The sequence below is a fragment of the Phocoena phocoena genome, chromosome 1 (assembly GCF_963924675.1).
Source record: "Phocoena phocoena chromosome 1, mPhoPho1.1, whole genome shotgun sequence".
NCBI lineage: Eukaryota > Metazoa > Chordata > Mammalia > Artiodactyla > Phocoenidae > Phocoena > Phocoena phocoena.
Window position 1 is genome coordinate 166372852 of NC_089219.1, and position 121604 is coordinate 166494455.

General features: G+C 38.8%; 3 protein-coding genes across 4 annotated transcripts; 1 reads left to right on the forward strand and 2 right to left on the reverse strand.

The window, feature by feature from the left end:
• Window positions 1-44242: 44242 nt before the first annotated feature.
• On the reverse strand, window positions 44243-47921 carry FAM177B (family with sequence similarity 177 member B). The gene is made up of 4 exons (XM_065871812.1): window positions 47754-47921; window positions 47404-47470; window positions 44784-44881; window positions 44243-44425 (listed from the first exon to the last, which is right to left on the reverse strand). Exons 1-4 carry the CDS (start codon window positions 47919-47921, stop codon window positions 44243-44245), a joined length of 516 nt encoding a protein of 171 aa, XP_065727884.1.
• Window positions 47922-58857: 10936 nt separating this feature from the next.
• On the reverse strand, window positions 58858-77536 carry BROX (BRO1 domain and CAAX motif containing). 2 transcript variants are annotated; one of them, XM_065872559.1, is made up of 13 exons: window positions 77193-77536; window positions 74144-74260; window positions 71292-71398; window positions 70857-70953; window positions 67905-68000; window positions 66857-66929; window positions 65760-65865; window positions 64957-65046; window positions 63182-63267; window positions 62264-62345; window positions 61811-61961; window positions 60435-60594; window positions 58858-59441 (listed from the first exon to the last, which is right to left on the reverse strand). In XM_065872559.1, exons 2-13 carry the CDS (start codon window positions 74242-74244, stop codon window positions 59355-59357), a joined length of 1236 nt encoding a protein of 411 aa, XP_065728631.1. In that variant the 5' UTR covers window positions 74245-74260; window positions 77193-77536; the 3' UTR covers window positions 58858-59354. The 2 variants fall into 2 exon arrangements, with proteins under 2 accessions (XP_065728631.1, XP_065728637.1); XM_065872565.1 differs by lacking the exons at window positions 67905-68000; window positions 77193-77536 and having other exon boundaries at window positions 59355-59441; window positions 74144-74244.
• A 99-nt stretch (window positions 77537-77635) lies between these two features.
• AIDA (axin interactor, dorsalization associated) lies at window positions 77636-119015 on the forward strand. Its single transcript, XM_065872575.1, has 10 exons — window positions 77636-77925; window positions 85831-85900; window positions 93392-93445; window positions 93863-93917; window positions 99176-99239; window positions 99483-99589; window positions 114317-114439; window positions 116416-116538; window positions 118317-118434; window positions 118547-119015. The coding sequence occupies exons 1-10, from the start codon at window positions 77816-77818 to the stop codon at window positions 118641-118643; spliced, it is 921 nt and encodes a 306-aa protein (XP_065728647.1). The 5' UTR covers window positions 77636-77815; the 3' UTR covers window positions 118644-119015.
• Window positions 119016-121604: the final 2589 nt, after the last annotated feature.

Consider the following 121604-nt stretch of genomic DNA (forward strand, 5'->3'; position numbering starts at 1 on the left):
AATAATGATTTCACTCCCCAGTTTGGTAACTGAAATAGGCACACATTTCCTCTCCTAACTTGAAAATCTCACCACTAGGTAGACTGAATTTTCAGCTCTGAGCTTCAATGATACAAACTATTTCCAAAGAAGAAATTAGCTACAGGCTGGGAAGACTGAGGCAAAACTTTCCCTGTGAAAACAATTGATGTTATGTCTTAAAGAGGAATATGCCTTCTCTACAAAAGAATCCTGATTAATTAGTAAGAAGTCACTTCCTTTATTTTTAACATTCTCTTAAAAACTTTAAAAATCAAACAATACTGTACAGGTTGGGTATATCTGCCTTGAGTAGACATGACAGAATCATAGAGGGTTATTTCTGAGTCCTCTGGTCTTTCATCCTGAGACAGACCTTCTCCACTGCAAATACTTACTGCCCAAGAAACTACCCTGAACATAGTGTTGTCAGATAAAATACAGGACACCCACTTAAATTTGAGTCTTATTAGCCTTTGGCCCCACACAACTTTATTATTCTTCCTCAACTAAGTATACATTCATTCATTTGTTCATTCAACAAATATCCAGAGATCCACTGGTAAACAGAAGAGACAACAATTCCTACCCTTGTGGAGCTTGCATTCTCATGGGAAGGTGGCAGGGTTGGGGGGGTTGGAGAGAAGGAAATCAACAGTAAAGCAATAAATAAATGTTAAATTTATTACAATTTAACATATTAATTTAACACGATGATAAATGTTTATTGTAATCTAACATGCTTATTTAACATGGTGATAAATACCTTAGGAAAAAAACAGGACCCAATAAAAAGGTGGGGATTGCAATTACAATCATCAAGAAGTGACATTGGGGCAGAGGCTTGAAAAAAGCGGAAAAAAGGCATGTCTGGGGAAAAGTATACAGAGACAGAAAGAATAGCCAGGGCAAAGGCCCTGAGGCCAGAGCACAGAAATCAAATTCTAGAAATCCAACTCTCAAGCCTGCAACATGCTCCAATGTGCTCAATTTCGGCTTAGGCTCACCCTGGACTCCCTGCTAGAATGACTGTTGTTTGCATTTCTGTTGCCACGTGGCGGCCCCACAGACATTTCTCCTTTGGCGGTTGCTCTCTGTTAGGTTTTGCCAGTAGGGGGCATTAAAGGGAGATTGGAAGCCCAGAGGCAGAAAAGGGACTTATTCCTTCCTGTCTACTTCCTGTTTCCTGTCAGCATCATTTATGATGGCCCTTCACCTTGGAAATGGCTGTTACGACAAGTTACCACCTTTAACCCGACTCCCAAAGCCAGCCTCATCAGGCCCCTCACAGTATCTGCTACAGAAATGTAGCCTCACCTCTGAGCGCAGCCTTCACTTCTGCAGACTCTGCTTCTCTCTTTGTTTCCACAGCCCTAAAGTTATGAGCTGCTTCCTGCAGCTACTGTCTCCCTATGACTTCAATGCTCCCTTTTCCCTTTCCAGCAGTCCATCACCCATTTAATGAATTCACAATACTAAATTCTCTCTGTTAAGATAACTTGCATGGTTTCTTTTTCCTGACTGGAACTTGACTGATAAGGGAGCTGGAATGTAACTTTCCGGAAGTCACAAACCATGTTTTTATTCACCTCTGACTCCAAGCACTTAGCACAAAACCTAGCATATAATAGTGCTCAATCAAAGTTTGTTGAAAGAATAACAAACAAATATCATATCCACTCACTGACAAAGTAAATTGAGACCAATGCCTGGACACGTGACACCCAAACCCAGCTATCCCCTTAAGTATTCAGAAAATTGCCTTGGTCTGTCTTGCCGGAGTAGACCATCTGCAGGGTGGCAGTATGAGCAGAAACACGCACCTCCCACTCCCATCCCCTACGCAGAGGGAGTTTGTGCAGAATGAAGAGGGCTTGGGCGGAGAATGCAGTCAGGAACAATCAGTCCTTAGGCTACCACTAGCCCAGGGAGATTTTGAAACAAGAAGAGAGTGTTTGGGTTAAAATTATTTACCAAAAGCATTAGTGTTTGGTCTACTGCCCACCAAAACCCTGCCAAAACCCTAGCCACTTTCTGACAGGAATTCATAGCAAGACACTGAACAGCTTATTTTAGTTTGGTCCTAAAATATAAAAGAACATCTCTCTAGGAATACTTGCGCACTGAGGAAATACCATGCCACGTTTTAAATGCTAGACTATGTTCCTGCAAGGAAATTTAGTTGTAAGAAAAATGAAGCAAATGATACCTGAAAGTAAAACAAAGTTGCCCAGGGCCTTGCACATAGCAAGCATGTAATACATAGTTGTTAAATTCTTCTAATGAGACTCTTCATCAAGGTTGTAATCTAGGATGAAATCATCCTAGAGGACTCAGAGTGCTTTAGATCCCATAACTAGCACGTGAGAGAGAATTTGGCACAGAATCCTTTTGATGTGCTTTTCCATACCAGCCACTGTCTCAGTATAAACTCTCTTTTTTGATTTATTATAATAGCCTCCAGACTGGACTTCTTGCCACTAACCCTGGACCACAATCCACGTTGCTCTCAGTTATTTTTCCAAAGCTCCCTTACTTAGTTCGAATTTCAGCTTTGTCATATCCTAGCTGTGTGGCCTTAGGTAACTTGATTAACCTCTCTGTTCTTGGTTTCATCAGCTTAAAATGGGGATAATAACAGTACCTACCTCATAGGATTGGTATAAGGTCTAAATAAGTTAACGAATCTAAAAAGACAATGCCTAGCACATTGAAACTGCAATATAGGTGATAGAGACTATTACCACACTTGAAAACATAGTTGGCTTCCTGTTGCTTATGGGATAAAATTCAGTTCATAAGCAGATATGGGTTTTCCTACTCAGAACCTCCAGCTCTCTTTCCAGATTCATCCTCCACCTTCCTCCTCTCTACTTCCCCCTGTAATTACCTGTCTCTTCATCCCCTCTGACAAAACCTTCTTTCCTGCTAGAAGGTTCCATGAGATGAACCTCTAACCACCACTATTACCACTACCACCGCCACTCTTTCCAATCTTTTCTTTTGAATGTCTTTGCGTGTGTTTTCCTCTGTACCTGGAATGTCCTCCTTCTGCCTCTTCTTCAACTGACACGCAACCACTCAACCTTCAAGACCATCCCAGATGTCATGCTCTGAAGCTTCCCAATGCCCTCCAAGAAGAGGTAATGATTCCTGTCACTAAAGGGCTTCATATCTCTGAAGACTTAAGGACCACACTATATGCCATCTCACATATTTGCATATGTGTCTCTCCTCACAGGAATTCAGACTTCCTGGGGGGCAGGAAATATACCAAAAAGGATGAAAATCTTTTTCACAGCAGTGCCGTAACACAATGATTGACATAGTATATGTCCAATAAATGATGAATAAATGAACAAATAAGTGCGACAATGAAATACAACTCAAAACAGGCAGAAGGAGTTGCCCATTACTTGAAGCCTTCAAGTAGAAGCTAAGTGACCATCTGCCACATTACTTTAATGAGAAGTGGGTGAGAGTTTGAACCAGATAAACTAACTTCTGAGCCTAAGATTCTAAGAGGAATCCAGGGAAAGTTTGTGTGTGTATGTGTGAATATATTTTGCTTGATGTAAATGAACTCAAACTGGACTCTAATATTAGAATTTCATCTTGTCACTCAATTTTTAAACTAAAAAGAAATGTGTGTATATGTACAATATACCAAAAATTGGTTTTCTTTTTTTCTTCTTCTTTTTAGCTGTGCTGTGCAGCTTCTGGGATCCTAGTTCCCTGACCAGGGATTGAACCCAAGCCCTTGGCAATGAAATCGCAGAGTCCCAAACACTGGACCACCAGGGAATTCCCACGGTTTTCAAGCTAACGAATTTTGCAAAAGTTCACAGAAGGAAGAGTTCAACTTTACTTGTGTTACACACAAGGGATCATTCTTCCAACTGGAAGATCTGAAAAATGCAAATTTAATCCCTTCCTATTACTAAAGAAAGTCAAATACAGAGAGAGAAGAATGATAAAATGGTAGGTGAAGAACGTAGGTGCTACAAGGAGAGAGTTAAGGAACTGCCAGTGGGACTACAAGAAAAAATAGACACTCAACAGTAAGGTGTACAGTGAGTGACTCTACATGACTCAGAAAAGCTAGCTGTCAAACAGTTCCAAATCTAAAATTAATGAGTTTATTTAAATAATACATAAAATGAGAAAAGTCAAGCAGTAAAAACACTAGTAGTTTTGCCTTGATACACAGTATACATAGCTTGAAAAATACCTCTTTTCATTTAAGAAGTTACTCCCTTTTTCAGAGTGGAGGACTTTCCATACAAGTGTGACACAAATCATTTTGTAAAACGCAGATGTTAAAGGATAAGCCTGAAAATACAATCACTCATAGTGACTTTAACAAAACAAGTGAATGTTTAAAATATTAAAAGCATTCAGCCATGATGTGAAATGTAGCTTTTTTTCTTTTAATTAACAAAAATAATAGACTGTTTTGGCCACATCACCTTGACACACTTAAAATATTAGGTTACCCAGTTAACTCAGTTTTCACTTTTCTCTTCCTGTTTATTCATAGACTAAAGAGAAAGATAAACTTTCCCGCTTTTTTTCTTTTCAAGGTCCCAAAGAGGTCTCAGCTTACAGAGGTAGATAACATTCTTTCTATACCTCAGAAACCATCAGTTTCTCTGAAAACTGGACTCGCTTCAGGATTCTTCCAGAACTCCAGGCCTTCACATGTCCTTCAAAACATCAAGAACAATCCACTGAACCTTCTTTAAGAGTTCATCCTTAGCGGCTCAAATGAATTTATTACAGCCAGTCATAACTTTTTCTTGAAATATACCCATTTAATTTAATTGAATTTTTGAATTATATGAAAATAACATAGAATTTTTTTTCAATCAACGTCTTTCAACAGGAGTGCCCAAATAAAAAGTATAATATTATTCCAAATTTTAAAGCAGTAGTTTTCCTACAATTTTCAAGCGGAGGAAAAGTTCCTGTCTTACAGTTCATGTGGCCTCCAGCCAGCAGATCTAATTGTAGGCTGGGAAGGGTGTAACCCTGTAAACTAAATGGGAGTCAGCCACCTTTGGCTAAAGTTCACTCTAATCTCAAATATCCTATCCCATTTTCCATGTAAGTACACTTAGACGTGTCAGATCACTTGAGGAAATTTTTATTTCAAAAGTATGATCACTGAGCACTTGACATTTAGGCCACTAATAATTTTAATGTTGCTGGAACAAGAATTCTGAGAGAGATGGATTCCTTAGGCTCAATTATGAAACATATTTGTCAGCCCTCCCATTTTTCCTCCCTGTTTCCAGCCCTTGTTACTGTATTCACTCATAATTGAGGTGTTAGCTGAAGAAGTCTTAAACAGTGATCCTCCCAGGGATATTTTTATTTCCCTGAAAAAAATATTTCTTTTTAAAAAATGACTTCAGGAAATAAATAAACGGAGCTGTAACAGCGGGCTCATACAGTTTACCAGAACAGCGCTACAGTCCCAGGCCTTTCCATCCTTCCCAGCAGGAGGTGTGAAGCTCCATACTGCAGTATCCCTCTGCCAACCTCCCTTTTCCCTCTGTCCTCTCCTCCCTCCCCCGCCCCCAAGTTCCTGCAGCTGTTCCAGTGTCACCATGTATCTTAAGCTCCTACCTGAGACTGGATGCCTAAAAAAAAGATGTGGAACTTTGAAGAACGATGGCCTCTGTCCAGATCATAAATCCAAACGACCTGAAATGATCAATCTATACGACGAGCCCCTTATCCCATTCCTGGTTAAGGTCTAAGCTTGTGAATTCCGCCAGGCCATCTCCCCCTCATCCATGTTTGCTGAAGTGTTTACCTGCCCACGGTCCACAGCAGGCATTTTCTCTTTCTCCAAAGGGCTTGGGTGGAGAGTCTTGACCCGAATAATTTGTGTGAGCCTGACCAAAAAAAAAAAAAAAATTCATTCTGGCAAATTGAGCTCAGAGTATTTAAAATATACAAATTCTGTTTTGGAGGGCCAGTGGCTCTGCTCCTGGTCAGCTATTTCCAGTTTAATGCTGCAGGACCAGTGGCTGTGCGGTTGCCACCCCTTCAGCTGTCTTTGTAGGAGCATCCTTTGCTTTTGGGCTGCTTGTTATTGTTTTTTCTGGACCTCACCAGAGGTCAGTGATTCTCAACCTCATTTCAGGCACGGCCCCTTCTGAGAACATGATGAAAAATGTACACCTCTTCCCACAAGACAAAGTGTTAGTACGCATGCGTGTACACACACACAATTTAGTATACAATTTGTGTGTGCTCATGGACAGTCCTGTGGTTTGGATCTTATTTTCAGAAATTTTATATAGACAAAGTTGACCCAATATATTAGAGACAAAGAATACCCTGCATTTATGAAGTCTTTGAAATGTATGGTTCAACACAGCTGTTTATTAGGGGGGCAAGTTTTGTGAGATTAGTCTTCAGAAACCCACTCTGTCTGAGCCAACCCAAGATGTCTGCTCACCTTAGCCTATTTTCAAGGTTTACGGAGTGAAAGATTCAGGTCTCACTTATTTTAGATACAGGAACGCCAACCAGTCTACAGATTTTTGCCTAAGGCTCCATTTCTATTACCAAAACATAGTTTGAATTTGTCCTTTCTTTTGAAAAATTTCCTGAATAGCTTATTCTTCCTTCTGCAAGCCCATACTCTCCCCCTGCATCACACTTTTTTTTAGAGGTGAGGAAGAAGGAAACATGATCAGGATAAGAATATCAAATCGTATTTGTTAAATATCTGTGGTGTCACCAGTCACGAGTTTCAGAGTGCGATTATGTAATGACCCAGGTTGTTGAAGGATAATTGAGTTACAATTATTCTCATGTAGAGCAAATCTTGATATGTGAAGAGCTTAATGGTGCCATGATAATTACTGAAGATTATAATTACTTTTGGATTATGACTGTCCATTAAGTTGACAATGACAGTTTAAGTGCAGTTTGGCACATTATGGAGACATTTTTATATTTATATTATTGAAATATAAGTATAAGGAATGTAGTACTTTTTTTTTTTTAAGAATGTAGTACTTTAAAAAGCACTTTCAAAGCCTTCTTGATAACATTATAAACCCCCAAACCAGTATTGTAGTTTCTTTGAGCCTGAAAATTCCTGAGTAAAAGGAGAGTAGGTGGAAAAGGAGAACAATAAGTAGGGAGAAATGTTCCAACTTAAAAAAAATGGTATTTTTGTTATGCAACATTTCTGAGCATGCATAGTCTTCCTAAAGAACATGAAAAGGGACCCACCCTTGAGCAATGTATTTGAGGGCTCAGTATGTAGCCAGCCTGAGTACAATGGAGCATACAGCTGTGGAACATAAATGGAACCAGATGAAGGGCTGCAGTCCTATCCATCACATCAGCCTCATCTGAGCATTGGAGGCAGGATGAGTGAGTGGGCTGATGCCTTAGGGAATGAGGGATCAAGGATTCTGTTTAAAGGAGGGAGGCTCTGGCAGTGATCTGGTTAGGTTAGGGCTAGAGGACTTTTCCTGAAGCTGTTTCCAAAGCAAGCCTGTGGGGTTTTTTTTTGTTGTGGTTTGGTTTTGGTTTTTTTAGCTATAAAAAGTGCTGGTCCTAGATTGTACTTATTTGGAGTAGCTGGGGGAAGGCTGATGGCGCTCTGGTGTGAGGGTCCTCTAAATCTCTCTCTGGAGCTTCTCCTACACACGTTTTCCTGCTTCTCCCACCCTCCCTATTCTTCTCTCAGAAATATCTTGCTAGCCACCCTCCTTCCACCCCTTGCCTGAGCCAGGCAAGGCTTCCCGTTGATCTTTATTCCCCAACCCCTCTCTGCCCCCTGTCTTACAATGAGCCTCATTTCACTGCTAGCATCACCTCTGCCTTCAAGTCCAGATACTCTGCTTCTGAGTACTTAACCTTAGTGGAGGCTCATTTGTCATTCTTTCATCAGGGCTCTTTAAGGCTCTTCATTAAAACCCTTTAATGAGTACAATTGATCTCAGAGAGGTTTTAGTGACTGTCCCCCATTATAATAAAAGTGGCTCACATTTATTGATCAATTTCAATTAATCTACTGTTCCAAGGACTTTGCACACATCTGCTCATTTAATCCTCACAATAACTAGAGATTCACTTTGCCTATTCTTGAACTTTGTAATAATGGAATAATACAGTCTGTACTCTTCTAGTAGCTTCTTTCACTCAACATTACGTCTCTGAGATTCATCTAAATGGTTGGGAGTAACTTTAGTTCATTCCTTTTCATTGTAGTATAGAATTTCATTGAGTTAATGAGAACAAGATTCCCTAGCTTAGGTTTATATGAAGATTATTGTGTTCACAGCACAACAGAGCAAAACAGATAGCTGTTTTTCCTATTTAATTCCAGGATTACTCATGCTTGAGTTTCTGAAGTTCTTTAGGGATATTTTAATTACACTTTTATTAAGGCTTAGCTAAAAGATAGAAAAGAAGAAGAAAACATTTAGGGTTAAGATTACTTGTTTTTGATTGAGACTAAGTGAGGGAATTCTGAAGCTCTTCTCTGGACTCCCTGCAGTCTTTTAAGGTGGAGGTTAGATCTTAAGAAATTTTGGCAAAAGCGGTAGAAGAAAAGGTCCTCAGAAGCAGAGGTCATAATTTTAGAGGCTAGGAGAAAAGAAAGAGTTCAACTTCTAGGTAAGAGTTCTCATTCTCCAGAAGCTAAACTTCCAAGGTAACTTCAATATCAACTGTTGTTTAGATCTTAGAGATCATACTCACAGAGTAGTGTGCCGAAGATCAGTTCTGAATTTGTTTTTTGGTTTTTTTTGCGGCACGCAGGCCTCTCAGTGTTGTGGCCTCTCCCGTTGCGGAGCACAGGCTCCGGACGCGCAGGCCCAGCGGCCATGGCTCACGGGCCCAGCTGCTCCGCGGCATGTGGGATCTTCCCAGACCGGGGCACGAACCCGTGTCCCCTGCATCGGCAGGCGGACTCTCAACCACTGCGCCACCAGGGAAGCCCCTGAGTTTGTATGTTTAATCCAAACTTTAACTAGATTTGGATAAACTGACAATTCAAGACTTAGAAATTTGGATAGTCAGCTTTATCCATAGTAGGCTTGCTTTGGAAACAGCTTCAGCTGAATCATTCCCTTTAAATCTTTAAATCTTACTACTTTGACCATGATGACATGGCTTTGAAGAACTTGGCCAAATATTTTCTTCACCAATATCATCAGGAGAGGGAACACACTGAGAAACTGCTGAAGCTGCAGAACCAACAAGGTGGATGAATCTTCCTTCAGGAGATCAAAGAGAACAGAAAAGAAACTGTAGGTTTGTTTTTATTTTTGTTTTTTACAGAAAAAGAACAAACAATATATCTTCATTAAAATGTCAAGCAAAAATGTATAATTCCCTTTATTCTAGCAGAATTCCCCTCTTGTTCAAATTAAATAAATATTTATTGAGCATCTACTGTGTGCAAGTCGCGGCAATGAGTCCCATAAGGAATATAAAAATAAGTGAGAGTCATGAAGAACCTAGGGGTAAGACAGGAATGAAGACGCAGACCTACTGGAGAACGGACTTGAGGATATGGGGAGGGGGAAGGGTGAGCTTTGACAGGGCGAGAGAGAGTCATGGACATATACACACTAACAAACGTAGTAAGGTAGATAGCTAGGGGGAAGCAGCCGCAAGGCACAGGGATATTAGCTCGGTGCTTTGTGACAGCCTGGAGGGGTGGGATAGGGAGAGTGGGAGGGAGGGAGACGCAAGAGGGAAGACATATGGGAACATATGTATATGTATAACTGATTCACTTTGTTATAAAGCAGAAACTAACACACCATTGTAAAGCAATTATACCCCAATAAAGATGTTAAAAAAAAAAAAATAAGTGAGAGACAATTCCTTCTATCAAGGCACTTATAATTGGGAAGAATAGATAAGTCAAATGACAGATTCATAAATAAATCTTTGGAAGATGAAGACTATCAGAAAGATAACCCCCAAATAGTAAAGAAGCCAAAAGGAAAGGCAAATCAAATCAAGTTCAGAACAGAGGAAGGACTTTGTGGAAATGTTGATAATGGCATTGGCCTTCAAGGATGAGTAGAAATTTGATAGCAGAGATAGGATGGAAAGGAGAGTGTACCAAGTGAAAAAAAATATCAAGGGTAAAGCCATGGAGACTGTATAAAATTGGACATATTAGGAGAGCAATAAATAATATAACAAATAATGCACCACTGGGCTTATAAAAGTGAAATTAGTTAACTACTTCCTCCTTGTAGTCCCATATACAGGCCAGTAATCTTTTTCCAAAAATATTTTGTATTTACTTATATTAGTTTGCTAGCACTGCCATAATAAAATACCACAGACGGGATGGCTTAAACAACAAAAATTTATTTTCTCATAGTTTTGGAGACTAGAAATCCAAGATCAAGGCGTCAGCAGGTTTGGCTTCTCCCCAAGTCTCTCATCTTGACTTGCTGATGGCTGCCTTCTTGCTATGTCTTCACATGACCTTTTCTCTGTGTGAGCACCTCCCTGGTGTCACTCCCTCTTCTTATAAGTACACCAGTCATAATGGATTAGGGCCACACATATGACCTCATTTATCCTTAATCACCTCTCTAAAGGCCCTATCTCTAAATACAGTCACGTTTTAAGGCACAGAGGGTTAGGGTTTCATCATAAGAGTTGGGGGCCTGGGGAGGCGGTGGGTTGGGCACAGTTCAGTCCTTAACACTTATTTAATAACCTTCTGCTTAGCCTGAGAAAAGGGGTCTGATTTTGTTCATCTCTCTACTCCACGTGCCTTAGCCCAATGCTGGCACATAAATATTTTTTCACCCACTTTTTGTTAATTTAGGGGTAGAGTGCAGATTATATAGGCTGAAGTCAGATGATGGAGAAGAGCTTTAGACGCTAAAGAGAGGTTTAAATAGTTTAGAATAAGGAATGAAGGTCGGAGCTATACAATGAAGCACTCTTCAAGAAAATCACTCTGTTAACAGTAGAGGATTTGTTGTAAGTAAGAGGAAAAGGAGAGTGGAAAGTCAATTAGGAGTCTTTCACTGTGGCCCAGGCAAGGGGGACGGTAGATTTCAATGCTAGGGGCTTTGGGGAAGGAGATGAGGGGAAAACCTGTTTCAAAGCTTGGACGTGACAATCAATTTGAAGCGGGAGGGAAAAAGAGGAGAAAAGTGAAGTTTTTGAGCTTGATGACAGAGAAGCATAGCTCCATTCAAGTCAAGAGGTGGTACTCAAGCTGAATACAATGAGTTTGAGTTGCAGGTGAGCTACGTGGATGCTAATGTGGGAGAGTTTCAATGCAGGAACTAGAAAGACATGTGCATTTGTTTAGTTCGTTTCCCAACAGAAAGTTGGAAATGTGGGTCTGTTGTCTGAGAAAGAGATAGCAGAGTAAGCTGCATGATGGATACAACTTTCTTTAATTTTTGTTTCTGCAGCTCCTGGTTCAATGTCTGGCCTATATCTAATGCTCAATACATATTTGTTGAATGACTGAAATGGGGATTGAGGAGTGATCTACCTTGCAGGCATTGCAGTCAGACAAATCATTGTTAAAACCAACGGCATGAACGGAGGAAAAAGAAGTAAAGTCTAAGGACATTTAATCTCCCTCACTTGATTTTGAATTATCACACTGTAAATTATGGGAAACACAATGGGTTATTCTCAAAATCACATAGAGGAAAAGCAATCTCAGTACCTCTACCAAAAGGCATTTTGTAGCCGGGAGAAAAGGTTAGTAATACGTTATCTTAACAAATAGCAACACCTAGTGACCAGTTCCAAAAACAACGTGGGAACTTTTCAATGAGTTTCTTCGTGAGGATTTTTGCAGCACTTTCCCATGTGGGGAAGGAAAGTTATAGCAATTGACCAGCTCTGCTGGTGGTAGTGACAATAATAACTAATATTTGTATGGTACTTAATAATTTGCAAAACACTCTCCTATACATTATCTCATTTGGTAATTGAGATAGATGTTGTTGAATAAAAACTGAGGCTGATGTAGAGAAGAGGATTGGGGTCTGGGCTGCTTGGCATGGCTGAATACCTTCTGCTCTTTGTCACAGAAATGGTGCATGATAAGAAGTGGCAGACAGGAGAAAGGGGATGACTCATAGCAATTCCTCACCACTATTGGAATAAATAGCTCCATGGAGAGCCAAACAGCTACATACACAAACGCACACACACGCGCATGCCCACCATGTGCTTGCATACTCACAGGCATACACATACACACACACACACACACATACACACATACACATTTTTTTCCCTTTAATCTCAGGTGGAAACTGAATCCAGTTTTTCAAGCCCTCTGTTGATTTCCACTTGAATTCCCCTCAGCAATCTTTCTAAACCTTTTCAACCCTAAAGCCCTGAACTCCAGAGCCGGGCTGCTCTGGGGTTTGAATGTCAATTCCAGCACTTCCTTGCTGCATGAACTTGGTTGCTTAATCTCTCTGTGTCTCAGTTTCACCATCTATACACTGGGAATAATCACAGAACATACCTCGAAGTCTAGTTGTGGGGTTTAAATGAGTTAATGTATCTCAAGCCCTTAAACATGCCTATCTTATAATAAATGTTAGCTTCTATTTTTTTGTCACTAGTTTGTAATTATTTATTTACATTTTCTTTCTCTCCTCCTGGCCTGGTTTCCTCGAGTGTAGAGTTTTGTTTGTCTCTGAAACCCTAACACTTATGGATGTAGTAGGTCAAGGTAAGCAGTTAGTCTCTGGGATTTCAGAGGAGTAGCAGGATATCTGAACAGTTTAGTAGAACATGATGATATTGAAGGAAATCAAAATATATCACCCCAAAATATGCCAGTTTACCATGAGGATTATTTTGAACTGAAGGCAGTCAGGAAGAAGAAGATACTAGAAAAATTCCTTGCTTTTCCCCTATTTGACTAAAGGCAGGACATAAATTTTCAAAGGTGTCTCTCCTCCCTCTCTATCAGAAAAGACAAAAGGAAATCATGGGAGGCAACTTTAGACTCAGTCTGGAGATGGCACTAGCGAAATCTACATAACAAACGTTACCGACTATACTTATCTACCATTAGTTTCCTCCCATATATTTACCTTCCCACAATTTCCTTTTTTGGAAGTCTAAAACCATTTTCCTTTGTCCTGTCACTTCTCTATAACTTTATTGTTCTTTGTTAAAGATACCATATAAGCCTGAATTCTAAGCCACCTCTTTGAGTTACTCTTCCCTTAGTTTCTCCCACGTATATGTGAGATCTACGTTGATATTAATAAACTTTTGTTTTTCTCTTGCTAACCTGTGTTTATTACAGAGCCCCAGCCAAGAACCTAAGATAGGTAAAGGAAAAAATTTTCCTCCCCCGACAATACTTAAGGCAGATTATATTAGGCGATCCAGCCAGGCTCTCAAGTCTAGGGTTCTGAGCTGTCCCCAACTTTTGAGTTTGGGCAGTCTTGGGTGGGCTGAAAAGTCAGGAGCAGAAACAGGAAACTGGAAAGGGATCCATTTACTAGAACAAAGGATAAAGAGGGAAACAGGTTTCAGGAGTCAGGAATAGGACAGAAAAACTTGATGTCAGAATTGGAGCAAACCCAACACTGGATTATCCCTGTATCTTTCCTGGACAGATTCAATGGTCTCCTAAGTCTCTCCTGGTGTTAATCCATTCTCGCACAGCCACCATAGTTAGCTTTCTAAAAGTCTGATTATGCCACTTGCTTGCTCAAAAACGTTCAGTAGCTGCTGTGGCTGCCACCGTCTCGTCTTCAAACCACACTTCTATCCTCAGCTTTGTGCTGCTGGGACTGGGACTCTGCAAACAGCTTCTCTGCTCGCCAGATGGCTCCAAGTTAGGCTCCGCCAAGAGAGGGCGCTAGAGGGAGACTGAACCGCTGAAGAAGAAAAGGGATTTCTCCTTTCCGCTTCCTGTTTCTGTCAGTGTCACCACAGCAACCCTTCTTCACCAGCACCAGCAGTTCCCTTGGTTCCTTTCATTCCAGTACCACCACTTGATATCGGTTTGCAGTTTTTTCCAACACAAAGAACCAGCCTCATTGTGACCCCTTTAGAGACACCAGCACCACCTGGTCACTTCCCCCTTCTCAGATGTCCACGGCCCAGGGCCACAGGGCCCTTCGTCTGAGCTCAGATACACCAACCCTCAGTGGTCTGAGTTTTAATTCTGCATGGTCCTCTTCCAAACTTCTAAGAGTGTTTTTGTTGTTGTTTTTAATTTTGGTAAAATACACATACCATAGAATTTACCATCTTAACCATTTTTAAGTGTACAGTTCCACAGTGCTAAGAACATTCAAATTATCGGTGCAACCAATCTCCAGAACTCTTTTCATCTTGCAAAAGTAAAATTCTATACCCGTTAAACAATTACTCCCCATATATCCCTCCTCCCAGCCCCTGGCATCCACCATTCTACTTTGTTTCTATGAATTTCACTACTCTTAGGTCCCTGATATAAGTGGAATCATACGGTATTTATTCTTTTGTGACTGGCTTATTGCACTGAGCATAATATCCTTAAGGTTCATCCATGCTGAAGCATGTGTCAGAGTTTCCTTTCTTTTTTGGACTGAATAATATTCCATTGTATGGATGTAGCACATGTTGTTTATCCATTCATGCATCGATGGACACTTAGTTTGCTTCCACATTTTGGCTATTGGGAATAGTACTGCTATGAACATGGGTGTACAAGTATCTCTTTGGGTCCTTGCTTTCAATTTCTTTGGGGCATATACCCAGAAGTAGAATTGCTGAATCATATGGTAATTCTCTTTTCAATTATTTAAGGAACAGCACACTGTCCCAAACTTCCAAGTTTCAGTAACTCCAAACTCTGCTCCCTTTGTGTTACTTTAGTTCTTTTTTAGTTCCCCAATACCTACTTAATAATTCTTTGTATTAAGTCATTGCTCTTAAAGGAACTGTTGTGGTTAATTTTTGTTGGAGATTAATTTTGAGGGAGGTAAGCTTTACAACTTAATCTTTAGTTATGTAATATTCAGATTGGCTGGTCACAGTGTCCTGACTGGATTCTGACAGTTACGCCCACCACTACATGGCAAATGAAAGGCAAATTCCTCAGATTTCTCTGTCCTGAGCTACTCTCACTTAAGCCTAGACCAGCTTCCAGCCGTGTTCTCCACTCACGCTACCTTCCTTTCAAATGGGGCTGTTTATCATTTGCCCCAAAAGTCTTCAGGTCACTCACCTTATTTCCTCCTCTTAACGTAGTATCAGCAGAATAGATGGCTGGGTACACCTTTTAGGTGTTGGATGCTATGGTGGGCGCTTTCATGCACATCATTTCATTTTTTACTCACAACTACTTTGCATCATCATTTTCCTAAGTTTACTGATAAAGAAATTAAAGCTTAGAGAGGTTAAGTGATTTGCCTAAGTTCGCACAGCTAATTGGTCACAGAGCCAAGATTCCAGCAGCCCCAATGTCTTTTCCAGCCTTATTTACCCGTCAAAATCCTACCTCTTTTTCAATGCTCAGGATAAATTCCACTTAGCCCATTAAGCCTTGGCCAGTCCTCCCCTGTAGATTAGTTTCTTCCTCTTTCTGTTGCCAAGAGCATTGTGTCTGAAACTTCTTTGGAGCTGTTAGCACGTCATTTGGCTTATGTGGAGTTTTCTCTTTACTATATTTTTATCTCCTGAGGGCAGGTACCATGATTTGTTCATCTTTGTAGTTCACCCCCAGCACCAAGCATCGTGCCTGTACTTCATAGATACCCATAAATGCCTTGAACATCTGGGAAATGCTTAGGGAGCTTTGCTTCACTAGGATTCACTTCTTTGGAAAATGGCTAGTTGGTTAGCCTGTGTTTTAGTCCCTTCAGGCTGCTACAACAGAATACCATAAACTGGGTGGCTTATACAGAGTAGAAATCTATTTTTCAAGCTTCTGGAGGCTGGGGAGCCCAAGATCAAATGTGCCAGCAGATTTGGTTTCCGATGAGGGCTTCCTGGTTCATAGGTGGCCATACTTTTGCTGTGTCCTTATGTGGCAAAAGGGTCTAGGTTGCTCTGTGGAGTCGTCTTTATATGAGGGCACTAGTTCGATTCATGAGGGCTCCACTCTCATGACCTAATCGCCTCCCAAAGTTCCCATACCTAATACCATCACCCTAGAAGTTTGGTTTCAACCCTTGAATTTCTGGGCAAGGGGTGGGGGATCACAAATATTCCATCTATGGCACCCAGTGACCCAGTGTTTGACTCCTGGGGCCTTGTAGAAGTTCATGTCAGTACAGATACTCCTTTGACAGTGTTGCAAACACGTGCTGCCTGCTAAGCTAACTGGAGGATCTCACATCTGGAATCATCTCCCTCGATTGGGTGGCCACAGCCCAAGGTTTGGTTGCCTTGAAGTGGGAGGCTTAAGGCAAATAATAGTGTTTGATTCATTGCTTTTCTGTGGTTTCTGTGTTTCTTGGGATTCACTTGACAAGCCAAATGTTCTTACATGTTCTGAGATGCCAAGATATACTGTAATGACCCTGATTTATTTTACCTCCTTATGTGCAGCTATGGAACACTTTGAAGAGATGTGAGCAAGTGCTTACATAGTATTTCAGGGGCATCCAGAATAAGGCAGTGATGAATATCAAAGCATCATACTCTGGCCTGTGAAATTTTACCCTTTGTGCACTCACCTGAGAATCCCATCCATGCATAAATTGGAAAATAACACGACACTGCCTTGCTTAAAACCCACCAAAGGCTATCTCCCCTTTGCACTTAGAATAAAATCCAAGCTCCTTCCCATGGGCCATAGACCCTGCATGGTGCGGCCTCTATCTTCATGCCCCAAATCACTGGACACTACTCTGTGTGTCGCTAATATGCATCCCAGCTTTCCCAGGACTGTCCTGGCATAATTGTTAATAACACATACTTTCATGATCAAAAGTGTCCCTATTTGGACAAAATTATATAGTCACCTTACCTCCTGCTCCCTAGCTCCAGCCATACTTGTCTTCTTTTCATGTCCTACTGTTTGCCACTTCAGGGCCTCTGCAATGCTGTTCCCTCTGGCTGAAAAGATCTCCCACTCCTCATTTTTCTAGGTAATGATCACAGTGTTGTCAGATTCTTTACACCTTGTTTTCATCAGGTGACGATTCTGATGAAGATGGAGTTAGGGAGTGTTCTAATTTCATTCTTTACATGTAGCAGTCCAGTTTTCCCAGCACCACTTATTGAAGAGACTGTCTTTTCTCCATTGTATATCCTTGCCTCCTTTGTCATAGATTAGTTGACCACAGGTGCATGGGTTTATCTCTGGGCTTTCTATCCTGCTCCATTGATCTATATTTCTGTTTTTGTGCTAGTACCATATTGTCTTGATTACTGTAGCTTTGTAGTATAGTCTGAAGTCAGGGAGTCTGATTCCTCCAGCTCCGTTTTTTCCCTCAAGACTGCTTTGGCTATTCAGGGTCTTTTGTGTTTCCATAAAAATTGTGAAATTTTTTGTTCTAGTTCTGTAAAAACTGCCATTGGTAATTTGATAGGGATGGCATTGAATCTGTAGATTGCTTTGGGTAGTATAGTCATTTTCACACCATTGATTCTTCCAATCCAAGAACATGGTATGTCTCTCCATCTGTTTGTGTCATCTTTGATTTCTTTCATCAGTGTCTTATAGTTTTCTGAGCACAGGTCTTTTACCTCCTTAAGTAGGTTTATTTCTAGGTATTTAATTCTTTTTGTTGCAATTGTAAATGGGAGTGTTTCCTTAATTTCTCTTTCAGATTTTTCATCATTAGTGTATAGGAATGCAAGAGATTTCTGTGCATTAATTTTGTATTCTGCAACTTTACCAAATTCATTGATTAGCTCTAATAGTTTTCTGGTGGCATCTTTAGGATTCTCTATGTATAGTATCATGTCATCTGCAAAGAGTGACTGTTTTACTTCTTCTTCTCCAACTTGTACTCCTTTTCTTTTTCTTCTCTGATTGACATGGCTAGAACTTCTAAAACTATCGTGTATAATAGTGGCAAGAGTGGACATCCTTGTTTTGTTCCTGATCTTAGAGGAAATGCTTTCAGTTTTTCACCATTGAGAATGATGTTTGCTGTTGGTTTGTCATATATGGCCTTTAGTATGTTGAGGTAGGTTTCCTCTATGCCCGCTTTCTGGAGAGTTTTTATCATAAATGGGTGTTGAATTTTGTCAAAAGCTTTTTCTGCATCTATCGAGATGATCATATGGTTTTTATTCTTCGATTTGTTAATATGGTGTATCACATTGATTGATTTGCATATACTGAAGAATCCTTGCATCCCTGGGATAAATCCCACTTGATCATGGTGTATGATCCTTTTAACGTGTTGCTGGATTCTGTTTGCTAGTATTTTGTTGAGGATTTTTACATCTATATTCATCAGTGATACTGGTCTCTAATTTACTTTATTGGTAGTATCTTTGGTTTTGGTATCAGGGTGATGGTGGCGTCATAGAATGAGTTTGGGAGTGTTCCTTCCTCTGCAATTTTTTGGAAGAGTTTGAAAAGGATGAGTGTTAGCTCTTCTCTAAATGTTTGACAGAATTCACCTGTGAAGCCATCTGGTCCTGGACTTTTGTTTGCTGGAAGATTTTTAATCACAGTTTTAATTTCATTACTTGTGATTGGTCTCTTCATATTTTCTATTTCTTTCTGGTTCAGTCTTCAAGGTTATACCTTTCTAATAATTTGTCCATTTCTTCCAGGTTGTCCATTTACTGGCATAGAGTTTCTTGTAGTAGTCTCTTAGGATGTTTTGTATTTCTGCGGTGTCTGTTGTAACTTCTCCTTTTTCTTTTCTAATTTTATTGATTTGAGTCCTCTCCCTCTTTTTCTTGATGAGTCTGGCTAATGGTTTATCAATTTTGTTTATCTTCTCAAAGAACCAGCTTTTAGTTTTATGGATCTTTGCTATTGTTTTCTTTATTTCTATTTCATTTATTTCAGCTCTGATCTTTATGATTTCTTTCCTTCTGCTAACTTTGGGTTTTGTTTGTTCTTCTTTCTCTAGTTCCTTTAGGTGTAAGGTTAGATTGTTTATTTGAGATTTTTCTGGTTTCTTGAGGTAGGCTTGTATTGTTATAAACTTCCCTCTTAGAACTGCTTTTGCTGCATCCCATAGGTTTTGGATCGTCATGTTTTCGTTGTCATTTGTCTGTACATATTTTTTTATTTCCTCTTTGATTTCTTCACTGATCTCTTGGTTATTTAGTGACATATTGTTTAGCCTCCATGTGTTTGTGTTTTTTATGTTTTTTTCCCTGTAATTGATTACTAATCTCATAGAGTTGTGGTCAGAAAAGATGCTTGATATGATTTCAATTTTCTTAAATTTACTGAGGCATGATTTGTGACCCAAGATGTGATCTATCCTGGAGAATGTTCCATGTGCTCTTGAGAAGACAGTGTAATCTGCTGATTTTGGATGGAATGTCTTATAAATATCAATTAAATCTATCTGGTCTATTGCGTCATTTTAAGCTTGTGTTTCCTTATTAATTTTCTGTCTGGATGATCTGTCCATTGGTGTAAGTGAGGTGTTAAAGTCCCCCACTATTATTGTGTTACTGTCAATTTCCTCTTTTATAGCTGTTAGCAGTTGCCTTATGTATTGAGGTGCACCTATGTTCAGTGCATATATATTTATAATTGTTATATCTTCTTCTGGGATTGATCCCTTGATCATTACGTAGTGTCTTTCCTTGTCTCTTGTAACATTCTTTATTTTAAAGTCTATTTTATCTGATATGAGTATTGCTACTCCAGCTTTCTTTTGATTTCCATTTGCATGAAATATCATTTTCCATCCGCTCACTTTCAGTCTGTATGTGTCCCTAAGTCTGAAGTGGGTCTCTTGTAAACAGAATATATATGGGTCTTGTTTTTGTATCCATTCAGTGAACCTGTGTCTTTTGGTTGGAGCATTTAATCCATTCACGTTTAAGGTAATTATCGATATGTATTTTCCTATGACCATTTTCTTAATTGTTATGGGTTCCTTTTTGTAGGTCCTTTTCTTCTCTTGTGTTTCCCACTTAGAGAAGTTCCTTTAGCATTTGTTGTAGAGCTGGTTTGGTGGTGCTGAATTCTCTTAGTTTTGCTTGTCTGTAAAACTTTTGATTTCTCTGTCGAATCTGAATGAGATCCTTGCCCGATAGAGAAACTTTGGTTGTACCTACAACCCTTTCATCACTTTAAATATATCGTGCCACTCCCTTCTGGCTTGTAGAGTTTCTGCTGAGAAATCAGGGATTAAACTTATGGGAGTTTCTTTGTATGTTATTTGTCATTTTTCCCTTGTTGCTTTTAATAATTTTTCTTTGTCTTTAATTTTTGTCAATTTGATTACTATTTGTCTTGGCGTGCTTTTCCTTGGGTTTATCCTGCCTGGGACTCTCTGTGCTTCCTGGACTTGGGTGGCTATTTCCTTTCCCATATTAGGGAAGTTTTCGACCATAATTGCTTCAAATATTTTCTCAGGTCCTTTCTCTCTCTCTTCTCCTTCTGGGACCCCTATAATGTGAACGTTGTTGCATTTAATGTCATCACAGAGGTCTCTTCGGCTGCCTTCATTTCTTTTCATTCTTTTTTCTTTATTCTTTTCTGTGGCAGTGAATTCCACCATTCTGTCTTTCAGGTCACTTATCTGTTCTTCTGCCTCAGTTATTCTCCTATTGATTCCTTCTAGTGTATTTTTCATTTCAGTTATTGTATTGTTCATCTCTGTTTGTTCTTTAATTCTTCTAAGTGTTTGTCCTTTAATGTTTCTAGGTCTTTGTTACACATTTCTTGCATCTTCTCCATCTTTGCCTCCATTCTTTTTCCAAGGTCCTGGATCATCTTCACTATCATTATTCTGAATTCTTTTTCTGGAAGGTTTCCTATCTCCACTTCATTTAGTTGTTTTTCTGGGGTTTTATCTTGTTCTTTCATCTAATACATAGTCCCCTCTGCTTTTTCATCTTGTCTATCTTTCTGTGAATGTGGTTTTTGTTCCACAGGCTGCAGGACTGTAGTTCTTCTTGCTTCTGCTGTCTGCCCTCTGGCAGATGAGGCTATCTAAGAGGTTTGTATAATTTTCTTGATGGGAGGGACGGGTGGTGGGTAGAGCTGGGTGTTGCTCTGGTGGGCAGAGCTCAGTAAAACTTTAATCTGCTTGTCTGCTGATGGGTGGGGCTGGGTTCCCTCCCTGTTGGTTGTTTGGCCTGAGGCGACTCAGCACTGGTGCCTACCCAGCTCTTTGGTGGGGCTAATGGCGGACTCTGGGAGGACTCACACCAAGGAGTACTTCCCAGAACTTCTGCTACCAGTGTCCTTGTCCTCACGGTGAGCCACAGCTGCCCCCCACCTCTTCAGGAGACCCTCCAACACTAGCAGGTAGGTCTGGTTCAGTCTCCTATGGGGTCACTGCTCCTTCCCCTACATCCTGATGCTCACACTACTTTGTGTGTGTCCTCCAAGAGTCAAGTCTCTGTTTCCTTCAGTCTTGTCGAAGCCCTGCAATCAAATCCCGCTAGCCTTCAAAGTCTGTTTCTCTAGTAATTCCTTCTCCCGTTGCTGGACCCCCAGGTTGGGAAGCCTGACGTGGGGCTGAGAACCTTCCCTCCAGTGGGTGGACTTCTGTGGCATAAGTGTTCTCCAGTTTGTGAGTCACCCACCCAACAGTTATGGGATTTGATTTTATTGTGATTGCGCCCCTCCTACCGCCTCATTGTGGCTTCTCCTTTGTCTTTGGATGTGCGGTATCTTTTTTGGTGAGTTCCAGTGTCTTCCTGTCAATGATTGTTCAGCAGTTAGTTGTGATTCTAGTGCGTTCACAAGAGGGAGTGAGCGCATGTCCTTCTACTCCACCATCTTGAACCAATCACACATGGATCCATGTTTTTTAGAAAGTCTCCTTGGGTGACTGATGCACATTAAGATCTGGAAAGCAACAGTGTCAGCCATTTCTCACCCAGTTTTCTAGGACTACTATTCAGCCTTTTGTGTGTACCAGATTTGCTTCCCTATCTAAAGCATGGCTCCCTGAGGATAAGGATCCCATCATATAATACTTACTATCCATTGAGCACCTAGCATGAAATAGGGTGTGAAGAAATGCATAAACCACAGGGCCTAATTCCTCGATAAGGAGAGTTCAAGCAACATGTAATAAACCCACTTAATAAACATTGTTTGATATGGAGATTCCTCAGAAAACTAAAAATAGAATTACCATATGATCCATCAATCCCACCCACTTAATAAACATTGTTTGATATGGAGATTCCTCAGAAAACTAAAAATAGAATTACCATATGATCCATCAATCCCACTCCTGGGCATGTATCCAGACAAAAGTATTATTCAAAAGATACTTGCACCCTTATGTTCATAGCAGCACTATTCATAGTTGCCAGGACACAGCAACATCCTAAATGTTCACTGAGAGATGAATGGATAAAGAAGATGTGGTGCACATATAAAATGGAATACTACACAGCCATAAAAAAGAATGAAATAATGCCATTTGCAGCAACATGGATGCAACTAGAGATTGTCATACTAAGTGAAGTAAATCAGAAAGAGAAGGACAAAAATCATATGATATCACTTATATGTGGAATCTAAAATATGACATGAATGAACTCATCTATGAAACAGAAACAGAATCATGGACATAGAGAACAGACTGGTGGTTGCCAAGAGGGAGGGGGTTGGGGGAGGGGTGGAGTGGGAGGTTGGGGTTAGCAGACATAAGCTATTATATGTAGAATGGATCAACAACACGGTCCTACTGTATAGCGCAGAGGACTAAGCTCAATATCCTATGATAAACCATAATGGAAAAGGATTTTTTCTTAAAGAATGTATATATATGTATAACTGAGTCACTTTGCTGTGCAGGAGAAATTAACACATTGTACGTCAACTATACTTCAATTGAAGCAATATTAAAACTGAAAAAAAAATACTGCTTGAGACTTACTATGGCTGGCCCTACGATAGCGATGGAGGAGACAGCTTTGCCCACGTGGTGCTTACTGATGGGCAGGCACAGACAAATAAATGGGCAATGATAGCTGAGTACCGTGGTTCAGAAAGGAGACGCCAGGAGCTCTGGGAGCATAGAGGAGGAACAGCTTACTCAGATGCAGGAAGCCAGGGGTTCTTGGAGGAGACTGGGGTTGAAATGGGAGAAATCGCCATCCGGGCAGAAGAAACTCGTTGCAGTGGCCTAGATGTCAGAGGGGAGTTCATTTTTTAGGGGCGGATGGAGAGTAGGCAATGGAAGGAGAGGCGACTGGAGAGATAAACAGAAGCCCATTCGTGAAGGGCCTTGTATGCCATAGTAGGGGCAGGGAAGGGGGGGTGGGCTTGGCCTCAGCATTAGGTGTAAACATCCCCCAAACACATCAGACCTTTCACCTCGGGGCTTGTTTGGAAAGAAAATCCCACACCTCAAAGCTCCCTGGTTCATCATTGTAAAGTTAGAGGAAGAACATTGCCCTCTCAAGAGGCCTTCCTGACCAGTAACAGCTCCTCCCCATTATGTCACTCACGGTCCTTCCATCCTTTGACTCTGGTAGGGGGTTGGGGTGTTGACTAATAATGTATAGTCCTGGCTATGGGGCTTGGTCCTTGCGTGGGGTAAGGAAGCTATGCTGTGGATTTACATGAACTGCTTGTTCCGAGAATTGTCAGGGCTGAGGAATAGAATCTCGGCACAGGATCAAGAATACCAGGTGCCAGGACAACTGGAAAAATTTAGATTGGGCTGTGTACTAGGAGGTATTACTGATTCAGTGTTAAATATTATGCTTATATAGGAGAGTATAATTTTTTTTTAGGAGACAGTTGTTGAAGTGTTTAGGGGTAAATTGTCGTGATGTCTGCAACTTGGTATATATTTATATCTTTGTATATGTATGTCTATATATCTATATCTGTATCAAATATATCTAGCTAGCTAGTTATAGGAGAAAGTAAATACATGGCAAAATGTTAACAATTAGTGAACCAAGATAGATGAAGGCTATAGAGATGCTCATTGTGCTATTCTTTCCATTTTTCTGTAGGTTTGATATATTTTGGAATTAAAAGTTGGGAGACGAAAAAAACAAAAACTATTGGGTTTCTGGCTTACCATCCTTCCTCTGAGATTTTGGCAGTTTGAGACCTTCCACTCACTTTACTGATGGCCTATTCATTTCTGCATCTTGGAGCTTCCAGAGGACACAAGGTCTTGAAAATCTGTTTTGAAGTTATAGAAGTACCATTCTTCTAATCAAAAGACACATACCAAAAGATTAGGAAATTGTTCTGCCCATTCTGCAAGATTCTGTTGCTTTCCTGTGTTGGAAAATGATTTATACAAACAAGCTGGTCAGCAGTATATTTGAAAATACCACACACAGGAATCGTATCATGCCTTATGTTTTACGTTTCTTGGGATTTTGGTTTTCAACTACCCATTGAATTCTCATTTTAGGCACTCGTGATGTATGCTGCCTTAAATAATTCATAACACAATTCTGTCATCTGTTACAACCATATTCCTCACTCCAGAGATTTACAAAATGTGTTTTCGGATAATTGCATGTGGGCTTAAGAAATACAGCAAGGGTTCTTTTGAGAGAAGAGGAAGAAGGTGGTTTATAACTGGTGATGTAATAAATGACATAAGGATGGGTGTACTTAGTGAAGAAAAGCTATATGCTTGAACAAATAGTTTACTCTGAGCTTCGACAACTGGCATGTGATATGCACCATTCAGAAAAGTGATTATTTAGGAAAACTCAGTTGGATCAGAAATCTTTCAGTCTACTTATTCTTTACCATCTATTTGTTCTGAGAGTATCTTTGAAAATATCCCTAAAGAAATATACCAGATAATCCCTCCTTTCAACAAGATTTTATTACACACAATTCACTCTGTTTTTTATTGAGGTATAGTTGATTTACAATATTATATTCGTTTCAGATGTATAAAATCTTGATTCAAAATTTTTATAGATTATACTCCACTTAAAGTTATTATAAAATATTGGCCATATTCCCTATGCTGTACAATATATTCTTGTAACTTATTTATTTTATACATAGTAGTTTGTACCTCTTAATCCCAACCCCTATTTTGCCCCTCCCCACTTCCCCTACACACTGGTAACCACTAGTTTTTTCTCTATGTCTGTGAGTCTGTTTCTGTTTTGTTATATACATTCCTTTTTTTAGTTTTTAGATTCCACATATAAGTAATAACATACAGTATTTGTCTTTCTTTGTCTGACTTATTTCACTAAGCATGGTACCCTCCAGGTCCATCCATGTTGTTGCAAATAGCAAAATTTCATTTTTTATGACTGAATAGTATTGCATTATATGTATATACCACATCTTCTTTATCCATTCATGTGTTGATGGACACTTAGGTTGGCTTCCATATCTTGGCTATCATAAATAATGCTGCTATGAACATTAGGGTGCATGTATCTTTACAAATTAGGGTTTTCCCTTTCTTTGGATATATACCCAGGAGTGGACATGCTGGATGATATGGTAGTTCTATTTTTAGTTTTTTTGAGGAACATTGATACTGTTTTCCATAGTGGCTGCACCAATTTACATTCCCACCAACAGTGTATAAGTGTTCTCTTTTCTCTACATCTTTACCAATATTTGTTATTTGTGGTATTTTTGATGATAGCCATTCTGACAGGTGTGACATGATATCTCATTGTGGTTTTGATTTATATTTCTCTGATGTTTAGTGATGTTGAACATTTTTTCATGTACCTGTTGGCCATCTGTAGGTCTTCTTTGGAAAAATATCTATTCAGGTCTTCTGCCTATTTTTAAATTGGGTTGTTTGTTTTTTGGATGTTGAGTTGTATGTGTTGTTTATATTTTTTAGATATTAACCACTTATTGGTCATATCATATGCAAATACTTTGTCCCATTCAGTAGGCTGTCTTTTCATTTTGTCAGTGGTTTCCTTTGCTGTGCAAAAGCTTTTCAGTTTAATTAGGCCTCAATTGTTTATTTTTGCTTTTGTTTCCTTTGCTTCGGGAGACAGATTCAAAAAAAATATTGTTATGATTTATGTCAAAGGGTGTTCGCCATGGATTTTCTTCTAGGAGTTTTATGGTTTCTGGTCTTACACTTAGGTCTTTAATCTATTTTGTTTATTTTTGTGTATAGTAGGAGAAAATATTCTAATTTCATTCTTTTACATGTAGCTGTCCAGTTTGTCCCAGCACCAATTATTGAAGAGACTATCTTTTTCCCATTGTATATTCTTGCCTCCTTTGTTGTAGCTTATTGACCGTAAGTGCATTGGTTTATTTCTAGGCTCTCTATTCTCTTGCATTGATCTATATGTCTGTTTTTGTGCTGGTACCATATTGTTTTGATGACTGTTGCTTTGTAGTATAGTCTGAAGTCAGGGAGCATGACTCCTCCAGTTTTATTCTTCTTTCTCAATATTGTTTTGGCTATTCAGGGTGTTTTGTGTTTCCAGACAAACTTTAGAATTATTTGTTCTAGTTCTGTGAAAAATGCCATTGGAATTTTGATAGGAGTTGCACTGAATCTGTAGATTGCCTTGGATAGAATGGTCATTTTAACAATATTAATTCTTCCAAGAACACAGTATATCTTTCCAACTACTTTTGTCATCTTCAATTTCATTCATCAGTGTCTTGTAGCTTTCTGAGTACAGGTCTTTTACCTCCTTAGAGTTATCCCTAGGTATTTTATTCTTTTTGATGCAATGGTAAATGGGATTGTCTTCTTAATTTCTCTTTTGTTAGTTCATTGTTAGTATAGAAATTCAACAGATTTCTGTATAGTAATATTTTACCCTGCAACTTTACCAAATTCATTGATGAGCTCTAGTAGTTTTTCTGTGGTGTCTTTAGGATTTTCTGTGTAGAGTAACATGTCATCTGCAAACAGTGACAGTTTTACTTCTTCCTTTCCAATTTGGATTTCTTTTATTTCTTTTTCTTGTCTGATTGCTGTGGCTAGGACTTCCAAAAATGTTGAATAAAAGTTGTAAGAATGGGCATCCTTTTCTCATTCCTAATCTGAGAGGAAATGCTTTCAGCTCTTCACCATTAAGTATGATCTTAGCTGTGGGTTTATCATACATAGCATTTATATTGTTGAGTTATGTTCCCTCTATACCCACTTTGAGTTTTTTTTTATCATAAGTGGATGTCAAATTTTGTCAAAAACTTTTTCTGAATCTCTTGAGATGTTCATATAATTTTTATTCTTCAATTTGTTAATGTGGTGTATCACACTGATCGATTTGCTGATATTGAACCATCACTGCATCCCTGGAATAAATCCCAATTGATCATGGTGCATGATCCTTTTAACTTATTGTTGAATTCAGTTTGCTAATATTTTGTTGAGGATTTTTACATCTATATTCATCAGTGACACTGGCCTGTAATTTTCTTTTTGTGTGATATCTTTGACTGGTTTTGGTATCAGGGTGATGCTGGCCTCATAAAATAAATTCAGAAGTGTTCCTTCCTCTGAAATGTTTTGGAATAGTTTGAGAATGATAGGTGTTAACTCTTCTCTAAATGTTTGGTAGAAATCACCTGTGAAGCCATCTGGTCCTGGACTTTTGTTTGCTCGGAGTTTTAAAATTACTGATTAAATTTCATTACTGGTAATTGGTCTGTTCATATTTTCTATTTCTTCCTGGCTCAGTCTTGGAAGAGTATAACTTCCTAGGAATTTTTCCATTTCTTCTACGTTGTCCATTTTATTGGTGTATAATTGTTGGTAGTAATCTCTTATTATCCTTTGTATTTCTATGGTGTTAGTTATAATTTTGCCTTCATTTCTGATTTTATTGATTTGGGCTCTCTTTTTTTGACAAGTTTGGCTAAATAAATGAGTTTATATATCTATTCAAAGAATATTGGCTTTGTTGATCTTTTCTATTTTTTTTTAGCCTCTGTTTCATTTATTTCTGCTCTGATCTTTATGATTTCTTTCCTTCTAAGTTTGGGTTATGTTTGTTCTCTTTTTCTAGTTCGATTAGGTGTAAAGTTACATTGTGTAATTGAGATTTTCCTTATTTCCTGAGGTAGGCTTGTATCTCTATAAACTTCCTTCTTAGAATGGCTTTTGCTACATCCCGTAAGTTTTGGATCGTTGTGTTTTTGTTTTCATTTGTCTCCAGGTATTTTTTAATTTCTTCTTTGATTTCTTCCAGAGATCCATTGGTTGTTTTGTAGCATAATGTTTAGCCTCCCCATGTTTGTGCTTTTTGCTGTTCTTTTCTTGTAGTTGATTTTTATTCTTACACAAAATTCACTCTTGATTTGTCCATTGGATGGAAACCATTGTACATTTCAGAGCAATGAACTAGATCAGTGTTCTTCAAACTTTTTAAGCTTGACCCACAGAAAGAAACACATCTTTCACTGAGATCCAGTATATACACGTATCTATAAAACTAAAATGAGACTACCTATCTTTATTACCTGCTCTCTGATATTTTCTTTTTTACTCCATTTCTTTTTTAAAAATTGATGTTTAAGACTCATTTAATCAATTTCACAATTTATTGAGTCCTGACCCTGATACTGAGGAACACTGAAATAGATACCTACCTTTTCAGATGCATCTTTCTCATGGAGAAATAAAACACTGAAATGGTAAGGAATAGAACACTTGTACATTGTTTGCTCCACAGACTTTTGGAAAATGGATTATAGTGTGATAGTGTGATAATTCAACAGTGAAAACTCCTAGCGCTGTGCATTCTGCCTGCACATAGTAGGCTCTTAACAAAAGCCAGCTTATCAATCAGTGTCTGCAATGACAGCATTTCCTTCATTATGCTCAAAGCCCAGAATCCTGAGAGTCTGCTTTTCCTTCAGATTGTGTCTCTTAGTCTCTCCTCTGAGTTATCATTTTTATACCATAGGTGGCAGTTTTGTTCTAGTTTTATTTTTTTCTCTTCATGCATCAAGAATCATAGAACTAAGATTTAAAATATAAAAAAAAGATATGTTGGCTTATAAACCAAGAGACAAAGTTTTCTCTTGCTTCGATCACACAATAGGAAATGCCAAGTTAGTCACTATATTCTATGAATTTTGGGAGTCACTTATTCTGCTGTTTCTTGGAAGTAGCTCACCTTTCTTTAAATCCACTTTTTTTTTCATCCTTTTACACACTACATTATTATTCACTCTCTAATATATAACCGCCCAGTCAAAGATTTTCATCTTTGTTTCTGCTATGGCCCATGGAAGGTTTTTTCCCCATCAGTTCTGGAACACATGTCCAGATGTTCACCTCAGGAATCAGTCTGTGGCAGCTTCCAGTGAAATGGTGTGTAATATTTTTGTAGCTTGAGTTCCTAGGCAAAGACAAACATTATAACACACTTCTTAAGTGGACTGGGGTGAGAGGTATGGAGTCACACTAACCATTGGAAATGGGTTTCACAGGTAGATCTGTATGTTGTTTTTTCCTTTCGAGTAATGTGGACCAGTTTCAGTTTCTCCCTGCAGAAATACCAACTCAGAGCAATATTTTTTTCAGCCGTTTTGGGAACTAAGAAAGACAGTATTTGAAGAAAGCTCTCAACTCTACATAAGAGTTAAAGTCAGCTCACTAGATGTCACTACTGGATAATTTCCGAGTGGTTATATTTCAAAAATATGTGGCAAAAAGGAAAAAAAATAGCTCCTGATGATAAAGAATTGATTTATGGTAGGACATTCAGGGAAGCTGTCAAAACTTTCATTCCATCTTTAAACAAGGTAGAAAACAGTCCCCACCTATTTTTCACCTCCAACCCTTCTTTGAATTAAAGTCTTTCATACACCTGCTATTTGCATAGGTCTTGTGCTAGAGGTTATGGATGCTATAAGCATGAACAGAGCAGGATAACTTTCCAGAGCCTGAGTGGGAGGGAAAGGGGCAGAAAGCAGACATCAACATCGCTATATAAGTAATGTCTTTGTGTTTGCATTTTAAAGTGATAGAGGAGAAAGGAGGAGGGGTGAAGGAACAGTGGATGGGGAAAGAGAAACGAAAACAAGAAGGGGAAATTGAAGAATTTACTTCCACTTAGAAGTCAGGGAATATAAATAAGCCACCAAAAACCTAGAGCTGGTTAAACTTCTCAAACAAGTTCTCCTCTTTTCATCTCCAGCCTTAAGCACTGCCTTTCACATGGAATTAGGCATCCTGAGCTGAAAGAGATACCACGACATCATCACCCTTCGCCTCCTTTGACTTGCCTGTTCCCACACTCCTGGCGGGAGCCATCACACCATCACCTCCATCACTCTGTCTAGTTATTTTCTCAGCGTGGTAACTACTAAGCAAGGAAGGGCCCCAGAGGAGGCTTAAGAAAGCCATTGTGATGGATGCTTTCTGTTTGGGGACCCCTTTGGTGGACAGAGAATTTCATTCCTTGCGGTGGAAGGAACCTGGGGTTCCTATAAAACTTATCCGGGGAGCTTTTAAAGACACAGATATCTGGGTCCCCACTCCAGACCTCTTGAAATCAGAATTCCAAGGGTGTGCCCCTGATATATGGATTTTTTTAAACTCCCACAGGGGATTCTCCTGTGCGGTAGGAATATGCTCCTAGGATTAAGAACCACTGCCTCACAGGAGTCCAGGGGCTCGATCCTATACCAGGACTCTAGGGAGATGCACGGTTTCTAGAAGAGAGTGCCAAACAGCTGTCACTCCCACTCTTTGAGAACATCATGTATCTTTTCCACCTCCCAAATTTTATTATGAAATACAGTCAAGTTGAAAGAATATTATAAGTGAATACCCTGATATCCACTGGCTAGATTGTACCATTAATATTTTACTAGACTTGCTTTATTTCTATCCACCTATTCACTCCTCTATCCATCCATTAATCCATCTTACTTCTGATGCATTTGAAAGTAAAGTGCAGACATCAGCACACTTCCCTCTAAATACTTCAGCATGCAGATCATTACCTCGAGTTCAATATTGGTTTATTCCAGCTAGGGTAATACAAATCTTAATTACGTATTGTGTAATCCAATGACTCCACCTGTGTACATGATCTAACCCACTATCAAGGTACAGAACATTACCATGACACCCCCCCTCCGGGTTCCCCATGCCCCTTCCCAATCAATCCCCTCTACTACTTCCCAGAGGCAACTACCATTCTAATTTTTTTCCACCATAGATCAGTTTTGCCTGTTCTAGATTTTTATAATAATGGAATCACATAGTATGTGATTTTTGTAATAAAATTATTTAAAAATAAATAAAAATTATTAAAAATTATTATATAAAAATATTTTATATAATAATATTATAAAATAAATTTTATAATAATGGAATCACATAGTATGTACTCTTTGTTTAAGGCTTGCAGCACTCAGCACAACATTTTTGAGATTTAATTTTGTTGTGTATATCAACAGTTCATCCCTTTTGATCGCTGGGTTGTATTCCATTTTATGAATATACCAGTTTGATTTCCCATTTTTCTATTGTTGTAACATTACGTATTCTTGAATAAGTAAATATTAATATTTGTATCAGACTGTGTTTGGGAGGGAGATTGCTACCCTATCCTGGGGTCTTTCTTGTAAATATACCATACATGGTTACCTTCCACCAGAATTTTGTCTTAGAGTATTGATGGGGAGTGATTTGTGGAACACAAAATCTAGAGGCAATTGAAAGTATGGAGGAGATGAAATACTTTCAATAGTCCTTTGAGTTTGTTTTTAAAGAAAACTTCTCTTCCCTGTGCATCCTATTCTAATGATTCTATCATTGCTGTAACCACATTTTATTATAATTAACTTTTTATGTATTTGTCTCTCCAATTAACTAGAAGCTCCGTGAAGGCAGAGACTGTCTCTTTGGTGTCCCCAGCACACAGCCCAGAATCTGACACATAGTAGGTATTTAGTAAATGTTTCATGAATGAATAAATGAATGAAAAAAAAGCATTCACTGAATGACTCCTTGCCCAAGCTTTAGCCTCAATACTTCTCTACATAATATATGTAATATTTTTCTTATATCTGCTTATCTGTAGCTGTGGAATATTTCAAATGTTTCAATCATGCGTGCTTTTATTTCTAACCATACTCTAAAAACTAAAGGCAAGGGCAGGGATGTGTCTTCCGTATACTTCAACAAAGAGATGGGATGGAACTCTGAAAAACAGAGTTGATATTACCTAAATGCTGGTTGAATGAAAGATCATATTTTTTTGTTTGTTTCTTAAAGATCATATTTGGAATGATAAGCTCTAAGTCCCAGAAGATGCTGAGATCACAGAATCCCACTTCCTAATTCTTCAAAAAGACCAGGAGCATCCAGAGGACAGGGAGTGTCTTTTGTATTGTTGTATGTCCAGGACCCACTACATGGCCTGTCAGTAGTTTTCACTCAATAAATATTCAGCAGAAGGAAAGAAGGAAGGATTGGCGGATGGGAGGTGGGGGCCAGGAAGCAGGTAACTGAGGCTAGAATTGTAAAATGATTTTGCCAAAACTTGCATCAGAACCCAGGTCCCTTCTTTCCTAGACCAGCCCTGCTTCCACTAGTTGGTTCACGTTTTAAACGTTACTAGTGTTGTCAAAAATGCCATCTACTTTCCTGTTACCGATGGCAATTTAACTATGAGGGCAGTTGCTTTGCTTCACGGCAGCTGTCTCCTCCACGGACCTGAAATGCCAGTGCCCCAGCTGTCTTGATTGAGAGCCCTGGTTGCAAGAAAACAAGACAAAATGGTTTGCTGCCTTAATTCTAGTGGGAATTTAATTTAATTAGCATCTGATTTACACAGCGCACTTCTGACAGCTGTGTTTGTGGAGTATCAGTGGAAGCAAGAAATTACCATCCATTGAAATCATCATCAAAGCTTATTTATCTTCCTACTGCATCTTTCCAGCCTTCAGCTTTGGGGACTTGTGTGTGTTTATCGCACACTTTTACAGTAAATAATACTCTAGTAAGTGCGCGAGGATTTGCGGCGTGTTGAGTATAGGCTTGTTTCAGAGCCTTAATAGGATGAATCCGAAAATGAGGCTTTGGAGGTTTGATCAAAGGACAGGTGTTTTTTTAATGTTGAGTTCTAAGGATCATTAAGGATCTCAAAGGAGAGAATCTTACCACCTGGGCCAAAGGAGCAATCACAGCGCGGTATTCGGGGCTTGCACAGTGCGCTCTGCTCATAGCTGCTTGGGAAGGACGTGGGAGATGGTTGATGGGCTGCCCGCTGGAGCCTCCCCTCAAGCACCTGGAGCTGTCCTGAGGGGAACAAAGGGACTGGTTGCAGGATCTTACCCCTGCTTATATTCCACGGCGCCTGGTACACAATAAATAGTTGTTGAATGAGCGAGCAAATGAATGGGATCAGGTATAATGGAACTGGAGGCAGAGCTTTAAAAAAACCTTTGAAAAATGATTAGCATGAGTTTACAAATCACTATAATACCGGCAGGGGACTTATTAGATAAAGGAGGTTCTAACCACATATGGAGAAGGGAGAGTGCAAGGCTAAATAAGGGCTCAGGGGAAGTTTCAAAGAAGAGGCGGTGATAGAACTGTCTTGAATCATACTAATATTTTATGGGAGACAAATGTTTTGATAACAAGAGAAGAGAGGTGGGAATCCCGAGAGAGAAAATTATATTAACGGAGTCGAAAAGGCATGAAATAAGATGTTTTTAAGGAGGAGGGAACTTGACTCATAGTGATAGGAAATGTAGGGTAAGTTAGGGCTAGAGCATGAATGACCTTGAAGAATTTCAAATTTTATTCTGTAACAACTGTGGGACCTTTGAAGAGTTCTGAGAAGGGGAGTAACCTGATTAGATTCATGGTTTAGAAGAGAAATCTCTGGCTTCGTGGTAAAGAATAGACAAGCAGAGAGAAGGAGATTTTTCATGCCCTCATAAGTTAGAGAGATTTTCAGTGTTTCTACCAGTGAAGCAACTATCAAGAAATAGGTCCATGAGTAAAGCCTGGGGGCGTGGTTACTGACTTGGAAATGAGTTTCAGAGATAACACCAAGGATGAATTATCAGGATTTAGCAATGGATAGACTGCCAGCCGAGAGTCAAGGTTGCCTGTTAAGTACTGAAGTTTCCAGCTGGGCTGACAGTGAGAATGGTGTTGCCATTAGAAAGAGAAAAAAGTCTAAAGAAGATACTGGTAAATATGAAACATGTTTCCCACTTTAGCATGTTATTAATGTTCCCGACACAGGCCCATTTTCTTCATACCATTCCAGCTTGATACAATAAGACAAAGTGAGAGAGTGGCATGGACATATACACACTACCAAATGTAAAATAGATAGCTAGTGGGAAGCAGCCGCATGGCACAGGGAGATCAGCTGGTGCTTTGTGACCATCTAGAGGAGTGGGATAGGGAGGGAGGGAGGGAGACGCAAGAGGGAGGGGATATGGGGATCTATGTATACATACAGCTGATTCACTTTGTTATACAACAGAAACTAACAGAACATCGTAAAGCAATTATACTCCAGTGAAGATGTTTAAAAAAAAAAGAATATTAGAATTAAAAGACACTTTACAGATTATCTAGTTTAGCGTTTCTCAAAGTAAGTTCCTCAGATTGCTACTGATTGAAATGCTCCATGCACATGTGATTTTATAAGCAAATACCTTGGGAAATATTGTATACTATATCTGCCTTTTGGAGCTTCACAATGCACAGTAACATATTAAACACCTTGACAAGGCACCTTCTGCAGGAGAGAACTTTCCTTCATTTTCTTAAATTAAGTTTCTCAGACCTTTCTTAAATATAAAATTTATTAATATTCAGAAGAACGTTTTTTTCCCCCAAACCTAACTTAGTCCAAACTCCTCACTTCATAGATTAGAAAACCAGGCCCAGAGATGTTAGGGAAGCATTGACTGAAACCGCCCACCTCGGCCAGGCCCAATGATAACCACTCACATGAGTTGTCTCACAACAAGAGGTCCCCACAAGGAACACAGCGCTGCCACTGAAAACTAACTGGGAGAATGAGGGAGGGGCCAAAAGGAGGGAGGAGACGCCATCCCATAATATGTCCTACCAACCTCCCAGAATCCTCGCTGGAATCCATCTTGGCTGAGAGATGCGCCTTGGCTGAGAGATGCATGCGCAACCAGGAAGAACCCTGAGTCAGACCAAATATGGGTTTCTAATTCATATGCAGGTGATTTGTGTATCTTTCCTAAACTAGAATCAGCCAGAGGGTTTAAGACTCCGTATGTCGGGTGGCGCAGTGGTTGAGAGTCAGCCTGCCGATGCAGGGGATGCGGGGTCGTGCCCCGGTCCGGAAGATCCCACATGCCGCGGAGCGGCTGGGCCCGTGAGCCATGGCCGCTGGGCCTGCGTGTCCGGAGCCTGTGCCCCGCAGCGGGAAAGGCCACAACAGTGAGAGGCCCGCGTACCGCAAAAAAAAAAAGACTCCATATGTCTAATCCTGCCCTCTTCTCTCAGATCTCCTCCCACCTCAGGCAGGAGGCTCCTTCACACCCCCAAGGAGTGGTATGATTCTGCCTGCAACTCCAGCATATGGGTTTTTTTCCCCACACTAAGCAATTCTCTGACACCAGCTGGTTGTCCTACAATTCAACTCACTTCTGACACTGTCCACCTGGAGATGGCGTCAGATCCCACAGCTTAAGGGCTTTAGTCCTACAAGATTGCCCACCCGTTTCTGCTGCTTGTTCTCTGTGCTTCTAACTGGCTATAGGTGAGAGGTTCCAATGACCCCCTTCTTGGGTTCCATTAATTTGCTAGAGCGGCTCACAGAACCCAGAGAAACATTTTTACTTACCAGATTACTGGTTTATTATAAAAGTCTGTAACTCAGGAACAGCCAGATGGACGAGATGCATAGGTTAAGCTATGGGGAAGGGCGTGCAGCTTGCATGCTCTCTGAGCTTGTCACTCTCCCCGTATCTCCACGTGTTCACAATGTCGCAGCTCTCTGAACCCTGTAGTTCAGGAGTTTTTAGGGAGGCTGCATTACATAGGCAAGATTGATTAAATCATTGGGCATTGGTGATTGAACTCTCCCCTCCCTGGGAGTCTCAGGTGCGGTATGGAAGCAAGGGGTATGTGGTGGGGCTGAAAGTTCCAATCCTCTAATCACATGACTGGTCCTTCTGGTAACCAGTGAGAGGAGTGAACTCCAGCCCAGGTACTTCTTCATAAATATTAGGATGCTGAACTTCATTTGGAAGCAACGGGGAGCCAAGATGACCGTTTTCTACATAAAAATGTAAACGTTTAAGTGTGTTTAAATCGGGACTGCATGAAACAACATGAAGCAGAGAAGACAGCTGTTCCTGCACATTGCATAATGGAAACACCGACCAACTGGCGGTGTAATAGTTAGCTAAATAAGGTAGCAGTAACTTCCTAAATGTATGTTGGATACTAGATGTATCAGTCAAGGTTCTCCGGAGAAAAAGAATGGAAGGGATATTTTTCAAGGGATTGTCTTACACAGTTGTGGAGGCTGGCAGGTCCACAGTCTGTAGGGCAGGCCGACAGGCTGGAAACTCAGGTTGCATTTGATGCTGCAGTCGTGAGGCAGAATTCCTTCCTCTTTGAGGAACCCCAGTTTGTTCTCTTCTGGCCTTTCAACCAACTGGATGAGGCCCATCCACATTATTGAGAGTAATTTCCTTTAAGTAAAGTCAACTGATTTTTAGATGTTAACCACATCTGCAGGATACCTTCGTAGTAACACCTGGATTAATGTTTGATTAAATAACTGGGCATTAGAGCCTAGCCAAGTTGACACATAAAACTAACCATCACATGAGCCAATGAGGAAGACTGACATTTCAATCAATTGCCTAAAATTAACATTAATAAAGTTCGTATATAAAGTTTCAAGAGCTACCTTTCTTAGAATTTGAAGATGAAGATGTGCGTTCTCCCAGCATCAACACATTCTTGGGAGCCATCTTGTTCTTGGGGTCATCTTGCTCTGTCACTGAAACTAATTCTTTTCCCAACTGGAGATCATCATCAAATATTTATCTTAGGACATATTTTATACAGAAATTCACTCAGTTCTGGATAGAATGTCGTTTCTACCACTTTGCCCTGATTTATACAGCTGGTCAGCCCGAGGCAGCCTTGAAGATGACAAACTAAATGTGTCAGGTAAATTGTATCCACTTCCTTTCAAATAATTTGTTGGGGGACCTTAATCTTCTTTTTCTCAGTGTAAATACTGTCCACCCAAATTAAATTCAGACTGAGGTCACTCCCACTTTGTCCCCAACATAAATGAAATCGTACACAGAAGATTTTCCCTAAAGAGATTTCAGCATTTTTTTCCCGTCTTTTGCCTGAAAAGCTGACTATTGTGTTGGCTAGCTCTTGGCAAGCCTGCATAAGTTGCCTGAGAATCAAAATGGTTAAAGGTGTGATTGATTTCATTTTGCTGTAGGTATAAGAAATAATTATATCTTGTGGTTGGAGATGGTCCAATTTGGCAGAGGGCAGAAACTTTTACAGGAATAACTGAAAGGTATCATCACCAACAAGCCTGCAAAGATGAAAAAGACCCAAACAATTCTTGGCAGGCTGTTCATCCAGGGGAAGATGCTCAAATGATGTTTGGAGATATGGAGATAAAGGGTAGATGCCTGTGTGCATTTGCCAGAGAGCTTCCCTGATCACTTCAGACTTCTTGAATTTCCACACTAAAGGTTAAGGTTTAGGGTGACTTCATCATTAGAAAAGAAAAATAATAAAATTAACTTTAATTTGCCTACGTTACGCACAAGGAAGTGTGGTGGTAATAACCTAAAACATCAAGAATCGGGAGAATCATTTAAATTTAGTTTATTGATTAAATCAACAGGCTTTTGCTACATAATTTGTTAATTGGGGATATTTTCGGCTGGCAAGAATTTATGGTTTAAATATCATCGGGGGGGGAAGTTAGTTAGCCCTTCCCCAACGTATCATTGGATCGTGGAAGCTGCCAGATAGAACTGGGCAATACTTTTTCTCCACATACTGTTTAGCATTCATAAATCTACAAAAGGCAGAGATGCCTCCTGGGAGGAAAATGACTAGGATTGGAACTCCTTCTCCAAGGTTCAAAGTTAAAAACATGGGGTAGAATGAACGGAGATGGTACCGACCAAGCTTAGGTGGCATGAAAGGACAATAAAGGCCCAAGAGGAAACCCGCTATTCAAGGGGGGAGGTCCGGACTGCTGACAAGCATTATATCTTTGTCTAGATTGTTGGCGGGGAGTGTTCTGGGTATAGAGTATGGCTAATGGTAGAATCCCTTCCTACTAAGTCAATTTGACATTATGATTGTGCCTTGGGGAAAATGGCTGTGGGTCTGTAATATCACTAAAGAGTTGTACTTTCTAGGAGGCTCCTTTTTTTTTTTTTGTGGTGGGGATGTCCATGACTAATATATCAGAGAAGTGTTTTCCTGGCCTACTGAAGATCCACCTGGGTAGATAAGCAGGTGGAAAATATAGGAATGAACAGTGGTGGCAAATGAAACAGCCAGACTAAACTTGCAGGAGCTGGTTGCCTGGATGAGCCCCAACACAACACAATACGACAGGAGGAATAACTGATACAGCTCAGCAAGATCAGCCTAGCCTTGAGGAGCGAGGCCAAATTCTGGCCCTCTGGGAGCACTGTGATTCTTGGATGAGTACCTTTGGAGTCCTTATGCATATTTAGGAATAAAAAACCTATTAGTTATTCATTGCTATGTAAAAAATTCCCCCAGTATTAGCAGTCCAAAACAACAAACATTTATTATGTCACAGTTTCTCTGAGGCAGGAGCCCAGGAGTGGCTTAGCTGCAAGGTTCGGGCTCAGAATATCTGGTGAGGTTGCAGGCAGCTGTCGTTGGCTGAAGCTGCAGTCATACTGTTGGCTGGAGTCATACTGGCACCCTGTCAATGTGCAGCTCCCGCACAAGCCTCCCGTTAACCTGAAGCCATTCATCCCAGGAACTCTCAAGTCCTGATTGGCGGGAGCAGAGCTTCCAGGAATGACATGCAATGGGGGAGCCCTTGTTCCTGGAGAGGCCTGGGGCCCCATCAGCCACAAAACCAAATTAGGGAATTACTGTTGCTACCTTTGCAGCCCAGTATCAAATGCATTTCAAGTGGGCCGCCTCCACAGAAGTGTATATCTGGGTGGGTAGGCCAGGCTATGCCATCAGAGGCCTGAAGGGCCCCAGCTTCCCAAGGCCTCCTGAAAAGGTGTGTACTGCCCAGGCACCTGCTGTGTGGTTCCGGGTAGCCAGGGATCTGGAACAGGAAAAGGGTCTGGAGTGGCTGGGACACAGGAGGGGACTCTTGGGGTACAAGTCGTACGCCTAGTAGCAAACCCTAGCCTCCCCAATGGGGAATAGAGCTCAAGCTTACCCGAATGCCTTGTGGGGTGGGGAGGGGCGGGGCCGGCGGGCGGGCCAGGGAATCCTCCAGTTAAGAGTCTCCCCTGAGCCCTGGTTGCAGGAGAAGCCCGGAGCCAATCAGGCAGCAAGCTCAAATGTGGACTGTCGCCAACTTGCTTCTGCCCACTCAGAGTGATGGGGGTGAGGGGTTGCTGTGGTGACTGTGCAGACCTCCGCAGACCTGGACGCCCCCGCCGTCCCAGGTCTGCGGACGGCATGCGTACTGCGCGTGCGGGTGCCGAGCAGTTCGGGATGGCCAGGGATCTGGGACACAGCAAGGGTTGGGAGCGGCCGGGTAACGACAGTAGAATGTCCAGGGACAAGGCTTAGTCTACACAAATGCGCATATTCCCCTTGAAGTCAGAGCTGGAGGATACTGGACTGCACGGCCAAGGGCAGGCCGGCGGTGGGGGGCGGGTGGGGGAGGGGTGTGTCCTCTAATAAGAGACACGAGAGCTATGGTTTTGCAGGAGAAGCCTGGGGTCGCGTCAGGCGGCAAGTCCGAAGGGGACTGATTGACCAGTTAGTCCCTGCTACCTCAGGGTGATTTCAGGGCATGGGCCCCCTCCACACTGAAGACTGTGTTTGTGGTTAGGGCTGAAGGGATGTGTGTGTATTAATACTATGCCTGCCGGTCCTGCGCATTTTCTGGAGCAAGGCGGAATATGACCCACCCCGGGACCAGTACCGGGCCAGGACCCAGTTCAGAGGATTAGGGGCACCATGGTTGGCTCTTGGGGGAAAACAGACCTGTCGAAATTCCTTCATTCCTCACTGGCTGTTTGCAGGAGACCTTAGTTCTTTACCAAATGGACCTCTCCACAGGCTGCAAGATTCTCACAAGGTGGCAGCTGGCTCCCCCCAGAGCAAGTGAGCCAAGAGAGTAAAAGGGAGAGACCAAAACAGAAGCCATAGAGTCTCTTATAACAGTCTGAGAAGTGTCATACATCACTTCTGACATATTCTGGAGCTCACATAGACCACCCTGGTTCAGTATGAGAGAGGCTACACGGCGTGTGAATACCAGGAGGTAAAGATTATTGGGGACCATTTGAGAGGCTGGCCACGGAAAGACTGGATGTCCTTATAATTTAGCTATCTCGAACTTAAGGCCAATAGGAGTGCAGAGATTTTTGTCTGTTTGGTTGATAGATAACAGTATGTCCATGAAAATAATCAATAAACAATCTATAATAGGAATAGAAAAGAGTTTTATTTCAGCCAAATTAAGGACTATAGGCCAGAAGACAGCCTCTCAGATAATTCTGAGGAACTGCTCCAGAGAAGCATGGTTTTCAGCACAGTTTTATGTCTTGTCAGAACAAAGAACATTAAACAAGTCTGGGATACATTTCTTCAAGGTTTCAAAAAACAGATCAGCACGTACATGGTGAGCCGATATGGCCTTGGCACCTGGAAAGGGAGTCTTATCAACGAAGGAGTACCAGTATTGGCATCCCAGGAGGAGAGACATTTAATTTTTATTTTTAACATGGACATTCTTTACTTCTGGTCAGTGCACCCTTTTCTTTAATAATTAAAGCAGATGTACAATGTACGTATGATAGGCCACAAATAGGCTGTTGTAGTTAGCATAAAATTCAAGTTAACTCATATATAAGCCAGAATGACTTCCCCAGACCTCAGTATGTAAAAATCTCTTTTATCCAATAACTGGCACATACTAGATGCCCAATTAATATTAAAGGAATGAATTAATTTTCAATTAAGGGAAATGTGAACTTCTCTTGCAGCCACAGGCTGATAATATCTGGGCATTGGCTTCCGTTTGTTTTCCTTATTATATTTAGTTCGAGATTCAGTTGATTGCATATGGCAACTGACCTTAAGACAAGGGGATCTCCCCTTTTTTAGTGGAAAAGAAAATTAGATTGAGAGTAAAACATTTACTAGATAAAATGTACTCCTATGAATATCACACTTTGGTTTGCCTAGTTCTCTGGAATCAGCAATAAGTAAGGTATCTTCCAGGGTACCATTTAATTGAGAAAAGTCAAAAAGAGTTCATCCCAGGATCTGTTCGGAAGCAAAATAGCAAATAAACCAGAAAGAGAGTTTTAGTATGGCCGGACACCTGAGATGCAGGTAACCAACGCTTCACTGGTAGACTTGGCCACTTCTTCTGACATGTCATAAAGCTCTCAGATTTACCTCATGTTGAAATTGGACTAGCAGGGCCTTTTGGATGAAGAACTAAGACTTACTCCTTAATGGAGACAAACCATTCAGACTCCTTGAAGCCATGATTTTCATAAATATTACTAATTATAATTGATACAATGATTTGAGTACCTAATTAGAGCCATGTGCTTTTCCTCAGTTTTCACCGCTTATTCTTAGAGTAGTCATGGGCTGTGTCTACCTCACTCACTTTAATCCCCTTTTACTGGGAACCATGCTCATCCAGAAACAGGTCCTATAAGTATGTTGCTACCACATGACTCCACCTTCCTGGTCACAAGTGATTGGATGAGGGATGGTCACCTGAACAAAAAGGGCTACTCAGGGGCTTCCCTGGTGGCGCAGTGGTTGAGAGTCTGCCTGCCGATGCAGGGGACACGGGTTCGTGCCCCAGTCCGGGAAGATCCCACATGCCGCGGAGCCGCTGGGCCCGTGAGCCATGGCCGCTGAGCCTGCGCGTCCGGAGCCTGTGCTCCGCAACGGGAGAGGCCACAACAGTGAGAGGCCCGCGTACCGCAAAAAAATAATGGATTTGATTCCTGCATCAAACCTGTTTTACACATGGGAGCACTGAGAATTTGAGTAACCTGGGCTACCAGGTTAGAAAGAGGCAGCCGAGCGGAGATCAAACCAGTATCGCAGTGACTTTTCAGCTTATAATTTATCCCTTATACCACTGGAAGAAAGTGTTTCCCTTTCTCAGCTATCTAAGGAGGTCCACACCCCTAAAAGTTAATTGCAGTCTTGTGACTTGCTTTGGTGGAAGAAACATAAGCAGAGGTGACATGATTCATTCTTAGTGGAGACAGTGCTTAACTGTCCACTTCACTTCTGCTTCTGCAGCCCTGAGAGCATCAGTTTGGAGGAACCATAGGATCAAAGGAGCACGTGCTACTGAGCCAGCACCTGGAGAACATGGTGGGAAGCCATCTGAACTGATGGTGGACCTCCCATGAGAAGGAAGGAAACTTTTGTTGTTTTAAGCCACTGAGATTTTGGAGTTGTCTGTTTATGCCGGATAACCTATCTTATCCTCATGTATTCAACTAACCACACGTTATTCTCTAGGCCTACTTCTGTCCTTGATTTCATATCAAATCAATTCCAACTTCCCATCCTCTTAGAGTTATTATTTCAGTTTATATGGCCGCATAGCAAACCACTCCACAACTTAAAATGACTTACTGTTTCTTATGACTCTGTTGGCTGATTGGTCTCAGCTGCATGGTTTATCTGCTACACATAGGGCAGGAGAAGTTCACTTATGTGGCTGCATTTGCTGGGGAGCATGGCTGGGGCTGGAATGCCTAAGATGGTCTTTCATCCTTGGGGTCCTCTCTCCACGTGGCCTCACATCATTCAGAAGGCTAGCGCAAACTTCTTTACAACGTGAAGCTTTCTAAGAGGACAAGTCCCCGGTGCAAGTGTTTATCAAGCATCCAGTTGCATCACATTTGCTACTTACTATCTCACTGGCCAAAGCAAGTAACATAGCCAAGGCCAGAGTCAATGTAGGTGGGGCTATGTGAGGACATGAATTCCAGAAGGCATAGTTCTTTGGGGACCTTCAATATAAGTCTATAACAGCCATTAATTAAGCATTAACAACTAATATTCACAGTTTTAAAAGAATTTTCACATTTATTAGTTCATTTAGTTTAACAGTAACCCTTGAGAAACAAATAAATGCCACCCCTATTTTACAAAGAAAGACACTGGGGCTCAGAGATTTAGACACCTAAAATCACACGACTAGTAAAAAGCAGAATTGAGACTTGAACTCAGGTCTTTTTACTGCAAAACCTGTGTTTTTCTATATCACAGCTACCTTTCGCCAGAGCAACCTGTGTTATCCAGCTATGATTTCCATGTCTGATCTTTACAGTTTTTGAAAATTTGTTGACAAGTAAATGAGAGAATCATTCACTTTTTCCAAATACTTTTTCTAGAGCTTAGATTGTTTGTTTATTTATTTTTGACGTGTTTGGGGAGAAATGCACCCAACTCTCAAAGACTGCTATGTTGAAACAGAGTTATTAGCAATGTTTGCTTATTGCAAAGCAAGCCCCGAGTAAGCCAACATAGCTATTGCGAAGGACACGGCTTATGTCAAACCCTGAAAGGATTTAGACTTCATAATGCCCAGAGTTTCTTTTGAGGAACAGAGGGTCCTTTTCTATACCCTCGCCACGTGACAAAGAGTTTCAGCCTAAAACTCCTGTGCCCAAGTTCCTTAAGGCATTTATACTACTGTACAAATGTCAAAACTAGTAGCCCACAACTGACGGACAGGACTTATATCACTGGGGTAGAGTTGGGTTGCTGGCCTTATAAATAAAAATTTACATTGAGAAAGAATCCACAATTGTTCTTATGATTGTTTACAATTCCTGGCTGCTGGAGAATAAATCACAAAGAGATTGAGATCAGATCTGGCTCAGAAGTGCTACCTGTGGTGCTGCTGCCGTGGTAATCAATGACTGAGGATGAGAGATCCAGGGGAACTATAGCCCCGCTGCCCATTAGGAGCTGGAATCTGCCATCAGGCCCTCGCTGGATGAGATACTCCACTGAGGAATGCCCTCGGCAATGTCCTGTTGTCTCGTTCCATACTCTCGGGCCCCAGCCTCCAGGTGACACTTTTCATTGGGAACATTGGCTGGTTGGGCCTTTGATCCGTTCCCTTCACTTTCCTTGTCACTTTCCTGATACAGAGAGAAATAAGGAAATGTTTAACAGTAAACCCAATACCTCTGATCTCCCCCTCTTATAGAGACAGTCTTATAAGAAGCTTTCCCTTTATGCGGTCTCAGGCTTCACACTCGACTACCATCTACGAACTATCTCAGGACCTTCTAACTTCACACAAGAGAGGCAAATATGAATAAGCACCATGGGGTGAGAGGCATTGGAAAAAGCAGTCAGTCTGACCATGGGAGCTCAGTGAAACTGCAGTTACATGAATTACCAGGTGGGAAAATACTCCTCTGTAAGGGCCCAAATCAGGAACAACCAACATTCCCATCTCAGGGCTCTTGGTGTCCCCAGCGGGATGTCACATACCTTATTTTGTGTTCTGTAGTACTCATTTAACACATACTGGTATTTGGGTTGATTAAGACCAAAGAAGAGAGCAAATCTTCCACCAAGGAATTCACATGCTAGAAGAAAGAAAAACGCTTTGGTAAACTGAATTAATAATTAAAGTTTAGGGCTTCCCTGGTGGCGCAGTGGTTGAGAGTCCGCCTGCCGGTGCAGGGGACGCGGGTTCATGCCCCAGTCCAGGAGGATCCCACATGCCGCGGAGCGGCTGGGCCCGTGAGCTGTGGCCGCTAAGCCTGCACATCCGGAGCCTGTGCTCCGCAACGGGAGAGGCCACAACAGTGAGAGGCCACGTACCGCAAAAAAAAAATAATAATAATTAAAGCTTAAACTCAAGTTTCAACTTGCCCTCAAATGGCCTATTACTATACTTAACTTCAAGGCTGACAAAAGATTTCAATTGCTCCAGACCCTCAAAAAGTCCTAGGACTCAAAGGGAATTTGTTAAATCTTCTGTCTTCACATAGGATTACATGTAAACTATCCTTTCCAGATGAATATATCAGGGGAGATTTTCAAAATACTTAATAACAGGTACAGGTCCTGAGCAATCAGAACAGATGTTGCCTATCCCCATGTGTATCATCTGATCATCAGCTGTGAGTATGTTGCAAAGTATACCCCAAATTAAATCCAGTGTTACTGAGACCCATGTCAGAAACTTTTCCGTGCATCAAAACAACTCCTTCCTAGCAGCAATTTAAGACCTTCCTTGTCTGCCTTCAGTTACAATATCAAGGTGGCCTGCAGCCTCAGGGATTGTTAGAGTTAGGGATAAAGGTTTAGCATGAATAATGAGGGGTTTCCAAAAAGGTCTCTCCTAGAGATGTTCTCCTGTAAAAGTATAGGACTTCTGATGTGCCTCCCCCAGTTATAGGACTTTCTGATTCCCATGATTCATTCCACTTCTGAAGAAACTGCTCATACAGTATTTAATGTGCTTTATCCTTTCAAAAATACTCTAGCTCTGTAATGTTTGTTTGCCACAGTGCCTAGTACATGTGCATAAGAGAAGTTTCTAAAACATTAGAATAAATCTCAGGAAGTTTTCCTGTTTATGACCTACTAGAGTCTTACATGGAAAAAATTAATTACCAGTGTCGTCTGGGTTCCAGCTCTAACCAAAGTCTCTGTGTAAAGATCAGACTGTTAGCGTATTTATGCCTTCACTACAATCTGGAAGCCCCCGGCAGAAGCCCTTTCAGGCTACAGTTCCATTTGGAACCCTGAAGGCTGACTGATTCCCTGTGTGTCCTGCCCCTGTCATCTGAAGTCAAAGCCCAACATAGAAATCACTGTAGTCCCTGTTCTTCACACGCACATATTGCTGTACTGAGTTTTGCTTCTTTTACCTGATCTAATCTCTAAGGCTCCCTCCCTCCAAAATATCTCACCTCTTCAAACAGTCTTGCCCTAACTAAAGCATAGAAGTCTCTGGAAGGCGGCATTTCTTCTGCCAACATATTTTGGTTGAGGTAAGGTCAGTATTCACCTGGGTCTCTAAAGTAACTTCCAAATTACAAACCTTCCACCTTGATCAAAAAGCACTTAGGGCTCATACCGTCTGACTAAATCTCCCTTATCGTTACTTTTAATGTGATTTAAAGACCCCCTGGTCACTTTCATGGTCCCCAAGCTGGCCTTGGCCAGACATACTTTCATAGCATCCTTAAGATGTCTCCTCTGTACATCAACATTCCTGAGTATCCCAGTCTATAGTCCCTACACTCCTCCCGCCGTGGAGGTTGTAACAACAAATTATCATCATGGGCGTGTTTACCGGCCTATATTACCCATTGAATATTAAGGCCCCTGAAAGCAAAGACTGTCATTTGTCTCTGTGTCCCAGGGTCCTCACAGTGCTGAGCATACGTGAGCACTCAGTGAATGTTTACTGAATGAATGAATGAAGGTCAATTCCTAAGAGCTGTATTTTATATTTTCTCAGATTCTTAAAGTTGTTTCCCCCCATCACATACACAAGCATATGCGAGTTAGAAAGAAATGAGTCATTACCTGTTGCCAATTGTGATTTTTAAAAAACTGATGAAAGTCAAACAAAATAAGATTTAGTATTTTGTCTCTTGTAAATAGCCACTTAGGCTATTCATTATGTCCTTGGGAGGGATCACTAAAATTGTTTATAATAGAGTGATTATGAAAAGGGAACTTGGAACTGTGTCAGGTAACAGTTGAAAAAAGAAAAAACTTGGAAGTTTGTTCAGGTGAAGAGTCACCTCAGGGAGGACTGACTATTGTCTTCAAATATTTGAAATTCTATGAAAGAGGAACCTGGACTGGTGTTGTCTGGCTTTTAAAAAGACAACTAGGATCAATGCGAAGAACTTTAAAAGAAGATAGAATAGAAGATAGAATTTACTAAAAAGAGTTGAGAAAAGATGGGAGGGTCTGCCTGAAGATGTGAGGTTCTATGCCTTCGGGAATGTTCAAGCGTAGATATGGAAGCGACCAGTTCTTCAGAATGCCACGGAGTGGATTAAACCACTGGAAGTCCCATCTAACTCTGAGGGTCTATAAGTCTATATTTAGGACAGAAAAAAATAACCTTAGCAGTACTTACTAGAAAATGAGGTCCTTGCTATTCGCCCTGCCCAAAACCATAGGTAGGACCCCCATGAAGGTTTAGACTGAAAAAAAAAGAGAAACCAAATCAGCATAAATTAATAACAGGAGTGGTGACTGCAGTCTGCAGTGTAGACGTTTCAAAATGCTTCGTAATAGGTTCCATTTTCTCTCATAGATGAGAAACCTAAGATTATCAAAATTATAAGTTGATTGTACTTGGCTGTAGAAAGCAAACCAAGGAGAGCAAGGAATTAGCTTAAAACTGTGTTTTCCACAAACCTCATCTGCCTTAATTTCACATTCACTCAGCCCCCATGTTCGCTAATAATGATATTCTAAGCTTACAGGATCAAGTGTTGAATTTGTTCTCTGTTCCTCTTTTTCTTCCTCTTCCTCTGTGCTATATTCTTCCATGATGTCACCATCAACAAAATGGATAACTCTTCTGGGAGTCCTCCTTTGGGAAGGTCTACCCTTTTCTAGTTCTAACTGCTGGAAACTGTCTTTTTCCATAAGGAAAAAACTGGTAAATGAAAAACAGGACGCCTTAAGACAATCTGCCCAGGACAGTGTTTATATAGCAGAGACGTGTCTGATCATTTTCAATGGATTGTAAAGACAGAGAGTTCAGAGGTAATGGCAGCTATGATCTCATCAGTTCTTCAAATCCAAGAGAAGACAGTTTAGTTCTGTACCAAAACAGAAAAGATTCAATTAGTAGTGAAAATGTGAACTTTGGGTCTTCAAACAAACATGTCAACAGGATTCCTTTATCCCTTATTAATTGCAAAAGCTGCAGTTGCTGGTAGGGGTAGGAAGGGGCCATCGCCCTATGGAAATTCCTCAATCATTTCGATAAATACTGAGGAGCAATATAAGCAGTGGTAAAGAGTACAGGCTTTGCACAGACAGGTGAAAATATTTGCCAAGAATATGTCTGATAAGGGACTTATTTTCAGAATATATAAAAAATAACTGAAATTTATAAAATATAAACAACTCAATTAAAATAAGGGCAAAGAATTTGAATAGGCACTTGCCCAAAAATTTACAGATGCCAAATAAACTTAGGAGAAGTGCTCAATGTCATAGTCATTAGACAATTGCAAATAGAAACCATATGCGATATCACAACATAGTCACTAGAAGGAGAAAATTAAAAAGACTAACAGTACTAAATGTTGAGGGGTAAGTGAAGCAACTAGAACTCTCATAGATTGCTTGCCGGTGGGGCTGCAACTAGTACGGCCACTTCAGAAAACAGTTGGACAGTTTCTTAGAGGTCAAACATATACTTACCGTGTAATCTTGTAATTCCATGTCTAGATATTTTCCCAAGAGAAATGAAGATATATATCCATCTGAAGATGTGTATGTGAACATTCATAGCAGCTGTATTTGTAAGAGCTCCAAACTGAAAACAATCCAAATATCCATTAACTGGTAAAAGATAAACAAAATGTGGTATATCTATTCAGCAGAATACTGCTCAGCGATTAAAAGTAACGGACAACTAATGTTTGCAATACCCTGAAGGAATCTCAGAAGCATTTTGCTAAGTAAAAGAAGCCAGACACTGTATGATTCTACTTACGTGAAATTTTAGAAAAGGCAAAATTACAGTGGTAGAAAACAGATTGGTGTTTGCTAGGGGTGAGAGGCTGTGGGAGGAGATTAACTACGAACGGGTAAAGGGAACTTTTTGGGGTGATGGAATTGTTCTAAGAGATAGTATGATTGTAGTAGTGGTTACTCGACTGTGTATACATTTGTCAAAACGAATCAAAATCTAGACTTAATTTTATTTAAGCTAAATCTCAATAAAGCTGACGAGCTTGGAGCCAGACTGTCTAGGTTCAAAATCCTGTTGCTTGATATTCCAGTGTCTTGGTTTCTTCATCTATAAAATAAGAATAATATAATTTGAAAATGTGTGTGAATATAGTACCAACCTTGTAAAATTAAGGAGTAAATGAGTAAAGACACATACAGGCTCAGAACAATTCTTAGAAAACAGTAAGTATTTAATAAAAGCTAGCTATTGTCAAGTACTTATCACTTACATAATGATGTATATATATCAGGCACTGTTCCAATGTAGTAAGTACACTCTTGTCTTAATATTTAATATATTTTAAGATTATATCAGCAAACATGACAGGCTGAGCTGATGTGGAAGAAGTTTTCTTCCTGTTCCAAACACACAGAAATGCGGGATAAAATGAAACAAACAAAACATTAAATCAGGCTGCACTAAGGAAGTAAGAAAGAGAGTCAGAGAGAGGAAGGGGAAGGAAGGGAGTGAGGGAGGGAAGAAGGAGGGGGAAAAAGAGAAGGAAAGGAAGAAAGGAAGAAAGCTAACCCAGGTGTCAGAAAAAGAGAGGAAATTCAAACTCATACAGGTGAGCTGAAGCGGAGAGAGTTCCTGGGGTTTCAGAACCAGGTATAGGCCTTGGGGCTAGAGTTTTAATACTGGCGCAGAGAGGAGAGAGTCTAAATCACAAATCCCATGAGTGTGGGGAGCTGAAGTAAAGCTACCTGCATAAAACTAAGATAATAAAGTACTATCTTAGCTACAAAACATGGACGAGTAAAACTACCTGTTGGCCTGCAAAAGTGGCAAAATAATTTGTCATCTCCTGGCAACTTGGGTAGAAATAGTCACCTGAAAAAAAATTGGAGCCCGAGGCCGGGACCCCATACTGGTACGGGGCCCAAATTCATAGCCCTCATACGGTATAAGGACCTATAAGGACCTGAAGCGAAGCTGAGTAACCTGGAAGCAGTGCAGCCCACAGAACTCTCAGATGCAAATGCAAAGTCACCCTGGAGGCAGGCTTCAACAGGACAGGGAACACTGGACCTCCACTACAAATAACCCTGGCCAAGGATGCGCTCATTGCAAAAACTTACAAATCACATGAGGAAACCAACCATCATGAGGAGGGTTCAGCAAATGAAATGAAAAAAATGGGAGAGTCCTCATCCAAGAATTAGGAATAATAGAACAACATGAAACTTTAAAAATGAACATGGTTGGGCTTCCCTAGTGGTGCAGTGGTTGAGAATCTGCCTGCCAATGCAGGGGACACAGGTTCGAGCCCTGGTCTGGGAAGATCCCACATGCTGTGGAGCAACTAGGCCCGTGAGCCACAATTACTGAGCCTGCGCGTCTGGACTCCGCAACAAGAGAGGCCGCGATAGTGAGAGGCCCGCGCACCGCGATGAAGAGTGGCCCCCACTTGCCGCAACTAGAGAAAGCCCTCGCACAGAAACGAAGACCCAACACAGCCATAAATAAATAAATAAAATTAAAAATAAAATGAACATGGTTAATATATTCAAAGCGATAAAGGAAGCAAAACATTATAGTATCCAAAAGGAACAGGTTGATTTGAAAAGGAACCAAACAGAAATTCCAGAAATGAAATATATGGGAACATAGGATAGGTTGGATGTAGATTAAACATAGTGAAGAAATCTGAGGAAATCTCTCATAAACAGCATAAAGATATATATATATGTACATATATATATATATATTGTTAACATGAAAGAAAAGTTATGAGCTAAGAATAGATGAGAAAGTTCAATATACTTTTAATGGGAGTTCCAGAAGATGTGAACAGAAATAATGGGGGAGGTGATGTTTGAAGAGGTAATGGCTATGGATTTTCCATATTTGAAGAAAGACACAAATCTTCAAATATGAGAAACATGAAGAATACTAGAGGGATAAAAAAATAAAATCAAACCTAGATCATAGAAATTATAGAAAATCTTAAAATTTATAATAGATAAGGCAGATTAGGCTAAAGGCTAACTTCAAATCAGCAACAACTGAGCCCAGAAGACAGTTGATTATTGTCATAAAGAATTCAATATCCAGATGAACAATTTTTGAGAGTAAAACAATGACATTTTACGACCTATAGAAACTGAGTTAAGCATTCCTGCATCTTCACTGAACAATGAATAAGATTCTGTGTCAAATAGAAGGAAAGTGAACGCAGAAGTAAGAGTGAGATGCAAGAAACAAATGTAAACGAAAAAGTAAACAAAGTGAAACTCTTAATAGTGACTCTTAAAAACACTACTTTGGTAGAGCACAGTATAAAAACAAAGAAGTATTAAGTATTAGCTAACAATAACAAAAATATGAGGGGTTGACCTCTTTAAGTATTGTTTTGGAATACTTTGGAGAGGATAAGTATGCATGCTGACAATTTAAAGGTGACTAGCAAAATAATGGAATTAGAATGTATGGCTTCAAAACCAGTAGAAGAAAAAAAAAAAGGAAATAAACACTCCAACAGAAGGCAGGAAAAAGGGGATAAAGAGAGCAAAGGAAAAGCATGATTAATGAAAACACCAATAAAATATTAGAAATAATTCCAAATAAGTCAGTGATCATAATACATATGAGTGAGTCAATTATCAGCCATCTATCAAAATGAAGACCACAGATTGACTTTTTAAAAGTTTTATGGGCAATAAACACAGGATTGAATATACATATAAATATATATTCATACATACATATGTTTATGTATGCATGAATCAGTCACCAAATCTTATTTGTACAATCCCATTGTTAAAGGTCAGAGTTACAAAAAGCCTGTCAAGGGTTAAATTTGTTATCCAAAGCAAGGTGATGTGAGACCTTCTCAGCCCAGGGTCCCCTGAGGAGTCTTAAATGATATATTAATGGTTTTCCCTGACTGACTTAGTGGCAGTGTATCACAAAAGAACCTTGGTGAGAAGTAAACTAAAACTATTTGGTGAGAAGTAAACTAGAACTACTTAGTTTCTGATGCCAAAGAGCAGAAAAAAAAAAAAAAGATCTTAACTTGGTGTTTAAAATACGCCGAGTATAACAGTATTGCAAAAGTAAATATTTTCAATGCCATGAGAAATAAAATATGCTCTATAACAATCAGAAGAAAATAAAAACATTTTCAAAAAACAACTCACCATTATTCCTCTGCTTTTTCTTTCATTGCTTTAATTGGCTTTGGTTTTGAAAGTAGTGCAAAATTTGGTGTTAGAATTTGTTCGGTAGATGACAAATTAATACAACTAGCCTTTGTGCTGACGTGGAAAGTTTCTCTTGCGTGTGTCTTACAGGGCGGAACGAATTTGAGTTGTGGGAAGGTGAGTTATGTTTACACGTGCAGCATTAAATAAACCCAGTGGCCCTCAAACTTGTCTTCATGTTAGGATTACCTGGGAATCCTTTTTTAAAATTCCAAGGCCAGGACACACCCGAGACCCACAGTCTATTGGGGTGGGACATGGGTCTCAATTATTTTTGAGGCTTCCCTGGTGATTGCAATGGGCAGGCCAGTTTGGGGACCAGTGCCTGAAGGAGAGCAGGAAGAAATGTGACTTCTAAATTGAACAGACTTGTGGGATTTCCCTGGTGGCGCAGTGGTTAAGAATCCTCCTGCCAATGTAGGGGACATGGGTTCGAGCCCTGGTCTGGGAAGATCCCACATACCCTGGAGCAACTAAGCCCATGCGCCACAACTACTGAGCCTGCGCTCTAGAGCCCCCGAGCCACAACTACTGAGCCCGCGTGCCTAGAGCCCGTGCTCCGCAACAAGAGAAGCCACCACAATGAGAAGCTAGCACACCGCAGCGAAGAGTAGCCCCCCGCTCGCCACAACTAGAGAAAGCCCGCGCGCAGCAACGAAGACCCAACACAGCCAAAAGTAAATAAATTTGAATTGAACAGACTTGTGATTTAGTCATGTGGTGTACTGCAGAAAGCTCCAGTAGCCAAGCTTGGGCTAAGAAGTCTTGCTTATTTTCTTACAGGAGGATTTTTTTTGCTTTCTGCTTTCTGAGGCCTCCCTGCTTTGCCCCCAGCTGAAAAGCTTACACATCAAAAGTTTAAGAATAAGGCCTAACAGTCTCATTATAGTCAATTTACTCCTTTCCAGACCATCTCCCAAGTCATACATTTCTGAACCAAATGAAGTACCCCAAGCCCCCATTCACCTGGCTCACCCCTGTTATATTACAGACTAGTGATATCTGTTGGCTTTCTGAAGAAAACAGTAGTTTGTTTTGCAAAATAGTGTTGTGCATTAAATTGACATATTCGTCTTTAAAAGATAGTGCTAAAGGAGCAGAGTGGGCAAGAGAGACGGGGGAGGAGAAAGGAGGGGAGAGAGAGAGAGAGAGAGAGAGAGAGAGAGAGAGAGAGAGAGAGAGAGAGAGAGAGAGAGAGACCTACCTGGCGATTTAGTGAATGCTTTTCTGCCACCTAATGGACATTTCAGGATATGCTATGCAAAATTCGTCTTTGTAATCACAGTGTGTGTCAATATAGAAGGGGCTCAATACTGAACTGCGTAGAATCTACTTATTTTTTATTTACCAAAATCTTGGGAGCGTTGCCAACTTCACACCAAGTACCTAGACTGGGATGTTTTGGAAGTGATATTTCAGAGGGTCAATTATTCCCCACAACATGCTTTGTACCTCAGTTTAATTCGTAGGAGAACCTCTAGTTTTTTCTTTAAAAACCCAAATCTAGTTTATCAAGGATTGTTCCCAAGTATATAATGTAATTAACATACCCTGACCTTTCAATACTGGAGTACACCAGGGCTCAGCTCTTGGACTCACCTACTCATTTGGCCCTATGGCTTTTTTTTTTTTTTTTAAATAAAGTTATTTATTTATTTTTGGCTGCATTGGGTCTTTGTTGCTGCATGCAAGCTTTCTCTAGTTGTGGCGAGCAGGGGCTTCTCTTGTGGAGCACGGGCTCTAGGTGCACGGGCTTCAGTATTTGTGGTGCCCGGGCTTAAGTGCTCTGCAGCATGTGGGATTTTCCTGGACCAGGGCTTGAACCCGTGTCCCCCGCATTGGCGGGCAGATTCTTAACCACTGTGCCATCAGGGAAGTCCCAGCCCTATGGCTTTAAATACTATCTACACACACATTTATAGCCAACATTTTTATCTCCCTGAATCTCAGATGCATAGATCTACCGTCTACTTGAAGTCTCTTCTTGATGTCTCTTTTTGGACGGCTAACAGACAACTCAATCCATGTCTAAACCTTCTGCTCATACTTTCAGTGCACCCTTCTCCTTCCCGAAACTACCCCACACACTCACCCAGCTCCCACTCACACACTCACATCTACTCCTCTGGCAGTCTTCCCATTTCAACAAAGGCAACCCTATTCTTCCAGATCCTCAGGCCAAAAACATTGGAGACATTCTTGATTCTTCTCCTTTAATCACACCTCACATCAAATCCAACAGGAAGTTCTCTGGGTTATTGCCAGAGTCTTAATACCACCATTCCACTGCCACCACGCTGGTCTAAGCCATCATCTGTCACCTGGATTATTGCAGCAGTCTGCTAATTGGCTTCCTACCATCTACACTCAAAAAAGCAGTCAGAGTTGTTAAATGTTAAATCATACCATGTCACTTCTCTACTTAAAACTCTCCAGTGGGTTCTCGTCTCACCCTGAGTAAAAGCCAAAGTCCTTACAATGGCCTACAGGGTTGTAGATCTGGCCCCAGTACTTTTCTGGCCCCATTTTGTTCTACTGATACCTTCCCCCTGAGCTGCCCCTGTCTCATTCCAGCCACTGGCCCTCTTACTGCCGTTCCCTGACCACACAGGCTCTCTGCCCTGCAGGGACGTTGTGCGGGCTGTTCTCTGGATGAGTCTGTCTTCCCTTAGACTTTGTTCCCTCACTTCCTTCAGGTCTTTGGCTCGAGGTCTTCCCGGGGCTCCAGTCGTTCAAAGAACCAGCTGACTTCATTCACCACCACCACTACTCGACAGCTTACGTCATTGTTTTGTCTCCTTAGTACTTATCAACATTGAACACAATCTATATTTCACTTATCCTGTTTTTGTTTCCCTCTTCCCTTCCTTCTCTGCCCCGCCCACCAGCCAGGGTGGAAAGGGTTTTACCTGTGTGCTCCCTGCCTTATTTACCTCCTGCCACTACAGTACCTGACACAGTTGGAACTCAGTATTTGTTTAATAAATGAATCATACGGTCAGTTCACTTCAATGGGTGGGGGAAGGTACTATATAATAGATTGGAAAAATAAAGAGAACAGTCTTATAATTGTGTTTACTTCCTGATGTTAAAATGGCTACCTTATAATATTTTTTCATTACACTTACACACTCATTATTTCAATTAACTCCCTCACTGAAACACAGCACTGTTAGCTCTATCAACAAAATAACACACTAGTTCTACATCTTGGCATTTAACTTTGGTAAAGTATAATACCTCAAATTTCCTAAAGTTCTTCCAGTTTTCATTAATCAAAAAAAAAGTTTTTTTTTTTTCAAATGAACCAGGTTAACGGAACGGGCCCTGGGTAACTACCAAGAGTGCGTCAGCCTTGTTTGCCTGGGCCTGCGGTGCCCCCTCCTCCCTTTCCCTCTTCCCTTGAGGGCGTCTGAAGGCTGAGCCTCTGGTAAAAGCAAGGATGGGACAGCCAAAGCCCCACTTCACACCTTCACAGCACAGCATTCACTGCCAGTTTCTCCACGCCATTTCACCTGAGGAGATGGGCCCACTCCAACTGGTGACTCACCCCAGGCAGGCAGAGTGAGGCATTCTGTGGAGGACATATGTGAAATCTGAATAAACAAACACATGTATAAACAAACCACTGCTCCTCCTTGAGAAATGCTGACAGAACATCACCTGGCCGGACTCTTCTACCTTTATTTTCAGTATTAGACCATAAACAGGCACCCAGCCACCAGGTAAGAGTGACATTACTGACATGCCTGTCCTATTGGGGTGTTTCTCAACTTTTCCTACGTCATAGCAGATGATCTAGGAAATGCATTGACATTCTGGAGGTGACCAGCCTGGGAGGTCCAGCCACCTTAGTCCCTGCCCAGTCAGCCCCAGAAGGCTGAGATCAATAGCTTGAGGCAAACGACCAGAGAAGCTCTGGACAATATCAAGCCGCTGGCTGATCTAACGCTTTCTCTGGGGAGCACTCTTACGAGGGAGCTATGAGCTTACACCTACCTCAAGCACATCACAGCCATCAGATATGCTGAATCGCATAAGTTCTGCCCTTTTGGGTAAATACAATCCAACACCGCTTTCTGTTCTATAATTCAGAGTAGGCGCCCCCTCCAGATTAACTATTTTAATCCCTTTAGTTTACTACAAAAACATTTTTTAAAACAAGAATGTAAATTCGAAGCAAATTACTCAAATATCAGATTAAAGTCTTTAGATACAAAAGTATAGTAAACCAAATGACACAAGTTTATTTTTACGCACATATCGAGACAAAAAATGCCTCGTTTTCTAAAGCATGATTACTCTAGAAGGAAATATTTCTGAATATGATTTTATTTGAGTACATTTATATAGTACTGAAAATGCTACCTCAAAGTTTCCAAAGTACAAAGTTTTCTGCAGAGTACTGTACAGCAATAACGATAAGGTCTCTAGCTTAGCTCACCACCGTATACAAGACTGTAGCATGCTGGATAATACTGTGAATAAAAATATATGCAGGCTGACTGAAACCCTACTTCAAGATTAAAAGGTGGTAAGTACCAATAAGCATAAGTAGAAACCAAATAGGTCAAGGAGCGTTGAGTGTTTAATGAATTCATGTAGCATAAAACAACTGATGCAAATGCATCTGTCATTTTAAAATACAACTGTGAAGAAATATGATTTTACATTGTATTAACCTTGTTACTGGCTTAATAAACATATTATTGAAAAACAAAAATTCCAATGAAATTGGAAGTAGAATCACTTTTATTTTCATAAATAGATAATTCAGTATATTAACAACACTTTTAGCAGGATATGTTAGTTGTCATATCTGGTTTAAACTAAGTATGCAATAGTTAACACAAATAGTTATTACATCTATGACATTCATGCAATTTCTTTACATTTATTCACGTCCCCAAATTTCAAAGACGATTTCAAAGAATATTATATATAATGGGATAGTTAGTCAAAGTGTCACCTTTGCTGAGTCAACAGAATATTTACTATCTGCTTACCTTAAAGTTGCCAATTATTGATTAAATGTAACACCAGTATTTACTGCACTTTACAGAAGCACTGAGCATATTACATGTTTTCATTCCATATATGGAAGTATGACCCATAAAAATGTCAATATGTGAAATTGACACATATTATGTCAATAAATTTAGCCTAGTTACTAAATTTTCAAATGGGAAAACTTAGTAACTAATAAGCACTACTTTCTAAAATAAATAGATCTTACAGGCCAAGAGTAATAAGCTTACATCAAGTACGGTTTAAAGTTTTGTCAGTAAATGGCATAGAGCACAAAAATACAGGGAAATTCAAGTGTTTTTTCTATAAACAACAAAATAAATGTCTGTTCAGTTATTACTCCACTGATTCTGAAAACTGCAGCTTCAAATATTAAATGTTATATAGCAAGGAGTAATTAGCATTTCCATACATTAAAAAAAAAACCTCACTGATTCTATGTAGCTTTTTTTCCCATGAGTATAAACTATGATTTAAGTAATCATTTATTTTAACACAATATTCAGATAGGTATAATCTACTTTTCATAATGAAATGTTTATTCCTATCTCAATACTTTATGCAGATTTTACTTATTTGTCACAGAATTGCCGTGTGGGTTCAAAGGTTTATCTATGTAAGTGCTCAGCACAGTGCCTGGCACAAAGTAAGCTCTCAACATACCCTACTATTACTACTTCTATTATTTGAACCAGTCTGTCATTTATAAGAGAAAAATTAGGTGATGCCCCAGGAGAATAATCAAAAGAAGATAAACCTACATGTGTGATTTTTTTAAATTAAAGTATTATGTATCCACTATTTCCCAGGTTTGTGTATATACTAAACTATTTCAAATATTACAAGGTATTTTTAAGATATACTGTACCTGTTTGCTCTCTAAGTTTCTGCTATGGCCTTTGGCCTAAAGCAATACAATTCTGACAGGATAAGTGTATTAGAAAACTATATAAAAACCATGTACACTGAAATCAGGTTAACAAAGGCATTTTACTCTAACTTCTGTAACAAAGTAGTAGAGATTTACCAGTGTAATTCAGGACAACCGATCTTGTTTAGGCTTAAAGTTCTTTCTTTTCATCATGCATTATTTGACTTCTGCGAAAACATTTTCACTCTGTCTTCTCACACAAATACTAAGAGCTGTTACCAAGTTCTATCCCCTAAGTAAAAAATCCATTAGAAAAAAGTACTTTAAAAAATATTGTAGGTTTGCTTACTGAGACTGAAATGAAGTACAGGGCTATCAGCATAAGAGTAAGCTCTTAAATGGTCTCAACATACCTATAAATACTGATTTCTAAGTAAATTATAGATTCTAACATGTATAAGGGATTTGGTATGAAGATTTTTTCATCTTTAACTAAAAGTGATTTTTTTTCCCCCAACCAGAAAAGGTAACTGACACAGAAGATAACAAGTCTGTGCTACAACTGACATAACGGAGAGGGGTAAAAAACCTTGTCTGTTAAAAACTGACTCCTGTCATTCTTCTGGTATCAAATAAGAGGAAGGAAAATAAACTTTTTTTTGTGAAGACAGAAAAACACACCTGAAACCACATGATTCTGGCCTATAGTGTATTAACCTGAAACTTACTACTACCCAGAGTTCAGGAAGAAAAACCCAACCCCCAAATATGCCCTTTAGAAGCACAATAAAAATTTTTCACAGGTTGTCCTGATTAAAAAGGAGTTCGGAAACAAAGCATGAAACACTTCCACTGTGTTAAAAATCAAGAACAAATAAACTGAAGGCAGATTCCCTCTGAATGTACTAAATTAATCTACAGGCTTCAGAGAAATCATTTCAAGAAAGATGAAGTTCCATGGTTTATCTTATCTGGAAGAAAATTCAAAGTGCACACTGTATCAATGTATTTTAGGAGATGTAGCACCCAGTGTCCTTCTGAGGTTTGATATCTGGTTCTTTCACAGGTTTCACCACTTCTTCTGGTTTGGGTTTAGCCTATGGAGAAAGAAAAATACAGTGTAAGTACATAAACTAAGATCTGGAAAACAAACACTAGATCTATTCCACTTCAGACTAATATAAAGATGATATACTAAAATACACAGCACGGAGACTAACAAAGCTGTGCCAGGAGCTACATACAAACCAATTCAATTAAAGACATAACAGGAAAGCAACATTTCAGTGAAGACGAAAACCTGATGGGTAGGCAAAAATCAAGCTAATGGTACTCTTACTCTTTCTGAGGAGGGAGAAACTGAGCCATCAACCTGTGTACATGGAACCCTCAAGTTTGAAGATTACTTGTGACAGTAACAGGCTACCTCTTAGGACATTATTTAAGATGCTGAACAGGATGCAAAAACTGTTATTTTAAGGAATAATGGTTTTAGTATGGGTAGGAAATTATATTAAAAAAAAAATTTCAAGGAAGCATCTATGGCTACAAAATAATTCCCACCCCTTTTTTCACAGACCCCCTCTCTTTTGGTAGCTAAACCTCAAAATTTCCACTTAATCTACCATTTGGTTTAGTACACTAAGATGTACTTAGATACAAATGAATAAAAGCAGTCTAATTTTACCCTGGATGATGTCACAGAATGTTGAAATTAGGTCAAATCTTCAAATACCACGCACTATGCTGAATCAAAAACAGCATTGCTATAGCAATATAAACATGGATGAGCCATCCTTTTTAGACCTGTCCTCCCACACTCTTCTTAAAGGAGGCTCTGACGAATTGTAAAAAGGCAAGATAATGTGTTGAAAACAACATAAGTCAACTATGTAAAAAATCAGAAGACAATTAGCGCCTAGAGGTTTACCTCTGAAAGAGTTCAGATTTTACACCAAGCACTGTAATTAGCTAATTTAACATTTAGACAAATACATGTATCTATTTAAATAGAGAACAATATCAAACTGTGAAGTCTGAATTCTCTTTTGAAATTTTTGTGAATGAATGGAAAAAACCCAATCCCGTACACTGTCATCCTTGGGTCTTTGGGTGAGATCAAAAGCAGCCAACGTTTCTGGTGTCCAGTGCACACTTGTAGGAGGAAATTCGAAAGGTACAGGTTCTACGAGACCATAAACTGCTTTGAGTTCCAGCTGTGGGGCTTCTGTTGGAACTTTTTGAAAGTAACTGTAAAAAGCAATGGAAACAGCAATTCATTCAGTTATTTGTTAACTATTTGAGTGTCTATTTATGTCCAAGATCTTGTGCAAGGAAATGACAATTTAATGGTGAATTACATAGAGAACAATTTCCTGTCTCACGTAGTTTACAGATGAGTAGGTGACAAAGTCAAGAAACCCTGTCAACAACTGTGCAATGTAACTGAAGCTATGAGGGATGTGGAGTGCCGTGAGAACACAAAAGAGGGGCAATTAAAAGAGGGGCAGATTTGGGGGGTCAGAGATGCTTTCCAAAGGAAGTGATAAAAGTTAAACTGGGCACGTTCAAGGATGTGAAAGCACAGCATGACCAGATGCAGAATATAAAGGGAAGAATGCAAGACAAAAAGCAGGGACAAAATTGATTCTACAACCTCCATAGGTACTGATCTACAGTTTGAACAACACTGATTTAATAATGGAAAACTGCTTGACAGGCCTAAACAGAACTGACAGGAAATGAATTTCCCTGCTTTATACGTGGCTGAAAAGAGAATGAGATGAGTATGCCAAGAGAAGGTATGTATATATAACACACAGAGAAAGAATGGCAGGGAAACAAAGGTAAGAGAAAGTTAGGACAGTAGAAGTGGGCTATATGTTAATAATTCATGTTTGAATTTTTAAACCTGCTTTAATATGTTATCATCAAAAGCAGAATAAAAGTTAGGTCTAACACAAGTGAATTCTATCACCAATTTAAATAGAAAATTAATGCTCAACTTCAATGCAACTTGATATAAAATGTATGGGAATAGAGACTAACAAACTGTGATATTATTAAAACAATATTATTATTTAAACATTATAAATACGTTCGTCCCTCGGTATCTTCGGGGGATTGGTTCTGGGACCCCGGCAGATACCAAAATCCAGAGATGCTTAAGTCCCTTACGTAAAGTGAAGTAGTATTTGCATATAACCTACGCACATCCTCCCGTAAACTTTAAATCATCTCTAGGTTACTTATAATACCTAATAGAATGTAAATGCTATGTAAATAGTTGCTGGCCTGCAGCAAATTGAAGTTTTGCTTTTAAGGACTTTCTAGAATCCCCCCTCCCTGCCCCCCCATATATTTTCAATCTGCGGTTGGTTGAACTGTGGATGTGGAACCCACAGATTACAGAGGGCCAACTGCAAATACTATACCGACTACTAAAATCATACTGAGCTGTACTCACATAAATCCATTTTCTCTCTGACATTTTTCAAGGGTGTTCTTCACAAGATTTCCAAGTTTCCTAAAGAACAAGTGTCCTGAAGGTTTGACTGTTGGTCCAGGGCCTTTGGTTTCTCCATATTCTTTGCATAATGCTTCTGCCTTTGCATAAACTGCACGTGAAAAGGATAAACAGTCATTTGATTATAATTATTGATTATTTATACTAAAAAGGCTATTAATCAGAGATGCTCTTTAACTAGCATAAGAGCACTACCAACAATAGTATAAGGGGTAGGTAGGTATTTTCTACAAGTTCTAGGTTTTCGAAGCACTTTTTTCTTTTCTCCAATTACTTCACTGATTCTCATTCCCTTTCATGAACTCCGCCAAAATCTCTTTTAACTGTCCATCCCCTTTATGATTAAACATTAGTTTTTAAAAGAGGAGTTAATATTCTGGCAGGAATACTTACATTTTTCTGCCTCTTGAAGAGACCTGATTGCTTCACCACATTTATCACTAGCCAACAAAGTCTGACCATGATAACAATAAGCCTGATAAAAGAAAGAAATTTTTATTCATTCTCTCCTCAAATGATGCTTTCCACTATCATCGTTTTCTATATGCATCAGACAAAGAAATGCCTTTGTCCATTGTTTGAAGTATCAATGCAGTCCCTTACATCTCTTTACTTGAATAAGCTTCCCCCCATCTCTGTTGGTATATAAAGTGGAATTATGTCAAGCCTTGAGCCAAACTAGCCTTCTAACCATGGACTGAGAGCAAAAACTATTTGCTGAAACCTGTTTTTAAAATTAGGGCAGAGGGGATAAAGGAGGGAAATTAGTGTGCTAACAAAGAGGGAGAAGGAGGAAGGATTTGAGGTTAAGGACTAAACAGGTCTTAAGAAAAATGTTACCAGGCTGGAATAGAACATGCTTATTCTTTAAATGTCTACCATCAATGCAGGGCTTGCACATGGTCTTATGCAGTGTGTTTGAAAGCAGATTATAAGGTATAAGAAATCTTATTTATGATTCTTCACCAACCCAGGTGATACACTGTATGGGTAAGTCTTTAGATTAGCATTAGTAAATATCTTTCTCAGTGAACAGGATGAAATGAGAGAATTCTCATGAAGTTTGCAGAAGGTTCCAGCTTAAAAGTGGGTTTGAATCAAACAGTAATTCCATTACTATAACCCAGCTCTACATCATCTCCTTCCACTCGCTTTACTCCACAATGGCTGCACTGACTATCAGGGAACATTTACTGAGAGCTGTCCATTATCTGTAAAATGCTAACGAAGAGTCAGGCGAGATGACAGAACTGGTGCTCGAGGGGCTGGAGAGACAGTAATTTACATTGTTTCTGGGCTAAAAATACTTACATAAGCTGTGTAGAAACACATTTTCAAGTGAAGATATTTTCTCCATTTAGCAGAGTATGCAGGCTCCAAACTGGATAAAGCATGATCTAAAGTTACATTTTAAAAAGCAAAATATAATTTCACCCTGATTCACTAGGAGACTTATAGCTTATGTGTTCAGATGCTAAAAGACCATTCAAGTCTAAAACTCAAGTATTTACACTTTAAAAACCTTGCTTTGGGCTTCCCTGGTGGCGCAGTGGTTGGGAGTCTGCCTGCCGATGCAGGGGACACGGTGCGGGAAGATCCCACATGCCGCGGAGCGGCTGGGCCTGTGAGACGTGGCCGCTGAGCCTGTGTGTCCGGAGCCTGTGCTCCGCAGCGGGAGAGGCCACAACAGTGAGAGGCCCGCGTACCACAAAAAAAAAACCACAAAAAAAACCCCTTGCTTTATTTAAAGTGATTTATTTTATTTACTTATTTATTTAGATTTGATGGTTAATGCAATTTAAGTTTGAGATAATGATAAAAATAGCAATGACTAAGAACTTCAAAGTAAATATGAATACTATTATAGTATCTATTTCCAAGCTTTTTCATAATACAGCAATGCCAAGAGTAATCTAGTCACCCAAGTCAGAAGCAAGGATACTCTAACCCTCATTCACCACTCCATCCCTGCATCTTGTATAAAACACACATGCTCATATATCCTGCCAAACACCTTTCGAATGTATTTCTTCCTCTCCATTTCCTACTCTGCTATCTTTGTCAAAACCTTCATCATTTCTTCCATAGTACTTAGGAAGAAATGATTATAATCTAAGTAGAGTCAGCCTACTACTCCTTCACTAGTAAGCCCATTTCTCATCTTGCAATGATAGGGACCTTTCTTAAATTCAAGTCCAGTCAAGTCAGATTGACTTTACTATACCTTTTAAGGGGTCCCAAATACCTACCAAATGAAGGCCAAACTTCTCAGACAGGCTTACAGACCATTTCATAGCCTCACATATGCACACTTTCGTAACCTTTGCTCCTAGCTCTCATCCTGTTTCAGCTAAAACATGTCTCAGTCCTATAATGTGCTAAGTTCTTTCTAATCTCTGTACATACTACAGAATGTTCTACTCTTCCCATATGCCAAAGCATCCCAGCAAACCTAGAATTTCTATTTTTATTTCAAAATAAGGCTAAACCACCACCTTCCTCTAGAAAGCCTTCTCTAGCATGCCCAGATCCTTTAGGTTTTTAATTCACCCCTGTAACCACACCTCATTTCATGCTATAATAATGTGGTTACATGTTTGTCTCCTTCCCTAGACTGTGAATCTGTATACCCAGCAACTAAAAGAGTAACCATCTGATAAATAGAAACATATGCATGTTTCCTAAGTAAGTGACTGAAAAGAATAATACGTTAAGGAGAAGATCTGAGTGCTAGTCTCAGCCTCCCACCTGCTAGCAGTTAAATTACAGATTAGTTATGTTAATTCTCTGGATTTCAGTTTCTTGTCTAAATAAGGATAGTAACTACAAGGTTGTTATAAAGACCAAAAACATTTCAAAAGAAAAACAGCTGTTTAATTATTAGATGTAATTGGTTAAAAAGGATAGCATCATCCTTTTCACTAGAAGTTATGGAGCATATTAACCGTGAACAGCTCTAATTCTTTTATTTTCTTTTAAACAAGATTAATAAAATAGTGCAGCTATTACTACAGCTTTGCAAAAGATGAAACAATCTGAGAGTCCTTTTGCTTTGTGAAAATCTAAAGACTAAAAATAGAACTTACCAGCTTTTTGATAGAAATTGGCTGTTTCATATGCCAGAGCAGCAATTAGTACAGGAGCATGTTTCAGTTCAATTGCTCGAGCAATTGTTACTATAACCAAAACACAATGAAGTGAATGTATGATTAAGTTCACTTGCATTTACCTTAAGTTCAATTATAATAGCAAAAGACAGTCTGATATCTATTCGGGACTTTAATACAGTTTGTTAAAAGTTTTAACATGAAAAGTAAGCTACAGAAAATGCAAACATAAACAAGCAGAAAACACTGAGCTTGTTGGTTCTGATACCACTTCCTTAAATAAATCACTAGCCAATTACTAATCACAGAAAACCCCTACTACAAAATCGCATGATGTAAGAGGAAACAAATACTTCCAGGGCACTGGAGTTTGAAATAAAGAAAAACAAAAGCCAACAAAGTTTCTTTATTGTTTTCACATAAGTCTTCATTTATTTCCTGCCACTGAAAGGCAAAGATTTCAAGGTAAGCCAAACAGTGGAAGCAGAAAAGAAATGAGCAAGGTAGAGTGGGGGGGAAAGATGAGTTATAGACTTAATTATGCTGCCAGAAATGGCATGAAATCAAAATCCTCTTAAAAAGAATCATTAAACTGTAAGGCCTTTTCCAGCTAATGAAAAATGAAGGCAAATGCTAAAGGTAAAAATCAATTTTTTAAATTCCTCACTATAAATTTCTCAAATCCTGAAACTCCAGCAATTCCAGCTAATTCTGATTTTAAAAAAAAGAACTAAATGCCAATATAGACTTTCTTAAAAAAAATCTTACAATATTTAAGATACCTTCTTGAGCTTCGGCTTGACATTGGATAATGTAAGCTTCTATGAGTCGTGCCTCTAAATCCCTCCCTTTTTCTGCGGGTGTAATTAATTTTGGGATATGACTTTCCTGAGAGAAAGAAAAAAAAAAACAAAGAAGCCAAATTTTATTTTAACTCAGATGTTAGAAAACTGAAGTTATGAGATATTCAATTTGGGGATTTTTCAGAAATTTAGGGTACAAACAAAAGTGTAAAATGGAGCAATGTTAAGCTTACAGAGAATAAAAGTTCCTGTACACTAAAACTTTTAAAGCTTTTTATAAATTTTTGTAAAAATAAGAAATTCAAGAGCAAAATTTGGGTCATAATAAATTGCTTAGATATGCAAGTCATATTCTCAACTTAGAAAATGTTTAACGGAAACGGAAACCAAATTTCCCTTTTGCATGAGCCGGAACTGTTCATTCACATTAATAATAGCAGATATAAAGAAGACTACAGTTCTGTAGCTCACTCAGGATCACAGCTTTTTCATCACTGTAAAACTATCTTATCATGAGAAAATGCAACACTGGCCTCCAGGAGCCTTCAGTAAATAGTAGTTTAATTAGAATGGGGTGGGGGTAATTCTGGTTAGAAAATACATTAGTCTTTCCCCTAATTCTCATCACATCTCCAAGCAATTTAATGTAATTAGTGTGTACTGATTGCCCCGCTGGCATTTTCACTGAAATACAGAGAATATACTCAGAAAATCTGGTTTTGCAGAATCATGATGGCTCCTGGCAACTGCTGCATACAGCAAGGGAAATGCTCAGAACTATCAATTTTTGTGCTCTGTTTTCTCTCATCTTTTCAGAAGAGACTGAAAAATAAGCAGTGAAGTACCACTTGCATCGTCTAATTGTAAAATTCACTGATGATTTTCTGAAGTGGAAACACTTAATATTCTGTAATTGGCTGCACTCATCAACAAGGTACTTAACATAAGGAAAACAGAACACATACTAGTTTTTTCTACATGATGAAATAATTCCTTCACCCCACCCCGCAAAGAATTAAATAAAAATTATTCAACAATTAAAGCATTAAGAATCTATTTTATTATTATTATTTTACCTTTAAATGTTTAAAAATCCCAGCTGCAACTTTTAAGCTTCGATGGACTTCTTTTGCTTCATCCTCTGTTATGCTGAAAGATAGTGGTTACATTAGTTACAGGATGAATCCCGTTTCTGGTATTAAAACCAACAACTAATACATTCTCATAAAACCACAGAAGTTAGTCATTTGTGTTTTTCACTACGTTTTCTTCTTTTTGACACTTAAAAAACTAACAAATGCACATGAAAAATATCCAAAGAGAAGATACTACAAGTGAAAAAGAGAGCTCCTGTTTAGGGGTCTGGACAAAGGCTTCTTGTTTTTCCTTCCAGATAATCTTCTGTGCATAAACAAGCATAAAGATCAATATACATTTAATGCATGCACATACTTTAAAAACACATATGTACACAATATTCACCACTCTGCTCTTGTTTTAATCACCTAAATTACTTCAGAGACAATTTTACATCAGCACATAGAATTCAGCTCCATTCTTAAATGGCTGCATATTTTTCCCATGTTCAGGCGCATCACAGTTGATAGTTGCCAGTTTCATATTGCTAATATCCAGTTGTACTATTATAAAAACTGTATCTCATTTTATTTCACAGTTCCTTAATCCTTCAAAACATCTTTCACAAACTTATAAGGCTTTGTATTTTTCTGTGAATTGCCTGTTTATTTTCGATTTGTTGATCTTTTCCCTGTTGATTTGTAAAAGCATTATAAAAACAATTTGTCACATGCACTGCAATTTTTTTGACCAATCTGTCATTTGTTTTCTAACTTTGTTTATGGTACTTTACGTGGTCAAATAGTCAACCCTTTTCTTGGTTTGGGGTTTTATTCAGAAAGACCACCCCCATGACAAGATTATTAAAAATGTTTTCCCTTTTAACAGTGGGCTCCATAATTCTGATACTTAAAATATTAGCTTTATGAGGCAACCTTACATTTATCAGAAGTGATACTTTTTATCAGTAGCCTAGACTTTTTAATAATGAAGTTCCATACGTTTGAAAAATAATAATATGCACATAACCCTTCCCTTTTAACTTACTTTTCTTTTCCAGCCAGTCTTGAAGCATATTTGGTATACCATAAAGCTACATTAAATCCCATGGAAATTAATTCAAAGACAGCATCCTGCTGGGCACTAGAATTATAAACATGATCATTAAGTTCTGTCAACGACTGAGATATCTCTATACGAAGCCTGCTATACGTCTTACACAAAATCATAAAGAGCTAAATGCTAACTGAAAAAATGAAGAGTCCTTGTGTTTAATATAAGTTGGGAGGTAAGACACAAGCACACACACACACAATTAACACTGAATGACTAAACATAATGGTCCACGATGTACTTCATAATAGTAAATATGAGAATAGTAGTTCCCAAAGGTTATTGTACATTGAATAGTTTTAAAAATACAGATTACTGGAACTTATCCCACAAAGAAAGTCTGGGAAGTGCCCAGAATCTGCATTTTTAACAAGTATCCAGTTGATTCTGGAGCAGGTGATTCTTACACCACATTTTAAGAAAATGGATTTCAGAGGAGAGATCATTTCAGGCTAGAACGGTTAAAGAAGGCTTAATGGTATAAACAGAGTTTGAATTGTGCCTTGAAAGATGGCTAGAAGGGAAGCAGAAGGACATCCCAGATGAGGGAATGATGCTGTTAACGCACAAGAAAGGATAAAGATTTTTCTGGTGGCAGTAACCCAACTAGCTTGAAGTTGCCAGTTCATAGAGAGAAATCGAGGAGCAGGAGAGCAAAGAGCCAAGCTGATGTGAAACTGCAGAAGATTCTGAATGCCAAGCCAATTGGTATACTACAAAGAAAAAGGTCTCAAAAATAAGTGTATTTTATATCTTATTTGTTTCCTCCAGATTCTATAACTAAACATGACACAAAGATGGCAAAAAGCTCACAAAGCAAATAATATTTTTATTCACTGTTGTTCTGATGAGACCCTGAAAATTCTTTATACACATTATCTCACTTATCTCAAATGATGAAGTAAAAAACCTGAAGTAATACCCTTATTACACATATAATACTAATAAAGATACAGAAAAATTACCCAAAGGGAAGAAACAAGAATCATGATTCTGCTTTGTATTTTTTATTTAATTGCTGCCTCCATCTTAGAAGGAACAGAGACATGGAAACTTTTTAGATTAAAAAAAAAAAGATTTGTTACAAAACATGTAATTAAAAAATACCTTATAAACTATCCTGTTTAATATACATTATAACATACAAAAATATGACAGTTATGAACAAACTCCTTAAAACAGTATACCATGCTAAAAAAATTTAATGCATAGTTTAATGGCTTATTCTTTCCAGCACTGGGAACTTTCCAATGAATTACATCTACTAATTACATCTAGTAATTCTAGTAATGGTGATCTAAGAGGCATATCTAATTTATAACTTTATCTTTAAATAATAAGATAGTTTTGCTAATTTTTATGGGGTCTCATGAATAGCTCTCTCCTGTTTACCCTTCGTTTATTTCAATCTGCCTTGCTCCCAAACACTCCATTTCTATTGTACCACATCTAGGTAGTAGTTAAGAGTGTATACAGTTGAAAAAACATTTTTCAGAAGATATACTCACAGCACACTTTTCATTGAGTAAGTAGCAATCAAGGATTAAATAACTTAAAAATCTCAGATGTACTGAATACTCAACAGTATAACTTAAAGCCTTTATCACATAATTCTTCACTGTCTCATAAAACTATGCTGAGAAATGCTGTCACAAGGAATGAAAATTTAGCATGGTGGGGAAAACTGCCAAATTTATGTAATACAAAACACTTTAGAATCTGCCAAAGTTTTGTAATGTAACAATGGTAGAGGTTTGATTCTTTAAAAAAAGTTTTTAAGGAAAATATTTCTTAATTTTAGATGAAATACAAAGGGGTACATAAAGCAAAACAGAAAACAAAGGCTTACTTGGAAAACCTTGGTATCCCAGAATATTAAAATTTGGAAAGGACCCACAGTCCACAACTTCCTACCCAATTTATGAATTCTATTATATACAATATTCCCAAGGAAGGAAGGAAGGAAACTAACATTTATTGAATGTCTATTAATGCCTGGCATTATATCAGCCCCTTAATACAAAATTTCCTATTCTGTTCCTCACAAAAGCCCTATACCTGTAACCCCAACATACAGTTGAGGAAGCAGATGTTCACACAGGAGAAGCTCTGAGGCTGATCTACGTGTGTATGAATCCAAAGTCCACACTCCTTCCACTGTAATGCCTGCCCTGGTTGTTTGCCAATCCCCATTTCCTTCCCTTCTGATTTTATAAAACGGTTAATTCTAAAGCAAATTGAGATAAAGATATGTAACTATTTAAACAACCCAATGGTGTTTAAAAAAAAAAAGTAGTTAAAAATTTAGCACCATTATGATTGGTTTCCTGTTATAATTAGATCTAACTAGTTTCAAGTGAATGATGAGAAAGTTCTGAGGGGAAGTTTTTAAAAAGAGCAGAAACAGTGAAATTAGGAAGAAAAACGAACACAGTACTGTCAGTCAAAAGAGTATGGAGCTGGGGTGGAACTGGGGAGAATGAAAGAAGGAGATTGACCAGAGACATCTGAACTATCCATCAGAAAAGGAAAGTAGTGGAGAAAGCAAAGTTCTGCTCTGCTTGGATGGAGGCAAAGACCAAAATCTAGGTTTGGGTTTCAAATTCCCAAACTATTCTTTGTGTGTTATTAAAAGTCAAGGCTGTTCAATCTAGTTAACATTTATATTGATTATCTCAAAAATGATTTGGTCCAGAAGAAACAAATTCTGTTTGTACTTAATAGACTGCATTAGGAGTTTAGGTCAAAAGTTTTATATTAATTTCCTGATAAGGCAAAATGCTGATCAGACTTACATTTTACTTCTTCTACATTGAGGCTACAAGTTAATCACTAGCTAAACAGTTACAAAAATGGCTTGAATTTAGTACTGTTGGTGCTGCTTACCTTGGAACCTGTCCCTGTAATGTATCGGTCCACTTGAAATTCTGAATATATCGTAACTTGCTTTCTTGGGTAGATTCATCCAATGAGTTAATGAAACCTATAAAAAGGTAGAAAACATTTTCAGTTTTACAGGAAATATCACGTGTCTGTTTAGAACATTTTTCGGAGAATGACTTTTTCAGATACCCGAATGAAACTCCCAGCCCCTCTATACCCTTCTCCTAAGGTAACATAATATGAAATATGCACACATTTAATTTTCAAAATGTTAGAAAGACCACATACTACCTTTACATTCTCACATTTCTGATACTCAAGCATACTGAAGAATATAACCTAGAAGACTAAACTATTCAAATCTGAAAAGTCTAAGAATCAAATATGAACTTCTACATAGTTGACTTTTAAAAACTTAAATTGATTTAAATAACTAACCTTGTAAAAGTGAAAAATATGAATCTGCTGCATTCTTCATCATTTGTGGATTACAGTTCAAATCAGTGAACAATTCAAGCAGTCGTGCTCTAGATGATCTCAAGTCACTTAAATGAGACAGAAAGAGTAATGTTAAGTAAGCTGTATTACAATGAATCTATGTAAAAGTGGCTTAAAAGTTTCAACTGTAAAAGCTTAAACACACACACACACACACACACACACACACACACACACACACCCCTTCCTCTAAGATATTACTAAGTATACAGGAATGAATTTAATTGGACTAACACTGGAGGTAAGTGAAATTTCCAGTAACAATTGTTTTAAAAGTTGTACTAAAATAAACTCAGTCCAACTAAAGGAGCAATCATGAATACAATTATATAATAAAGATACACAGCAAGTTTTAATTTTAAAAAATCAAACTAACACAAGCTTTTAAGACGGGAGGAAAGAATTACGAATGAGTAAATTAATCTGACTAGTTCACAATAGAAGTTTTTTGAAAAATGGAAATTTAACATTTGTACATAATTTTAGTAGCCCCTTACAATTTCAAAATTTGACATGTCAAAATGTACTTAAGTACAAAACCATATTTTAAAATTGCATTCTATAGTACAACACACACACAAACATGCCAAAACACGTGACCACTAGTCATTTTAAAACTGCTCCCTCGTCTCCATTCTCCTTTGCTTCTCTGCAGCAATAAATGTTGCAGACATTTATTGTTTCTTTCTCAAAATTCTTTTCTCCCTTGATTCCAATAACGCCAAATTTTCCAGATTCTCCTCTTATCTCTAAAAGTTCCTTCTCTATTTTCTTCCGTGTTCCCTTCATATGCCCACCTCCAGCAATGTTCAGTCTTTGGCTTTCTGCTCTTCTCTCTTCTGAGGTCTCATCTACGAATATAACTACATCTAATCCTAGATCTACATTATCAGCTCTAACTTGGTCCTGTTCCAGTTACACATCTTCTTTCAGAAGGCGACTTGCTTAGCGAGGGATCCAGAAATCATATTACATGGACCATGACTAAAGACAATTGGGTGTAAATGACTAAAGACTAAATTTAAATTGTAAGCACCAAGACAGTAGGGACTGTATACCCAGAACTTAGTGTCCGGGATAAAGCATATACTCAAATTTCTGTGTCGAGTGAAGTAATACTAACATTTCAAATATTTTAAGATTTAGAAGGACTGTAAGTAGCACTGATGTTTATAAAGGAGCACAAACTTAAACCTGAATGGTCTAGATGGAATGTTTATTGGTACCAGCTCTAAGGAGGCTGATTCCAAGAAAGTATATAGTAACAACTATATACAGCTGACCCAAAATGGGATGGGCTACCTTATGAATCTGTCATTGTTGAGTTATTTAATTAAAAGCTGGGAGGGGTAATTCTTGGACTCGGAAAAAAATCTGAATTTTTTTCCTTTTGGCCATGCCACGCAACATGTGGGATCTTAGTTCCCCAACCAGGGATTGAACCCGGGCCCCCTGCATTGGAAGCGCAGAGTCTTAACCACTGGACCGCCAGGGAAGTCCCCAGAATTTGAATCCTTAAGGCCTATTCTAGACTCAAATACTTTGCTAGCTATTTCCAAGTAGGCATTCAATCATCACCTGCAAACCAACTTGTGCAAAATTATATTCATATTAAAATGACAGAATTCGAGAAAAGTGTACCTTAGAAGTATCTAATTTAGGTTATTAATTTTACAGATGAGTAATTAGTAAGAGACTTGCCCAATGCTACAGATAAAACGGTTAAGCTAGGACCAATGTCTAGGATTAGGGGTTGGCAAAGTACAACCTGTAACTTGTTTTTATACGACCCACAGCTTAATTTTGCAAAAATGAACAAAGAAGAATATCTAATAGTGACTGTGTGTAGCCCACAGAGCCTAAAATATTTACTATTTAGCCCTTTACAGAAACCCCTGGTCTAGATCAACCTTTTGCTCCAATTACTTCTTTTCACAAAAAGTAGCAATTCTCTTGGTTTTCCTTTACTGGTACCACCAATGTCTTGATCATCTAGGTTCTGTATCTCATAGACTAAATGAATCCTTTTCAACTTTCCAGAGCAAATGAGACATCTGGCCAGCTGATGCCTCCTTCGAAATCTCTCTTGCATCTATCTCTTTTGTGCCAGTTAAACTGCTCTACTCATACTCCCTAGAACAAAGGTTTACCTAACAGAAATGACTTTCTCCTCTCCCTTCTTACTATCTTAAGTCAGGGGTCAGCAAAGGACCTGAAGATAAATATTCTAGGCCTAGTAGGTCATAAAGTCTCCCCTGGGAATACTCAATCTTACTGTACAGAGGAAAGGCAGCCATAGACAATATGTAAATAAATGGGGGGGCGCTATGTTCTAATAAAAACTTATTTTTATGAAAACAAACACTGGGCCAATCTGCAGGACACCGTCTGGCGACCCCTGATCTAAGCCATACAATGCAGTTAAACCCCAGCTCAAGTCCTCTCCGCTACTGAACACTCCGAAGGCTGTTTCAGGTCATAGGGACCTCTCCCTGCTCAGAACTCAATTAATTTACTATCTGGCCAATGAACAATATCCATATATGACTTTGTGGAGTCTCTTGTACTGTTGTAACATATAGCTTAACTCTTTTAATTGTGACTGTTTAGCCTCTCTGGGACTCACTCACTGACCTCAACTTGAGGACCCAGTTAAAATAATCTATGATTTAACTTTTCACATGTCATTTGTAAGTTTATAAGGAGTCTAAGGTTAGGGACAGTGTGTTACATACTTCTGCATGACCCTAAAAAAGTACCTCGTATCCATGGGGGGCTCAATCAAAGCTTACCTGCAAATTTTTGAAGCAGCAGGGCCAGTGACTACGCCATAATAGTTAAAAGGGACAGGAGCTGTGGCTTTTAATGGGTTCCTATGAAACCAATGTGTCATTCTCTCCAGGTGTTTCCTATTGACAAAAAACAAATGTATAAAAATTAAAGATAAAACATTTAATAAGCAGTGTAAATCATATTAAAATATTTTTTAAAGTAAAAGTTGAAAATTACTACAGGATATATACATTTTAATATAAAACATATATAAAACAGACATATACATAAATAAAATGCCTCACTGCCATACATCAATCTCGTTTTAACTGTCTGTTTATAGCAGCCTATGCTTAGATCAGGCCTATTAAAAAAACAGCATTTGTAAATGTGCTCACACTAACTGCAATGCTGAAGATATTGGAGCAGTAATGTTTAAACTTTAATGTGTATAAAAATCACGTCGGGGCAGGAGGTGGGGGCTTCTTGTTAAAATGAAGTTCTAATTCAACATTCTGGGGTAGGACCTGAGACGCTGATGCTGCTGGTCCCCAAACTACACTTTTGAGGAGCGGAGTACTTGACTTTGGTTGGACAGCTGCAAATGAGAAGGGCACAGGAGCAGAGGAACGTGATTCCGAAAGAGGTTTAAATGGTGACCCTTATTTAGACTGCTAAGATTACTTGACAGAAATAGGTTTTAAATTAACTGTATCTCCCACATGATATTGCTGATGCCAACTGATTGGCTGTAGCATGTGTTCTATAATAAATATACTTTCCACAGAATAGCTAATAAGAATCAATATTTTCATGATAAAAAACCCCACATGATACTTGATCAATAAAATCTATCCTTAAAACGGTAAAAAATGGCTGAATTATGAACATATTTAGCATGTGTAACTGAAGAAACCTCAGGTAGAGTTGGAGTTGGGACAGGCCTGTAGGGGGGGGCTCTCAGGTCCCGCTAGGAGACCTCAGTTAACAGGAGAGAAGTAAACCTACATCTCTGACAGGAAGGTACCTCTAGGTTACTATCAGAAGGAAGAAGAAAACTTCTCTCCATCCATGGCAGCTCAGCCAGTCAGACTGTAGCAGGCCTACCAATGAGAAGCCTCCATACTCTGGACTCCCGGGTTCCTCCAATGGACTCTCTGGTTATTACAGCCCCTCCCAACTCTCCTCTTTTCCCTATAAAAGCATGCTCCCCTTGCTTGTTCTCTGTATTTGCTTATGGTCACCCATCTTTGCATATCGCTGATTGTGATTTCTCTGCTAGTCCCTAATAAACTCAGTTTAGTTGGTTAAAAATAATAATAATAATAATATCTATCCTTAGAACATACTTGTGGTTGACAAGGGGGAGGGCAGGTAGGGGAGTGAAGGACTGGGAGTTTGGGATTAGCAGATGCAAACTAGTATATACAGGATGGATAAACAACAGAATCCTACTGTATAGCACAGGGAACCATATTCAATATCCTGTGACAAACCATAATGAAAAAGAATGTATATATGCATAACTGAGTCACTTTGCTGTACAGGAGAAATCAAACACTGTAAGTCAACTATACTTCAATAAATTTAAAAAAATGTCTATCCTTAAAAACCAAAACATTTAAAAAACTACCTAAGTGAAATGCCAATTAAAAAAAATTAAGTTCCACACCTTTCAGGTTAAAAAAGAAAAGAAAACAGGAGTGTGTCACTTGCTTAAAAGTCCTTGGGAAGATACCGAAGATAATACAGGAAGGTGTAGGTGAAGACTTAAATATGGCAATTAGATTTCGGGAAGTGGGAGACAAAATCGGTAAGATTTAATTAATTTGAAAGCATTATATACAATGTTGTCCATGGATTTTTCTTATCGGGGAAAAAAACGTGGGCTGCACAGTGTAAAAAATATCTACTTTATGCACCTCCCTTACCATATTTATTCATGGCAAAACCGTCTTTGGAGAGCACCAGCTATTTAAGGATGAGGAAACGCACTGTGTATTCAATGAAAAATTGAGCAAGTTCATTTGAGTACCTCAAAACATTTAACAAGTCCTTCAAAAATATATAACCTTCTAAATATCATCCACGTAAATCTCCTTTATAACCTAAGTAAACTAATACTGCATCTCTGTGCATATAAACCAAGCCTCCCAGAGATAATGACACACAATACACTTGACCGTGACAAATTTTCCACAAATACTCTTTTAAGGCGGCCTCCCACGTCCTGGATGAAAATGTCTTAAGTTCTGTATATCTTTACTTCAGGACCGAAGACGGAAAGTACCGTGTTCTCTACCCCTCCCTACCCAATCTGTCCGGTCAGAGACCCGCACTCCAGTTTTCAAGAATTCGAAGGGCGGGGGTAAAAGGAAGACACACCCACCTGTAGGTGCAAAGAAGGGTGCCGTTGAAGCCACCAGCACAACAGTCGGATCGAGGCTGCCACCTAAGCCGAGGCCACAGGAAGAGTCCGATTACCGACAAGGGTTCCCCACTCCGGAGACCCTGGGTCCCGCGACGAACCTACCGCCCCCGAGCTCCCAACGTCCACTTCCTGTTTACCACCCAGCCTCTTCCTCCCGGGCCCCGTCTGGTTTAACGCCGTTAAGACCTTGCGCAGGCGCACACCTTAGCGTGCCCCTCCTGAACAGGCATTTTCGTGGAAAGCCGATACTATCTACCCGGGAGAGGCGGGCAGAAGGTGCCTAAACAAACTCCTATGCAGCCATAAGACCCTCCCCCCGCCCCCAACTGCTAGTGGAGACGCGGGCAAGGCGATTCAGTGAATATAGCTGTTAATACCGTTGATTCGTGGGGCTAATGTGAATTTCTTTCTCTCGTTTGTTCCAAGGCACTTTTTACACAGGTTCCATAGACTCCCGGATAGTGGTCCCCAAAAATCTCCTTCTAGTGCCTTGAAACACTTGAAGGAGACTTTTGGGGACCACTATCAGGGAGTCTATGGAACCTGTGTAAAAACCTTGACTCTATTGCTTGGGACTCCGGGGAGACGACACGGGTAGGGATAGTACTGGGAAACGCCCATCCTCATGACATACTTACCGGATTTCTCGATGTCTGTACAGCACCCCTCCAGAGGGAAGAAAGGCAGTGTCCGAGTCCTCAAACGAGAAAGGGAGGGAGTCGCAGAGCCCGGATTACCGAATTTGAGCGACGGAAACCAGGCCTGCGGGAGCCGATCACGTGGTCAGGGCGGCCATGACAGCTACCGAGGCGGCAGTGCGCGCCGCTCTTGGGTTGAGGCTGCCGCGTTGTCGCAGTCCCCTTAAAACATTCCGTTCCTTAGTCCTTTATTACATATTGCTCCACAGTCTTCCCTCTTGAGCTGCGGTCTCCTTCAGAGACAAAGAGCAGAGATGGCCGGGCCTCCCACCCCGAGGAAGAATGCCGCAATAACAATGGCGGCCGCTCGGTGGAGCGGGGCGGCCTCAACCTAACACGAGGCGGAGCCTCGGGGGCGGAGCCTCGGCGGGGCGGCCGCTTCAGAGCCGCAAAGTTTGGCTGTGGCGGCAAATGGGCTTGGGCGGCTCCTTGGCGGGTGGTGGCGGTGGCCGTAGCGGTTCCTCTTGGCCCTGTTAATGTCGGGGCCAGGCCCGGGGAGGATGGCGCCCTAGAGCCCGGCCTTGCTGGGGTAGGGGCGGGAGGGGACGGGGTGGGGACCGGCCATGTCGGAGGTGACCCGAAGTCTGCTGCAGCGCTGGGGCGCCAGTTTTAGGAGAGGCGCCGACTTCGACTCTTGGGGCCAGCTGGTGGAGGCGATAGACGAGTATCAGATGTGAGTGACTAACCGCGGGAGCGGGCCAGACCGGCTCCAGTCGGCCGCCTCCCGCTTCTTTCTGTCGGTGTCTCTCATCACTGTATCTGCAGCCAAGGCTTCTCAGGGTGGGGCCCCGCAGGCGCTGGGGCTGAGGTCCCACTGGCCCTGGAGACCAAGGTCCGGTCTCTGGGGTTTTTTGCTCTCCGCCTCAGCAGGGCCAGTTCCGTGCAACAGGTAGCCCTTCTTTCCTGGGGCGCCAGCCCATTCAGGCTACCTACTGAGTTCCTTGCCACCGTCTCATGGGTCCCCCGCTCTGCAGTCAGTTTCCTTTTCCCCTCTCCTCCGCCTCTCTCAGGTTGCCGCCCCTCAGTTTCTCTTTTAGAATCTCGGAGGAATACTTGTGTGTTCTCCGCCCACGTCCCCGGGATGAGGGGCCTCGCTCTGTGTACGGTGCCTTCCTCCTCCCCTGTGTAGGGCAGGAGGGAACTGGTGGCGATTGAGGGGAGGTGAGGGAGTGCCCCCAGGAGGCAGCGAGGCCGGAGGTATCTCCTCAGCCCAAAGAAAGGTCTCCTCTCGCGCCCCTTCTCCACCCCTCTTTCTGGGGAGCCGTGTTTTCCCAATTCACCTCGATTCCGTTTCGGTTTCTGGGACTGTTATTTGCTAGGCTGGGTGAGTCCCACCCACCCCCTCGCTCGGTTGCTCTGGGTGGAGTCCCTGCAGGATGTGAACAGAAGAGAGCAAAATGTGAATTAATAGACCACGCACAGGAGTCACCACCGCCTCCTTGGGTCCCTCCTTTTCCTGTGTATAATGTATAGCCGCAGGGTACATGTGAGCACCAGGTTCTTTGATCTACCCAAGTCCGATTTCTTTCCCTTTATGGTTTCCTCCCAAAACTTCAGCGGTGTTTTTAAAATTAAAAGACAAGGTTTGCGTATATATTAAACCTTGCTTATAGTTTCTTGTACATTTTACTGAAAATAGGAACTGCCTGCTAAAATGCTGTTGTTTGCAAACTGTTGCCAGTAATTACTTCTTGGTTTAAAGCAAGTTATTGTTCGAAACCATGTGTAAGTAAAATCCACCCCACCCCCCCGCCCCAGCATCTTTTGGAAAGAATACACGATTAGTGCTTGGAAGATCTAAATCCTGTATTCTTTTTCTACAATAGTTACTTGTGTTTATCTGGCCATTAAGATAATTTAAGTGCGTGGATGTTCTCTACCTCATCTTACTGACTTTGAATTGCCTGTAGTTTTCAAAAGCCCTGAAAACCACCATAGTTTGGGCCATTTTGCCATGTGTAACAACTACTGTCATTTGTTTTGCACTTTCACTTGATTTCACTTTACTCTTGTAACTGCTCGGTGAGAATATTATTATTTTCATTTTGCAAATGAGGAAACTGAAGCTCAGGTTAACCGGATTACCTAGGGTCACAAAACTATACTGCTGAAGTCTGGGTTTTTTTTTTTTTCCCCCAGTTCCAAATCCTGTCTGCTCTACTATGTAGTGTTTAAGGCATTTATTAAAGATGCGTTGTATAAGTGAATTGGACAAATTAGAAGACTTCCTTCATTCCCAGAGAATGTATCCTTCCATACTGTAGCCGGTTAGATAGTGAACACCCATGTATACTCATTCTGCGTTAACTAAACTTGCATAGCCTGAAATCTAAAGCTGTCTCTCACTTGTGATGGTGGGACATGGCAGCTGTTGGCACTCAGCAGCAGACCTCACAATGGAAAGTGAAGAATACCATGTCCAATTGAAATTACAAAGGAAAATTGAATATGCAAGCTGTTTAGCTGGAATTTCTAAAAATATCTCAGCAAGAGAGTAATAGGCACCAACAAATCTATTGTTGAACCTCATTACTAACCTTGAACTTAATGATTCAGAGTAGTAATTCTAAAATTACTATAAAAACCACCAGTGTCAAATTTGAAAAGAAATATGTGATGATTGGCTTAAATTTTGTAAACATACAGGCTACATACACGATGTTGACTTTAAAATTAATACACTCAAAAATGAAGGCCAGTTGTCTTTTTTTTAATTTGAATTATCTGTGAGAAAAGGAGACCATTTAGGGGCCACTAAATGATGTGAAAAAGAATGGATGGGATTTAGTAACTGACTAGATACTGAGCTAGAAGAAGTCTGGGAGAACTGGCCTTTCTGACCGCAGAGGCAGCTGTGTCTTTACAGCTGTGCAACACACAGGAGTGAATTCATGGGATGGGGACCTTGTGGGGGCGGGAGTGGACGTGTTTGTACTTATCGTAAGGTAAGAATATCACAGCTTAAACAGTTTCATCTCTCAGCAAGTGAGAGCTGGGCGTATAGAAATGAATAAGATTTGATATCCATCCTCAAAGTATTGAGTCTAATGGAGGATTTTATTTATTTATTTATTTATTTTTCATTGTGAGAAATGCTGGAGGATTTTAGAATAAATAGGTATTGCTATTACAGAAGTAGGAAAAGAGTAAGTGCTGCCACACTTCTTGCTGTTTACTGAAGCTTGCTTCTGCCTTAGGGCTTTTGTACTTTTTCTGGAACACTCTTCCCCCATTATCTGCTTGGGCCGATTGATCACCTCCTTCAGGTCTTTGTCCAAATATTATCTCTGCGAGACCCTCTTTGTCCAGTTAAGTATGCTGTCCACTCCCACTCCCTCTACCTCAGTCTTGCAGATCCAACCCCCAATCCTGCTTAATTTTTTCTATAGTATTTATCACCATCTAAAGTACAATATATTTTATGTATTCATTTGGTTGGTTGTCTCTCTCCCCACTTGAATGTAAGCTCTTTGAAAACAGGGTATAGGAGGGGTTGTCTATTTTGTTCTCTACTGTATACGTAGTGTCCAGAGTAGCACTAGACTGTTATCAAGTAATTATTTATTTAGATATTATATAATTGTTGTATTCTAGTGAATGGCTTGATTCAGGAATATGCTGTGGGAGCATTAAGGAGTTGATGCCACAGTACTGTTGGAAGATTTAAGCAAATTATGTCAAAACTAAAATTGCTATCTAAAATATACATGATCAATTAAAAACAACTCCCTCTAGCAGGCCACCTCTTTCAGCACCCTGGGGGTACCTGCCCCCATAACTTAGGGTAGAGTGGCTGCCTAGAATCAGCTGTTTCACAGGATCAGTCCTGAGGCATTAATCCGGCACACAGATGCTCAATAAGTATTTGTTAAATGAATGGGTGAGTTTGAAGATAGGATAAGCCCTGTTAATCATCCTTTTTATGCCTTGTGTCAGTGCCTCTCAAGGTGTGGTCCCACATCCTTGCTGGTCTGCAATGAGATAAATAAAGAAATGGGGATTTAAAATTTAGGAATTTCGGGCTTCCCTGGTGGCGCAGTGGTTGAGAGTCTGCCTGCCGATGCAGGGGACATGGGTTCGTGTCCTGGTCCGGGAAGATCCCACATGCCACGGAGCGGCTGGGCCCGTGAGCAATGGCCGCTGAGTCTGCGCATCCAGAGCCTGTGCTCTGCAACGGGAGAGGCCACAGCAGTGAGAGGCCCGCGTACGGCAAAAAAAAAAAAAAAAAATTTAGGAATTTCATTGTGGTGTGACATCTTAATGATAGTTTTTATTTTATTTTATAAAAGTATTAGCCTGGAACAGATTGCGGGGGAAAAAACTAGTTCTTCACTCTAAATAGTTTGAGAAGCACTTGTTTCTGTCATGGATTGCTGTGGGGTTTCTGTGGGCCACTTATTTATGTGCTTTAAGGATATTTAAAACTTCCCCTTGAGAGCAGTCCTGTGTTACCTGTAGGCACCCTTGGAAACTGAGGTTATTCTCTAGAGAAAAATATTTGATAGGTTTTTTACCTTTACTAATAGAATGTCAACTCTTACCTGCTCATCTGATACCCAGAGCAGGGGGATTTTCCCTCAGTGGACAGATTTATGTCTCACTTTGTCTTAAAATGGTGCAATCATTTATGGGCTTAAAAAATTAAAATTTTTTAAAAATTAATTTTATTTATTTATTTAATTTTGGCTGAGTTGGGTCTTCGTTGCTGTGCCCGGGCTTTATCTAGTTGCGGCGAGCGGGGGCTACTCTTCGTTGTGGTGTGCGGGCTTCTCATTGCAGTGGCTTCTCTTGTTGAGGAGCACGGGCTCTTGGCACATGGGCTGAAGCGTAGTTGTGGCACACAGGCTCAGTAGTTGTGGCTTGCGGGCTCTAGAGTGCAGGCTCCGTAGTTGTGACGCACGGGCTTACTTGCTCCGCGGCATGTGGGATCTTCCTGGACCAGGGCTCAAACCCGTGTCCCCTGCACTGGCAGGTGGATTCTTAACCACTGTGCCACCAAGGAAGCCCTAGAAAATTAATTTTTTTGCCTAGGTTTTACAAAAAGTTTTTAAAAATAACTTTATTGAGGTATAATTTATATACAGTGAAATTCAGCATTTTATGTTTACAATTCAGTGAACTTTTAGTAAATTTACCAAGTTGTGCAGCCATCATTACAATCAAACTTTAGAACATTTCCATCACCCCACAAAGATCCCTTATGCACATTTGCAGTCATTCCATGTTCCCACCCTAACCCCAGGCAGCCGTTAATCTATATTCTGTCTCTGAAGATGAAATGAAACTTCTTCTGGACATTTCGCGTAAATTGAATCATGTGATATGTGATCTGTATGTGGCTTCTTTCATTTAGCATAATGTGTTTGAAGTTATCCATGTTGTTGTATGTATCAGTACCTTGTTCCTTGTTACTGCTGAGTAGTGTTGCATTGTATGGGTATACCACATTTTGTGTATCCATTCACTACTTGGTAGACATTTGAGTTGTTTCTACTTTTTGACTGTTATCATTAATGCTGCTGTGAACATTCACGTGTAAGCCTGGGTGCACGTATATTTTCATTCTTCTTGGGTAGAGATGTAGGAGTGGAATTCCTGGCTCATATGGTAAATTTATGTGTAATTTTTAAAGGGAAACTGGTTGGTCAACCTGGGTGCACCATTTTACATTTCTACCAGCAATATATGACAGTTCCTGTTTCTCTACATTGATAGCATTTGTTATTGTGTGTCTCTTTGACTATAGCCATTCTAGTGGGTACGTAGTGTACTTCACTGTGGTTTTCATTTGCTTTTCTCTTACGACTAGTAATACTGAGTGTCTTTTCTTATGATGCTTATTTTCCCTGTAAATCTTGTTTGTAAAGTGTCTCTTCATACCTTTTGCCTATTTTTAAATTGAGTTGTTTGTCTTTTCCCTATTGAATTAGAAGAGTTCTTTGTATTTTCTGGATATCAGTTCTTCATCAGATAGGATATATGATTTGCAAATATTTCCTCCAGCCTGTTGCCTAATTTTTAAAAACAGGATTCTGTTTGAATTTAACATCATTGTCTACTGACTGCTAGCATTTGAGCAGGAGTTTAGAGCTATATCCTTTCTTCTGACAGTGACCTGCTTAGGTTTACAGTCACTATTGGCATATTGTGTGTAGAACTTGTCAAATAAAGAAACTGTGCAACAGTGTAACTTCCCTGAATTCAGGGATGTGTAGTTGACATTGTTAAGTGTAGACTGTGATTCCTGAAGAGAACTCTACGTAGATGGTAGGCCAGCAAAAGTTAGAAAGGAAACCAAGTACGGGACAAGTATGGCTATGGCTGTTTCTAATTGTACTTACTCCTGTATAAAATCCATAGAGTGGGTCTATGAATGACATTTTAGGACAAATATTCTGGGGTTTCCAGTTTTGGGGGAAAAGAAATAAATGGATGGAAGCACTTTGATTAAGTAACATGGTGGAGCTATCCTGGCAAACGTTATGATTTTATGTAGGAGTTTCTTGCGTTATGATAAAGAGGATGCAGACCTTTCATAGATTAGATAGAGGTCATCATGTGAACTTTACTCTTGATCTTTAAAGACATGATTATATAGATTAGAACTTCCATCTAAGACTTTTTGGAAACTTGGTGAACTGTCTTTTGCAACGGCTTGGTGGGAAATCTAGCACTTGCTACCCTTTGTATCCCTGCCTCCGTTCCCCACCTAGGATAGTATAGTATGCTTGGGAATTATAGTTTAAAATTCTTTTGTAGTTACAAAATGTCTCACCAAAAACATCCTTTCAATTCTTTGTTTTCTTTTTTCCCCCTGCAAGTTTTTAAAAATTAAAATAAATATCACGTAACATGAAATTTATCACTGTAAAGTTGTACAATTTGTTAGTGTTTAGTATGTTCACAATGTTATGCCACCATCACCACTATCTAATTCCAGAACATTTCCATCACTCTCAAAAGAAACCCTTTACCTGATATGGGTCACTTCCAATTCTCTCATTTCCCCAGCCCCTGGCAACCACTAATCTGCCTTCTATCTCTATGGCTTTATCTATTCTGGATATTTCATGTAAATGGAATCATATAATATATGATCTTTTATATGGCTTCTTTCATTTAGCATAATGTCTTTGAGGTTCATTCATGTTGTAGCATGTATCAGTATTTCATTCCTCTTTATGGCCAAATAACATTCCTTTGAATGTGTGCGCCACATTTTGTTTATCCGTTCATCAGTTAATGGACATTTTAGGTATTTCCAGTTTTTGGCTAATCACGCATAATGCTGCTCCTGTGATCATTCGTGTACAGTTTTTGTGTGTGTGAGTGTGAACATGTTTTCTGTTCTCTTGGGAATATACCTAGGATTTTGAAACTGCTGGGTTATATGGTAACTCTATGCTTAACTTTTTTTTTTTTTTTTTTTTTTTTTTTTTTGCGGTACGCGGGCCTCTCACTGTTGTGGCCTCTCCCTTTGTGGAGCACAGGCTCCGGACGCACAGGCTCAGCGGCCATGGCTTAGGGGCCTAGCCGCTCCGCGGCATGTGGGATCTTCCCGGACCGGGGCACGAACCCGTGTCCCCTGCATCAGGGGACACTGCGCCACCAGGGAAGCCCCCTATGCTTAACTTTTTAAGGAACTGCCAAACTGTTTTCCACAGTGACTGTACCATTTTACATTCCTACCATCAGTTCCAGTGGTAGGGTTCCGATTTCCACATCCTTGCCAATACCCATTGTACTTTTTCTCCCTCTTTTTAAAAATTATACCCATCCTGGTGGGTGTGAAGTTGTATGTCATTGTGGTTTTAATTTGTATGTCCCTAATAACTAATGAGATGATATCCATGTACTTATTGGCCATTTTTATATATTCTTTGGAGAAATGTCTGTTCAATCAAACCTTTTACTCATTTTTAAATTGAGTTATTTTTCTTTTTATTGTTTAGCTGTAAGAGTTGAGCTTAGACTTGTAACACAGATCCATCCTTGAAAACTCATCCTAGGCCTAGCTGCTGTTAAGTATGATGATAACTGAGCAAACAGTGATTTCCATGTCTGATTGGTAGAGGATTTTCTTTATTTGCCATGAAAAATACGTTCAAAAGTATAATTTGATAGAGTATCATCACTTTGTCATGGCTGTAATTTGAACTAATCTTATCAGCAAATTAATGATAGACTGATAAAGTACCTCTGGCTGGTACTATTAATTGGTGCTCACTGGAGGTGTTTAAGCCAAATCTGGACAACTGCTCTTGGCTTGTTGTAGAAGAAATTCGTGTGTACTAAGGAAAGTTGAATTCGATGTCATTTGAGATTCTTTCCACCTCTATGATTCTGTTTTTGCTGTCTAGAGCTGAAATTTGTCCCAGTGAAATGGTATGAAAAGTATCTTATTTCCATTGTCATTGTATAAAGAGTTAGATTCTAAAGATAATGTAGATTTATACTTTGAAAACAGAAGAAAAGTGTTATTGTACTTCACTCTTTAAGAATTAAATTATTTTATCGTGTTTCACTTGAAATAGTTTGCTTTCCTTCAATTTTAAAGAATGTTTTTTTCTTCTTACAGATTAGCAAGACACCTACAAAAAGAGGCCCAAGCTCAACACAATAATTCTGAGTTCACAGAAGAACAAAAGGTACCATAAAATAATCTCTAGATACATCAGATTCCAAATGAAAAGGGTTCTGTCTTTTGAGTCCATTAAGCAAAAACAAACAACAAAAACTGTTATACTTAAGTACAAAGAATGATACTGATTATGCTTTGCTGAACATTAAGTAATTACTTTAGAGATACCACATGATTTACCATGTAATGAATTTCTTACTTAATAAATTTCTTTACTCAGCCATTTAGACATTTAGTGGAGACCATCCACACTTTGGTTGGGAAGGAAGGGGTACCAGAGACTGGAGTTTGATTGTGAGTAATTGCATCCCACCTCAGTACTTACTTAACTCAGAACTTCCTTACCTCCTTCTCCACCTCCTCTGAAAACAAACAAAAAAACAAAACAAACGAAAAACAAAAAAAGCCACCACTGAAAAATAATTAGTTCAAGTCAAGAATTTAGCATAAGAATCCATCAACAAAATAAATGCAAAAAGTTGCAAAATGTTTCAAGGGTGCTCTTTCTCCTTGAATTAAAATTTTAATGTATCAGATTGATTCCCTGTACTGCTAGAGATTGTGAAAAGTGGGATATTTTAAGAAGCCTTACTGTAAAACAGTGAGAAGAAATGGGAGGAAACAATTCTTATTTTTCCTGGCTCAAGGTATCTAATGTTAAGTTAAATTTTAATCTTGTAGATAATGAAAAAATTCATGTCAGCTTTCCTCCCATTTCTTAATACATTGTAAAAACTATGGTGACTTAATTTGCTTTTATTCTCTTTTTGTACAAGGAGTGGGAGTGGGAGTGATTCTTTGCACACTCTTCAAGTAAACCTAAGCAAATTGGTTTTAGTCCTTAGGCCTGTATTCATTTGATTCATCTTTATAAATCTTTGAAAAGAAAAAAACACCAAAAATTAGGGTCAGTCATATTTCTTACACAAGTTAGTATGTTTGCATTTTAAAAATATTTGGGGTCTGTTGAACCGGTTTGCAGGGCAGAAATAGAGACACAGATGTAGAGAACAAACATGTGGACACCAAGTGGGGAAAGTGGCAGGGGCAGTGGTGGTGGGACGAATTGGGAGATTGGAATTGACATGTATACACTAATATGTATAAAATGTATAACTAGTAAGAACCTGCCGTGTAAAAAAATAAATAAAATTCAAAAATCAAAAAAAACACAAACCTGCTGTACAAAAAAATAAATAAGATAAAATTTAAAAAAATAACTAATAAAACGTTTTTGGGTCTGTGTCATCTAGTGTATCTTTATTTTGTATTTTAAAAAGTAATAGAAGTTTTAAAATTTTAAAGTATATTTTTCTTTTTTCCTTAATAATTGCTAATATCCACAATAGATTTAGGAAACTTAGGATTTTAGCCCTGGAAAATAATTACCACAGAGGAATTGTCCGGTTTGCAAAAGGAAAGGAAGAAGGACTATATGCTTTATCACCTCTAAGATTTGTGAAATCTGTCTACGAATTGCTAAGGAAGTGATCAGCTGGCATCACAGATTTGGGAGTTTAAACATCTATGTTTTGAAACAATCTCAAATATCTGAGTATGTAAATTAACAGCTAACAAAGTGTGTTATGACTATAGAAACAAAATGAAAGCTTAGGAAATTAAAAAGTTTAATGACAGCCATATTTTAATCACCTGTTTGCCTTGTCTCCAACATCTGTTGCTTAGGTTTAGGTTCTATGAGCAACACGACCTCAAATATAAATTGATTTGACCTAAAACATACTAAAGTTTTTAAAAAATGTCATCAAGAAATGAGCTTTATCATATTCTGATGATTAGACTAACCAGAAAAAATTAGCTTTTTCTTAATTTTCTTTAACTTTCTAAGGATGAAGCTGGGATGTTTGACAGTGCTGTGTATTCAATCTTTAATTTATAGCTGTTCTTAGTAGGCACCCGGCTGCTGTCTTTTTTCAGCTTACACAGATCTCACCCTCCACAAGGCCCAGGAGGCACCATGACCTAAAGGAATGAGCCTGAGATCTGGAGTCAGAAGACTTGGTCTTGAATCCAGTCTCTGTCGCTGGGCCTTAATTTCCTTATGTATGAAATGAGGGATTAGATAACTCTAAATGATCTTGAAACGTATCCCTAAATCTTCAAATGACCTCCACCTTTGAGGTAGTCTGTTCCTCCTCCCCTCCTCGAGGTGTGATTTCTGAGGTATTTATTATTTATAAACCTGCTTAGGAGGCAAATGTGGCTGCCAGTAGTGACTACAGAGAGAGGTTGTGCCTGCCTCCCTATTCCTTGGGCTTGGAGAAGGACCCCCAAATCACTCTGTACTACATTATGAATATAAGGCAAGTCGTATGCATTTACAAATTCTTTAAAAAAAAAATTTCTTTAAAAATACAGGTGAAGCATTCACAACGAGCCAGAAACCTCATATTGGCATTGTAGGCCTTATTTCAATGTCACATAAGGAAAAACGTAGAGGCTCTAAGTTAATAAATGATTAGAAAAACAAAGATTTCCCAGACATTATCTGGAGAACATTGACTCTGAAAAATTAATAGATGTTATATGAACAGAGTTTGTGACTTGTCAGGGCTTTTAGTATGCTAACGTGTATGTTGGAGTTTTAAAGAGTTTGGGTAGTGGAGTATTTCTTAGATTTGTTGGCTTTTGAAAGTCTCCCTCCTCCTCCCTTTATAATATTTCATTGGGTCTAAAGAACATGTTATGGGAAATTTTGAAACCAACTGTTAGGTCTGCAAAATTAATTGAATGCCAGACCTGGCATGTAAGCCAAAGGAGAAGAAATTCGATTGTGTTTTCCTTAAAAGGGGAAAATGGAGAATGTTCCTTACATTATTCTAAGCAAAATTGTTCTATATGTTTTCTATTTGGAATTATATTCTTTATGCTTTTACTATTTTAAATGTTTTTGTAGCAGTGACAGGTTTTAGAATTATGCCAACCATTTAATAATTTGTGGAACTTTGAAAGAAGATTTTTAAAAACCACTGTATTTCTAAAGTGCTTTCTTTATGAAGCTTTCTACTGTTAGTTCACAGTAAGATTTCAAAAACATTTGATGAATAAATGCTTTGTTAGATCTTAAGTTATTGATATTTATTTGTATATGATTATTTTAAGATTAGAGGAATCCTATTTTTTTAGAGAATAACATATATATCTTCACAATATTTATTTTAAATCTGAAGAACTCTAAAGCAGAGCTACTGATCTCTCTAAAGTTTATTAGTTGATGGTAAAAAATCTTCATATGGCTTTTCTATTCAAAATATTCTGAAAGATTTCTGGTGGAAAAAAAAGCAAGTTTATAATTCTTATTTGATCTTCCCTCATGATCAGTTGACATAGCTTTCATTTCATTTCTTAATAGTTTTGTCATTATAACAACAGGGTTTAGTAGCCAAAAAATAGCTGCCAAAAGCTTTCATTCCGTTAAATTCCCTGCTTTGGTGTAGTAGATTTTCTCATGTAAGTTTCTGGACAGACTAGAACATCCTGTCTCATGATGCTTAGAAAGTTTTTCCCTGTTTTGAATCAAATTTAGTGGTAATGAGAATTCCAGCACTATATGCTTGTTTTACATTTTATAGGTCCCCACTTTCCACTGCCTCCTCCCTCTCTTCCTTTCTTTCCTCCCCACCCCCGCCATCTAAAGAGTAGACGACTGGCTGTCTAAATGTAAAAAATTAAGTCTGGATTGAGACTCTACTACTTTAACAATGTGTATTTTTTCAACATATTTCTCCTTGATATGTTTTAGCAAAATTACTTTTGCTCTTTATTTGTATATTTCTATTTCATCTTTTCCTTTCACCACTCTTTTTGAGTTGTCCATTTCCCTAGCAAGTGACAAAGTAAAGTAGGCAGTATTCTGAAAATGACAACATTTTCCATTTCTATACCACAGTAGGTATAAGCAGTTAATTTGAATGAAGTGCTAATTATTTAAATCTTTCTAAAATTAAACTTCACTTTGAGTGCTTAGTCTTAATGTGTATTAGTTAATAGTCAATATTTATATTCTGACACATATGACTTTGTGCTTCTTAATAATTTTTCTGAACCATTTCTTTCTAAGAAAGTTGAAATAATTACAGTAGCAAGCACTTGATTTTGACATCAATAAATGCTGCATGTTTTGCTACAGCTGAAAATGATAGTGTTTCACTCCTTTTTTAATACTGATGTTGGGTGTGGTCCCTTAAAATAGTTATGAATAATGCTTATTGGTATTTTGCCATAGTTCAGTAGATTCTGTGTAAAAAACTGTTGCTTCTGCTTAACTTGAAGAAATATTTAAATTTAAAATAGATTATTAGTGGACTTACAGTTGTTAAACTACATTTTACCTTAAATGTTAAAAACATCAAATCAGATGGATTGTATAGTGAAGAAGGAAAAGGAGTTAACTAGTATTTTTAAAGACTTACTGGTACGTGTCCTTTAATACAGACAACCCTTTTTCAAAACCATTTTTTAAAGAACATAAAAAGTATGGCCAAATGGTATTAAAATAAGTGTATTACTTTGTTGTATATATTGCTATTGTATAGAATATACTGATGTCCAGGGCAAGTTGCTTAACCTGTCTTCTGTTTTCACATCTATAAAATAGTTGTATCTAACTCATAGGGTTGTAGTCAGGATTAAATGACGTAATGTGTGTAAATCACTTAGCAGAGTCTGTCATTTAGTAACTGCTCAATAGTTGTTAGCTATTACTGTTACTATGTAATTATATTTATAGTTAAAATTATTTACTAGTTTTGTCAGATTTGAGTGATATATATGAACAATGATCTGAGGTTATTAGATTTTATGTAGAAAAGATTGTTGCTGGTTGCTCCACAACAGCTCTTTAAGAGGGTAAATAAATCTGTGATTATCTTGATTCCTTTTGCAGCAGTTCTATTAAATATAATATTTAAATGTAAAATTTCAAAATAAAATTTGACATTTTATAAACTCTTATATTAAGATTAAAAGACATTTTTAAATATTGTGGAGATAGTTAAATATTGTTACTTGTTCCTTGACCAAGAGTCATGTCTTTTGCTCAGTCGTGGTTTATTTATTTATATATTTTTAAATTAAAAAAAATTTTTTATTGAAGTATACTTGATTTACGATGTTGTGTTAGCTTCTGGTGTACAGCAAAGTGATTCAGTTATACATATTGATATATATATCAATATATACATATTCTTTTTCATATTCTTTCCCATTATGGTTTATAACAGGATACTGAATATAGTTCCCTGTGCTATACAGTAGGACCTTATTGTTTATCTGTTTTACATATAGTACTTTGCTAATCCCCAGCTCCTAATTTATCCTTCCCCCTTTCACCTTTGGTAACCATAAGTTTGTTTTCTATGTCTTTGAGTCTGTTTCTGTTTCATAAATAAGTTCATTTGTGTCATATTTTAGATTCCATAAGTGATATCATATGGTGTTTGTCTTTCTCTTTCTGACTTACTTCACTTAGTATGATAATCTCTAGGTCCATCCATGTTGCTGCAAATGGCATTATTTCATTCTTTTTTATGGCTGAGGAGTATTCCACTGTATATATATACCACATCTTCTTTATCCATTCATCTGTTGATGGACATTTATTTACCTTGCTTCTGTGTCTTGGCTATTGTGAATAGTGCTGCTGTGAACATTGGGGTGCATGTATCTTTTCTAATTATAGTTTTCTCCAGATATATGCCTAGGGGTGGGATTGCTGGATCATATGGCAACCCTATTTTTAGTTTTTTAAGGAACATCCATACTGTTTGCCATAGTGGCTGCACCAATTTACATTCCTACCAACAGTGTAGGAGGGTTCCCTTTTCTCCACATCCTCTCTAGCATTTGTTATTTGTAGAATTAGTGTTTTATTTTGTGAACTATCCCAGCTGTTTATGGTCCACGTGATAATTGCGTAGTGCCATCTAGCCTGGGTGCCAGGTACCAGGACAATAGTTGTTACTCCTCTTTGCTCCTCATTTATCTTCCAAAGAAAATTGATGAAAGAGAAAACCACCAAATCTAATTGACTAAACTTTTGCAGGTCGTCAGTATATATAGAAAAACATCCTTTTTTTTTCCAGAATATTTTTTTTGTGAAGGCATTGCAAATATTGTACATATATACTTCACTTTTATTGTCAGGATTTATTCCTTTTTATTAGGAAGGATTTAAAAATCTTGATGGGCATAATTCAGCTGCTGCCTGCTCTTGCAGATACTTGTTCTATGGGTCTCCTTTTCATTTCAACCCTAGTCATTCATGTTCTTGTTCTGATTACTGTTTACATAGACAGTTGAAATAACCTGATTGATCTTACCTTTAGTCTTTTCCCTTTTCTCCTTCACCCTATGGATACTCTTATCACAACAGTCTTATTATTTTTTTTTTTGTTTTTGCGGTACACGGGCCTCTCACGGGCCCAGCCGCTCCGTGGCACGTGGGATCCTCCCAGACCGGGGCACGAACCCGTGTCCCCTGCATCGGCAGGCGGACTCTCAACCACTGCGCCACCAGGGAAGCCCACACAGCAGTCTTCTTAAAGGGCAAATCTGATAGTCATTCTTCTGTCCAGAAACTATCTGTATGATTTATTGCTAAAGTAATAACAGATTTTGCAGCTGGTCCTAGAAGGTCCCCTTTATAATGACCTCCCTCCCCCAACACACGCATTTCACATTTCAAACCTTTCTCCCCCTGCTTCAGTTTGGGACTTCAGACAACTGAACCATGACAATTTTCCTAGTACGTTAGTTTTAGAAATCCTCCCAGTCACTGGGGCTTGAATCCTAATTCCGATTCTTGTCCTGTTTCTCCAGGACATATTACCGCTTAGCTCGCTGAAGCCCTATAGAATCAAGTGCCTCTGCTTTATGTTACAGTGATTCTGAATGTGTCTTATATAATAGAAACATGCGCTTATTAAAGACAGGTACTATGCCTTATCACTTGTATCCATTTTATAGCTCAGATCTGACTGTAAAATTTACCACCATTTATCACAAGTATTGATTCTGCTTAGTATTGTTGATATATTTAATTGAACAAGTCGAGATTGGATTTGAGTCAAAATTAAATTAACCACTGTGCTAACTTTCAGATATTTTTGTTTTTAAGTCTTTTAGTGGATATCAGACTTTATGGAGAAGAAGAAAAGGTAAAGCTTAGGAGGGAAGATGCTTGAAGTCCTTTTCATTGCCCTTTAAATCATATCTAAAGCTATCATCAAAGCAAACTTGATTTAAAATTGGTTTTGGCACATTAGGTTAGGAACGAATATATACTCACCTTCTCTGCCCGATCCCAGACCTTTACCTCCTGTTTCTCGCCTCCAAAGTCTGCAAGATGCTAAAAGAAGTAAAATTTAACTTATTTTTTAAAATTATAGATTGCTTATCAATGAAAATTAACTTGATGATTTGGACAACTAACAGTTATGATATATTTGGTATTTATAGCTTTTTCTTTTTCCTTCAGAAAACCATAGGCAAAATTGCAACATGCTTGGAATTACGAAGTGCAGCTTTACAGGTAAATAGGTTCCCCCCCTCCAACTTTTTAATATAAGGAAAAGAAATTATTGTGAACTATTCTGATAAAATATTAGCATTCATGCCAAAAGCAGTATTGTCTCACAAAGGTTTTATAACAATAAGAATTGGTGGGTTAAACTCATATTAAAAGATTTAGTTCATATTATATAAACTGTAAAAATAAAAGATATGACTTCAATTTTTTTTCTGTTATTTTTAGCCTGAATGTTCCAAAAAACACAAAAACAAAAACCAGTTTGGAATTTTTTTTTTTTTTTTTTTTTTTACCCTGAAAGCAAGAAATAGATTCATTTATTTTGGCCACTTTTTGAATATGTCGTCAACCACTTAAAAGACATAGGGTGCAGTGAAATCTTTGTAATAAAAATATGTAATACGCATGTTTTAAATTCAGTCCACACAGTCCCAAGAAGAATTTAAACTGGAGGATCTGAAGAAGCTAGAACCAAGTAAGTTTTGTTTTATATTTTTTAGTGATACTCCTTTAGAAAAATATTTGAGCTGTTATGGATATTAAGGTTATTTAGCAGAGATGCTGATTTGAGTCATTTCTGTTAATATCTAGTCCTATGTAATTTTTTTGTGCTTTTATAATTCCTATAATATTTATAGTAATTATTCTTTGGTTCACTTTCATTATAGAATATGAAAAATTATTTGATTCTATGTCGTACCTCATCTATCTGTTTTAGACTTTATTTTGTTTTAATCTCTTTAATAAGACTATAATTAAATTACTTCGGTAAACATTTACAGTAGAGTCTACTGGAAAATATAAATTTATAGTCATTGATGCCTATTTATACAGCATGTCACTGAAAACTGCAGTCCAGCTGTTTGGTCTGCTCTATAAAATATTTCCTTGTTGTCCTCATTTTCCTTCCTGAAAGTTTTTTTGAGATAAACAATTCCTTCAAATATTTTGGTGGTTAGGTTGCTGCTAGATGAAGCTTTTTTGCTGGTTCAAATGAATGTTCTCTTAGAGGAAATGTTTGAAATATAAGCAAGGGCACAAGTATTGAATATCACCACAGTCAATTTTAGGACATTTTTATCACCCCATAAAGAAACCCTTTATCCGTTAGCATTCAGTCATTTCCCTCCAGCTTCCCCCAATTCCCAGCCCTAGGCAACCACTAATCTACTTTTTGTCTCTATAAATTTGCCTGTTCTGAACATTTCGTATAAATGGAATCATATAATGTATGGTCTTTTGCAACTGGCTATATATAAGATTATTTTAAGAAAAGCACATTGATGGCTTTAAAAAAAAAGATTTCAGCTGCAGTTAGGATGTCTGAGTTATATAATGTTTCTAAAGAAAATCATAACGTTCACTTTTAAATGATAAGAATAATTAGGATTTGGGATCCTTACCTAGTCACTATTTTCCATTTCTTTTCAGTTTGTTTCCAAATAAAACTTAAGAACCTGTTAGGTATGTAGGGTGACTGTAAAGTTTGTAAACGCTTATACTCAGATGTTTATTATCTCTTTCCATAGACTCGCTCAGTTATTCCTCCTATGGCCTCATAGACCTTCTCGTTGGTAATAACGGTTGCCATTTTTTCGAGTAGCAGCAGTATGCCAAGCTCTCAGATAAATCGTCTCAACGGCATTTTGCTTACTGACTCTTGCCCGTGATCTTACAGCTTGTAAATGCCAGAACCGGATTTTGACCAGGGTTCTAAGTGATCTCAAAGCCTGCATTCCTACCACTGCACTCTGTTATTAATACTTGGAATGGTGCAGTATTGGCAACAATCCTAAATAGCATGGTTCTTCAGGTCAAGTTCCTGAGAGATTTTTGGCCCGTATCTTAGTGGAAGATTGGACTAAAATCTGCATTAGTCTTCTACTTTGTTTATTTGTTTATTTTTTATTTTTTTTAAGATTTGGTGTGCAAATGGAAAGGAAAGAGTATTATTGGGATTCATTTTGTTATAGTTTGAATTTATATAATTCTTCTCATTTGGACTTCTCCCTTCCTGGTACTTATTATTTTTTTAGATGATTTTAATTTGCTGTTGCCTCTAAAAGGAACATAAATGTGTATATTGTATCTCAGTAGGATATGCTCTGTAATTAATTTTGAATTTATAAAATCTAGGCACTTGTTATGAGTTAATTATTTTATCGGAATTAAACATTTTCTATAAATTGGTGTTTGACTATATTTCAGATTCAGTGTTCTTAGTCAAGCTGACCTCTGCCTCTTCTAAGAATGTTAAGGAAAGGAAAATTAATGAATGACTGTGTCTTTCAACATGTTAGTCCTAGTTGGTTTATTTTGCTAATGTATTTTTCCTTTCAAAGTTTTAAAAATATAATCCTGTCTGAAATTCATACTAAAACTAAGATCTTGAAAGTACTAGTTACTTGATTTTCTTATGTTAATCCTTAGTAGCAGAATACTTCTTACTCAAACTTGTCCCCCCGTGACAACCCCATAAACTGTAAAGTTCCCTTCCATTAATTCATCTTTGAAAGACCCGAAGAAATCCCACCTTTCTCTGAAAGCTTTCCGTGCTTTCCCTAGCCATAATTAAACTCTACTTCATGTCCTTTCTAGGAGCACTTTTTATAGCCACCATTGTAGTCTTCCCTGTATTTTTCTCACTTATATTTATTTCTCTCCTCAAGAAGATTGTAAATAGCCTCTGTATTTTCCCCACAGAGCCTCATTCAACGCTCTGCCTATAGTTTGAACGCGGCAGATTTTTAAGTTGAATGTCTTCAGGGAATCTTCTCACATAATTAAAAAAACAACCTTTCAGATGGGAAGCACTTGCTCATTTTTGCCTACCACAAAAATGAAAAATGTCAGCCACAAAAGAAGAATACATCTGGGGTGTGTGTCTGTGAGATTTTTAGAGTGTCAGCTTCAGGAGGTTGCAGGGCCTGCTCCATGACAGCAGGCTGAGAGTGCTGAGTTCTTACCAGTAGAGCGTGGGCCTGTGTGTGTGATTTCTACTGGATGAGCCAGTTAGACCCCAATGGTTGTAGACTCCATGCTCATGATAATACCTTCCATGGAATTATAAACTTGCTTCTCTCTTCTCTAAATCCTCCTAAAATATTAATATTAGTGTCAGAAGAAAAATCCTATGTAAAGTTTATGTAGAACCCTATTTTAAAAGGACGTTAGAATCCCTGTTATTCCATAGTTGGTGAAAATGGAAACCTATCCTACATTTACAGAAAGGGAGAAAGGAGCTGTTATTTTTCTCCCAAAGTTATTCACACAAATTAAATATCTGATATACTCTATACTTATAAATACAAAATAAAGGAGAGGCTATTACTGCAAAACAGACATTTCCTTTTCAAAGTATTGATACCTAAGGAAAGAAAATACTGTTTAATTCTTCTATTATAATACAAATTTAAGATATTCTTAATGACTAATATGATTTTCAACTTTTTAATTGATGTTGTTTTGTACATATTTTAAGGTTTGATTTTTCCCTTTTATTATTAAAATGTGATCATTTCTGATATACATGATCTTTTTTTTTTTGTGTCACCCATTCCCTGTTCTCAATATCTAGCATAATACTGTGTAAGTGATTAATTCAGGGGTCCCCAACCCCTGGGCCGCAGACCAGTATTGGTCTGTGGCCTGTGAGGAACCGGGCTTCACAGCAGGACGTGAGTGGCCGGCGGTGAGCGAGCGAAGCTTCATCTCCCGCTCCCCGTCGCTCCCCATCGCTCGCATTACCACCTGAACCATCTCCCCTCCCTCACCCCCGGTCTGTGGAAAAATTGTCTTCCATGAAACCGGTCCCTGATGCCAGAAAGGTTGGGGACTGATGAATTAATTGATATTTGAGTTGAATGAATAGCTTACAAGGAACATTCATGCACCAAGCTTAGAGAGGATAGTCTTATAATTTTAAAAATAGTCCTTCTTAGTGGGATCTGAAATAATAGGATTCTAGTCAGCCAGATAGGGAAAACTATGGAGAAATAAATTACCATATAGTAATGTAGAATTATACTTTTATGGTACTTTAAATGTTCCCATGCAATGTCATATACTGTGTTATTTAATTTAATTTTCTCAACAGTCTGGGAAGGAAATGGTATTCTGGTTTTAGAACTGGGGAAACGGAGATTCAGAGTAGTTATGTGAATGCTCAAGTCATTAACATCGTCGTAGGGCTAAGATCTGATTTCAGAGCTTTTGCTACTTCCCCCTTGCTTATCAGACTTAAGCTCTACGGTCCATTCTATTCCTTGAACAAGCTCCTGCTCCAGAGCCTTTGTTGTTGCTCTAGCTTGTTCTCTAATTCTTGGAGAGCCCTTGCCCCAGAGCTACTTGTGGACATTTCCTCTCATCCAGGTCATGGCTCAAATGTCTTCTAGTAATTCAGGTTTGAGAGGCCTACCCTGTTCACCTCAGCTGAAGTTATCCCTCTATTCTACGTACACAAGCATCCTCTGTGTCCTTCATTACACTAATTGCAGTCTTAACATTATCTTGTTTATTTGTTGCCTTATTATTGTCTGCTTTTCTGACTAGGATCTAAGATCCACATATGAGGGCAAGAACCCTCTGTCTCTATCACTGCCATATCTTTAGCACTCAGTGCACGTTTGTTGAGGAGAAGAAAAAGAGAGGAAGAATGAGGGTAAGAGTTGGAGAGGGAGAGAGAATAAGAATGAGTGAGAATCTAGACCCAAGTCTCAGACTTCTTTCCCCGAAGGGCTTAGTAGGAGTGCATATGTTAGAAGAAGTCTAATAAACACATCCAACTCCGATTGGAGTAAGGCATATAATTGCAACCTGTACACAGGGATTTCCTTTTTGGGGATGACAACTCCATACCTATTTTAGCTCTCAACTGCAGGACTCCAAACTTAGCGAGACTGAATAAGTTGAGTATAAAATCATAGAAATATTTTGGGTTGCCCAATTAATGCTATTACTTCACCTTCATATAGTTGCAGGTAGTTACTGGGAATCCATGAGACCAGATATGAAGCACTAAGTTACATATAGCACCTCTCTTTAAGTTTACATGCCAGGATATAGTCATTGACCACAACCGTAATACAGGAGGTGGTACCATGTTGTTTGAAGACTTCTCTTGGGGATAAATCCCTCTTTGTGTTTGTGTGTGTGTGTGTGTGTGTGTGTGTGTGTGTGTGTGTGTGTATGTAAGAATATATGTACATATATGTATGTATATATTACACATTTGTAATAAACTATGGTAAAATGCATATGAGAATTATAACCTCACTACTATAAACTTTACCAGTTTTATGGAGTTGAGGGGAAGTCTAATCAGGACGTAGAATAAGATATGCTCATGTCCCTCTCATTGGTCATCTTTGACACCAATCTTTTAATTTAAATACTCCAGGGAGGAGTTACTCTCTTCTCTGGTGCCCCATGTCTCACCTAGGACTTTGTACATAGAACTATTTCGGGGTTCATCTTCCATAAGGACTCTGAGACTCTAGAAGTAACTCTCCTTGGAGGTCTAACAATACTCTGAAATTACTGGTACTTGGAGTATGGATATTTTCATTTTGCTAAGATAGTCAATGGTTTATGGCTCTGGATGATGATAAGATTGGGAATTTTTAAAAAAGTATTAATAGGCATAGTAAAATTTACTAAAAATCAGTCGTTGACAATAAAATTGTTTATTTTGATTCATGAGATAATTCATATGTCTTTCTCTTTTTATTCTAGTCCTAAAGAATATTCTTACATATAATAAAGAATTCCCATTTGATGTTCAGCCTGTCCCCTTAAGGTAAAATAAATAAGCACCAATATTTGTCTTCTTATTCTATCATCTTATTTTATACCTATTTTTCAGAGATTTCTGGATGTTTTATATCAATGTTGGTATACTGATATCATTAGTAGTAACATATTAGCATTTTATGTCAGCATTTTTTATATCAACATCTTACCTAGGAAATGAGTAGCTATGAGGCTTCTCTAGTATATTTAGTTTTGTAGCTCACTCTTTTTTCTGTCCTTTTGCATGTAGAAGAATTTTAGCACCTGGTGAAGAAGAGAATTTGGAATTTGAAGAAGATGAAGAAGAGGGTGGTGCTGGAGCAGGGTCTCCTGATGCCTTTCCTGCTAGAGTTCCTGGTGAGTATCACTTGTTAAAAATATACATTACTTAACTCAATACAAGGCCAAGGTGTTTGGAACTTATTTTGGTATTTGCTAGTAGAGAGTAAAACCTCTTCAGGGTTCATGCCAATCTTAAGCAAATGGTCATGTTTTGGGCAGTAGCTGTTTTATAAGTATAGTCTGAAAGTATCTTACTGTCTGTTTTGGGGTTCCAAAGACCACCTTCGCGTTTGGAGATTCACTAGGAGGACTCACAGGACTCAGCATGTGATTGTACTCACAGCTGTGATTTATTCCAGAGAAAGAATACAAAAACAAAGTCAGCAAAGGGAAAAGGTGCATGAGCGAAGTCTGGGGGAAACCAGGTGCAAGCTTCCAAGAGTCCTTTTCCAGTGGAGTCACATAGCTTGTGCTTGATTCCTCTAGTGCCAGGTTGTAATGACACATGTGAAGTGTCCACTAGGGAAGCGGGATGCGCGTTATAGGCTCCATGCCCAGAGCTGTTACTGGCGGCTGATCACATAGACACCCTCTGCCTAGCACTGACCAAAATTCCAGACTCCTAGAAGGAAAGCAGATAATTCAGCATAAACCATGTTGTTTGTAAAAATAACTTAGGCATAGTGACCATTCTTATCAGGGGATAGTAGGAACCCTCATAAATCCAGATTCCCAGACTCTAGTCAGGGGTCGACCTTGTACTCAGGCCTTTCTAAGAGTAACAGTCTCAGACCTGCTATGTTAACTCTTTTCTGTACACTGTTGTAAGTACTTCTTACAATTAATCAAATTGTGGTCATTAAAACTGGACCCAGGGAGAATGAATACTAAGCAAATGCCCTTTTCTTCCCATCTTGTTTTAGGAAAGCAAATAACATATGGCAAGGCTTTTTTGTTTACAGAAGATCTTCCCTCTCTGTCAGTAACCTAGGCCACCCTGGATAAATTTCTTGCTTCTCCCAATTACTGTTTTATTCTGTTCTGTTCTTATACAGTACACAGTTTTCATTTCTGGTAAACTATAATAGTTCACTTTAGTGTACTATGCTGATATATTGTGATGTATTTTAAAATAGATGCCAGAAGCTTTAAAATACAGCTAGATACAATTTATGTATTATCCTGATAACTTTCTTGGTAATAAAAGTACAGGCAGACCTCGGAGATGCTGCAGGTTTGGTTCCAGACCACCGCAATAAAGTGAGTATTGCAAGAAAGCGAGTCACACAGATTTATTGATTTCCCAGTACATATAAAAGTTACGTGTACACTATAGTCTGTGTTAAGCGTGTGATAGCATTATGTCTAAAAAAACAAGGTACATACTTTGATTAAAAATATACTTTATTGCTGGGACTTCCTTGGTGGTCCAGTGGTTAAGAATCTGCCTTCCAGCGCAGGGGACTCGGGTTCGATCCCTGCTCAGGGAACTAAGATCCCACATGCCGTGGGGCAGCTAAGCCCGCGCGCCGCAACTACTGAGCCCGTGTGCCACAACTAGAGAGCTCACTTGCTGCAACTACATAGCCCACGTGCTCTGGAGCCCATGCACTGCAACTACTGAGCTTGCACGCTCTGGAAACCACGCTCCACAACTAGAGAGGAGCCTGGGTGCCACAGCCAAGACCCGACACAGCCAGAAATAAATAAATAAACAAATATTAAAAAAAGAAAAAAACTTTATTGTTAAAAAAATGCTAGCCCTCATCTGAACCTTCAGCTAGTTGTAACCTTCTTGCTGGTGGAGAGTTTTGTCTAACGTTGACGGCTGCTGACTGATCAGGGTGGTGGTCGCAGAAGGTTGGGGCAGCTGTGGCACCTTCTTAAAATCAGAGCACAGTGAAGTTTGCCACCTAGGTTGACTCTTCCTTTCACAGTTTCTCTCTAGCATGCAGTGCTATTTAATGGCACTTCACCCATAGTAGAACTTCTTTCAAAATTGGTGTCAAGTCTCTCAAACCTTGCCACTGTCTATCAACTAAGTCTTTGTAATGGTCTAAATTTTTTGTTGCCATTTTAACAGTCTTCACAGCATCTTCACCAGGAGTAGATTCCATCTCAAGAAACCACTTTCTTTGCTCATCTGTACGAAGCAATTCCTCATCTGTTAAAGTTTTTTGAGATGGCAGCAATTCAGTCACATCTTCCGGCTCCACTTGTAATTCTAGTTCTCTTGCTATTTCCACCACATCTGTGGCTCCAGTGGTGACATCAAGATCAGTGATCACAGATCACTGTAACAATAATGAAAAAGTTTGAAATATTGCAAGAATTATCAAAATGTGACAAAAGAGACATGAAGTGAACAAATGCTGTCAGAAAAATGGCGCCAGTAGACTGGCTTGCTTGCTTGACACAGTGTTACCACAGATGTTCAGTTTGTAAAAAACGAGATACCTGTGAAGTGCAATAAAGTACTACAGTAATAACAGTGATATTCCAGTGTTTATAATGCCCCTTGGGGAGGAGGCATTATGTATATGTGCTGCCGAAGCGAGCACTAGGGGAGGAGGCATTATGGAGTTGAAGCAGCATAGACTTGAACCAACAGACACTGGGCTTGAGTCTAATCTCTGTCCATTACTAGTTGCACCTATTCTTAAACCAGTTTAACCTCAATTTCTTTATTTATAAAATGGGATGATAATCATGCCTACTCATAAGGTTCCTGTGAAGACTAAACAAGGTACAGCATATAAAGCTTTTAGCACAGTACCTGTCACATGCTGAATATTAGTGAGGTGATTATTCTCATCATCATCATCTTTCAATGGAGATAACAATACCTACACTATAGGATTACTGGGACAATTACTGTAGATGGTAGCTCTTACTGTTAATAATGTTTCTTTGGTATAGGGCATTATTCCTAATGTACCTTGCTTTATGAAAAAAGAGATGTATTTTTCTTGTTTTTGTCATATATGTAGGAAATTTCAAAATTGCTGAGATGGTGAGAGAAATTATCTCGCTGTTTTACTAACTGAATAGTTGTTATTCCCTTTGCAAACCACATATTATCATTGCCGTAGCTTCCAGTACTATAAATTTCTATCTGACTTGGTTGTTTGCTCACTTGCTGTACTTCTGTAGCAAACAAGATCTTTAAAGCAGATGATGTAAGCCATGAAACATACAGATCAAGGTTTTTATGAGGTTCAGTTTGCTGAGTTGAAAAGAAACTTCTGCCATAAATTAAATCCATTTGCTATGTAAGAGTAAGCCCAAACTGAATAGATTTTTGTAAACTGATATAGCATTGTGATATTTCATTTCAGAGGTACAGAAGGCTTACTGAACCCTTCTATTCTCTGAATTTCTTTTTTGAACGAGTACATGTAGTTTAATTAGCTGTTTTTAGTTTGGGGTCATTATTGTCCACGACCTATAGGTGTCATTAAAAAATGACTCGTAAAATTATATTCATTGACATCATCAAAATAACAAGATGGCATTTAACCTTTAACTTAACTGTAAAGCAGGAAACGTTTTATTTTCCTTGTTATTCTGAGAGAATCCAAGATTTTAGTTATGCCTAGGCTGTGTTTGCATTTGGTGGCAAGATAGTTCTGGGAATTGTTGTGACTTTTAATTTATTATCTTTGTTTTTATATAAGTTACTGAATTGTAAGTTTGTTGTGACTTTTTTTGAAAGTCACGTTTATTGAGGTGTCACTTACATATACAACATTCACCCTTTTTAGTGTGCAGGTTTATGCGTGCTGACAAACGCCTACAGGTCTGTAACCAGCACCACTGTGAGGCTGATGAGGAATAAGGTATGGTGTGCAGATGTGGTAGGACCCAGAATCGTTTTTTCCCATTTAAAACTGAAAGCGACTTTTTAGCCAGCCTTTAATGGGGGGAGGGGGGGAGGTAGATATTATCTTACCTTTTTTGATATTAATCTTTTTCCTTTTCAAAATGTAAAAAACTCATATGGCAAACATCATAAATTTTTGTTAAATAATTGGATTAAGCCAAAGTAGGATTTAATTCTTCTAAAGGTAGGCTTGGTAGATTTCATTTAAATCAAGGATATAAATTTATAACGTGTTTTTTATGGCCTAAAAATGTATTGACATTGCTGAATATAAAGCTCTTAAAATCATAAGCCCAATAAATATGAATAAAAAATAGCCAAGACACAATTTTCAAGATTTTAAAAAACATTTTTTTACTGAATGACATGATTAAACTCAAACATAGGCTTAGCAGGTTCAAAATTATACAAATGTGTTGGTTTTTTGAGCTCTTATATAGGCTTAAATATGCATAAAACATGTTTATTTTTGAAACTAAAAATAAAGAATGAAATTTACCTCTTCAGCGTGAAACCTGTGCTTGGCTTTTCCTGCACAAGTACTCAATTCTGAGTTGAACTTGAGAAATAAGCAAACATGAATTTCATTTTCAGTTGAAATGAAGTTTTTTCTTGCTCACACATATAAGAAGTTGAAAATTGCAGCAAAATGTTCATTGCTTTCCTATGACTATCAGGGCATCCTTCTTTCACAGAAATCCAGAGCATGCCTAGGGGCACAGCGGTGAAATATCATCTCAAGGGTATGGTTAGACCACAGCTCACTAAGTTCTTTTTCTTCTCCCAAAATCTCAAGTTCTCAGGCTGTGCAGAGGAATCAGAGAAAGTGTTCCTCACCCAGGCATTTATTAGTATGTAAAGGGAAGGAAAATAACTCTTTGATTTTGTTCTCTTGTTCTCCAGACTGGTTTTTAATAAGATGTAAGACTTATTTATATTTTCTCTCTCTCTCGAGCCCAAGTAGTCATGGAAATATTTCAGGATTTCCTTTTAAAGTTAATTCTTTTTCTTTTAAATCCAAGAATCCTGTCACTTGAAGTTAAAGGGCTTTCTTCAGAGCTTTGCAGAGACTGGTTCATATGAAATGTCTGTTAAGTATGCTACCTCCTTCAGCCCTCATCTTCAAAGCACCCGGCAACATCTGGCCTCCTTTCTTGAAAGTACTCTGGCAATTCAACCTTGCAACTCAGACACCTGTGGGGAACTCTCCCTTGCTTGCTGTAGGGAATGATGGATTGCCCTTTTTAAACTAGCATTTCTACATGAAGCACATGCCCACTGACTCCTTCTAGACTTTTTGGATGTGTGTTTATTATTTTTTTTTCCAAAATGTGATAGTGACACTGATATACTCTTTATGTATGCAAACAACTTCAATGAGCTATAATTTTAATTTCATAGACCTAGATACAATATTATTTAAATGATAATGGCCCCTAAGATTTTTTTCAAACTTTTAAAGCAGTTTTAAACACGAACAAACATCTTAACAGTTTTTCAAACTCTTTTTTTGTGAAAGCTTAGAGGAACCCATTTTCCTCAACTGCTAGACAATAAATTACTTACTAGAAGAACTTGTATGTGTATTTTAATGTTTTACTACAATTTCTACCTCTAAATTGAATTCAGTATTTCAAAACAAATAAATGGTCCCTCCATAACTTTTTATCTACCTGCAATGTCAGTTGCAAAGATTATCTATTGCCAGAACTTGAAGACAAATTTAATATGTTACCTATCTACCAAATATTGTGGCTGGTTTGAACAATATCATTATCTTAAATCGTGTTTAAAATTATCCCAGAATAACTAAAGTATTTTTCTTGAAAGAAAAAAAAATGCTACTTAAATGCAAAGTATTATCATGTATGTCCTTTTTTTTTTTATCATGCTTTAGCAGCACAAAGAAATGTGCACTTAAAAAATATTGGGTGACAGGGATTTCCCTGGTGGTCCAGTGGGTAAGACTCCGTGCTCCCAATGCAGGGGGCCTGGGTTTGATCCCTGGTTGGGGAACTAGATCCTGCATGCATGCTGCAACTAAGAGTTTGCATGCCGCAACTAGGAAACCCGTATGCTGCAACTAAGAAGCCCACATGCCACAACTGAGACCCGGTACAGCCTAAATAAATTAATTAATTAATTTTAAAAAAAGAAAGAAATTTGGATGACAGAGAATCTGTGTCAGTAGTACTAGATACGTGAGTTTAGTTACAAGTATTACAAATTTAAAGCAATGAAAACGAACAAGATTATATGTATTATCACATATATATGATATTGCTTAGGCTACATTTTGGACACCTGACTGAATTCTGCTGTAAGTGTGGATAAAAAAATTAATATACTCCTTGTTAGTGATGTTTAATTTCCAAAGCACTAAGGCAAAATAAGGACCAACTCACCTCTTATTTTAGAACCAACACCCGTGGGAACATCTGTACAATATCACATAAAACGTCAAGCAAATAAAGTTACTTAATAAGCAAACTCAAATCATAGGGATTTCAAAAGAGATCATTCTCAGTAATTATCCAAAAAGTCATTGCCTCTTTAGGAGTCTTGTCTAGGTGATGATATACTACTGTTTTGGAACAAAGACCATCATGCCATTTTTCATTATAGACCAGGAAGAAAAATCATGTGAGGACAGGGTCTTAAAGGATTTCATTGACTTCAGTTTCCGTGTAACCTCTCTTTTCTTCTGTGGACTTAACACGCAGACTCCTGGTCTCTGGGCTGGCGGTCCATTCCTAGTCTGGTTCTCCGAAATCTCTCTCTTCCAGAGTGTCTTGGCCCCATACAGAGAACCAACCAGTCCATGTGAGGAGATCCTCCTTACGGTAGGTTCTGCAGTGTTATCAGCTTCCCTTGGAACAGAGGAGTTGTAGGTGAAGGACGAGGACTGCAGCTGCTCCTCTGCTTCTGCCCCGAGGTTCTTCAGGACCATTTTTTTTTTAGATACCATATATATGTGTTAGCATATGGTATTTGTTTTTCTCTTTCTGACTTACTTCACTCTGTATGACAGACTCTAGGTCCATCCACCTCACTACAAATAACTCAATTTCATTTCTTTTTATGGCTGAGTAATATTCCATTGTATATATGTGCCACATCTTCTTTATCCATTCATCCGATGATGGACATTAGGTTGCTTCCATCTCCTGGCTATTGTAAATAGAGCTGCAATGAACATTTTGGTACATGACTCTTTTTGAATTATGGTTTTCTCAGGGTATATGCCCAGTAGTGGGATTGCTGGGTCGTATGGTAGTTCTATTTTTAGTTTTTTAAGGAATCTCCATACTGTTCTGCATAGTGGCTGTATCAATGTACATTCCCACCAACAGTGTAAGAGGGTTCCCTTTACTCTGTTTATTTTAAATGGCTATTAGAACCTCAAAATATTAGCACCTTGTCAATGGTTGTGATTTGTAGTTAAGTGATTTTTTTGTATGTTTGTGGAGCCATAGCTGCGTTCATAAATTGTCTTCTACAGTTGATGATGCACTATGGAATAGGACAAGTTGGATTACTGGTCCAAATACAACATATTGATAAATAGTTTTCATCATCAAGGTGGACTTTGGTGTGTCCCCTATTGCCCTAGTGCAGTAAAATGTCCCTGGAGCTTGTGATTCGTTTTTGTTACCTTATTAGTATCATCTGTAGGCTTAGGTTTGGAATCCTCCTCTCCTAGCTCATACCTCTTCTTCAGAAGCCACATTGAATCAAATAATTCCCCCCAGTTTTCTTTGACAGCAGTAGGACATGTTTGCTCCAGTTGGTGGTACACTGGGGAGGTAGGGCAGGTAAATCAGAAGAGGCTGACAGCACCGGGCGGCCTTCCTCCATGCACTGTAGAGCTTACCAGCTGCCAGTGGCTGCCCCTTTCTCGCATGAAAAACTAAAAATGGATCCAACCAGATGAACGTGGTCCTACTGCCCATTGCCATATGAGGCTCAAAGACCAATAATAGCGTTGCTGTAGGGACTGCCCAGTCTCTGTCCCTCACAGTGAACACGCATTGCTCAGTGCACAAAGTTCAGGTGGCGTTTATTCCTTCTTAATCACTCTCTTTTGTGGAGCTCCTAGCCACAGCTCCAGCACACCCCTAGGATTCTGCGGAAACCTGGTTGAGAAATCCTGGTTTAGGCAGTTACCTGTATGGCTCCCCGAAGACATCCATATTCCAATCCCCAGAGCCTGTGAGCATGTATGTTACATGGCAAGGGGACTTACGTTAAGGACCTTGAGATGCAGATTATCCTGCAGGTCCTTTTTAGGCTTTGTGAACAATTAAATTACAAAAGTGGCAAATGGGACGTGGCAGTTAGAAGCATGGACTCTAGGGTCAGACTGCTGTGTGATAATGGACAAGTTACGTAACTTTTCTGTGCCCCAGTTTTCACCTTCTGCTAACTAAATGGGACTGACATTAACACCTATATCATAGAATTATTGTGAGGATTAAATGAGTTGACACATATAAAGTTAGAACATTGCCTGGCATGTAGTTAAGTGTTCTGTAAGCATTGATTATCTGTTGTTTATGCAGTGCTACCACATAGAAGAACATTTGTTATTTTTGATCCTTGCTCTAGATTTAATAGCAAATTATTCTAGCTGGAAAAGCTTAGTCTATACCAGATCATGTATGATCATTTCTTTTCTTATCCTGATTATAGTCTTCAAGTTTTACAAGTGTAGTTGCTTGTTCTCCTGTTACTTTATATAGTTGAATATTTTAGTTGTTCATTTAGAAATCTTCTTTTAATGTAGTGCTTTGATTTCTGATTATCATATGGTTTTACCTTTGATACATAAACATGCTACCTTTCTCATCTAACCCAGGAGCTGCAGGTGGTATGGTATTATGCTAGTATTTTATCTTCTTTCACGCACATGTCATATAAGACAGTGCATCGATACATATATAATATATATATTATCTAGCCATTTGTTTACTAGAACATAATATAACCTTTAGAGCTGTGAAATTCATTTATTTATTCAACAATACATTAACTCAAAAAGGATCTGTTTATTACTAATGCCAAACAATAAAAAAAATGAGTGGTTACCCAGATTTGTCTTTCAAGAAGCTTACTATGTAGTCAACAAGACAAAGCCAACAGTACATAAGTATGGTTAGAGATGTGCACAGTGTGTTATGGATAAGCAAAAAAAAGAAGGCTAAGGGAGTTCAGCACAGGGAATCTAGCCTGAACTGAGACTCCGAGTGTGTAGGAGTTGGTCATACAGGGAGAGAGCACATTGGAAACCATCATGAAATACCTTGAATATTCACCTTTTTATATCATTTGTCGTCTTCATTTTATTGTCAGCTTGCAGATGCTCTTTAATAGGTGTAATGAGGGTGAAACTGAACCTTCATGATGGAATGTTTTCATACTACCTTCAATTATAGAATAATGAAGCTGAATAAATTAACTTGCAGCTTGAAATCACTGCCTTTATATTGAATTGTTAGAAATATATTTAGTGGTTAGATTAGATTTTAGTGTGGTCTGAGGCAAAAAGGTTTGTTGGTAATGAGGAAAGAAATGTCATCCCATTCATTCATTTCAACTAAAAGAGCTAGACAGTTATAGATTATGAAATGATTCATCCAAAGGTAGAAACCAGTTTTAACGTTAACTTGGGAAAAACATAGTCTCATATCATTGACTTTGAATATTGGATAAGAAATTACCTTTTGACTGTCAAAGAAAGAAAGCCATAGTCAAAGTAAAAAAGACAAGGGGCTGACATCCTTAACATATAAATAAAAATTTTAAGTTGCAACAACAAAAACCAACAAGCACATTAAAAGACTGGGCAAAAGACATGAACAGACAGTACACACGTACATACAGTCACACAAAGATGTACAAATAGCCCTTAAACATATGAAAAGATACTCAACTTATAATAAGAGACATGCAAATTAAAACTACTGTTGCTTAGGCTGTGACAGATGCTCATTCATCACTGGTAGGAATACACAATAGTACAGTCCCTTTGGAGGGGAATTCAGCAATATTTAACAATAACATCAGAAGTACACATTTACTCTTAGGCCCAGCAATCTCACTTCTAGGAATTTATTCTCAAGATACACCTCTAAGAATATGAAGAAAATATTTGCATATGCGCCAGGTTGTTTATTATGGTGTAATCTGTAATAATAAAATATTAGAAACAACCTGTCATATGTAGGTTAGCTGAATAATACTGTAGAATACTATAGATAATAATCAGGAAAATCTCCATGAACTGATGATTTTTCAGAACATATTGTTCAATGAGTAAAATATATCAAGGCAATTCACATTAGCAGATTAAGGAGGAAAATCTCATAATCCTCTGAATAGATGCAGAAAGGTTTAAATTCTAAATCTCTTCCTGATTTTTAAAAATTCTAGCAGACTGAAAACAGAACAGTTCTCTGGGGGTTCTCTAAGGGATGCTTTGAGCCAAAATCATACTTGAAGCATTCCTTTTCAGATCAATAACAAGACATAGTGCCTACTATGACCTCTTTTCATCAGTGCACTAGGACCAAAAACAGAAGTAAAAGATAAAAATTATTTGTAGATTTTATGAATATGTGTGTAGAACATGCAAAAGCGCCTATAGGTAAATAATTAGAAATAGGAAGAGAGGGGCTTCCTGGCGGTCCAGTGGTTAAGAATCCACCTGCCAATTCAGGGGACATGGGTTTGAGCCCTGGTCCGGGAAGATCCCACATGCCGCAGAGCAGCCAAGCCCGTGGGCCACAACTACCAAGCCTGCACTCTAGAGCCCGCGAGCCACAACTACTGAAGCCCGCACGCCTCGAGCCTGTGCTCTGCAACAAGCGAAGCCACTGCAATGAGAAGCCTGCGCACCGCAAGGAAGAGTAGCCCCCACTCGCCACAACTAGAGAAAGTCTGCGCACAGCAACGAAGACCCAATGCAGCCAAAAGTAAATAAAAATTAAATTAAAAAAAAAGATAGTAAGAGAGTTTAGCATGGTTCCTGGATGTAAAATCTGTACATAAGAATTGATTCTATAGGCTTATTGTGATCATTTTGCAATATACAAATATCAAATCATTATGTTGTACACTTGAAACTAATATAATGTTGTATGTGAATTGTACCTTGATTTTTTAAAAATTATGTACCAAAAAAGAATTGATTTTATCTTTATAAACAATCAACAGTTGCTTAGAAAATGAAATAACATTTATAATAATATCAGAAAATATCAATATAGTTTAATAAATCCAATGAGAAGTATAAGACCCATGTGAAGAAAGCAGAACTTTATTGAGAGAAATTAAGAAGTCTTAAATAAATGGAGAAATATATTCCAGTTCATGGGTTGGAAGAAGCAATTTGTAAAGATGTGACTGTTTCTAAAATTGATCTGAACTTCACTGCAGTCCCAACAGTGTTTTTGTTATTTGATGTTTTGTGTTTTTGTGTTTTTTTTTTTTAAGAACTTGACAGCTGTTGTGTTATAATTTACATGGAAATGCAAAGGGCTAAAAGTAGTTAAGACTCTTGAAGAATAATGTCAAGGCGGGAGAATTTGCTTTACCGAATGTCAAGACTTTTTGTAAAATTATAGTAAGACACTTACGGTAGTGGTGCAAGGGTAAGAAATAGTCCAGTGAGAGAATGGGGAGCCCGGAAAGAGACCCACACTTGATTTATGATCAAAATGCCACTGCAGATACATGGGTGAGATGACAGCCTAATAAGTAAGTAGTGCTGGGACAATTGAGTGTCCATGTGGATTAGAATGGGATTGGGCTCCTACCACACACCATAGCCAAAAATTAATTCTGTGTGGATTATAGAATGAAATGTGAATGGCAAAACAAAAAAGCTCTTATAAGAATACCTTCATGACCTTGGAGTGGGGAAAGATTTCTTGAATAGGACACAGAAAGCACTGACTCTAAAGGAATTTAGAGATTGAGAAATTTGAATACGTTAACATTAAGACTTTACCATAATCAGAAGACACCATAAACAGAAAAGGCATTCTAAACATGCAAAGACTGATCTTGGTATTAAAAGTCAAGAATAGCTGTTATCTCTTGGGAGAGAGAGTGATTTGGGGGCACAAGTCAAGCTCCTAGTATGCTGGTAATATCTTTCTTTCCTGGATATGGTGCTAGTCACACAGGTGTGTTCACTTTGTGAAAATTCATTAAGCTGTGCCTAGAATTCGTACACATTTTAATATGTTACCCTTCACTATACAGGTTTTTTTTAAAAAAGGAAAGCCACTGAGAAATTATTTGTAAAACATGTATCCAACAAAAAGCTTATGTCAAAATATTAGAGGACTTCTACAAATCATTAAGAAAAAGGTGAACATTTCAGGGACTTCCCTGCTGGTCCAGTGGGTGAAACTCCATGCTCCCAATTCAGGGGCCCCGGGTTTGATCCCTGGTCAGGGAACTAGATCCTGCATGCATGCCACAACTAAGGATTCTGCATGCTGCAACTAAGACCCAGCGCAGCCAAAATAAATAAATAAATAGTATATATTTTTAAAAGGTGAGCATTTCAGTAGTAAAGTGGGCAAAATAATTGAATAGATACTTTAGGAAAAGGGGAATACAAATGCTTATTTTTAAATGAAAAGGTGCTCAGCTCATTAATCATTGGCAAAATGAGCTTAAGACTAGATTGGTATTTCTCTACACCTAACTTGGCCAAAAAGAAGAATCTGACAACTCCCAAGTGCTAGTGAGGATGTGGAACAATGGAGATTGTACTAGGAGCAGAAACTGACATGACCACTTTGGAAAATAGTTCATAATTACATAGCAAACATGATATATCATGTGACTCAGTAAGTCCTCCCTTGGGGAATGTGTGCTTAGGTGGAGCAGAGCATGTATCCAAGAATGTTTGCAGCAGCGTTGTTAACAATTTCCCAAAACTTGAAGCAACTCAAATACCTGTCAACAGAAGAATGGATACAAAAACTGGTATATTTGTACAACCTCTATACTATACTAATTCTGGAAAATCATAAAAATGAACAAATTACAGCAACTGACAACAATTGGATAAATCTCAAGTTCAAAAGCAGGCAAAACAATTATACAGGGATGCTTTTTAGTAGCGATTTTAAAAGGCAGGGTAGTGAGGAGGAATTCAGAAGAGCATTGGGTGGGGATAGAAGGGAACTCCTGAGGTCATGCTTTATTTTTTGACCTCATTGTTGGTTACATGGATGCTTGCTCTCCGGCATTTCATTAAGCTGTACACTTGTTTTATTTGCTTTTCTGAATATGTGTTAGATTCGCAATTTAAATTTTTTTTTAAAGAATAGACAGTGGGGGCTTCCCTGGTGGCGCAGTGGTTGAGAGTCCGCCTGCTGATGCAGGGGACATGGGTTCGTGCCCCGGTCCGGGAGGATCCCACATGCTGCGGAACGGCTGGGCCCGTGAGCCATGGCCGCTGGGCCTGCGCGTCCGGAGCCTGTGCTCCGCGGCGGGAGAGGCCACGACAGTGAGAGGCCCGTGTACCGCAAAAAAAAAAAAAAAAAGAATAGACAGTGGGTGCAGTAAAGACCTTTTATCTTTAATGTAAGAAAACTTGTGAAAATTGAAAATGTGTTGAAATATGGCAAAATATTTCATGTGAAAAAGTAATGTGAAACAGTATTAAATACTGCTTTGAATGTCCCATTTTGGTTTTTCTGCTTTTTATACTTCTACCTTGTCATTAGTCAAAAAAAAATTTTAACAGGTATCACCAGTTAAGAACTCTTGGATTTCTATAGTAATTTTCATGTCATAAAATTCACTCATTCTAAGTGTACAATTCAGTCACTTTTGATAAATCTATAGTGTTGTGCATCTATCAGTGTGATCCAATTTGAGAACATTTTCATTGCCCCCTAAAATTCCCTCAAGCACATTTGCAGTCAAATGTATTGATAATATATTTTGAACATGGTAAGTTGATTGATTCCTGTACTTCAAATACTTCCTCATTAAAAGTAGAATAACACATTGTTGGATAGAAACTTGAAGAGTGTCAACCAAAGTCCTTTATAAATGTTAGATTCTGTAAGTTGTGGTACTATATACATATTAAATTAAAATCAACTTTTGTTTGCATCTGTTCTTCATCGATTATTTGAAATAAATGAACAAACTACAGTCGATCTCTTTCTTCACGTCATTTTCTTGGTGGGGAATGCTCTTGTGTGGTTCTGGGTGGTTTTTCAGTTTTAAAAAATTTAATTGATCTATGGAAAAGATTTCAAACATACAATTACTCTTGTGGTTTTATGTGGCATTCTCAGTAGGACTGATTTCTGAGAGGATAGATCATACAGAATAGGAGGAAGAAAGAAGTGGGAAATTACACTGTAAAGTTATTCAATTAAATATGTAAATATTAAGTTATACATTATTTCCTGAAAGATTAATAGTAGCTGAAAGATTTATTGATTCTGGTATTAAATTTTTCAAACTTTAGAAATACGTAACAAATGTTTATAAAGCTTTTTGTGTCCTTGTTCTACCACTTCATGTTGAGATATGGAGTATATTATATAGGAGTAAATGTGAAGCATATATATTATGTACATTCTTAATTACGTGGTAATTTGTAATTGGGCTTCCTGGATTGGAATTTTAACAAACTTGAGTTAGTAATTTATGCTTTAGTGTTGAATATGAAGTATGGAGGTGTAGATGTTTCTTGTGTCTAATTAAGCATTTGTGTGAGAAGAATAACATCAAGTGTCTCTAAGTTTTGGAAACCAAAATGATGCCTGGCTAGTTACTAAGCCAGTTAAGAGCAAATCTATATCTTCTCTATGTTGTTAAAATATTTACTTTGAAATTATTGGTGGAGCTCATTTTTATTGCTATTTCTCCGTTGCCAGGTACTTTATTACCAAGGTTGCCATCAGAACCAGGAATGACATTACTCACTATCAGAATTGAGAAAATTGGCCTGAAAGATGCTGGGCAATGCATTGATCCCTATATCACAGTTAGTGTAAAAGGTAAATAACTATGTATAATCTATCTTCCCTCTGGGGAATTTTATAATGTTGCTTCTCATTTGGAACTTTTTTGGTGGGGAGCGGGAGGGGATGTTTTATATCTGTGACAACTTATTTTAGTTGATTTTACAGTGAGGCGAAATCCCTGGGAAGAGGTGGTCATCATTCCTTCACCAAACATTTCTGAGAGATTTACTAAAAATACTTCCCTATCCATAACTTACACTCATATTTGCTTTTAGCTTTTTCTTTGTGTATATCTTTTTATTCTTAAAATTCTGTCAAGGGTGCTGACTAGACAGACACACTGTCTTTAACAGCAGATGCATCCTTCAGAAAACAGGTTTTAAAAATGTCCCCCACCTTCCAAGGGTGTGTGGTTTTCTTTGCAAAGCCCAGTGTTCTTCTGTTTTCCCACGCCTCCACTTCAGGTCCTCTCGTTCCTGTCCAAGAGAGGTTTGTACATAGGACAGCTGTGCAGAGGTGGATGAGAATCAGGCCTTCAATTAGTCATGAGTGGAGACAGGGAAATAGGACGCGTCCATAAACATCCACGCCCTGAACATAATCCTGCGGGACATTAGACGAGTGATGTATTTCTTATACTTAACTATGTTACCGTCGTCATTAAGCAGGATTACTCTTAGGATTTGTTTTTTTCTATCCAATGGCAAACCATTTTTTTCCTTGAAAACAACTTTTTTGGTCATTGGTTTAAGAGGGAAGCCACAGTGATTGAATTGTTTTGTCGTTGCCAAGCATTTTATACAGCACTTTATTTAAAGCACTCAACAGTCTTTTAAAAGTAATTATTGGGTGATTGAAGATGAAGTTGTCATACTATTATTCAGAAATAACTGCACAGTTAATCCAGTCTACAGTTAATAAACCTGAAGTCTGAGACAAATCAAACAGGTATGGACTGAAATTAAATGGAGGGAACTTTTACCAATCATAGAAATATTCAGACCCATGGGTTCATTAGTACCAAATAAAAGAAAAAGGATTTTGGCCACAGACAAAAATGTTAACATGGAGAGACCATGATCCATAGCACTAATGCTGTGATACTTTAACTTCTGATGTTACTGGTTCTCAAATCCATGGTCTACTGGAAAGTATTTATACCCTACACAAAACTACATCTCTCATTCAGGAACGAACACTGTAAAATACAAAAAAAATGAAATGAAATGTAGATATTATGTTACCTTTGCATATGGTTGAACTGAAACATGTTTTATTTAAATATCTTTAGGAACTGAAGTAATCAAACATACTCTCTTGCTTTAAGGTCCCTAAGATGGGTCTGTTGAATAATACATGAACACTGAGTAGTCATTAAATGAGTCTGTGTTGAATTAGATTAAACTGGATGATTCCTGGCTCCAGAGATTACAGCAGTATACCGTACATAGTGTGCCATCTGGTTATTGTAAATCAGCTTATGTTATAGCAAATAGAACCAGAATTTAAGTAATATATGTAAGAAGTGTTCATTCATGGAAAGGTTTCCTTGGCAGCTGTCGTGTCCATTGTTTGGTCCTCTGACTTGAATACAGCAGGGGAATTCTGATAATGTTAGATTTATAGGCCTTTCCGTGTCATGCACGCGATCAAGGTTGGGAAACGGGTAGGAGCACCACTGTGGTATATTACGTCCCCAAATGTAATTCACAAAACTATACTGGCCTGTGTCATCAGAAGACACCTCTTAACTAGGAAGGATCCAATTTTGTGATGTGTAAGGCGGCTTCCTCCTCCTGTCCATGGGGGTCTCCCACCCTCCCTACTCCGTGCCCTCCACATGACCCTGGAAACCAGCCGCCTTCAGGTACCTGCTCACCCCAGACATGGGTCTTTATTGGCCTCAGAATCTCCTCTCGGCTTTTGCCTCTTCAGGAAACACAACCCTTTGCAGTTTTTACGTCTTTGTGTTCGAAGGCCCGAAGCAGAAATTGTTTTTTCCTCCCTAGATCTGAATGGCATAGATTTAACTCCTGTGCAGGACACTCCCGTGGCTTCAAGAAAAGAAGATACGTATGTTCATTTTAATGTGGACATTGAGCTCCAGAAGCATGTTGAAAAATTAACCAAAGGTTTGTGATGCTAAAAGTAGAACTGTATTCAGAATGTGAGTCTTTATTCTCCAGCTTTGAATCTGTTATGTCCAGTGACTGTCATTTTAACTGAGACTAATGCTAATGAGTATGCTTGATGTTTATAAGCATTTAAGTTAATCTTCCTGGGCTATTCTCATTTTACATTTTGTCCTTTCTTATAAATGCCATGAAGTATAGAGCTGTGCATACCAGCAATGCAGGAAGTATATTATCTACAGATGAGTAATAAAATTTTTTTAACTTCCTTAAAATGATGGTATCATACTTGGACTTTAATGCTGTTTTCAAATGTGACTTTATTTTCACATTTATTCAGACCTCAGACACAATCACGATGACAAGGAGATGGGTTCCATAGCTGAAGAGACTAAGAAATGTGATCTGCTATCTTAAAGATCTATGAGGTTTTTAAATAATAAAATGCCTCTGTTATTGCCGTGGAAGGGAGAAGAGAAGCTACTCTCTTGTGGACATGGCAGGGTCATACACCTGGGGACCGAGGTCACCGGTAACCTAACAATTGTAATCCTTTCGTGTGTGTTGGTAGCAGATGCTAAATATGCCCATCTCTGGAATTCCCTGGCGGTCCAGTGCTTAGGACTTGGTACTTTCATTGCTGGGGTCGGGATTCAATCCCTGGTCGGGGAACCAAGATCCCACAAGCCACGCGGCTCGGCAAATAAATAAATAAATACGCCCATCTCTCCCTCACGCACATCCCTTTGTCTCCTAAGTGATTGGCTTTTCTTTCCTTCCTTGACATGTGAAGCGCTCCGTTTGGACCCAGGTGCCAGGGCTGTGCACACATTTCTGAACATTGTTAAACTGGTCACTTGTGAGTTTTGTCATCAGTGAAAGTATTAGACGTATGTTAGTTGTCTTTAAAAGCAAAGCAAGATCCAGCACCGCTCTGGTTAAGCCTTTGTTAATAAGGAGCCAGATAACAGGGAGACCCTGACGTCCTTCCGTCTCCTTCGTTGCCTTTAGAAATTAATTGTTCTTGGCTACACAGACGAGGCGATTTATTATTCTGTTTTTAGCTTTTCTCTGTGGGGAGGGGGAGAGAGCTTATCTGTTGGGCTTTGGGGAGAGAAAACTATCTACATGTTTCATCACCACTTGTTCACTGGGGGAGGGGTGGGATAGGCGTGCTCTCTAAGCCCTCGTCTTGCTTAGCGCTGTCTTCACACAAGCACATGTCATTCCAGGAAAAACAAAACAGGGCTTTGGACACTGAGAAAGGTATTAGGAAGCAGTTAACATTTAAAAACTGAACCAGCTGTTGTTCAGACTCCCCAAAACTGAGTTTTTGAGTTTTTGTTTCGAGAAACTAAGTTTGGATTTTTGATGAACTCTGTTACATGCCTTTTCTACTTCATGCGTTTCTATGAGTAGTGTCAATACTTAACAAGTATCTTCTGTGGGGGTTTTTGGGTAGTATTTTCTATTCTTAATATTTTATAATTCTACCTGTGGATGAACTTATTTACATTCTTGAGTCATTCTGGCTCAAGAAGTTTTGCTCTACTCCGTAGAATAGGATGATACGGAGACATGTCCCTCTATTCAGGTACAGATGAGTTTTGGGGTGGCAGCCATAGTCAGTCGTGTCATCAGAGAGATTGTCTGACAGAGGTTACTTTGTAAAATTATGACAATTGTTGCTTGTTCATAGGCTTCTGGTGATCAAAGAAAATTTATTGACACTAGAAATGTGCTGTCTGTGGCTAATCTGCTTTGCTTTAATTCCTTAGGTGCAGCTATTTTCTTTGAATTCAAACACTACAAGCCTAAAAAAAGGTTTACCAGCACCAAATGTTTTGCTTTCATGGAGATGGATGAAATTAAACCTGGGCCAATTGTAATAGAACTGTAAGTGATGCACGTACAGAATTAGTACTAATTTAACGGTGACTACTCTCTCTTCTTAATATGTAACCTTGGAATAGATCAGTTATCAATGGCTTTTCTATTGTGGTTACAGATACAAGAAACCCACTGACTTTAAAAGAAAGAAATTGCAGTTATTGACCAAGAAACCACTTTATCTTCATCTGCATCAAACTTTGCACAAGGAATGATCCTGACATGAATACCCTGGAACTTCTGTGAATCTTACCACTCAGTAGAAACCATCCTAGCTCTGTGTAGCACATTCGCCCTTCAACAGGCAGGAAGCAAGCCGTACCCAGGCCAGCAGGCCAGAGTGAGTCCATTACAAAGCTGTAGCACAGAATTCAAAGTCCAGCACGTCACTGATGTAAAGACTCCTTTGGATACAGGCTTATTGTAGATCTTAAAACATTTTCACTTTTCTATTAATTGTGCAATGAATAGCCTCTTCTCTAATTTGCCACTATTCCTGCCCTGCTTCCTGGAACGACACTGTTGTGGGTGGAATGTGCTCACCTTCACACTTAATACAGCAATAAGAGTGTGCTAGAGTTTACACACCTGTCCACTTCTGCTCCAATATGCTCTTCGGTTTTTTGAGTTAATGTCAAACTTTGGGTTGATGTGGGTAGGACAGTATGAAACTGCTTTGAGAGGAATTGGACCAATTATGCTGCCCAAGGTCAGTCTGGAAATTTATAGGCTGCTCCTCAGAGACGGCCTTGATTCACCCTGATCTCATGGTTCTCCTGCTTAGAAACAGTGTGCCTTGGCCAAATCAGCATCCCATATGGGCGTGTTCGCAGGTGGTAGCTGTGATTTTTCCAGATGACCGGATCGTTTTTCTGAAAGTGAGCATATTTTTAGTCATGTTGATTAGCTTTTTTCTACATCAGATCGTTACTCTTTCTGATAGTGATTCTGGGGTTAGTGATGGAACCATCTCAGAATAATTACAAATTCTTGGTGGGTTTATAATGTCTTCTAAGTCGTGTATAACCTAAAAATAATTTGAGTCAGATGCTAACAAGATACCGCAGGAATAACTGCTGTTTTTCTGACAACTGATTGTGAAACCTTAAAATCTGCATACCTCTTCTTATAGTGATGAGTATGCAAATCTGGAGAGATTCTATTTTTTTTTTTATATAGGTAGATAGGATTGCCATTTATTTCCTATGTAGATATACTGACATTCATCCATATGGAAATATTGCAGGTCATTAGCTTTTTATAATTTGACTATTTACATTCTTTTGACTTAATAATGGGGCATAAATAAAACTTTCATAGAACACACAAGGTGGATATTTAATACACAGAACATTTAAGATTTGGGGTGGGCATTCTGTGGGTTAGATGTGGAGCCCACATATTTAATATTCACTATTTCAAATGACCAATGCTAGCATGAGGGGAACGCGGTGCCAGTACTTGGCCTACTTTTAAACTCGTGTAATAAGCCTAGTCAATACCGTTCAGTATGTTTGCTTTTTAAAATAAGTAACCACAATTAAGTTCTAGCCCTTGCACTTCAAGAGATCTAGTCTCCACTTTCAGTTGTCTGTTAGGTCAGTTCTGTTTACTATGATGGATGTTAAAAAACTGTATGAGCCTGAAGAATTCTCAACTCAATTTAGTCTTGCTTCCCTCTTGATTAGTTTAATTCCAGATGATTCCATCCACAGTAGCTTGAGGGGATGAGGAATTTGCCTTAATAAATTACTTTGTTGTTCACTCAACTCTTAGACTGTGAGTTGTCAGCCCCGTGCCCTGCCCGCCCCAGACTGTAAGCTCCTCAGGGGGCAAGAACCACACGTTCTCCATGTCACGTACATTTTCTGAGGTGCTTGGCAGCGCTCTGTACCCTGTGGAGTACTCAGTACCTTTTGTTTGATGTTGCTGACAAGACCTAAAAATAACCCCTTAAAAAACCTACCATTAAAATGTAGCAAAACTGATACATTGTTCTTTCTCTTTTCTCATAGACCATAAAGACATGTATATCAAGGTGATAGTTTGTCACATCTGCTGTCATTCACAAAAGTATGGTTTAGATGAACTACAAATGCCTTTCATCAGTGTTAAAGAAGCTTAAATCGAACACGGCTGATTAGCTTAGCTTTGTAATTCAGACCTGAATGAAATAACAAAACGAGCGACTGTCTCGAAGCAGTAGACACAGAATACTCCACATCCCACAAATTATTATTTACTTTTCGATGAAAAGATCAGCCATTGAATAGTAACCACAACTACAGCAGACTTCCAGGCTGAAACGCTGCTGCTCGGTAACTGAGATGACTTTAGCAACTAAGCCCAGAAAGACAGTCAGTTAGCTGGAGATGACTTCTGAAACAGACGTAATTTTCAAGCCAGTTGGGGCTGCTGTGACTCAGGGTGATGCCCCCCACACCCTCTCCAAATTGGCAGCTTGCCTGGGCTGGGCTGCCGAAGGGGTGCAAACAGAGGTCTCTGAGAGGCGGCAGGGACGGCAAGTCTGGGGCCGCTCGGCTAAGCCACAGGTGGCAGTTCTCTACAACTCAATATGAAACACAGAATAAACACCAAAAAGGCTGTAGAGGTTAAAAAAGAAAAAGACTGCAGGATTTGATGTTGAGATAGATTTAATTTACCTTTGCTACTATATTATCTTCCTAACTGGTGAAATCTATATTTAAATACTATTTAAAAAATTTATCTTAACTTCACTATTATTTCACGTCCTGAAGAGATTGATATACTCAAAAGCTGTCTTTGTGACTTAATCTTTTTATTTTACATGGTTAAAAATAACCTATGCTGTTAACTATGGAGTTTTCCTCTTAAATTTCTTCAATTCTTGATAATAAACAGGACACAGAGATGGAATTCTCTTTTCCTGAAAAACTCCTTATGTATTCGTTATGAACTTTGGAAGAGTTGTCTTCTTTCAACGGTCCGTATCTTTCTAAAGTGGCATCTTTTAGTTTAGTAGAAAGAAAAAATTTTGTTTCACAGTGAAGCATTTGCTTTATCTTATAAGGTATTCTAAGAGGATTAAATATCCTAATGGTGACAAGTCACGGTGCAGACTTCAGTAGTATCATTACATCACAGAACTTCAGAGAATGCGGGAGTATGATCTAGCCGTGAACAACAATATCAAC

Bases quoted from the DNA above. Each gene is read 5' to 3' on its own strand.
- AIDA (XM_065872575.1), top strand. From the start codon at position 77,816: ATGTCGGAGGTGACCCGAAGTCTGCTGCAGCGCTGGGGCGCCAGTTTT. The intron at 77,926-85,830 runs GTGAGTGACTAA...TTCTTCTTACAG, and splicing joins GCGATAGACGAGTATCAGAT to ATTAGCAAGACACCTACAAA. The intron at 85,901-93,391 runs GTACCATAAAAT...TTTTTCCTTCAG, and splicing joins AGTTCACAGAAGAACAAAAG to AAAACCATAGGCAAAATTGC.
- FAM177B (XM_065871812.1), bottom strand. From the start codon at position 47,921: ATGGAAAAAGACAGTTTCCAGCAGTTAGAACTAGAAAAGGGTAGACCT. The intron at 47,471-47,753 runs GTAAGCTTAGAA...TTTTTTTTTCAG, and splicing joins CAAATTCAACACTTGATCCT to TCTAAACCTTCATGGGGGTC. The intron at 44,426-44,783 runs GTATGTGACATC...TCTCTGTATCAG, and splicing joins ACTACAGAACACAAAATAAG to GAAAGTGACAAGGAAAGTGA.
- BROX (XM_065872559.1), bottom strand. From the start codon at position 74,244: ATGACACATTGGTTTCATAGGAACCCATTAAAAGCCACAGCTCCTGTC. The intron at 68,001-70,856 runs GTAAGCAGCACC...TTATAATTCTAG, and splicing joins TTACAGGGACAGGTTCCAAG to TGCCCAGCAGGATGCTGTCT. The intron at 61,962-62,263 runs GTAAGTATTCCT...TTTCACGTGCAG, and splicing joins TCTTCAAGAGGCAGAAAAAT to TTTATGCAAAGGCAGAAGCA.